General features: G+C 43.7%; 2 protein-coding genes and 1 non-coding gene across 12 annotated transcripts; 1 reads left to right on the top strand and 2 right to left on the bottom strand.

Moving 5' to 3' along the window:
- Nucleotides 1–37,389: 37,389 nt before the first annotated feature.
- GNE (glucosamine (UDP-N-acetyl)-2-epimerase/N-acetylmannosamine kinase) lies at nt 37,390–100,005 on the top strand. Of its 10 annotated transcripts, XR_009691139.1 has the most exons (15): nt 37,390–37,523; nt 61,202–61,404; nt 68,039–68,158; nt 68,641–69,092; nt 74,078–74,230; nt 74,669–74,881; nt 77,262–77,349; nt 78,087–78,297; nt 81,330–81,459; nt 81,791–82,012; nt 83,824–84,006; nt 86,576–86,692; nt 92,985–93,093; nt 97,378–97,892; nt 98,737–100,005. XR_009691139.1 is itself a non-coding variant. In XM_061132812.1 (14 exons), exons 1-13 carry the CDS (start codon nt 37,473–37,475, stop codon nt 93,068–93,070), a joined length of 2,229 nt encoding a protein of 742 aa, XP_060988795.1. In that variant the 5' UTR covers nt 37,390–37,472; the 3' UTR covers nt 93,071–93,093; nt 93,392–93,520. The 10 variants fall into 10 exon arrangements, 9 of the variants coding, with proteins under 9 accessions (XP_060988795.1, XP_060988796.1, XP_060988797.1 ...); XM_061132812.1 differs by lacking the exons at nt 97,378–97,892; nt 98,737–100,005 and adding an exon at nt 93,392–93,520; XM_061132813.1 differs by lacking the exons at nt 97,378–97,892; nt 98,737–100,005 and having other exon boundaries at nt 92,985–94,212.
- LOC133049005 (small nucleolar RNA SNORA70) lies at nt 40,973–41,107 on the bottom strand. The gene has a single exon (XR_009691171.1). It is a non-coding gene; the product is annotated as a small nucleolar RNA SNORA70 (small nucleolar RNA).
- CLTA (clathrin light chain A) lies at nt 94,351–112,441 on the bottom strand. Its single transcript, XM_061132816.1, has 5 exons — nt 112,111–112,441; nt 106,974–107,011; nt 104,550–104,667; nt 99,982–100,093; nt 94,351–94,803 (listed from the first exon to the last, which is right to left on the bottom strand). The coding sequence occupies exons 1-5, from the start codon at nt 112,310–112,312 to the stop codon at nt 94,632–94,634; spliced, it is 642 nt and encodes a 213-aa protein (XP_060988799.1). The 5' UTR covers nt 112,313–112,441; the 3' UTR covers nt 94,351–94,631.
- Between the last annotated feature and the right edge of the window lie 15,390 nt (nt 112,442–127,831).

Raw genomic sequence — 127,831 nt, 5'->3', positions numbered from 1 at the left:
AGTAAATTCCCAAATTAAACATTTGTTTATACCACCTTCCAGATTCATACCTATTTAAAAGATTAACTTGCCAATCAGAGAATTGGGCATTCTAAAGAGAGCAACAAACTTTGAACCCATACAGAGTGTGTGGGGTAGACTCCTACTAAATTGCTCTAAAGTGCACATGCTCTTAACCTTTCTCACGTGGTTCTTTCTGCCTCCCAAACTGGCAGGAACTGTAGGAAAGAGAAAGATTGAAGGGGGAGAGAAGAACATAGTGACAGCCAGGGATACTGAATATCACATTACAGTTTGGAAGTGGGCTGTAGGGTCAGTATAGATGTTTCCTCACTACAAAGATGAGGAGAATTAACTCGGGATGAAGGAACCCACGTTCCCTTCAAACCTCTGTTTCTTGGTCTACACGTGGAAACAAAGTTTAGTGGCTGGTCAGCAAAAGGACCTACAGCCCACACCCAGTCCCCTGCATTGTATACGGTCGGCAAGTTCACCAGCTGCTTTCTGGGCCTCCCTTTCAGTATTAGAATCCCCTTCCCGCAACCCTTCTGTCACAGTGAACTTAGAGACTCTGAGGCAGCCTCCTTCTCCCCACCGCCCCAGCTCCTTCAGGTTTAGATGACAGTAAGTTTTACACTATCCATCCTTCTTGGCAGTAATAATAGACATTTCTGTAGTCAGCATAAGCAATATGGTATCCACATGTCTTAGTTGGTTCTTTTCCTCCCCTTTTACTCTTGGATATGTTCATACTGAACTTCAGCTAAGTCAGAAGACTATAACTTTAACCCCATTACCAAAACAAGGCCAGCCTTGCCAAGAGAAAATGGATCACTGTCATGTGGCAATTTAGGCTTAGAATGTTTTAATTTCAGTAAGGAAGATCATAGATTCCGTTTACTCTAATTCCAGAATATATAAAGGAAACTTGGATCCTCTGTCTAATCCAAGTTGCTAAATTTTAGTCAGGGAAGCAAATCAGAATGGAAAAAGTGAGTTCAAGTTGAGTAAATTTCTGTTTCCCACGAAATAAGGAGAGATCCAAGTCCTTCCTAAGGAATGTTCACAGCACAAGTGTGCTCCACAGGTTTTTGTTAAGCAGCAGTGTGGGCCAGGAAGCCTCCAGGATCAGGAGTTCGAGTACTGTGTGTATTTGTTTCCTCTGAGTGCCTCAACAGATTACCACGAATTCAGTGATTTAGAGCAATTTTAATCTCTCAACTTCTGGACCAGAATTTCAAAATCATTGTTGCTTTTCCTTGGAGGCTCTGGGTGAGAACCGCCCATGCCTTTGTCTCCTTGGATTCTTTGGCTCCTGTAGACACAGAACTTAAGTCTCTGCCTGTGTACACGTGGGTCTGCACATCTCCCTTGCCTCTCTTATGTGTCTTCAACTGAATGGAAGTCCCCACTCCTCTGCATAGAAGCCAGCTTGGAGATGCTTTAAGGAAAGCCAGCTTTGTCCGATCTCTGTAAATTGCTTGAATGTTTCAATGAATGAACTCAAGATTCCAGAGTTTCTTATCAAAATGCATGACCAAAATAAGTAAACTGTGAAATGTACCATCAGGTAAGTGAGCAAATTAGCAATCGTTCTTTAAAGGGTAATAAATAGGAACAAGCCTGGACACCTGTGTCCCAGGTGTGTGGTTTGATCCAAGATGGCTCCTTTGTTGAATCAAAATCTGATGAATCTTGAAAACATGATAAATGAAAGAAGCTGGATAAAAGGCCACATATCAAGATACCCCACGTCCAAGCTCAGGAGTGGTGGCTGTGAGTAGATACCCCACATCCAAGGTTAGGAGCAGCAGCTGCGCTTTGCTGGAGCAGCCGTGAAGAGATACCCCACGTCCAAGGTAAGAGAAACCCCGCTAAGACGGTAGGCACTGAGAGAGGGCCTCAGAGGGCAGACAGACTGAAACCACAATCACAGAAAATTAGCCAATCTGATCACACAGACCACAGCCTTGACTGACTCAATGAAACTAAGCCATGCCGTCACCCCACTCCAGTGCTCTTGCCTGGGAAATCCCATGGACGGAGCAGCCTGGTGGGCTGCAGTTCATGGGGTCGCTAAGAGTCCGACACGACTGAGTGACTTCACTTTCATGCATTGGAGAAGGAAATGGCAACCCACTCCAGTGTTCTTGCCTGGAGAATCCCAGGGACGGGGGAGCCCGGTGGGCTGCCGTCTATGGGGTCCCACAGAGTCAGACACGACTGAAGCGACTTAGCAGCAGCAGCAGGCCATGCCGTATGTAGGGCCACCCAAGACGGTCAGGTCATGGTGGAGAGTTCTGACAGAATGTGGTCCACTGGAGAAGGCAATGGCAAACCACTTCAGTATTCTTGCCTTAAGAACCCCATGAACAGTATGAAAAGGCAAAAAGATAGGACACTGAAAGATGAACTCCCCAGGTTGGTAGGTTCCCAATATGCTACTGGAGATCAGTGAAGAAATGGAAGTAACTCCAGAAAGAGTGAACGGATGGAGCCAAAGCAAAAACAACACCCAGTGGTGGATGTGACTGGTGATAGAAGCAAGGTCCGATGCTGTAAACAGCAGTATTGCACAGGAACCTGGAATGTTAGGTCCATGAATCAAGGCAAGTTGGAAGTGGTCAAACAGGAGATGGCAAGAGTGAACATCAACATCTAGGAATCAGTGAACTAAAATGGACAGGAATGGGTGAATTTAACTCAGATGACCATTATATCTACTACTGTGAGCAAGAATCCCTTAGAAGAAATGGAGTAGCCATCAACAAAAGAGTCTGAAATGCAGTACTTGCATGCAATCTCAAAAACAACAGAATGATCTCCGTTTCCAAGGCAAACCATTCAATATCACAGTAATCCAAGTCTATGCCCCGACCAGTAAACGCTGAAGAAGTTGAAGTTAAATGGTTCTATGAAGACCTGTAAGACCTTTTAGAACTAACACCCAAAAAAGATGTCCTTTTCATTATAGGGGACTGAAATGCAAAAGTAGGAAGTCAAGAAACACCTGGAGTAACAGGCAAATTTGGCCTTGGAGTACAGAATGAAGGAGGGCAAAAAGGCTAATAAAGTTTTACCAAGAGAACGCACTGGTCATAGCAAGCACCCTCTTCCAACAACACAAGAGAAGACTCTACACATGGACATCACCAGATGGTCAACACCAAAATCAGATTGATTATATTCTTTGCAGCCAAAGATGGAGAAGCTCTATACAGTCAGCAAAAACAGGACCAGGAGTTGACTGTGGCTCAGATCATGAACTCCTTTTTGCCAGATTGACTTAAATTGAAGAAAGTGGGGGAAACCACTAGACCATTCAGGTATGACCTAAATCAAATCCCTTATGATTATAACAGTGGAAGTGACAAATAGATTTAAGGGACTAGATCTGATAGGCAGAGTGCCTGATGATCTATGGACAGAGGTTTGTGACATTGTACAGCAGACCGGGGTCAAGACCATCCCCAACAAAAATAAATGCAAAAAAGCAAAATGGTTGTCTGAGGAGGCCTTACAAACAGCTGTGAAAAGAAGAGAAGCGAAAAGCAAAGGAGAAAAGGAAAGATATTCCCATTTAAAGGCAGAGTTCCAAAGAATAGCAAGGAGAGATAAGAAAGCCTTCCTCAGTGACCAATGCAAAGAAATAGAGGAAAATAATAGAACGGGAAAGACTAGACATCCCTTCAAGATAATTGGAGATACCAAGGGAACATTTCATGCAAAGATGGACTCAATAAAGGACAGAAATGGTATGGACCTAACAGAAGCAGAAGATACTAAGAAGAGGAGGCAAGAATACACAGAAGAACTGTGCAAAAAAGATCTTCATGACCCAGATAATCACAATGGTGTGATCACTCACCTAGAGCCAGATATCCTGGAATGTGAAGTCAAGTGGGCCTTAGGAAGCATCACTACAAACAAAGCTAGTAGACGTGATGGAATTCCAGTTGAGCTATTTCAAATCCTAAAAGATGGTGCTATGAAAGTGCTGCACTCAATATGTCAGCAAATCTGGAAAACTCAGCAGTGGCCACAGGACTTCAAATGGTCAGTTTTCATTCCAATCCCTAAGAAAGGCAATGCCAAAGAATGTTCAAACTACTGCACAATTGCACTCATCTCACACGCTAGTAAAGTAATGCTCAAAATTCTCCAAACCAGGCTTCAGCAATATGTGAACTGTGAATTTCCAGGTGTTAAAGCTGGTTTTAGAAAAGGCAGAGGAACCAGAGATCAAATTGCCAACACCCTCAGGATCATCGAAAAAGCAAAAGAGTTCCAGAAAAACATCTATTTCTGCTTTATTGACTATGCCAAAGCCTTTGATTGTGTGGATCACAACAAACTGGAAAATTTTTCAAGAGATGGGAATACCAGACCACCTGACCTGCCTCCTGAGAAATCTGTATGCAGGTCAGGAAGGAACACTTAGAACTGGACGTGGAACAACAGACTGATTCCAAATCGGAAAGGAGTATGTCAAGGCTGTATATTGTCACCCTGCTTATTTAACTTATATGCAGAGTACACCATGAGAAATGCTGGGCTGGATGAAGCACAAGCTGGAATCAAGGTTGCCAGGAGAAATATCAATAACCTCAGATATGCAGATGATACCACTCTGATGACAGAAAGTAAAGATGAAAAGTGATGAAAGTGAAAGAGGAGAGTGAAAAAGTTGGTTTAAAGCTCAACATTCAGAAAACTAAGATCATGGCATCTGGTCCCATCACTTTATGGGAAATAGGGAAACAGTGGAAACAGTGGCTAACTTTATTTTTTGGGGCTCCAAAATCACTGCAGATGGTGATTGCAGCCATGAAATCAAAAGACGCATACTCCTTGGAAGGAAAGTCATGACCAACCTAGACAGCATATTAAAAAGCAGAGACGTTACTTTGCCTACAGAGGTCCGTCTAGTAAAGGCTATGGTTTTTCCAGTGGTCATGTATGGATGTGAGAGTTGGACTATAAAGAAAGCTGAGCACCGAAGAATTGATGCTTTTGAACTGTGGTGTTGGAGAAGACTCTTGAGAGTCCCTTGGATGGCAAGGAGGTCCAACCAGTCCATCCTAAAGGAGATCAGTCCTGAGTGTTCATTGGAAAGACTGATGTTGAAGCTGAAACTCCAATACTTTGGCCACCTGATCTGAAGAACTGACTCATTTGAAAAGACCCTGATGCTGGGAAAGATTGGGGGCAGGAGGAGAAGGGGACGACAGAGGATGAGATGGCTGGATGGCATCACTCACTCGATGGACATGAATTTGGGTAAACTCCGGGAGTTGGTGATGGACAGGCAGGCCTGGCGTGCTGTGGTCCATGGGGCCGCAGAGTCGGACACAACTGAGCAACTGAACTGAACTGATCATATGATTCCATCTATGTGAAATGTCAAAGGCAAATATGTAGATAAGGGAAGTAGATTAGTGGTTGACTACAGCTGACTTAGGGTTGGGAGTGACCGCCAAGGAGTGTGGGTTTCTTATAGGGGTAAGAAAAGTATTCTGAAATTGTGATGGATGCAAAATTCTGTGGATGTATTGGAAGTCATTGAATTGTACACTTTCAGTGGGTGACTAAGTTGTGTGAATTACATCTCAATAAAGCTGTTTTTTAAAAAAAAAACACAATACCTGTCAGAATGTCTATCATTAGAAAGATTGACAATACCATGTGTTGGTGAAGACATGAAACAACAGAATTCTCATACACTTTTTTTTTAATTTATCAATTTTAATTGGAGGCTAATTACTTCACAATATTGTGGTGGTTTTTGCCGTGCATTGACATGAATCAGCCATGGGTGTACATGTGTCCCCCATCCCGAACCCCCCTCCCCATCCCATCCCTCTGGGGTCCCAGTGCACTGACTTTAAGTGCGCTATTTCATACATCGAACTAGGGCTGGTCATCTGTTTCACATATGGTAATATACATGTTTCAATGCTGTTCTCTCAAATCGTCACACCCTCACCTTCTCCCACAGAGTCCAACAGTCTGTTCTTTATATCTGTGTCTCTTTTGCTGTCTCGTGTATAGGGTTGTTCTTACCATCTTTCTAAATTTCATAAATATATGTTAATATACTGTATTGGTGTTTTTCTTTTTTACTTACTTCACTGTGTATAATAGGCTCCAGTTTCATCCACCTGAGTAAAACTGATTCAAATGCATTCTTTTTAATGGCTGAGTAATATTCCATGGTGTATATGTACCACAGCTTCCTTATCCATTCGTCTGCTGATGGGCATCTAGGTTGCTTCCATGTCCTGGCTATTGTCAACAGTGCTGCAATGAACATTGGGGTACATGTGTCTCTTTCAATTCTGGTTTCCTCAGTGTGTATGCCCAGCAGTGGGATTGCTGGGTCATATGGCAGTTCTATTTCCAGTTTTTAAAGTGATCTCCACACTGTTCTCCATAGTGGCTGTACTAGTTTGCATTCCCACCAACAGTGTAAGAGGGTTCCCTTTTCTCCACACCCTCTCCAGCACTTATTGTTTGTAGACTTTTTGATAGCAGCCATTCTGACTGGCATGAGATGGTACCTCATTGTGGTTTTGATTTGCATTTTTCTGATAATGAGTGATGTTGAGCATCTTTTCATATGTTTGTTAGCCATTTGTATGTCTTCTTTGGAGAAATGTCTGTTTAGTTCTTTGGCCCATTTTTTGATTGGGTCATTTATTTTTCTGGAGTTGAGCTGCAGGAGCTGCTTGTATATTTTTTAGATTAATTCTTTGTCAGTTTTTTCATTTGCTATTATTGCTATTTCATTTGCTATTATCTCCCATTCTGACAGCTGTCTTTTCACCTTGCTTATAGTTTCCTTCATTGTGCAAAAGCTTTTAAGTTTAATTAGGTCCCATTTGTTTATTTTTGCTTTTATTTCCATTACTCTGGGAGGTGGGTCATAGAGGATCTTGCTATGATTTATGTCAGAGAGTGTTTTGCCTATGTTTTCCTCTAGGAGTTTTATAGTTTCTGGCCTTAACATTTAGATCTTTAATCCACTTTGAGTTTATTTTTGTGTATGGTGTTAGAAAGTGTTCTAGTTTCATTCTTTTACAGGTGGTTGACCAGTTTTCCCAGCACCACTTGTTAAAGAGATTGTCTTTTCTCCATTGTATATTCTTGCCTCCTTTGTCAAAGATAATGTGTCCATAGGTGTGTGGATTTATCTCTGGGCTTTCTATTTTGTTCCATTGATCTATATTTCTGCCTTTGTGCCTGTACCATACTGTCTTGATGACTGTGGCTTTGTAGTAGAGCCTGAAGTCAGGCAGATTAATTCCTCCAGTTCCGTTCTTCGTTCTCAAGATTGCTTTGGCTATTCGAGGATATAACAATTATAAATATATATGCACCCAACATAGGAGCACCTCAATACATAAGCAGATGCTAACAAGTATGAAAGAGGAAATTAACAGTAACACAATAATAGTGGGATACTTTAATACCCCACTCACACTTATGGATAGATCAACCAAACAGAAAATTAGCAAGGAAACACAAACTTTAAATAATACAATGGACCAGTTAGACCTAATTAATATCTATAGGACATTTCACCCGAAAATAACTAATTTCACCTGTTTCTCAAGTGCACACAGAACTTTCTCCAGGATGGTTTGCATCCTGGGCCATAACTCTAGCATTGGTAAATTTAAAAAAATGAAATCATTTCAGGCATCTTTTCTGATCACAAAGCAGTAAGATTAGATGTCAACTATGGGAAAAAAACTATTAAAAATACAAACATATGGAGGCTAAACAACACACTTTGGAATAATCAACAAATCCCAGAAGAAATAAAGGAAATCAAAATATGCATAGAAAAAAATGAAAATACGACAACCCCAAACCTATGGGATTCAGTAAAAGCAGTGCCAAGGGGAAGGTTTGTAGCAATACAAGCTTACTTCAAGAAACAAGAGAAAAATCAAATAAATAACCTAACTTTACACCTAAAGCAACTAGAAAAAGAAGAAGAACCCCAGGGTGAGTAGAAGGAAAGAAATCATTAAAATTAGAGCATAAATAAATGAAAAAGAAACAAAGGAGACTATGACAAAAATCAACAAAACTAAAAGCTGGTTCTTTGAAAAGATAAATAAAATAGACAAACCATTAGACAGACTCATCAGGAAAAAAGGGGAGAAGAATCAAATCAACAAAATTAGAAATGAAAATGGAGAAATCCCAACAGACAATACAAAAATACAAAGGATCATAAGATACTACTATCAGCAACTATATGACTATAAAATGGACAACTTGGAAGAAATGGATGAATTCTTAGAAAAGTATAACCTTCCAAAACTGAACCAGGAAGAAATAGAAAATCTTAACAGACCCATCACAAGCATGGAAATAGAAACTGTAATAAACAATCTCATACACTATTGATGAGAATATAATTGGGACAACCAAGTTAGAAAACTGATAGCTATCTACTAAAGCTAAGCATACCCTGTAACCCAGGAATTTCTCTCCTCAGTATATACCCAACAGAAACGCATGCTCAAAAAGGTAAGTACAAGGGTGTTCATAAAAAGAAAAAAGTTATTGCTCAGTCGTGTCCGCCTCTTTGCGACCGCATAGACTGTAGCCTACCAAGCTCCTCCATCCATGGGATTCTCCAGGCAAGAATACTGGAGTGGGTTGCCATTTCCTTCTCCAAGAGATCTTCCCCTGGAAGATCCAGGGATCGTACCAGGGTCTCCCGCATTGGAGGCAGACACTTTGACCTCTGAGCCATAAGGGAAGCCCCAAGGGTGTTCATAGCAGACTCTTAATAGCTCAAAACCTAAACAACCCAAATTTTTACCAGCTACTGAATTGATAAATTATGGTTGATTTTTACAATGGTATTTTAAACAGCAGAGAGAATAAACTACAAACACACAGAGCAACATGGTTGAATCTCAACAAATATAGCGAATAAGAAAAGAATACATGCTGATTATTCCAATGATTGAAAGTTCAAAAATAAAATGTGAGCAGTCATTTTCATGGTTATTCTCAGCAGCAGTGGTAGTAACCAGAAGGAGCAGAGAGTATGAGGGACATCTGGGCTGTGAGGAATTTTCTCTTTGTTAATCTATGTGCTTCCTTACATAGTGGTTCAATCTGATAAATTCATTGTAATCTATACTTAGGATTTTTTTTTATGTTCTGTTCTAGACTTTTGCCTTTTCAAATAGTTTTTTTTAATTTATTTTTAATCGAAGGACAATTGCTTTACAGTATAGTGTTGGTTTCTGCCAAACATCAATATATTTTCAATTTTCAACATTTAACTCAATTTTCTGTATATATACTTTTATGAGCTTTATTTTTAAAATAAATGGTAACTCCCATTCTGACCCTTTGAGAGAAGCACAGCTATCCAGTGCACATGGGCAGATGAATTCTTCTTTATGGGAGTATAAGTGCTTTACAGTGTTGTGCTTCTGGTGAACAACAAAGTGAATCAGCTATATATACAGATATACACATAGACATATATATAGATACACACATATATATAGATATACACACACATATATACATATATATACACACACATATATATAGATACACACACACATATATACATATAGATACACACATATATACATATATATAGATATACACACATATATACATATATATAGATATACACACACATATGTACATATATAGAGATACACACATATACATATACAGATATACACACATATATACATATATATAGATATACACACATATACATATATATAGATATACACACATATATATATAGATATACACATATACATATATAGATATACATATATATAGATATATACACATATACATATATAGATATACACACACATATACATATACATATAGAGAGATATACACATATATACAGATATATAGATATACACACATATATACATATATATAGATACACACATATATATACATAGATATACACACACATATATACATACATAGAGATATACACACATATATACATATATATAGACACACACATATATACATATATATAGATATACACACACATATATACATATATATAGATACACATATACATATATAGATATATATACATATACACACACATATATACATATATATAGATACATATATATACATATACACACATATATACATATATATAGATATACACACATATATAGAGATATACACATATATATATACATACACATATATACATATATATAGATATACACACATATATATAGATATACACACACATATATACATATAGATACACACATATATACATATATATATACACACATATACATATATAGATATACACACATATATATAGATATACACACATATACATATATAGATATACACACATATATAGATATACACATATATACATATATATAGATATACACACACATATATATATAGATATACACACATATACATATATAGATATACACACATATATACATATATATAGATACACACACATATATACATAGATATACACACACATATATACATATATATATATACACACACATATATACTATATATAGATATACACACACACATATATACATATATATAGATACACACATATACATATATATATATATACACACACACATATATACATATATATAGACACACACATATATACATATATATAGATATACACACACATATATACATATATATAGATGTGCATACACATATATACATATATATAGATACACATATACATATATATACATATACACACACATATATACGTATATATAGATACACACATATACATATATATAGATACACACATATATACATATATATAGATACATATACACACATATATACATATATATAGATATACACACACATATATACATATATAGATATACACACATATATATACATATAAATCCCCTCCTTCTTGATCCTTCCACCCACCGCACCTACCCCCCATCCCACTATGAATTTTTATCACTGGGTTTTGTTTTTTGTTTTTTGGCCACGCAGCTTGCAAGCTCTTAGTTCCCCATCCAGAGACTGAATCGCCCTAGCTAACACCTGGACTGCGGGGGACTCCCAATTTTTATCATCTTAAATGAGCCATACTAGCTATATCAATACCCCCAATGTTGCACCACATAAAACTTAAGCTCCCCAGGTTGAACACTTCCCCCATGTAAAACATCTGTATCTTAAACTTGTTTTCAAGTTAAAGTGTGACAGCAGCAACAATATTTCCAGAATATTGCCTCCATGCTAATAATGGGAAAGTGTTGAAGCATAATATCCACACCAGGGGGCACTGTTGTACAAAACCAGGTTCCAACCAAAAGCCGTGTCAAGATTGCTGTGCATAGAAGCATCCAAATGTACTTTAATGTTGCTTCTATTTACAGAGAGCATAATATTAAAAAACTGTTTCCCAGAATAATACAGGACCACTACAGCCCAGAGACTCCTCTCTTCCTAAGCAGTGTTGTGTTTATTCCATGCAAAAACAGAGCTGAAAGTTGAAATGGTTTTTTAATATTTAACTTACAGCCGTTTTAGTTTTTCTTTCTTTATTTTAAGCTGAATTCTAAAATGCAGCTTTGTTTAGCTTTCAAGTTAAGCACTCTTGATGTTGATCAAGACTGATTTCTGTGTGTGATTTCTGTGAACTTGACTCCGGTGCTGCCTCCACAACCACACGGGTACAGTGAGATCGGGGCTACACTGTCTGCCAAAGCTGCCCTTACCAGTCACAAGCTCACCAGTGTTTCCTAAACCTCCAGTCGAATGAATGTTTTCCAGTCTCACTGGGCTTCACTATGGTTCCTGACACCGCTTGTGTATCCTCGCTTCTTAAAGTGCTGTTGTCTATTACTGTCCCCTTCTTGCTCCATCCTCCTGTTTCTCTTTGAGTTTCCTCTCTCCCCTGTCTCTGTTTTCTTGGCCTGCCGCTTTAACATTAGGGCTCCCTAGAACACGTTCCTCACCCTCTGGTTTTCTCCTTCTGCATCCTTTCTCTGGAGTGACCATATCCTCCGCCTGATCCAACTGTTTGCTCAGTCCTCCTAACCCAGACGCTCACATCTCAGATCCCAACTTCACCCCAGAGCTTCTGCCCCCTACGCTTGGTTCCGGCCTCAGTGCTTGACCCCCTTGCCTTGTAGTTTACCCCCTAACAGCAATAAAATTGCTTACAGTTTTCCAGACACACCATTTTTCCAGCTGCCTGCTGGACATTTACTCCTGAACTCCCCTGCCCCGAACAGCCCACAGGTACTCCAGTTCAGTACATCCAAATATGAGCTCATCAAATTTCCCTCAAACTTGTGTCTCCTCCTGCATCCTCTTTATTTCCTCTGCTGACCTCACCACCCACCCAAACGGCACAGCCAGAAACAGGGAAGTTGTCCCTGACTCATCTGTCTTCTGCCTCCATGACATCTCATCAATTTCCCTTTGTCTCCTTCCCTTCCTCCATAGCCCCTAGTTCAGGTTCCATCACAGGCCTGTTTAAGACTTCACTTCTAGCTTTGCACCCCACGCCACTCATATTCAGACCCTTCCACAGCCTCCAAAATGAGTCGTTCAAAATATCAATCTAACTCCCTTCACCCCCATCCCCACCCATGGCCTCAGACCCTTGGACAGCTATCACTGCCTACAGGTCAAAGTCCAAGCCTACGGCGTGAGTCCCTCTCCAACCAAAGCCCCATTTGGTCTGCTGCTGACTGTGATTCCAGCCTCAACGCTCAAGATCTCTTTCCCTTGGATTTTACCCTCTAACAGCATCAGTCTGCCAAAGGTTTCCCAGACACACTGTGTTCTTCCTTTCTCTACATTTTCTCAGGCGGACTCCTCTGCCTGGAAGGCACTTCCTCCCCTGCTGTCTCCTCTCATGACTCAGATCAGGTATCATCAGATCTCTCCTTATCTTGTGAGTCAGATCAGATGCTCTAATTGCTTCTGTAATAGCCTGCGATGAACCATTTCCCTCCCCCGGGGTGTGGCCAGCACTTGTTCTTGTGGGGTTTCCACTGGCCTGTCAGTATCTGGAGTCTGCACCGAAGCAGGTCTTTGCCTCTGGGGCCTAGCTCAGAACAGGGCACAGAGCGGAGGTTCGAGGACTGTTTCTTGAGTGAGAGGGTGGAGGCTGGCGCCTGGCTTGAGCAGTGGGGCGGCTGGTGGGGACAGTCACCCAGAGGACGAACCTGCAGGAGGAGCAGAGTTTGGCCGAGTGAGAGTGGAGAGCAGTGTGTGTGTGGAGGATGAGGTCCCGGCCTTTAGATTCCTGGGGAGGTGCCCACAGCGGGCAGATGTCCAGTGGGCAACGCGATGACCAGGTCTGGAGCTCCCGGGAGAAGCCTGGGACATTGGGTGCTGGAAGTATTTAACTGTGTCCCCTAAGAAGACGGGGCTGACCTCAGGAGGGAGTCTGTTCCGGGCTGGCTGGGGGGCCCCCACGCTGACACTCCTTTACTGAAATGTGTCAGGGAGCGGCTGCTCCAGCTGCCGGGACTCTCCTCCTTCAGAGTGAGCCACCCTTCCTGGATCTGTGTGTGGGCTGAAGTGGCTCAGATCACCGCTAACTGGGCAGGGGGAGCCGCGCCTTCACACTCGCCTCACTCGCTTGGAGACTGTGATCCGGAGCGCACCCTGTCCGGGGCACCAAACACAGAGGCCATCGGCTCTTTGACCACGCAGGTCCAGCAAGGCCGACTCTCCAGAGAGGGCCTTGCTTGTGCCCCGGGGGTTGCAGTGTTACGATCCTTCCCAGGAGCCCGCCTACACACAACCCGGAACCAGAGGCCACGCTGGCGGAAAGGCCTCAGGGTCTCCTCACAAGGCCACGTGGCAGGAGACTGAGGTCCCGAGTGACTGTCTGCTCACGGGCTGTCAGTCACTTTGTGAATTGCACAGTAAACAGCCACGGGGGCTGCTTGGACCACATGCCCGCGGAGGGAGAAAGGCGGCAGCCAGCAGAAGCGGTGGGCTCCAAGCCCCTTTCTCAGCAACCCACGAGCCCAAAGTTATGCTCCTTGTTGCCGGTCTGCAGAGAAAACACTGCTTCCAGCCTGCCCACTGGCCTCACCATGACCTCGCTCAGCGACATCCGTCCAGAGGGCTGCCAGGGGAGCAGCCCTTTCTTATGATGTCACTCACCCCGGGCCGGGGGTGTGCCTTCTCCAGGATTTATAGAGGAAGGGAAGGACAGTAACTTAATGGCCACCTCTCCCGCCGCAAGGCCTGGAGAAGCCGAGGATGTGTGTTCCAGACGAGAGGAGAATGAAGCAGAAACACAGAAGTGAGCAGAGATGGGAGAAGAGATGTTTGACGGCTCTTCAGCCCCTGGTTCTTGTCCCACCTGTGTCTCAGCCCTCTCCGTGAGATGCTGGTGGATCTTTACAACAAACTTCCAGGGGTTTGACTCTGCTAAGGCCGCTCCAACTCCCTGAGAATCCTAAATAGTCCTGGGAATGTGCCAAGTGAGCTCTGTGCCCGTGGGTAATTAGCTTAACCTCTTTGGGCATCATTTCCTCATCTTTCAACTGAGGATAATAAGATTCTTCACAGAATGAAAGGAACTAAATTTAAAAATGTAGCTCAAGGGCAAGTGCTCACTGACAGTACCACCCACATGGCGGGCTCGTGACTGACGATTTCCCATTGACTTCTTCCCTAAGAGACCACAGGCCCTGTAAAGTTCTGGAGCAAAGATTCCAGATCATGCACATACTGGTGATGGTTGGTTGGAACCCAGAATTGGATAAAAAGATCAATCCTTTCTCGCCCTAAAGTAGGACCAGAGCATTGAGTGTCTTCTGAACTGAAAAGGCAGCGTCTTCTCTGGCTGTGCTCTTACAATGGCAGATCCAGACTTGCTTGTCTAACAGATATTTGTCATTTTGTATCATTCCCTCTTCTTCCCTAAAGTCCCTACCACCCTCCCCACTCACCACACATTCTCAGGAGGAAATGGACTTGAGTCCTGGCTCTGGGTGACCACTGGGTTGTTCACGCCAATGAGAACATATATTTCCCTGGGCAGTTAGGGCTTTGAGGGGCAAGTTATGATGAACTTCCTGCTTATTTGGAACGTTGGTTCAGAAATGCCCTCTGTCCCCTGGATGTAAACATGGATGTATGTGTCCCTCCTAGCTACCCAGAGTCATCCCACAGGAATTAGCTGCAGGATGAAGCTGACCCCATGAAGGCAAAGGAGCTTTGGAAAGAAATGGGCCCAAAGTTCACCTTGGTCTGACTTCTGGCCAGAGGAACCAGCAAAGCCCCTGTTCAATTTGGCTCTTCTGTGACTGGCAAAATAGGATCCTAACTGAAAGAACCATGCAGACATCCGGGGTTCGTGATTTCAAAAAGATGCCAGAGTCAGTGTTTACACAGAAGCAGCAATGGTATTTGAGATGAAAAATGATTTATTCAAATTTCTCCCCAAACACTGGAATTCTCCACCAAGACAATTCCTCTAATCACCCAGATTTGGCTATTGCTCATGTGTCAAATATCGCTGGTAGCTCAGCAATAAAAGAATCTGCCTGCAATACAGGAGACCCAGGTTCAATCCCTGGGTCAGAAAGACCCCCTGGAGAAGTAAACCCACCCCAGTGTTCTTGCCTAGGAAATCCTGTAGACAGAGAAGTCTGGCAGGCTACAGTCCATCAGTCACGAAAGAGTCAAACAGGACTTAGTGACTAAAAAACAACAACATATGTCAATAATGAACAGATCTGCATCGCTCCTAAATCTCAGACTGGATATCCCTCAGGCAGCTCTGAGAAAGAAGAGAGGCGCTCACATGTTAATAGGTTGGAGGGTTGATACAGTTGAAAGGCCTGGGCTATTGATCAGGTCATCCTTCCAGACGTTAACCCTTTCAGGTTGCAGTTGTCAGCAACAGTAATCCTGAATTTCTGACCTTATGTTAAAACCACATAGAAATATTTGGGCATTATGGAGGCCCATAGCTGCCACGTTTACTTAAGTATAAAGTAGGAGAGATCAAGAGCGACAACCTGTAGTCAAGCTGTTTTATTAAAAAAAAAACAAAAAAAAAACTGTGTTATAAGGCAGGGCATTATTTTCCCCCTGCATAACAAATTATTCCAAAACTTAAAAGCATAAAAGAGTGTACATGTATTGGGTTGACCAAAAAGTTTGCTCAGGTCTTTCCATATGGAAACCTCCTCCTTATGGAAAAACCCGTACAAATTTTTGGGCGAACCCAATGTTATGTCACACAGTTTCCGAGGGTCGGGAATCCTGGAGTGGAACCAGGTCTCTAATGAAGACATGATCGAGCTGTTGGCTAGGTCTGCAGTCTCTGGAGACTTGACCGAGACTGGAGGGTCTGCCTCCAAGCTCATTTTTGCTGTTGATGGAAGCTCTCGGTTCCTTACTTAGGGCCCCTCCACAGGGCTGCTTAACATGGTAGCTTGCTTCCCCCAAAGCAAGTGATGCAAGAAAGAGAGTTCAAACCGTTCATGACCCGGTAACCTCATAACCTAATCTTAGAAGTAACATGCCATCTCTTTTGCCATATGCTTCTGGTTACACAGAGCAGCCCTGGCAGGATGTGGGAAAGGACTACTTAAAGGTGTGCGTACTAGGAGGCAGGGATCAGAGGGGGCCTGCTTGGAGGCGGCACGTTTCAAGATGTCCCTTGAGGCACAGGAGAACACCTCTAGGGGCACAGGACAATAACTGCATTCCCTGAGGTCTGGCACCAAAGTCCTAAGCAGCTCACTGCAAAGGAGGAATGTTTTTGATGTCTCCCGATTTATCCCTCTTGTATTAAATCCTGAATAATTACGTTACATCACCTCTTCCACCAAAACTTTTACGTACATGAGGTCCTCTTAAAAACCCCACGGCATCCATGGGGAATGTCCAGTGCTAAGCTTTTCCCAGTTTGAGAAGCAGAGCAGGGGAACCTGTTTCAGGACTGGCAAGATGGCCTGGGAAGGCTAAAATGATAATCATTTAGATGAGTCAGCAGCTAAATTAAAAGCCTGTCTGCGGTTGCTCGTAAGCATATACACACACACACACGTACCCTGGCAACAACCGAATGCCCACCAATGAAAACTGGTTAAATAAATGATGGTATATATGGCTGGACATTAACATGAGATTCTTTCTTTGTTTCAGCTGAGACCCCAAAGGCTGAGAATACATGATAGAGGCTTAATTTCCTTGTATCCCAAGAGAGGAGCCAGATCACACATACAGGACATGCCAAGGTAGCGTGAAACCATCCTTGCTGGCATTAATGCTCTCCCGATGCAGCCCACAAAGGGACAAAGGGCTGGAGAGTTACTGGAGTGCTGAGACCTCTCCTCCCCGCACCCCCCTCACACCTCCTGCTTCCTTCTCACCTAAAGCTATGTGAGCAAGTGTAGGGGTTGCCTGAAGAGGCTGAGAGCTGACTCTTTTGAAAAGACCCTGATGCTGGGAAAGATTGAGGGCGGGAGGAGAAGGGGACGACAGAGGATGAGATGGTTGGATGGCTTCACCAACTCGATGGACATGGGTTTGGGTGGACTCCGGGAGTTGGTGATGGACAGGGAGGCCTGGCGTGCTGCGGTTCATGGGGTCACAAAGAGTCGGACACGACTGAGCGACTGAACTGAACTGAACTGAAGAGGCTGGGCAGGGCTGCAGCCCTGAGAAGCTGCCTTCCCAGTGACGGCGCTGAGCAGCAAGCCTGGGAGCAGACTCCCTACACTTGAAGGTCTAGAGGGACAGACACCAGAACTTCAGCAGTGACTCTCTCTGCAGTCGAGACTGGAATTAAGGATCAAGGAATGGAAAGAAACTGATGTTTCAGTTAAAATTCTTCTATAATGTTCCAAATAAACATGTTTGTATATTACCAAAAAAGGAGAAGATCAGGACTTACCTGGCAGTCCAGGGGTTAGTGCTCTACACTTCCACAACAGAGGGGCACGGGTTTGATCCCTGATCAAGGAACTAAGATCCTGCATGCCGAGAGGTGCTGCCAAAATAAAATATAAAAATAAAATAAATTTTTTTAAAGGAGAAAATAAAGAAAAAAGAAGGACATGTGGTGAACACATAACAATAAATTGCTTGCTCTTGGTGGTAGTACTGGAGACATTATTTCTAGTGATTTCAGATTTTCGCTATATTGAGTTATTTTATAATAAGCACATTTTATTTTTAGAAGCAGAAAAATATCCAGAGACAGCATTGAATGATGGGATGAATGAAAGCTTGGACCAGAAAGAACAGCTTGGCATCCCGCTTCTCTCATTGAATGCAGGACTCTGACTAGTTGGTCAGTCCAATCTCTGCCTCGGGAAAGCTGCTGGCCCCAGAGAGCTCCTCTTTTCTCTGCCCACACAGAGGAGGGGACTTCCAGCCAGCCCTGGGGAACAGGTCTGTTTTCAGGACCAGTCACCGTAGGGACAGAAGTGCCTTGAGAGTCCTGTCCGTCTCTGGCTGGGACTTTGCCCCCTGCCCAGACCTCAATGCTCCCTCGGTTCTCCCTGGGTGAGCCTGGCCCCCCAGACCCCCACCCACCTGCCCACTTGCCCTTCTTCCCTCTTTCTCGTCCACTTATCTTCAACCTTGGTTAACTTTCTGACAGGGAAACTGAGGCAGCCTGGGACAAGGGAGGCACCCAAGGTCAAGCAAGGGGTGACAGGCAGGGTGGGGCGAGGATCCAGGTCTCCTTGTGGCTGCTAGCATGTTCGTTCCACGAGTGGCTGTCATGTAGGTGGTGGGAGCAAGGGAACTTTTTCTTCCTTCCCTCTCCTTCAACCAGTAATACACTTATTTTTTCTTCAACAAGTAAATGGGTTCGGCAGGGTTTGGGGGTTTTGGTTTTATTTTAAACACTGGATTCCTGGGGGAAATGAAGAGAACACTCTTTACTTAATCTGCCCTGTGTAAACCTCAGCTCCATCAGACGAGAAGCCCAGAGCTCTGTCACACAGCAATTATCTTCCTATACCCGTTCTCCTCCTTCATCCACACATTAGCTGGGGTGACTGGAGAAATATTCCTGGTGCAGTAAACCCAAGGAAAGAGCTCTGCAGCCCAGAGCTTGGCGTCCCCGAGAGTCGCCCCCACCCCCAGAGCCGCACACACCAGCTCCAGGACTGCTAACTGCCCCAGAGCCTCTGCCCTCTGCTCCACGTCCCTCCTGTTGCGACACTCTTCCATCCCCCATTCAAGGACCGACCCAGAAAAATAGGGTGGCCCCAGAGTCAACATGTCCCCGACACATGGCCGGACAATAGCCTTCTTAATGAAATGGGGAAATGGCAAATTCAAGTGGGTGTTTACTACTGAGCTCTGGCTCATAAACTCAGCGATCAGACAGCAGTAGTCTCATCAAACAAGGACTGTCAAGTTCATCTCAGCCTTCTTGAGGAAAAGATAGTTGGGATCTGGGGTTTTCAGGAGACCGGGCAGGTGTTAGGAGCAGCCCAGGAGTTTTGAGCAGACAGCTGCTGGGCAGTGAGAGGTGCCCAAGGCTGCGGGCTCAGAGCCTCTGCTGGCTCAGCCCTGACTTACAAGCTTGGCTGTGGCCGGGCGGTGTGCTGGGGGATGGTGGTGGGGAGTGTCAGCTGTGACCTTCCCTTTCTGTGTGGCTCCTGGGCCTGCCACCCACTCTGCTCCCAACATTTCCATTCTGTTCTCATTTGGCCCTTGATCAACTTTGGAGGCAAAAGACATGAGCAACAAAGGGCTTTGTGTCCTCCAAGAGGATGTTGATACGGAACTCAACACATATCTTGTGTTTTTCGGAACCTCCCCTTTTCTGGCCGCTGTTCTTGGCTCTAAATCTTTCTGTGTGCCCTGACTCACCCACTCTGGCAGCAGTGAGTCTGTGGACTGAGTCTCACAATGCTGATTCTAGTGTAGAATAAGCACAATACAGGGAACCATGCATATTAGAATATAGTTATTAAAATATAAACAAATTTGTGATATGGAAAAAATGCTAGTTTACTAATGCATTAAATGACAAGATCTAGCAATAGGTCTAATTATGGCTGAGGTTTTGAAGAAGTGATGGATGTAAGTGATATTTGAGGGTCTCTGTGACGACCAGAGTGTGATGGTGAAAATGTTCTGTTTGTGACAAAGTCACAGGTTCTCTGAAGCATGTGGTTTGTTGCCTACATGTTCAACTGAAGGGAAATGTAAACTGCAGTTAGAGGTTAATGAAAATCGGAGTGTAATTTTTTTCCTTAATGGTCAGTACCGAAATCAGATTGATTATATTCTTCCCAGCCAAAGATGGAGAAGCTCTATACAGTCAGCAAAAACAAGACCTGGAGCTGACGGTGGCTCACATCATCAGCTCCTTATTGCAAAATTCAGACTTAAATCGAAGAAAGTAGGGAAAACCACTAGGCTATTCAAGTATGACCTAAATCAAGTCCCTTATGACTGATTATACAGTGGAGGGTATGAATAGATTCAAGAGATTAGATCTGGTAGACAGAATACCTGAAGAATAATGGACAGAGGTTCATAAATTGGTACAGGAGGCAGTGACCAAAACCACCCCAAAGCAAAAGAAATGCAAGAAGGCAAAGTAGTTGCCTTGAGGAGGCTTTACAAACAGCTGAGAAAAGAAGAGAAGCAAAAAGCAAGGGAGAAAGGGAGAGATACACTCAACTGAATTCAGAGTTCCAGAGAATAGCAGAGAGAGATAAGAAGGTTCTTAATGAACAGTGCAAAGAAATAGAGGAAAGCAATAGAATAGGAAAGACTAGAGATTTCTTCAAGAAAATTCAAGAGATATCAAAGGAATATTTCATGGAAGGATGGGCATGATAAAGGACAGAAACAGTATAGACCTAACAGAAGCAGAATATATTAAGAAGAGGTGGCAAGAATATACAGAACTGTACAAAAAAGGTCTTAATGATGATGCAGATAACCACAAAGGTGTGATCACTCACCTAGAGCCAGATGTCCTGGAATATGAAGTCAAGTGGACCTTAGGAAGCATTACTACAAACAAAGCTAGTGGAAGTGATGGAATTCCAGTTAGCCAATTTAAACCCTAAAAGATGATGCTGTGAAAGTGCTGCAGTCAATATGCCAGCAAGTTTGGAAAACTCAGCAGTGGCCACAGGACTGGAAAAGGTCAGCTTTCATCCCAATCCCAAAGAAGGGCAGTGCTAAAGAATGTTCAGACTACGGGACAATTGCATTAATTTCCCATGCTAGTAAGTTTATGCTCAAAATCCTTTGAGATAGACTTTTAGCCGTACTTGAATTGAGAATTTCCAGAGGTACAAGCTGAGTTTAGAAAATCAGAGGGACCAGTAATCCAATTGCCAATATTTGTTGGATCATAGAGAAAGCAAGGGAATTCCAGAAAAACATCTACTTCTGCTTTATTGACTATGCCAAAGCCTTTGACTGTGTGGCTCACAACAAAGTGTGGAAAATGCTTAAAGAGATGGGAAGACCAGACCACCTGACCTGTCTCCTGAGAAACCATACACGAGTCAAGTAGCAACAGACGTGGACCAGCAGGCTGGCTCCAAATCGGGAAAGGAGTGCGTCAAGGCCGTATATCGTCACCCTGCTTACTTAACTTATATGCGGAGTACATCATGAGAAATGCCGGGCTGGATGAGTCACAAGCTGATATCAAGATTGCTGGGAGAAATATCAACAACTTCAGATATGCAGATGATATCACTCTAACGGCAGAAAGTGAAGAGGAACTAAAGACTAAAGAGCCTCTTGACAAGGGTGAAAGAGGAGAATGAAAAATCTAGCTTAAAACTCAACATTCAAAAAACTAAGATCACGGCATCCGGTCCCATCACTTCATGGCAAATAGAAGAGGGAAAAGTGGAAACAGTGACAGGTTTTCTCTTCTTGGACTTCAATATCACTGCAGATGGTGACTGCAGCCGTGAAATTAGAAGATGTTTGCTTCTTGGAAGGAATGCTATGTATCACAAACCTAGACAGCATGTTAAAAAGCAAAGATATCACTTTGCTGACAAAGGTCTGTATAGTCAAAGCTAAGATTTTTCCAGTCATGTATGGATGGGAGAGTCGGAATATAAAGAAAGCTGAGCACCCAAGAATTGATGCTTTTGAACTATGGTGTTGGAGAAGACTCTTGAGAGTCTCTTGGACTGCAAGGAGATTCAATGAGTCCATCCTAAAGGAAATCAGTCCTGAATATTCATTGGAAGGACGGATGCTCAAGCTGAAACTTCATTACTTTGGCCACCTGATGCAAAGAACTGCCTCATTTGAAAAGACCCTGATGCTGGGAAAGATTGAGGGCAGGAGGAGAAGGGGATGACAGAGGATGAGACGGTTGGATGGCATCACTGACTCAATGGACATGAGTTTGAGAAAACTCTGGTAGAAGAAATCAAAAAAGAAATCAAAATATGCATAGAAACAAATGAAAATGAAAACACAACAACCCAAAACCTATGGGACACTGTAAAAGCAGTGCTAAGGGGAATGTTCATAGCATTACAGGCTTAACCAACAAATCATAGAAGAAATCAAAAAGGAAATCAAAATACGCAGAGAAAGCTCTGGGAGTTGGTGATGGACAGGGAATCCTGGCGTACTGCAGTCCATGGGGTTGAAAGAGTTGCTGAACTGAACTGAACTAATGGTATTTCTAGTAGTCATGTATAGATGTGAGAGTTAGACCATAAAGAAGGTTGAGCGCAGAAGAATTGATGATTTTGAACTGTGGTGTTGGAGAAGACTTTTGAGCGTCCCTTGGACAGCAAGGAGATCAAACCAGTCAATCCTAAAGGAAAATCAATACTCATTGGAAGAACTGATGCTGAAGCTGAAACTCCAATACTTTGGCCACCTGATGCAAAGAGCCAACTCATTGGAAAAGACCCTGATGCTGGGAAAGATTGAAGGCAGAAGGAGAAGAGGGTGGCAGAGGATGAGATGGTTGGATGGCATCAATGACTCAATGAACAAGAACTTGGACAAACTCTGGGAGACAGTGAGGGACAGGGAGGCCTGGTGTACCACAGTCCACAGGGTCACAAAGAGTCAGACATGGCTTAGTGACTGAACAACACGAAAAACAGACCCTCTCGGTTCTCTCTGTGGGTCTCTGACTGTGAGTAGCCAGGTCAAGGCTTTTGCCTGCAGCGGTTCCTTGCCTGGCTGTGCTGGCCTGGGCCTCACAGCCTGGCCCCCTCTTTGTTCTTACCTCCCACTCTCTCTCTCTCCCCTTCTTTGGCCTCTCTTGGGTGCTATTCATGCAGGGCTGAGGGTTAACATTTTCAGATTAAGATTTACTTGGCCAGAGGCAGGAGTTGTATATATAATAACTCACCTGATGACCCCTGTAACATGGGCAGGTAGTGAGTGTCAGACATTATTTTGTCAGTGTCCAAAATAATATTCTTCCCACTAGGCCTGGGGCTCTTTCCCCCAGGAGAGCAATGATGTCCCTGCCTCCCTCTGGCTCTAGAAAGTGTTCATCTAAACCAAGAGCTGGGTCTACGATAGTGGGATTTTCTAGGCTGCCAGTGTACCTCGGGCAGTAGGACACTCCCTTGGCCTTGCCTGTCTTTTCAAGGGCTCTGGCCTGGTGCATCCCAACAAGTGGGGGGTTCCAAATGTCATTTTGCAAAAATTTAAAAGTGCCTTCCCCTTCAAGGTCGCTACCAAAACTGAAAAAAAGGATCCAACCCCAAACCTCCCACTCCCAAGGCCAGACTTGCCTGTGTTTATCATCTCTGTGTCCTGTAAGCATTAATCAGAAAGCCTCTTTGGCTGGACACAGGGGAAATAAAGGTCGCACTGTCTCCCACACACAGAGCTCTGAGGCTGAACAAAGGCAGAACCACAAAGGCACACGTCTGTTTCTGTTCTTTGCCTGGAATTTAAAAACCTGTTCATTAGACCTTTTTCTGGATGGCTCACCCACCCCCTATGCGTTTTATCTGAAGATGGTCGCATGAGTTTTATGACATTTTTGCATGTTTGCATTGCATGCATTTAATATTGCTAAGTTATTTAATTCAGCCATGCCTAGGTCTTCTCTCCAAGTTCTGAAGGGGCTTCTTTGTAACTTTTCTTACATCTGAACCTGTTTTTCAGTTAGCTCACACCTTGTCTCTCCCTCCCTGAGTAGAACCATTTATTTAGCATCAAGTGCCTAAATAAACTGCGAGCCAAGGGACCCATAAGTTTTTTCATCTGCCATAGTCTTGGGAGTCTTGTGGACACCGGCCCCATGGGCTTTCAGATCTAGGTGTTCTGGGGGCCTGTCCCTCAGGCAGGAGTCTTAGAAGTTGTGGGATTGGATACCTTGTTTCTAACCCAGTGGGACCCATTTTGGACTTCCGGCCTCCAGAACCTGAGATGATAAGTTTGTGTTATTTTAAGCCACTGAGTTGGTGGTAATTTGTTGCAGCAGCAACTGGAGACTCACGTAGAGAAGTGAAGGGGCGTCACAGAGACAATTTGGAGGGGGCACGATGGCAGTCTGGAGATGGCCCAACTGGCTTACAGCTTCTGTTCAGCCCCAGCCAGTATTTCTTAGAGGGAACAGAGGGTCAGAATTGTCAGATTCTTCAATTTTCCAAATAAGGTGAAAATACAATTTCCATGTCAAAAAAAGGTTGGGGGGCGGGGGGGCCTAGATGTGTGGTCCAAATCATTCACTCCTCACAAACAGTGAAATCACCCCCTTTTAAAACTGAAGAACTAGAACGTCAGCTTGTGGAAGCAAATCACTCAAGGTCACATAACTTGCCAGCAGTAATATTCCTTCCTTCCAACCTGACTTGCATTAGGAAAAAATTAACTATATATGTGAATTTCGGAAGGCAAGACAAATTGACTATCAAGTTACTACTCTCAACTACACCCAGAAAACAAATATGCCCAAGACAGTTTATGCCGGAAAGATCCTGGTGCTCTGGAAGGTGTCAGGGTCATCCAAACATCACACTTAAGCCAAGAGAGCAAACAGAGGCCTGAAATTACAAAAGAAGCTCAAAAGGTCTGGTGGTTTAAAAAAACAAAGTTCCACATACCATAACCCAAAAGTCTGCTTTTTGAGTAAGAGTTATTTTCTGAAAGTCAGGACAGCCTCTACCCATTTGTTTATTCTTTAATTTGTTCATTCATTCAGCAAAGTTCCATAAACATCCCCTAAGGAGCTTATTTCAGCCGTGGAGACAGGGGCGTAACCAGTAAATAAAAGCTATGTGATATGGAATGAATTGGAAGAGGCCCCAGTAAAGAATTAGGAGAGTATCCAAAATGAATAATAATAACTAATCTTCCTGGGCACTCATTACGTTCCAGGCATTTTCTAAGTGCTTTACACATATCCGTTTATTTAATCTTCACAAAACCTTTGAGGAGAGCAGTAGCCTTCTCCCTACATTTACCTTAGAAAATTCAGGCACAGAATGGTTTCATCACTCACCAAGATCACAGAACTAATAAATGGGTTTAGATCATCTGGCTCCACAGCCTGTATCTTTCATCATCTCACTCCAGCTGTTGGGAGGACAAGGCAAGTGTTGACGTTGCTTCTAGCCAGAGGGATTGGGGAAGGCTTTGTGGAAGAGGTGGTATTGGGTTAAGCCCTGAAGGTGAAGGGAAAGAGCATTCCAGGTTGAGAGGGGAGATACAGAGAAGCAAAAAAAAAAAAATTCTATTGGGGGTAAGCAGTTGCTAGCAGGAGTAGGCAGACCGTGTGGATGGGGAGGGTGAGATCTCTGATAAGTTTCATATTATTCTGAAGGTGTTAGGAAGTCAGAGTTTTTCTGAGCCGGGAAGGGCTCCATTCTAACACTTTCTATGTATCCTTTCAATCAATACTTACTTAACATCTAATTAAACACCTGTTTGAACAGTTAATTTAACACCTAATATTGAATGCTGGTAGAGGGGAATTGTTTCTGCTATCAAAGAAGTACACCTTAATTGAAGGCACAGGAAATAATACTTCAAAAAACTGTACCACAAATTTAAAAATATGACAAGAGGTGTTCCAAGGCAGTACATGAGGAATTGTTCAACAAACCATTTCGTGAAATTTGGCAAATTTCAGGGTCTGTTAATCCTCCCTCTGGCTTGGATTGAGGGTTTGCAAGGGCAAAGTAGGGGAGCAGTCTGCGGAGCCAGCTGGAGAAGTTCACGGTGCCACATACACGGCTAGCCCTTGAGCTACCGGAGACAGGAACAAAATAGTTAATGTTGGATCTGGCTCCCTAGCACCCTCTTCCTAATCTGCGTCGTGGCCTAGGGAGAGGAGAGCTCCCTGTGATCAGAAGCGAGGAGGAGGCACTGGCTGGAAATAGGAGCCTATTGACTCCCTTGATTCAGAGTGAGAAAATTCCAAGGCTGCTCTCCTAGACTACAGTCTAATGATCTAAATGTCACTGGGGAAAACTGTCCAAGATTTGGAAATGGACAGGGGAGATTACTAGGTTTCCTTTCAGTGGAATGCTTATTACTGCCTGCTGTAATCTCTGTGATTTTCTGATTCTACAGGTTTATGCAATTTGATTTCTTATTGGCCAGGCTATTTTTTTTTTATCTCTGGAGGAGTTGAAGTAAATTTGTAGAAAAAATTATAATAATGCAAAGTTTCTTATTTATAGCAGTGCAAGTGAATTTTGTCTGGTGAGGATACAACTGATTTCTGTAGAAAAGGTAACCCCAAACATTACATTTTATCGCATGAAGATATTAACCAGTTTTACATGTATTAGCAGAACCAGTTTATCTTTCCTCATTGCCTCTTCCTCAAATTCTCCTTTGAAACAGTCTTAACATCTTTCTGGTGCCTTCTTCCGTTTCTGGGTAGCAGTAAGATGCCCCCTAATTAATCTTTACTGTGGGACCATTGTATTTTTACATTAAAAAATGATTAAAAATCATGCTTTAACACTGTTAATTCCTGCAGGTTTTCCAGTATCTAGGATAATCAGAAGAAAGGAAATGCCACAATTTCCGTTAGTGAGCCAAAAGTCGTTTCCAGAAATTGTAACTGAGGTGCTTGTTGGCAATTCTTTGAGAATTCTAAATGGAGTTTTAAAACAAATGCTTTATGAGAATTTAGAAAGAAAAAGGAAAAAATGTTTACTATTATATTGCCAATTACTGCACTAGGTGATTTACATATATTATCATAACCCTTGGGAAATCTTTGAAATAGATATTATTGTCCTAATTTTGTAGGTGAATAAACAGGAAATATTTGATTAAGTATTGTAGCACCTATCTGCAGATCCAATCACATAAGTGGAAAATTACTGTAATGGTTCATAAACCACGGTGGTTAAAAGGGTACATGGTAAATAAGGGTATAAAATTCAATAAAGATGTGAGTGAAAGGACAATGAGCAAGACCAAAGTCCCAAACAAGAAAAACTGGCGGCAGTGCTTGGGCGGGAGCTCTTAATTACATGGGTACGGCTTGAAAGCTTCTTTAGATATCCTGTTTCTTTAGACCTCACCTCATGACAAACCTGCCCACACATCCACCCTCTGCTGTCTGCTGGCCTTCCTGAGCAAGAGAGAGGGAACTTAGGACCACTTCAATGTCTGCCTTCCTACGTCACTCTCAAAGCGATGTGTGGCCCACTCCCACAAGGCAGCCCCACTAACCATGTGGCTGAGGGAGATGAAGCAGCTTCTTAGAAAGACTGGATCTACAGATCCACTGCATCTGAAATATTTCCTCTCTCAGCTGCAAGATCTGATGCAAAATGGCATAATGCTAAAATTGTAAACCTGGGTTGTTGTGTTCTTCTTTACTTGCCTCTTACATCTCATACAAAATAAGTTTATCATTAAGTAAAAAAGGAAAATCTGGAGGGAAAAAGGTTTAATTTATTAGTTTTGATTTTGAAGTGAAAGTTGCTCAGTTGTGTCTGACTCCTCTTGACCCCATGGACTATATATAGTCCATGGAATTCTCTAGGCCAGAATACTGGAGTCGGTAGCCTTTCCCTTCTCCAGATCTTTCCCAACCAAGGGATCGAACCCAGGTATCCCACATTGCAGGTGGATTCTTTACCAGCTGAGCCACCAGGAGTGTCCAGTTTTGATTTTCAGCCCCCCCTTAAAAGCAGAGACAGAGGCAGAGGGAAAGCAGGGACGGGTCCAGGTGTGCCCAACAAGCCTAATTAGCTGAAGCATATCACTGCCCTGCTGCTGCCAGACCTCAGGCTCTTCTCATCCACGTGGCCTCCTGATCAACAGTGCTTTCTACTTCTACTTTATCAACACTCCTGTTTTTGGACACCATCTCCTCAGAATGCAAGACAACTCCAAGGGATCTTCCAAGCATAAGATCTGGGACTCCTTCAGGCCTCGTGTCCTCCTCTGGCTCTTGAGTCCTGCCTCCAGGTCTCACCCACCCTACCGTCCATCTCTTCTATTCCTCCCCTCTGTGCCTGCCTGTTTTATTTTATATTCTCATGAATGTGTCCCCCATCAAAGACACACGTACATACAGCCCAGACTAGTGTGTTAGGGGTTCTGCAACTCACTGACATATATTTGTTGATAGAAACCAGAGCCTGGGGAGGGAATTCTGCCTGACGCTAACACATCTCCTCTGCCTCTGGAAGCTGCCACCGTGATCAGGTGGATGGGAGCCACCTGGTCCTACCCCATTACATTCTAGGGCGTCTGCTCAGGTGTTTGACGTCTGCTCAGGCCCTAGAACTGGGCCTCCTGTTCCAGTGGCAGTGGGACGCAGCTCTGGGAAAGCACCCTTCATTCCTCCCCAGGACGCAGTTCCTGAAGAGTGGAGGCCCTTCTGCTGGTTGCATTCAGGACCCGCTGCTGTTTAAAGCGGGTATTGCCACTGTCTGACGAAAGGAGCCTGTGTGCAAAGGCCTCCAAGCTGGTGCAGTGTGGCTGGGGGCAGTCTGTGGCGGTGGCGGGGAGAAGGCCTGCCCACGGGCTGTCCCTGGAACGCTCTCCGGGGCCTCTGTCTCCCTGTCCCTGTCCTGGAGGAGCCTCGCTTCGGTCGTCCTGACACAGGCTGGAGCCTCGGGAGCCCTGCCTTCTCCCCGTGTCCCCTCCACGGGTGCTTAAGGGGAAGGGTTGGCTTCCCGTCCACAGTCCACGACGAGAGGCCGTGACTATCACCTCCCCCTCCCCGACCTCGGCACCCAGGTCTGCACTTGGCCCCGGCAGCTCCCCAGCTGGCTGCCTGTCACAGAGGGCAGTGCGGCGGCCCTGCCGCACCCTGTTCCTTATGAATCTCCTCATTCCTCGGGCCACCTGCTCCCAGGCTCACTCTTCTCTTCTCTGAAACCCTGAGCTGTTCCCGCCAGCCTTCCTAGAGGCCTGGTCATGAGGCTTTGGGCATTTCTGGTTTTAGTTCTGGGCTCCGAGAGGGGAGGAGAAGACAGCCTTTCTCTCTAGCGGAGGCCGATGCCGGGCAGGACAGCAGGGACCCAGAGGGGCTGCTGCCGGAGAATATGAGCGCGGGGCGGCGGGAGGGCCAGACGGCCCAGGTCTCTGGGTGCCCTGGGCCTGCGGGCAGGAGGAGATGGGTCGGGAAGCCTTCAGATGCGGCAGCTCGCAGCCGTCTGGTGCTGGTGGCTGGGGAGGGTCCACACGTCCCAGGCTCCCGGGGTCAGCGAGGGGCCTGGGAAGGCCACTGCTGGCTCTTAGGAGAGCTGTCTCAGGAGTGTGGCGGGGCCTGAAGACAGACGGGGAAAGTCAGGAGCGGGTGGGCGGTTGGCAGGCGGAGACCCTCCGTGCACCCCGCTCTTCCAGGATGCTGTGTGAGGAGGGAGAGGCAGGGCGCTGACCGGCCGGGGACGTTCACAGTCACAGGGAGAACCGGTTTGCACTGCCTGTGTTTGTTTTTGCCCTAGAGACACATGCAGGTACTCAGAGAAGCCCTTGGAGAAAGGGGCAGGCCAGAAAGATGTTACAAAGGCCATGTTGACAAAGCCCAGTCCCCAGATCACACTGCAGGTGGGAGGGAGGCAGCCTGTGGGACCACAGGTGTGACCGCCGGGCTCAGTAAGGCCCACTGAGGCCCTTGGCTTAGAGTCTAAGCCAAGCTGAGTCTCTCCCCAAAGCTGAGTCTCCCCCAAAGCTAAGTCTTGCCATTTTAACAGGGCCTCGCCTGAAGCCCAGGGCAGCCTTGTGAGAAGAATGTGGGTCCCTCAGGGGAAGAAAGAGGGTGAGTCACACACACAGACACACACACACACACCCCCCCCCCCAGCCAAACCCGCAGAGCGGGCATGAGTTAATTTTCCTTTCAGTCACCTATAAGGAAGAATTAGATGGAAAACAAGAAAACACCCAGGGTTAAAATAAACCCTGTCCTTTCTAACCTCCCGCCTATTGCACAGAGGCAAATGCAGAGCAGAAGGAAGCCTCCAGCCTGGAGTTTAGTGCCCTGACTAGGGCCTTGGTAAACACGCGGCAGAGCTTCCTAACCAGGGCAGCAGGCCATCCACTGACCCTCTCAGCCCTGGGAATGAGTGGGTCTGGGGTCAACTGCCTTGCCTGGTACTCGGCTTATAGCCGTGCCAGGCTGTTTGTGCATATTGGATTGGCCCAAAAGTTTGTTCAGGTTTTTCCATTAGATGTTATGGAAAAACCTGAGTGAACTTTTGGGTCAACCCAATAAAAAGGCACTCTAATACCTGCTGAATGAATGACTGCCTGAATGTATTCATTTTGACGCATATTAGAAAAAAGATCTATAATTAGCATGTTAATCCTGTGAAGATCATAAAAGGCACCGTTGAATGAGTGACAAAGGGTATTTACTGTGCACTGGAAAATATATATAATTAGCAAGTTAAACCTATGCTTTCACAAATATTATCTAGGACAAGGCTACGTTTAGAAAAAGAATTGATTTAAAGTTGATTTCAGGAGAAACAAAACAGCATAATTACAAGCAGATCGGACGGGCAGTCATCAGACAACATACACTGTCTCCCCCACTGCCTGCATCACTCACGAGGGCCTCGTCATCGTTCTGTTTGGGTCTGGGGAGAGCAAGGAAACTCACTGAGAGTCAGGGACTGCGTGTACATTTTGCATTGGTATCTCCTTCCACCTGGTACCAGCCTTCTGAATATTCCCTCTACAGACGTACTATCAGCCTTAGAAAAGTTAAGTAACTTGTCCAAGATCAGTCAACTGTAAATGACAGAGCCAGGGTTCAAGCTTGGCTCCAGCTGACTTCACAGCCCCACTCCTGTCACTATCTTCCAGGCACGAAGAGTGAGTCAGTCTACAGGAAATGTTCAGCCTAGGGTAGGAAGAAGGAGGGAGTTTCCTTGGAAGGTTCTCTCTCTCCATGACATCAGTGATGAGTCCATCTGCTGAGCCACGGTGGGGGATTTGAAAAGAAAACACCCTAACTGATAGAAAATGAAAAGAAATAAAAGAACTGGGAAAGGAAGACCCTTAGAGAGGGTGGAACACCCATGGCACCCCATGTCAGGAACTAATACTTGTGGATTTGTCCTCTGCAAGATACCTTTACACTTATCCCCACATTCAGGGGGAAGTCTCAAGTTTTCACAAGTCCGCTCCTTTCCTAGAGTAGGTACTCATGTGGCAGGTTGAATGGTGGTACCCTGTGTTGGTCAGGGTTCTCCAGAGAAACAGAGCCAATAGGATGTATTGATTTATAAAGAGAGAAAGAGGCTTATTTTAAGGAATTGGAAAACGTGATTGTGGGGGCTTGGCAAGTCCAAAATCTGATGGGGGAAGTGCCAGGCAGAGACTCAGGGAAGAATTGCAGTTGAGTCCAAAGGCAGTTAGGCTGGAGACTCAGAAAGAGCAAATACTGCAGATAAAGTCCAAAGGCTGTCTGCTGGCAGAAGCGTCCTTCCTGCTCTGGGGAGGTCAGCCTTTGTTTTATCCAGGCCTTCAACTCATTGAGTGAGGCCCAATCATGGAGCATGGAGTACAATCCCTGAATAATGTTTGAGCACATATCTAGGCACCATGGACCAGAGAAACTGACATAAAATTCGCCCCATCACATCCCCCAATCCCTGTCAAATCCTTGGAACCAGTGGGTGTTACCCTATCTGAAAAAAAGAGTTTGGGGAATTAGGTATCTTGAGATAAGGAGATCATCCTGGACCATCCAGGCAAGCCTTTAGTCCAGTGATAAGGGTCCTTACAGGAGACACACAGGGGAGAGATGCACGGGAGGGGAAAAGGCCGCATGGAGACAGGAGACGGGAGTGACGAAACCACAGTCCAGTCAGCCCCTGGAATAAGAAGAGACTAAAAAAGTGTACTCCCCTGGAGCCTGCAGAGGGGGTGCAACCCTGCCAACCCCCAGATTTTGGACTTACTGCCTCTAGACTGAGGGAAACACTTAAACGTAGTTTGAAACCACCCAGTTTGCAGTGATTCCTTACAACTGCCTGGGAAAACACATTCAGCAGGGCAATGACGAGTGCCCCGTTTCCTTGCTTGCGTGCTGTGGTTCCTCAACCTCAAGCTTGCACACACAGAAGGAAGGCGAGAGGCAGTCTCCTCTACTCCTCGTTCTTTTTGGGGACTTCAACTCCAGGCCCCCAGGCCCCTAACAGGACCCTTAGCCTCTCTTCTCCATCTCCTGCCCAGGCCCTACTCCACCAAAACAGCTCAGTTCTGCTTCCCCAGTGCTAGCTGGCATCTCTTGCCTGCTCAGCACCCCAACCCCCTGTGCCCGCTTCCTCCCAGACTGCCTGTCCCCAAGGACATGGTTCTGATTGTCTCTTTGGACCCAGGAGGACTTTATCCTTCTACTCAGCCTTGGACCCACCTGCTATTACCGTCACTCAGGTCAGCAGCATTTGTCGTGTGTAATCTAGGAATCAGACCTCCTTCAAATTTCTAGAGGCACCTAAAAGTCCCTGCCCTCTGTAAGCTTACCCTCTCTGCTCAGTAATTTCCCTTCTCCTTCTCTCCTGGAACACATGGTCTACGGCCACCAGTTTCTAGCAATCTGCTTTGTACCTGCTCCTCCTCTGACTTTCTGGGGGCGAGGGTCCCACTGTGCAGGATGTTAGGACCAGGATCTAATCATGGGCCCTCTTTGAAGTGTAATTTGTTGATCTTTGCTATGGAAGAGGCCATAGGCCAAACGGAAGCAAGGCAGGGGCTAAATTTGACACAAAGAGTCACTAATGGTTATTTCATCAAAGCTGTGTGTTATTTCATCAACACAATGCTTAGCTATGTTTGTATAAGAAAAGATAAGAAACAATGATGTAATGTTTCCCAACCTACAGTAGTTAAAATTTACATAAGTGTTAACACGGGCACCAGAAAAACATGAGGTGAGGCCTGATTTTAAATCTTACATCTTAAAAAAAAATCACATTGCAAAATCCACTTTAATAATCAAGATATTTCATAAAAAAATATATTTCATCAGTATAGATTTGGATTTATTTATCAATGTATCATATTCTTTGAGTACGAGTATGCTTTATCTACATCTGAATTTCTTTTAAAAAAAATCCTCTTTCATATCTTTAGTATAGTCATTCTCACTTTCAGTAATCTAAAACATGTTGAATCACTTTTAATAGTTCAAATAGTCTACCCTAGACATAAATCATGACTATTAAGGCTGAACTGGGAAATTCCCTGGCGGCCCCGTAGTTAAGACACTGTGTTTTCTCTGCCAAGTGCCTAGGTTCAACCCCTGATCAGGGAATTAAGATCCCTGATCCAAGAGAGCTAAGCCACCCCGTGCAGCCAAAAACACAAAAACAAACAAATAAAAAGACTGAACTGAACTTCAGCTCCAAAAAGGCCATTCTGTCTGTCTCAGGTTTCTTTCACTGTCTCATGAATACCTTATCCTAGCCCATTTTAATTTAATTCACAATTCATTGAATGCTACTATATTCATTGAGTGCTACTATGTACTTGGGGCTCCCCTTGGAGCTCAGCTGGTAAAGAATCCGCCTGCAATGCGGGAGACCTGGGTTTGATCCCTGGGCTGGGAAGATCCCCTGGAGATGGGAAAGGCTCCCCACTCCAGTATTCTGGCCTGGAGAATTCCCCGGACTGTACAGTCCTTGGGGTCGCAAAGAGTCAGACATGACTGAGCGAATTCACTTTCACGTGCTTGGCACTATGCATGATTCTGGAAATACAAAGATGAACAAAATAGCTGCGGTGATCCTAATGGGGTCTACTCCCAGTGTCAGGCTGGTGAACTGCCGGGTACTGGGGCAGCAGTTCTCAAAGTGGCCTCAGGACCCTTGGTAAGGGAGGAGGAGTCCCTGAGACTGGCTGTGTGTGAAGCCCAAATATATTTCTGTGTTCATCATAATATAGATTATTCTCTCTTTTTTTTTTTTTTTTTTTTTGCAGTATTTAGGGGATATACGGTTGCTGTGAAGGCCAAGGTAGTTAATACCCAACTGTTTATTGCATCTAAGAGAAGCAAAAGGTTAGGTTCCTGCAAGCCTCTGGTCACAACATTTTTGTCAGCCGATTGATATATAACCTTGTTTGGTGTGTGTTTCTGTTTAAAAGGCAACTTACTGAGAGAGAATGGGAAACTTCTAGAGTATCTCCCATCTACTTCCCTGCCTTCCCTGGGAGGATGTCATGGTATGATTTCTCAGGCCTTCCGGGTTCTGAGGAGGAAGGGGCTTCTGCCCCAGTCCCCTCAAAATAGGGCTTCAGAGTGTGAACCTCCTTGCTGCAGTCTGGAGCAGGCTCCAGCAGGAAGATGCCCCACATCCCGCATGTGGTCAACGGGCCGTTTGGCTGTGTTGTCATTCTGGGTGTCTGTGCTGGGACCAGGGGAGTTGGCACCTAAAAGTAACCTGTTGTATGTTTACTCTCCAGCCAGCCGGGCCCATCTGTGGCCTGATGTGTGCTTAACAAATATGAGCAACCGAAGGGCAGCGTCGCATGAGTGGCCTGCCCAGGGACACTGCTCACAGCTGAGCCAGGGGGCCCCCAGAGCCGCAGCCTGAAAACCAGCCGTGAGACTATTTCCCAGGTCCGCTCTCAGAGCTGGGCTTTACTGATAGAGACTAGAAACGAAGGGAGAGGACTTTTTAAAACCATGTTTTTATGTGAGAAAAAGCAAACTGGATGTGAAGAGATGAATGGGAATGAAGAGTGGACATTAATCAGAAAATGCTGCCGAGGGTTGTGTATACCCTTCATCACATTTGGGAAATGTAAGAACATTTTTCAGTTATTTAAAAATTACTCTTTGGTGGTCCAGCTGGTTTCTCCGGTTGCAGCACTGCTTCAAGACCAGACCGTGGTTTGCTTCAGAGTCCGTAAATACTGATACGTAATGATTAACTAGGAATTTCTGTGCCTGGAGGGGAATCCATGATGCCTAACACTCCTGAACTTCCCAACCAAATTGCAGGAGACAATTCTATTATTTTTTATGTAATTATAAATTCCATAAGCTTTCTACATGTAAATATTTCAGTGGAATTTCTTAGTAGGAATATTTCCATCATTTGGTATTGTGCTCAGTCGTGTCTGACTCTGCAACCTTTTGGACTGTAGCCTGCCAGGCTCCTCTGTCCATGGGATTTTCTAGGCAAGAATACTGGAGTGGGTTGCCATTTCCTCCTCCAGGGGTTCTTCCTGACCCAGGAATCGAACCTGCAACTCCTGTGTCTCCTGCATTGAAGGCAGATTTTTCACCTGCTGAGCCATCAAGGAATCCCATCATTTGGGGCAGAAGAAATTTTTATTGTGCAGGACAATTTCTGACTTTGCAAAAAAGTTCCTATCCAGTAAAACTAAAAGCATCTGTTGCTCATCGTGACAAATAAAGATCATCCCCCCATACACATTTTGTAACATACCCCTTTGGGGTATGGAACCACCTCCCTTGAGAATGATTGCCACCCAGAAGTAGATGGAGGATACCTGGGAATTTCAGCTCCAGCCTCCCTCAGCCTAACCCTGTCATAATGTTTATTTCACTCCTGCAGTAATCTTGATGGGCTGAGTAAAGGGGCCCCATCCTGAGAGGCATTGTTATGAACTAAACACTTGTGCCCCCCAAACTCACATGTTGAACTCCCCCCAAATATGATATCTTGGGAAGTGGGGCCCTCACTGGAAGTGGCAGTAGCATGAGAGGTTTTTTGTTTCACCGTCACATGCGATGCTTGCTCTGGATTTTGGTTGTACTTTAATGAGTTAAGGAAGTTTCCAGATATCCTACATGACAAAAAGAGCTTTTCTCTTGGTTTCAGTTTTTTTTTTCAATTGGGAACAGGTGTAGCAAACACTTTTTCAAAATCTAATTTTTGTAATTTTTCTCTTTTGTTAATGTAACGTCATATCAAAAGACCTCTAAAGCTGGATCATACTCACAGTCCAGAGACAAACATTTGGTCATTTGGTATTATTCTTTTCATACATAGTTAGATTTTATTTACTGTTCTTTAAGTCAATTTCATTTCTCAGTTTGTGCCAGCCTGTGGTAGTTCAGTAAATGTGCTAGCCTATGCTCAGCTATATGCTCCACATTCCATTCATCCGTTTTTAAAAACAGCAGTATAGAGTGTTCTCGTCTTAAAAACTGATTATTTTTCTTTTTTGGCTGTGCAGCTTGCAGGATCTTACCTTCTCAACCAGGGATAGAACCCCAAGCCCCGACAGTGAAAGCTCCAGACCACCAGACCACCAGGAAATTCCCCCAAATAGATCACTTCTAATCGTAGCTTTCCTTAAGTAGAATGTACAGTTATGTGGTAGATAAGGCTAGGACGGTGATGTGTTCAAATGAACATATACCAGTGAAATCAAAATAAGCAAATCATCAGCCTATATCCCTTGCCGCCAATCTGGCTATGGGGGGGTTCCTGAGCCCCCAAAATATAAGATTCCTCCCTTATAAAATATATCAACAGTTTTCAGTCCTAATGCAGCTTAGATAAAGTGCAACAGTATTGATTTTCCTTCAGTCTCAGGAAACTAAGGGTTTTAAGTATCTTGAGGCCTGTGACTGTGAAGGAACCTTAAATCCTCTTGTTTAATCTTTTTATCTTCCTTCTTTGCTCTAAACAATACATCAGTAAATGTTTTGCCTCTGTGTGAAGCCAATATGAAGAACACTATTGAGATTTTGATCGTAGATTTTTGTTTCTACCTTTAAGAAACTCAGAAGAAAATAATTTTTCTAGTGGAAAATAAAATCATCAGGTAGAATAGTGCATCCAAAACAGGAAACTAACACTCAGACACTGACTGTCCTACTTTTAAGCTACTGTCCAGGCAGACAGGAAGAGTTGAGAGTCACATTTTTTTTTTTTCTTCCTTTTCAGAGAGGCGGAGCTCAAGATTTAGTTTGGAATTCAGACGCCTATTTATGACTGCTCTGGGGTAGTTAAGCCAAGAGAACACACGGCTGCTCTACTCACTGATTCAAACGCCAGGTACAGAGCTTGTGATCCAGGATGGACATTAACATGTATGCTCACCACGCCTTGGGCCTTCCTGGCCCCCATGTAAGTAACTTAGCGATTTGACAGACTTTTATCATTGAACATGCAATCAGGAAAAAAAGGAGAAAATGACCAGGAGGAAGAGGAAAAGCTTTGGTTTTAAATCTATGACACCTAGCAGTTTTTTCTAGTGTCATTTTTTTTTTTTAACTGCTGACTCCTGGCAGCAGGAATTCTCTGGTGGCTAGTTGTCTCTGAGTTCCTGTGTTGAAACTCACAGTCTTTCAACAATTCTAAACATAAAACCGAAAATGAAATCTTTCCATAAGATTCCTGATGCTTTCATCATATAAAGAGGGTAGGCTTTTACTTTTTGAGACATCTGCTTCATAAATGTAGTTTTTTTCCGTAAGTGCAGTGTTTACTGCAATTTTATTTTTTCCTCTGCTTTTGAAACATGGTATATAGAGCTGCCTGGCTTGTAGCACTTTTTCTCCCAGCTATTTACCTATTGACTGATTATACTGGTGAGGGAAGTATATTTATTTTGAATTTAATTAGTATCTGAGCCAAATTAAATGGAAATTGCTTACATTTATCAATATATAATATGTCATATCATATGCTATATTATAACATAGCTTATTTAACCTCAAATTTTTACTGAGAAATATGGAAATGCAGATGTTTCAGAAAATCATTGTCACAATTCAATTTGGTGATTTATTAAAAAAGTCTATATATATTCAGTTTAAAGATCATTTATAGTTAAGGAATTGATTTATAAGCACCTTTCAATTAAATTATGTCATTCTTGCAATTATTTTCAACACAGTCTACTAATTATATCACTAATGCCTAATTTCAATTTATCTTCTTCAATGAGAATTTATTATTTTTTATTTTTTAGTAGCACTTCCATTTAAATTCAGGGTCACATTTTCTAACCTAGTTGGAACTTTGTAGGTTTTGTTTTTTCCTCATGTCATCAATGAAATGTGAGAAATGGTTGTCTCTGGTTACAAAGTTACTCCTATTTTTCAAGTGACTGCTTTTTTAAAATGCACTTCGAAATGACCATTTCATCCATCTGACTAATGTCTGGTCCTTCTACAACCACATCAGTTGTGAAATACTCCATGTGGCTTCTTTCAAGTCACTCTCCCACTTGATGGTACAACCATATTTTCCGATATTTCTCAACAAAACTTCTCCTGTCAGGGCTAGTCTCAATCCCTCCTTACTATCTTCAACCACACTGTATCCTCATCTGGGAAAATGCTCACTTAAAATGTGAAATGGGTAGGATTTCACGGTAAACTGAGTTTGAGAAAGAAAAGAGAAGTCAGGAGCGGCTCCCGGGTTATGGGCAGGGTGACTCCCATCACTGAAAATTAGACCAGAGGAAGGCCAGGTGTGGGGGGGAACGGAGAACTTCACTGCGGCAAACTGAATTGAAATGCCCATGGAACACATGCGGAAAAAGGTATCCTAAAAGGAGTTGGATATTTGGACTTGGACTGAAAAGACTGGGCCACAGATTCCGATTTAGAAATAATGTTAATGGTTGTTTTTTAAGCCCCGCAAGTGGATGAGATCACATTGTGCACTAAAATGAGATGAAAGGAAGGCTAAACAGGGAAGCCTAGAAAACTTTAAGTAGGGGTTTGGTGACATATAGCAGTCAGAGATATTGGAGGTAGGTGGAAAATCAGATGTCGTGAAGCCCAGGAAGAAGAAAGCTTTGAAAATAAAGCAGTGGGGACTTCCCTCGTGCTCCAATGGCTAAAACTCTGAGCTCCCAATGCAGGGGGGCACGGGTTCGATCTCTGGTCAGGGAAGTAGATCCCGCATGCTGCAATGAGGACTAAAGAGCCCATGTGCTGCAACTAATACGCGGCACAGTCAAATAAACTAATTAGCAACCACAACAAAAAAAGATAAGGCTGTGACCATAAGTGTAGAGAAAGGGTTAAGAGAATAGGAGGTGGAAGGCAGAGAAGATTCTATGCATGGGCAGTTGGATGAAGTGAGCTGGAAAAGAGGGAACCCGGCCAGGACACACCACAGTCTATTGTAACATAAGGTGCAATAAACTGGGTTTCCACGGAACTTTACTCCTTATGAAATTAAACAATGTCGAAGAGTCTGTTTAAGACTTACGTAACGACTCTATATAAAATATTACAGAAAGAGTTCTGAACTGGCCAAGAGTAGAAATATAACAAACTGGGATCCAGGAACATAATAAAAATCTGGTGAAACAGGTAGGACAAGAAATGTAGTTGGCTGCATGGGCTAAGAGTGAACAGTGTATTTCAAGACAGATACACATTTTATTGGGTGAGTTATACCTATCACAGGTCTGTCTCTCCAACCCGTCTCTTGCTTCAGGTCCTCAATCACAAATTCAACGTATCCACATCAGACTTCATTGTCTTCTCACCTACTCCAGCCCATCCCCAACCTGCTTCTCTACTTCAGGGAAGAGCGCTGCCAGCTACCCCATTGTTAAAAGTGCAAACCTGTGTCATTCATTCTTTTCCATTGTCATCTTTTCCGTCTCATCTCTGCCATCAAGTTACGTCCATTTTTCCTTCACATTCTTTTTTTTTGACAGGAAAGTAGGATTTATTGGTGGGCATGAGTAAGGAGGGAACAGTGTCAAGGCTCTCACAAGTGCAGGCCCACTGTTTGTCCAGATTAGGAATGTATTTGGCTCCACAGTCATCCAAGATGAGCCGCTTTTCTGCCACCGTGTTCTCAAGTTCTTCCACATTAAACTGAGTAAATCCCCACTTCTTGGAGATGCAGGTCTCCTGGCAGCCCAGGCACTTGAATTTGGTCCTGTGTAGGGCCTCAATTTGGCTTCCTTGGTGGATCAGACAGTAAAGAATCCACCTGCAATGTGGGAGACCTGGGTTTGATCCCTGGATTGGGAAGATCCCCTGGAGGAGGGCATGGCAACCCCCTCCAGTATTCTTGCCTGGAGAATCCCCATGGACAGAGGAGCCTGGCAGGATACAGTCCATGGGGTCACAAAGAGTTGGTCATGCTGCTGCTAAGTCGCGTCAGTCGTGTCTGACTCTGTGCGACCCCATAGATGGCAGCCCGCCAGGCTCCCCCATCCCTGGGATTCTCCAGGCAAGAACACTGGAGTGGGTTGCCATTTCCTTCTCCAGTGCATGAAAGTGAAAAGTTAAAGTGAAGTCGCTCAGTTGTGTCCGACTCTTTGTAACACCATGGGCTGCAGCCTACCAGGCTCCTCCGTCCATGGGATTTTCCAGGCAAGAGTCCTGGAGTGGGATGCCATTGCCTTCTCCCAATTGGACGTGACTGAGCGACTAAGCACAGCAAAGGGCCTTAATCACATACTCCTTGTTCTGTAACTTGGACATTATGATTTGGCCAATGTGGACCCTGGCCACTTTGCCCTGGGGCTTCTTTGGAAAGGCACCTGTCTGGAACCTAGATTGGGGACAGCATGCCAATCATGAATGTCTACGAGAAAGGGCTGACTCCAAGGTACCCTAGGGCAACCTGCACAGGCTACAGGCTTCCGACATTCCTAAGGAGGCTGCTGTTTGCAGCCCTTGCGCAATAGGCCCCCTTGGGGAAAAGAGCACAGCTGGCTCAATGGGCTGCAAATCTCTACGTTCTTTTGACTCCATTCTCTTACTTTGCAGTCCTACCACCACCACTACCGTGCTGAAATCATATTCTTAACTGGCCTACCTTCTCCCAGTCCTTCCTCCTCTTCCCTACCCATCTCCGACACCTCTAATGAAGTAAATCTGATCAGGTCCCTCTGTGACATGGCTGGCTGATTAAAAAAACCTCCCAGTTCCAGTGATGTGAAAGAAGGTCCCACCTCCTTAGCATGACATCTTGCTAACCAGCCTTGCCCTACATCTTAGCTGACCCAGCCTAACCTGCTGACCCAGCCTTGCCCCACATCTTAGCTGCATTTCAAGACTTTCTGCCTCCTCACATCCACCTTCTAACACTGCTAAATTTCTCCTTGTTCTTCAACTCACCATGTTCCTTTACATTTGATTTATGCTAAAGTCTGCACAATAGTATTGTTCTACTAAGATCATTAGCTTGGGTGCTGGAGGAGGGCCGATGGGAGAAGTTGAATATAAGTGATTAGGACCAGCCATAGAGAAAAGAAGAGAGGTGGCCATGACCTTTGCTAAGAGATGTGATCCCACATTGAACTCAGCGCTTATTAGACTGTATTTCTTAGATAAATCACAATTCAAGGGAAACAAGTATATCTAATAGAGATAACTTCAAAGAATTTATAATTTGATGAGAGAAATAAGACATAGAATGAGGCAACTAATGTGACTGATTTTTCCTGGGTTCATTATAAAACAGATTAATTGCTTTACACTCATAAATATATTACTGACTCAATGGACATGAGTTTGAGCAAACTCCGGGAGATAGTGAAGGACAAGTAAGCCTGGCGTGCTGCAGTCCACGGGGTTGCAAAGAGTTGGACATGACTTAGCAACTGAACAATCACAACACACATATATACAGACATTCAAAGATACTAGATAACTAATAATATATGTGAGACATGGTGGCAGAAAAGCGGCTCATCCTGGATGGCTGTGGGATCAAGACAAGTCCTACAGGAATTTGGAGGAAGACAAGAGTATCCAGGGACAGAGTGTTCAGGTTACGTTTACAACAGAGCTAGGACTTGCAGTCTGAGTAGGGCATATGCAGCAGGAGGAATAACCTCCTAATTGTGGGAAATGGCACAGACAGGCGGAAGAGGATGTGTGCAGGGCAGAAGAATCCGGGTAGGGGGATTATGCTGACAAGGACAGGAAGAGGTCAGCGTGTGATTGTGGGGTCCCTTCAACGTGTACTTTGATCCCCTAGGCATACCTATATACTTTACCTAGCAGAGAATGGGTACCACTGAAGTTGTTTTTTTTTTTTTGGTCACACCTAGTTCTCCGGCCATGGATGAACCTGTGCCCTGCAGTGAAACCACAGTCTTAGCCAGTGGACATAGCTGATTGCAGTCTTTTAAGGAGATTAATCAGGCAGTAGTGTGCAGGACAGGTTAGAAAAGCAAGGGAATTCAGGCTGAAAGAGCGGTAGAAGCACAGTAATCTAGGTCTGAGATGTCACAGTTTTTTATTCTAAGACACTATTGAATAATAGGTTTTTGTAATAAGAAGCTCTACATTAAGTGTCTACACTGATTATAAAATTTTAGGTATATAAAATTACAAAAATGCTGGCATCTCAGAATTAAGAACATAAGATAAAGATCTGAACTAAGGTGATGATGAAAGGAATGAGAAGAGTAGATGCAAAAAAGAAAACATCTTGAAGAATTTAGATATTAAAAGTCAGAAGAGATTGAAATAAGACTCCATTGTCTTGAGTCTGAATGAAAGTGACAAATTGTTACCTTTAAAAGAAGCGGGAAAGTCAAGAAGTAAAAAACCAAACTAAATTTAACGTAGAGTTGGAGGTGAGGAAATATCTAGCAGACAGTTGAAGATACAGGCTTAGAACTAGGAAGAAAGATCAGGCCAGAGTATTATCCAAGGAATTACCTACACACAAGTCATAGTCAGAATGGAAAGTCTGAGAGTGAATGACATTCTGAAAGACCAAGTGTGTAGAAGACCTGAGGGAAAAGGTGTCATTGCAAGGGAGTGCCCACATTTCAGGACAGAAAGGAGGGTAGGGGGAAAAAAACAAATTATTTGAAAGTTTGACTTAGATCCAGAGTAGGAACATGGAAAACGTGAAGAAAGGCTGAGGTCTTCTTTTCATGTTTAGAATTTGTTGTTGTTCACCATGTATATTTGAGTGTGTCTTAAGTATTCACCCAACCTAGATAGCATATTAAAAAGCAGAGACACTACTTTGCCAACAAAGGTCTGTCTGGTCAAGGCTATGGTTTTTCCAGTGGTCATGTATGGATGTGAGAGTTGGACTGTGAAGAAAGCTGAGCACTGAAAAATTGATGCTTTTGAACTGTGGTGTTGGAGAAGACTCTTGAGAGTCCCTTGGACTGAAAGGAGATCCAACCAGTCCATCCTAAAGGAGATCAGTCCTGGGTGTTCATTGGAGGGACTGATGCTGAAGCTGAAACTCCAGTACTTTGGCCACCTCATGCGAAGAGTTGACTCATTGGAAAAGACCCTGATGCCGGGAGGGATTGGGGGCAGGAGGAGAAGGGGACAACAGAGGATGAGATGGCTGGATGGCATCACCGACTCAATGGGCATGAGTTTGAGTAAACTCCAGGAGTTGGTGATGGACAGGGAGGCCTGGCGTGCTGCGATTCATGGGGTCGCAAAGAGTCGGACACGACTGAGTGACTGAACTGAACTGAACTGAACTGAACTAAGTATTCACAGCCTGGGCTTCCCCGGAGACTCAGTGGTAAAGAATCTGCCTGCCAATGCAGGAGATGCAGGAGACCTGGGTTCGATCCCTGGGTCGGGAAGATCCCCTGGAGGAGGAAATGGCAACCCACCCCAACATTCCTGCCTGGAGAATTCCATGGACAGAGGAGCATGGCGGGCTACAGTCTATGAGGGTCACAAACAGTTGGACATGACTGAGCATTCACGCCTCTAAGTACCTTCACACAGGTATGAAGAAGCCCACTGTGGCATTCCAAAGGAATGTCCATGTGGGCCCCCACCTTCATCCTTAGCTGGATGCCAAGTCCTAACTGTGGGCTGTTCCTCAGCTCCAGAGGTTCTGGACATGTACCTGGCCTAGTTCCTCAGCTGTTGTGGAGAAATCATGATATTTTTCCAAAGGTTTATTGCTCAGCAGTTCCTTTAAAGTCCAAAAGAACATATTTCCCACATTACTCTTTGATGAGCAGTTATTTAAGAATGTAATTTTGTTAATCCAACTTTTTATAACAGGGTCAAAGTTAAAAACGAACTATTTTCTAATGCTTTTCCAGTTCAGCTGGAATAACTGTGCCCATTCAGCTTTCTGGACCCTGCTGGTCAGGGATGACTGAGCTGTCTCTGGCTTAGCTCATTGCCCTAGCAAGACAGATGAGAAACAAAAGTATTCATCAGTGCAAAATATGATACTTTCACAGCCCACAAAAATACATTAAGAAATTGTCCAATGAAGAGCAACATTTCACAAACACACACACATGGTCCTTGCATTTATTTGTACTTTTCTTCTATAATTGGGGAAACTAGCAGAGGCATGGCTCACCATGGCAGGCACTCTACCAAGCTAATTGGCTGACATGATTAGTAACTGGGGATATGAACAGTGATTATATTTTCCCTAAATATGAACCTGAAAAAGGCTTCTCTTCTCATCACAAATATTTTAATCGGGATGTTTGTAAGCATATCTTATAGTCTCATGCTCTTACAAACCTGAAGTTGACCCATACAGTTCGTTCACATTGTTACTGAATTATTTTCCGCCAGTATAAACTTACCCCTCACATGACTTTCCCAAGAGGAAAAGAAGTGCTTTCTCCTCTATATAGTGAAGCCTGATCAGTGTCACAGAAGTAATTCTCTCTTGCGAGGAGGTACCCACATGACTTGGTTAGGCTGTAAGCAATCTGGCTTATGCAGTGATACTTGCTTTTTAAGATGTGCTTTATTTCTTTTTATACTCAGGAGACTCTGACAATTAAAAGATCATGGCTGAAATACAGAGCGGGGTAGGAGGAACAACTAAGGCAAGGATATTTATTAAACAGAAACATCCAGATAATACGGTGATTAATTACTCAGCTTTTCCCATCTGAGGTTGATTTCTTCATGATACGGGCCGAGAGCAGGAATGGCAAGTTCATGTCACTATTCCTGCCTCTCTTCCACACACACCCCACCTACCACCCACCCTCCCCCTCAAAAAGCCCATGTGGCAGACATCACAATTTTCTCTTCCATTGGACTAAGCCTTGGAGTTTGGTGTTCATATCTTCTGACTACAAGGAGTAGGGAACCTTAAGAAAAAGAGGATTTATTTTAAGGATACACATAGTTTGAAGTCAGAGAGTTGTTCAGGATCCAAGGCAAGTCAGAGACTGGATTCTTGCCCTATGGCCCACATGTTCAACCTCTCGTAACATATCTGTGCTCTCATTTCTTGACTGACCAATCTTCTTTATATTCCACAGTCTAAATGCTTCAGAGAGTCAGTTTAACATGCTTCCTTAACTACCATTGTATCTATTACTAAGCATAGCTTTGGTTCCAGGTTTTTTCATGGGTCATGGATAGGCAGCTCTTGGTTAGGCAGCCCATGGATACTGGTACTTTTTGTCTTTATTTATTTATTTATTTTTGTCTTTATCTTAGTGGTAGTTATCCAAGTGGTTCAGTTCATGAAAACCCAAAATTCAACACATGCTTGTTATGTGCAACTTTCTTTGTTATAATAAGTTTATTTTTTAAAATTATGCCAAACTGACCTCATTCTCTTTTTTGAAGCATATCAGGAGAATGTCATAGGCATATATGTTGATTTTAAAGATATCTTTTAAAATTTTCTAAGACCATTATGTGCAATTCAGAGAGAGATGGGCTGTGTAGTAGAAGAGTTATGTGAATTCTTAACAACTTATGCAAAAGTTGACAATTAAGATCACCCTGAAGACAGGTTTCTGTCATGATTTATGTGGGTTCTGCAGTACAGAGAGGAAATGTAGGTCGAGTATGTGGGATCAAGGGCTGGGCTCTTCTGCTTAATAGCTATTTGACCTTAAGGAATTTTTCATTCTATGCTTCAGTCAGTTTTTCTATCTATGAAATAGAGGTGATAGAGTCTACATCTTAAGATGGCCAGGAGTACTGAGTGAACATAAAGTGTTCAGAACCCTACTAACGTGTAGGTAGAGAGGCAGAGTACTTTATCATTAAGTCACGAAGTTAAAGAGCAAGACAAGTCCCTGTTAGAATAAATGTGCCCAAAGTGGCCCCATGAATGTCTGTCGGGATGCTGTAAAGAGATCTCTTCTGCTAATGAGAAGGCTGAATTAGATGATCTTTCAAGGTCTACGGTTCTTTGACATTCTAATTGTGCCCTGAATACTAAATTCTGTTTATGGAGTAATTCTATAGAGTTACTCACTAAGAGGAGCCGGGGTCACCCATAACAAAATGGGTGTGCTTTGGAAACATCTGAGAACCCAGAGAACCAGTAGCTCCTCTGTCTAACCTTAGGTGAAAACATGAGAAAGTTCAATAGCCACAAGCTTGGGAAAAACACTTGCCTGTAAGACTGAAGAATCAAGAAAGAAACAGGTTTGTCTGCTTCATTTCTTCTTTAAAATGACCACCTGGCTTTAGCCATCATCGGGAATGTACTTTAGGCTCAAAAGGAACAAACACACACCTTCGGTGAATTGCCAAGAGTAACAAGGTAACTGCCTTGCTTTGTTTGCAAGAAATGTTTGCTAAATTTTTTTAACTCTGATTTTATTTCACTACAAAGCCATCAGTACTTTTTTGCAGTTTGTAGAGCTCTCAGATTAAAGCCAAAGGAAATCAAGCCAAACAAAACATAATGACTTGAGGAGTGGCCAAGAGGATGGAGCAGGAAGACCTGGTGTTCACCTCCTCCCAGAGGCACACAAAAACTGCAATTATTTACAGACAAAGTATCCATAAGAGCACCCTGAGGACTAACAAAAAAGGTCTTCTAAAAGCTGAAGCTGAAACTCCAATACTTTGGCCACCTCATGCGAAGAGTTGACTCATTGGAAAAGACCCTGATGCCGGGAGGGATTGGGGGCAGGAGGAGAAGGGGACAACAGAGGATGAGATGGCTGGATGGCATCACCGACTCAATGGGCATGAGTTTGAGTAAACTCCGGGAGTTGGTGATGGACAGGGAGGCCTGGTGTGCTGCAATTCATGGGGTCGCAGAGAGTCGGACACCACTGAACTGAGCTGAAAAGCTAAAGTTACAAAGAAGGAACCACAGTGAGAAGGGGAGGAGGGGCAGAGATGCGGTTAGTCAAGACTCATGTCCCCCAGGTGAGTGATGCACAACTGGAAGGATAATTACAGTTGCGGAGGTTCTTCCCCAAAATCAGGGGGTCCAAGCCCTGCATTGGGCTTCCCATCCCAGGGATCCTGTACTGGGGAGCCCAGCCCCCAGAACATTTAACTTGGAAGGCCAGTGGGACTTTCTTTAGGGAGACCCAGAGGGTTATGGGAAATAAAGACTCCACTCTTAAAGGGCACACACAAAATCTCACACACTCCAAGATGCATGGCAGAAGCAGTCACTGGAAAGGAGCCTGGATCAAACCCACTTGCTGATCTTGGAGAGCCTCTTGTAGAGGCAGGAGGCAACCGAAACTCACCCTGGGGACATAGATGCAGCCATTTCAGGGAGGTCAACCCACCAGGAGGGCCCTGGCATGGGTAAGCACCACTTTAGAGTCTCCCCTGTAGCTTATTAGTGCTGGAAACTACTTGCCCACCAGCCAATCAGCACCAGTCCAGGGATGCCCCAGGCCAGGTGCCCCAGATGGGTAGGGTCTTGACCTCACCCCCTAGCAGAAAGGACTCCTTGAGGCTCCAGCCTTGTGCCAGGAAACACCCTCACCTACCAGATGGCCCAGGGCCCAGCCCTACCCACCTAGTGGGTCTACATCAGCGACAGAACCTTCAGCCCCTCAGCCGGAGATCCCAGGACCCAGCTCCACCCGTGGGTTGACACTAGTCTTGGAAAGAGGCCTCACCCACCTCTGGTAGACACCAGCTCCGTGAACACCAAGACCCCGCAGCCAGCTGTGTCAGGACCTGGTGTGCTAACCAGCAGACTAACACCAGCTCCAGGAGCACCAGGACCTGGCCTCGTCCACCCGTGGATGGGCGCCAGCCCTGGGACCCCCTGGGCCCAAGCCCCACACACGAATGGGCTGACCAACCCTGGGGTCGCACAGATCCACTGCCCGCCATCTCAAGACCAGGCCCATCTGTTAGCAGGCCAGCGCCACCTTAGTATGGATTAAAGACTTAAACGTAAGACCTGAAACCATAAACTCTAGAAAGAAAATAGGCACTACACTCTTTGACACTGGCTTTAGCAATTTTTTTTTTTTTTTTTGGATGTATCTCCTCAGGCAAGGGCAACAAAAGCCAAAATAAACAACTGCGACTACATCAAACTATAGTTTCGCACAGTGAAGGAAACTATCAACAAAATTAAAAGGCCGCCTACCGAAAGGGAGAACATATTTTCAAGTGATACATGCAATAAGCAATTAATGCCCCAAATACATAATGAACTCATACAACTCAACATCAAAAGACAATTTTTAAATGGCAAGAGATCCTAAATGGGCATTTTTCCAAAGAAGACATGCAGATGGCCAACAGGCATGTGAAAAGATGCTGAACATCACCAATCACCAAGGAAATTCAAATCAAAACCACAATGAAATATCACCTCACATCTGTCAAAATGGTTAGCATGTGTTGTTAAAAAGATAACAAATAATAGCTATTGGTGAGGACTTGGAGAAAAAAGAAACTTTGCGCATTGGTGGTGAGAATATAAACTAGCATAGCCACTATAGAAAACGGTAAGGAGGTTTCTCAAAAAATTAAAAATAGAACTAACATACCATCCAGAAATTCCACTTCTGGGTATTTATCTGCAGAAAATGAAAACACTAATTATTAGAAAAGATAATGCTCCCCTATAGCAGAGACCCAGAAATCCAGAATGGTAATCTTTACCCATAGAAAAGTGATCTTAGAAAGCCAAGAGAAAATGCTTCCTACAGCTTCTTGCTGCAACTTCATCTTAAGAGAACATAGGAGAAAATCCTAAAAAGGGATAATCTAGGGTTAAATGATTCTATGAACACAGAACTATTCAACTATGTATGAAACTATAAAATTCTCAATATTGGTCAAAAAACAACAAAATCTGTGAGTGGCTTAATAAGTGTACAAATTCTCAAAATTGTATTTCCTATTACTACAAGTATTTATATTTCTAGTTACATTTTCCCCAGCTATCATCTTAAGCATTAAGTATTTTAGAAACATATTGTACTTACAATATAAACACAAAAAGCGCACATATCTTAAGCATACAATATGAAATTTTACAAACTAAACACATCCATGTAATAAGCCACCAGATAAAAACTGAACATTAATACTGTTTTGATATTAATTTTTATTCAAGAAAAGAAAACTGATGTTCTGTTCTGGATAAGGTCTTCTCCAGCACAATTCAAAAGCATCAATTCTTCAGTGCTCAGCCTTCTCTATGGTCCAACTCTCACATCCATACATGACTACTGGAAAAAAACATAGCTTTGACTATGCAGACCTTTCTTGGCAAAGTGATATCTCTCCTTTTTAATATGCTGTCTAGGTTTGTCATAGCTTTCTTTCCAAGGAACAAATATCCTTTACTTTCAAGGCTACAGTCACCATCCACAGTGATTTTGGAGCCCAAGAAAGCAAAGTATGTCACTGTTTCCATTCCCTCCCCCCCACCCCCCCATCTATTTGCCATGAAGTGATGGGACTGGATGCAATGATCTTAGTTTTTGAATGTTGAGTTTTAAGCATCAAGAGGCCCTTCAGTTCCTCTTCTGCTTTCTGCCATTAGGGTGGTACTACTTGTGTATTATCTCCTACTATCTGCAAATCTGAGGTTATTGATATTTCTCCCAGCAATCTTAATCCAGCTTGAGCTTCATCCAGCCCAGCATTTTTCATGATGTACTCTGCACATGTTAAATAAACAGGGTGACAATACACAGCCCTGATGTACTCCTTTCCCAACTTTGAGCCAGTCTGTTTTTCCATGTCTGGTTCTAACTTGCTTCTTGATCTGCATACAGGTTTCTCAGGAGACAGATAAGGTGGTGTGGTATTACCATCTCTTGAAGAATTTTCCACAGTTTGTTGTGATCCACACAGTCAAGGGCTTTAGCACAGTCAATGAAGCAGAAGTAGGTGTTTTTCTGAAATTCCTTTGTTTCTTCTATGATCCAACAAATGTTGGCAATTTGATCTCTGGTTCCTCTGCCTTTTCTAAACCCAGCTTATACAACTTGTAGTTCTCAGTTCATGTACTGTCAAAGCCTAGCCTGAAGGATTTAAGCATTACCTTGCTAGCATGTGAAATAAGTGCAGTTGTGCAGTGGTTTGAAGATTCTTTGGCATTGCCCTTATTTGGGACTGGAATAAAAACTGACCTTTTCCAATCCTGTGCCCACTGCTGAGTTTTCCAAATTTGCTGGCATATTGACTGCAGCACTTTAATAACATCATCTTTTAGGATCTGAAATCGCTCAGCTGGAATTCCATCCCCTCCACTAGCTTTGTTCGTATTAATGCCTCCTAAGGCCCACTTGATTTCACACTCCAGGATGTCTGGCTCTAGGTGAGTGATCACACTATCATGGTTATCCCGGTCATTAAGACTTTTTCCTGAAGCTCTTCTGTGTATTTTTGCCACCTCTTCTTAATCTCTTCTGCTTCTGTTAGGTCTTTGCCTTCTGTAGGTTGTTGTTGTTTAGTCGCTAAGTTCTGTTCAACTCTTTTGCAACCCCCATGGATTGTAGGTATCGAACCCATGTCTTGTGCATTGGCAGGCAGATTCTTTACCACTGAGCCTCACCAGGGAAGTCTGAAGGTAGCCTCTAGAAATTGGAAAAGGCAAAAATACAGATTCTCCCCTGCAGCCTAAGGAAGACAAACCTACTGATACCTTTTTTTTTTTTAATTGAGATTATTTGACATATAACTTTACATTAGGTTCAGGTATAAAACACAAGGATCTTGTGAAATGATCACCATGATAAATCTAGTTAACATTGATCACTACACATAGTTATAAATTTTTTTCTTGTGATGATATCTATACTGCTTCTTTTATGTTAGCCCCTCAAAAACCCATTTCAGACTTCTAACCTCCAGATTGGAAGACAATATAATTGTATTTTTAAGCTACTAAGTTTTGTGTAATTTGTTACAACAGCAGTAGGAAACTAATACACCATGAATCTGTGTGTTCAGATCCACACAGCTTTTGTACATATCACTTTATTTATCTTCGGCTGTGCTAGGTCTTTGTCGCCATGCAGGCTTTTCTCCAGTGAGTGGGGGCTACTCTCTAGTCACCGTGTTTGGGCTTCTCACTGTGGCGGTTTCTCTTCTGGAGCATGGGATCTAGGTGCACACGAGTTTCAGTATTTGCAACTCCCGGGCTCTAGAGCACAAGCTCAGTAGTTGCGGTGCATGGGCTTAGCTGCTCCTTGGCATGTGAGATCTTCCTGAACCGGGGATCGAACTTGTGTATCCTGCATTGGCAGGCAGATTCTTTACCACTGAGCCACCAGGGAAACCCTAGATTCATTTATCTTATTGCCTTTATAATAGCTTCATGTGGCTGTCTCACAGGCATCTCAAATCTAACACATCACAAATTACGCCTTTACTTTTAAACCCCTAAACCTGACCACTCCCCCAGCTTTTCATCTTGGTAAATGGCACTAATTACCCAATTACTAATACCAAACATCTGGAAGTCAACCTTCCTTTTCTCTGTCATCCTTGCACGTGTACTAAGTCACTTCAGTCGTGTCCAACTCTTTATGACCCTATGGACTGCAGCCTGCCAGGCTCCTCTGTCCATGGAATTCTTCAGGCAAGAATACTGGAGTGGGTTGCCATGCCCTCTTTCAGGGGATCTTCCTGACCCAAGGATCGAACCATATCTCTTATGTCTCCTACATTGGCAAGCAGGTTCTTTACCACTGAGCCACCTGGGAAGTCCCATCCTTTCACATCTAATTCATAATTAAGTTTCATCAATTCTACTTCCAAACTAAATATCATATCCAATCGCTTCAATCGAGTTTCACTGCCACCATTTTTTTTACCATCAATTTTCTTTTCTTTAATATGGAATGTGTGCATATACTACAAAATACAAAAGATATTATAAAAATAAACTCAGTGAAAAGTCTATCTCTTCCCAGCTCTGCCAAATGCAATTAGTGGTATGGGTTTTGTCTGTATATGTGTGTGTGCATCCTTTCAGAGATTTTTTTTCACTACCACCATTCTCAACTTTCAACCAGTCCATTCTCCACAGAATAGCAAAAGTGATATTTTAAAAAAGAAATCTGCTGGTAGTTCCTTGCAGGAAATCCCCTAATATCTGTCCTTTTGTGGCTGATGTGACCTCTTGATGACAACAAGCTAGCTGCAGGGGAACTAACGGTTCACAAATATTCTGTAAATTAGAGTATCATTAACTGAAATAAATTAAGTGCAAAAGTTTATTGGGCTTGAAATTCACTTTAGCAAGAACTGACAATGAATCATTAGGCTGTTTAAACAGTTTCACTTTCGGTAAATTATTTACTAGCTGTAAAAAATATTTTAATATATTGCATCACCAACTCAAAGCTTGTCAGTGGTGACTAAGGAATTTGCAACAATCATTAGAAAGCGTCCGTCAGGAGCTGTGTGAGCCCTTTCCCGCCACTTTCTCTGCCACCTCTGTGTTCCTCTCTGTGAGTCTCTGGGGCAGGACGGCCTGGGGGTTCCGCGCATCCTAAGGATCAGCAGGTCTCCGCCTTGACGTGGTCTTCAGCATCCACAGATCCTTCTAGTAGACGCGGTTCTGGAGGGGCAGGTCTTCACTCGGGAGAGGGCTCTGGGTGGACCGCCACACGACCGTATTGTTTTGGTCCTGCCTCTGAGATGACTGCGTGAGAAGGCCTGAGACATTACCTCTAGGGCGCAGGGCAAAACGACTACCCGTGAGGCGCTCGGTTCCGAACTTTCCCTTGACAGGCTGAGAAGCGGCCCAGGGGCGGGAACACCGGCTGAGAAGAAGAGCTGGTCGCCTGGGGGCTACGCCACGTCCACGGAAGGCGCCGCCCCGGCCCGTCCTCCTCGCTCAGCCAATCGCAGGGTGCCTCCCCGCTGACGTGGGGCGCGACGGCCGATTCGGCGCTCGGGTGGGCGCGCAGGGCGCGCGGGGTGCCCCAGGAGCGGGGCGAGGCGCGTCATCGTTCGCGGTGCAGCGTGGCGGAAGCCGAAGGGGCGGTCTCGCGCCGGCCTGCGTTCCGTCTCGACCCTCAGCTCTCACCCGCGAGGTCTGGCGGCGGCGACGCCGCGGAAACAGCGGACCCGCTACTGGTGAGATCTGCGTGCCCGCCAGGGACTCGCGGGGCGGGAGGACGCGGGCTCGGGGAACGCCACCTGTCGGCCCCCGGGGCCTTTCTCCTTCGGCCTCCACCCGGAGGCCTCAGATCCCCGGCCGGCGGCTCCGCACCTCACCACGCCGCAGGTCCGCACCCGGCCCGGGCCTCGCGGTCTCCGGTGGGCCTGCACGCCGGAGCCCAGTTGTGGGCTCAGCTGTTGGCTGGCGCAGCAGACAGTTTTGAGTGCGGACCCCAGGTGAGTAACCCCGGAGTGGGGCTCGGGGTCTCAGAGGAAGGCCGGCTGCACTCTGTTCCTCCGGCTGTCCTGAAAGACGGCGAGCAGCCGCTCACGGAGATGTGCAGAAGGCAGGGAGCTCCGTGGAGATGAGTGACCCTGGGATGTAAAGTGTCGGACCAACGATGATCTTGAAGGTCTGCTCCTAACCCCGACTGTACTCTGAATCTGAGCTTCCCTGGAAGCTTGATATGCATTTATTCCACTCCCCCGCCCCAGCACACTTGTCAAATTGTCAGAGCACGGAAGTTTGTTTGTTTGTTTGTTTGTTTTTGAATCCTGATGGAGAAGAGGCGTAGGGTACAGCTTGGCATTTAGAGATAACTGTTCTAGTCGACTATGGAAGCTCTGGAAGGAGTCACACCCGAGTATAGCTCAGGATAGTGTTCTGAATTTCAGACCACTTTAGATAGGCCTCCCCTGATTCTTGTGAGCCTCATCCGGTCTGCACTGAGGGAAGAGAGGGATTCATCATGTGTGTCCTTCACTCCCGCGGTGCCTGGAAGGAACGTTCTCACTCATGAGTGCTTATGAAATGAACAGACCCAGGCAAACACTGGATATGGGCACTATCTTGAATGCTGATTAGGTGTTTGTTTTCGCAGTTATTAGTTATGATTTGGAGCAAATCACTGAGGTATGCCCATTTGTAAAACAGGGCTAGTAAGATAGGGCTGTGAGGATGAAGTGAGTTAATGCTTGTAAAGCTCTTTAACATGTGCTTGGCAATTGTTTGCTTTGATGGTTTCCTCTGCTGAGAAGGGCTTCCCCCTGTGGCTCAGCTGGTAAAGAATCTGCCTGCAATGTGGGAGACCTGGGTTCAGTCTCTGGGTTGGGAAGATCCCATGGAGAAGGGAAAGGCTACCCACTCCAGGATTCTGGCCTGGAGAATTCCATGGACTGTGGTCCATGGGGTCACAAAGTTACTCGACTGAGCAACTTTCACTTCACTTCTGGTCAGAAGCTGCTTGAGCCAAGTGTCTTTTTCAATAGTTGAGTGGGACCACAGTATTTATTTTTCTGGAAAGGGTCACTAACCTTTTTGTCAGTATTTGTAATAGTCTTGAGAGAATGTGGGTTTCTCAGATTGCCAGTGAGTTTGAGGCGAAGGCTTATTTTCATACCAGTATCTATGTTTTAGTGGCTCTGGTTACTCTCATGGAATTGAGTGAAATGAATGTAAATATCCAGTCCATCTGCTTTCTGAGCGTTAGGCTTTAGGGACTGTGGACAGTGCATCTTCGTTGTTCATTTAAAAGATTTCTCGTTTTCCATACAATATTTCATACATGCTGAAAAGGACAGAAGACAACATGACACCCTCTACCAGTCCTCAAGATTTAACACATATTAATATGGTACCGTGTTTGTTTCAGATCTCTACTTAAACGATTTAAAAAAAAAATGTTTACATAGACAACAGAAGCCCTCTAAGCCTTCTTTTCCTTTCCCTTCCCTCCTTCTTCAGAGGTAACTACTTTCTTGAGTTGCTGTAAAATTTTACTATAGATGAGTAAACAACATACAGTAATGTTTTATTTTTAAATGTAATATTTTTAGATGGTGCCCTATTGTATCTTTTTAGAATATGCTGTTTTTGTCTAACCTTATGTTTTAGATGTTTGTTAATGTTGACACATTTCAACATAGTCCATTTGTTTTCATTACTCCCTGAGAGTCCACTGTGTAAATAAAAGTTTTATCTTGTTTTACATTGCACTTTATGCAACTTAAAAACTCCTGGTATAATTTAAGTCCATTATGTCACATTTATTCATTTCATACTGGTCATGGAGACTCTGATCACAGTTAGTGTAAAAATGGATCCTTGGGCATGACATTTTATCCAGAACAAATAATAATTATACTGAGCAGTGAAAGAAAATTTGTTACTTTTGTTCCTAGTGCTTCTGTTGGGAAGGTGATCTATTAACGTGGCTTGGTGGCAGGTACTAGGTTCTAAGTTCCTCAAAACTGGAGGTGAGATCTTCCTCAGCTCCACATCTCTGCTTTGCGTTGCTCTGCACAGAGTCACTTCTCAATAAATGTTTGTGGCACTTTTACTTTCAGGGCTCTCATAACCCTACATATATTTGAAAAAGTTGATGGCCAGCAATTTTCAAAATTGCACCGTAAAAAATATAATTGTATTTATTTATTTTGGCTGTGCTGGATCTTCACCGCTGTGTAGTCTTCTCTCTAGGTGTGGAGAATGGGGGCTGCTGTCCACTTGCGGTGAGCGGGCTTCTTGTTGTGGGGCTTCTCTCGTGGAGCACTGGCTCTGTGGGGTGGGGGCTTCAGTGTTGGTGGCATGCAGGCTCCGTAGTTGTGGTTCCCAGGCTCTAGAACACAGGTGCCATAGCTGTGGTGCACAGGCTGAGTTGCTCTGCAGCGTGTGGGATCTTCCCAGACCAGGGATCAAACCCTCATCTCCTGCGCGGGCAGGCAGATCCTTTACCACTGAGCCACCAGGGAAGCCCGGAATTGCACTTTTAGATTTGATATCTCTAATGCCTTTAAGGGCTTCCCTGGTGGCTCAGTGGTTAAAGAATCCGCCTGCTGATACAGAAGACGAGACTTTGATCCCTGGGTCGGGAAGATCCCCTGGAGAAGGAAATGGCAACCCACTCCAGTATTCTTGCCTGGGAAATCCTGTGGACAGAGGAGCCTGGCGGCTACAGTCCATGGGGTCACAGAAGAGTTGGACGTGACTTAGTGACTAAAAAGCTACAACAACAATGTCTTTAAACCTTCCCATTTACCACTTGATTCAGAAACTTAATTAAGAACAATTAAAAAGCAAGGTATGTGACAACAGTTTGTAGACTATATTACTAATTGCATAATACACTCTATATTTATAAAATATATTTGTATTTATGTATGTGAAGAAATATATGTGTATTTTTTGTATATATATAGTTTATCTGTAGAAGGATGGATAAGTAACTAGTAACTCACTAGTAACTCTAAGCATCCAGGCAGAACTACATGTCTGAGAACACAGATGAGAAGACTTTTACAGCCTCTGTGCCTTTTCAGTTTTAAACTATGTGAATGTACTATCTAATCAAAAGTTAGTTAAATTAAAATTATTTTTTAAAAAGAATTCTCCCCTTAAAAAAGGATTTTTACCATTATTAAACTTTTTTTTTTTTTTTTTAAGATTTAGCTTTTTTCTTTAAAAAAACTTTTGGTCTTAGTAACATTATTGTATTTTTCATAGTTTGTATATATGGCTACTTACTTTCACTTTTCGTAGAATAACCTTTGAATTACCTGATAAGCACTAAGTGTTTTAGAATTGCCGGATAGAAAGTTTACTATTCTAAAATAAATACAAATTTGCCAACCATTTGGTCGGTAAAAAAAATCCATTTGCTTTGCCTCACCTAGCAAATTAAATATCATCAGCAATTTATTCAGCTCAAATTTAATGAGTGGAAGAAGATTTACGTATAAGAACACTCAGGCCAGCTGGTTTTGGAAAAATATCTTTGTCTCTTTGGTTAGGTAGTGCTTGTGGGGAAAAAAATGTGAAAGTATTAGTTGCTCAGCTGTGTCTGACTCTTTGTGACCCCATGGACTGTAGCCCACCAGGCTCCTCTGTCCATGGGATTCTTCAGGCAAGAACACGGGAGTGGGTAGCCATTCCATTCTCCAGGGGATCTTCCCTGCTCAGGGATTGAAGTCTGGTCTCCTGCATTTTAGGCAGATTCTTTACTGTCTGAGCCATAGCTAGTGCTTAGACCTTACAAATACAACTCCCTTGACAGAATGTTCATTTCATTATCTTATAAATGCTTTCCATTGGGTGGAATTAGTTCTTACTGGAGATTAGAAATTCTGAGTGGGCCTAATGATGGGCAATTTGTGTGATTACGGGAGTTCCAGCATAAGAGAGATGAGACATCAACAGCAGAAGGTTACTGGCAGTATTTCCACTGAGTTTGGGTCTACCTTGATTGCAAAGGCAGCTCCCCTTTTATTGGCACCCTTACTCAAGCTTCTCTGGATTCCTGATCACAAATTCTAAATGTTGATACACTTCCTGAGACCTAGGCATTGAGATTAGTCCATGAAGTTAAACTTTACATTGATATAAGGAAGTTTTAAAAACTCCATGAAACATAACTCTTATAACCTTGTCCGTGGTTTTTACTTTTTGAACTGAGTACAGGATGGTGGGGGATGAGGGGGCAGAGGAGTTGAGCAGTAGTAGGTGGCTCAGTGGCAAGGAGCCCACCTGCCAAGCAGGAGTCGCGGTTCGATCCCTGGGTTGAGGTGATTGTCTGGAGAAGGAAATGGCAACCCACTCCAGTATTCTTGCAGGGGAAATCCCATGGACAGAGGAGCCTGCAGGGCTACAGTCCATGTGGTCACAAAGAGTCGGACACGACTTAGCAGCTAAACAATAATACATGTGTATGTTAGGGCCACAGTGCTCAGAGGGAGGCAGCAATGAAAAGGGGTGGAGTAGGGAGGAATTGAGGCTTATGTGAAGGCTTTCCAGAAGAGGTGACACTCAGACTGAATTTTAAATGTTGCGGAAGAATCCAGGCAAGAGGGAAAGGAAGTTTTAGGCAGAGGAATGGGCATCTAAAATGGCACAGAAATATGAAGACCCACTGGTTGAACTACAGGCATTTCAGCATGGCTTTGGCTCAGAGTAAGGGTAATTATAATGGTTGGAAGAGTGGACTAGGTCCAGATCTGCAATTTGGAATTTATCCATAGGTGGTATATGTTTAGCAGTGTAGTCAGGTTTACAAACTTGGAGAGATCACCCTGAAAGTTTGTGGGAGGCAGGGCAAGACCAGAGGCAGGGAATCCACTTTGAGGGGCTTCCCAGATGGCCCTCGTGGTAAAGAACTTGCCTGCCAATGCTGGAGACATGAGAGATGTCGGTTTGATTCCCTGGGTCTGGAAGATGCCCTGGAGGAGGACATGGCAACCCACTCCAGTATTCTTGCCTGGAGAATCCCATGGACAGAGGAGCCTGGCGGGCTTCCAGTCCATGGGGTCACAAAAGAGTCGGACACAACTTAGACTAAACAACAATCCACTTTGACAGCTGTTAGAATAGTTCTGACCTGAGGTCAGATATTAGACTAGGAGATGTCCTGGTGGGTGGGGATGGAGAGGAGACAGATTTGAAAGATATTCAGAAGGTAGAATTGACAGGGCTGAGGAAGGACAGGGTGAGGCGCAGAGAAGGCAAGGATGTCAAGGCATTTGGATGAATGGGGGTTCATAACGGAGTTAGAGAATAAGGAAGGAGGAATAGGTTTGGAGAAGAAAATGAGTTCTGTTTGGGACAGTGACTTTGAGGTGCCTATGGCGCAGGAGATAGCTGGGAGGCGTTTGGAGTTGTCAAGTCTATGGGCACTGGCTCGGGATGTGATTGAGGCCGTAGAGGTCGGGGTTCTTGTTTCAGCTTACGCATCTTTTCCTCAGCACGAATCACAGTGCTTTGTGCGTAGTGTGAGTGAGTCACTCATTTGTCCCAGGATGTGATCTTGAATCTTGGGGAAGTCATTTCCTCCCCTGGCTTGTCTTTCTCTTTCTCTAGGTGGGGAAGTTGAACTAGATCAGTGGCTCTCAACCAAAGTTTTGCTTTAGTCTGGTATGTTGGGATTAATTGTGAGGAATGGCAAGTCATTTTTAATTAATAATAAAGAGCTGATGTTTGCTTGCCTTTTAAATGAGAGTTGATTTGTTACTCTTTATTTTTTTTTTTTTTTAATTTATTTATTATTTGTCTGCACTGGGTCTTAGCTGTGGCACGTGGGATCTAGTTCCCTGACCAGGGACTGAACCCTGGCCCCCTTCATTGGGAGCTTGGAGTCTTAGCCACTGGACCACCAGGGAAGTCCCGATTTGTTACTCTTTAAATAACAAACAATATTTTACTAAAACATAAGATTTACCAAAATTTCCAGACAAACCATACAAAATGGTCACAAGCTTTTTCTTAAAGGGAGAATGCTACACTTGACAGCTAACACAGTGTTATTGGTGAGTTTGCTTAATGTTCCCATTTTGGTTCAATCAAGCTTGTCCAGCTATAGCATCAAAATAAAGTTAGACTTGATTAGAGACCATATTCTAAAGAACTTATTAGTTGCTTTTAACCAATGCAATTAGATCACCATAAAAGGGGGGAAAGGAGCCCATAAAACTAAAATAAAACTATCTTTCCCTCACCGAAAAAAGAGAGAGAGAGAGAAACAGTCACAGCCCTGCAACTAATCCTGACAACCACCTTCATTCACAGTGGTGGTGGTTCACTCCCCAAGTTGTGTTTGACTCTTCCGACCCCAAGGACTGTAGTCCCCCAGGCTCCTCTGTCCATGGGACTTCCAGGCAGGAATGCTGGAGTGGGTTGCCATTTCCTTCTCCGGCTGCTTTATACTTAAACCATGATGAGGAAAATGAATAAAAGCAGAAAGAGGCTATTGCTTTTACACCTTTCGCCGCAATCCAAACGATACTTCTAGCCTCTGCTCATGCTGATTTACAACAGTGAATGAGGACAAGACTAGATCTGCTCATGTGCGTTTAATCAGCAAAGGACGGACGGCGTCTGGGCTTTTATTCTGTAATGTTTCTAAGACTGCGTCCATTAAATGCAAACACAGAAGGGAGAAGTCTTGGCAGAACAGGGGGAGCGATGCATACTTTATGATTGATGGATTTAAGTATTATCTGTGGCATATAGCCTCGCCCATGCTTCAGCTGTTTCTGTGGCTTGGGCTTCGTTGGTCTTCCACTGCTCGGCTACATCATTTGTTGATGGATCATCTGGACTGGGAGCACTTAACAGAGTCTGGATGGATAGCAGAACTATCCACATCTGCAGTGCTGGGGACTACTTGTCTTTCAAAATATCTAAACATTCTTCCCAACTTGTCTACATTAGGATGATAAATTCTGGTCATGAAACATACTTTGGGGGCTGCCATTGGGTATTCTTCTGAAGGGATGGTTCAGGTTTAAAAGTCCCTCCCTTTATCCCTATACTGAATGGTGGTTAAAGATTTAAGACTGCAAAATCTTATGTTTATATCTGGGATCTGTCATTCTGATTATAAACACATTTTTTGTCTCTGTAATGCCTTATTATTGAAGTATAGTTGAACAATAGTTAATTACTGTTGTGCAGCAAAGTGACTCAGTAATACGTACATACGTTCTTTTTGTATTCTCTTCCATTATGGTTTGTCACAGGATATTAATTTTTTATTTTTGCAACTTTAGGAACTCTACTTTCAGAACCTCTCAAAAAGAAAACAAGTCATGGAGAAGAAAGAGAATAACCGAAAGCTTCGGGTTTGTGTTGCTACTTGCAACCGTGCTGATTATTCTAAACTTGCCCCCATCATGTTTGGCATTAAAATGGAACCTGAGTTCTTTGAACTTGACGTGGTGGTACTTGGCTCTCACCTGATAGATGACTATGGGTAAGATGAAAGCATTTTCTTATGATATTCTTCATTGCAATATGGTGTACCACAGAGAACTTGGGTCCTGGGGCCATGTGAGCCCAGCTTCAAATGCCAGTTCTACCACTTAGTTTTTAGGTGGCCTAGGAGACGTTGCCTAGCACTTGTGAGCTTCAGGTTCCTCAGTTATAAAACGGAGTGGAAACTTGTATTGCAGGTTACTGTGAAGAATGGAGATAGCGACATAAAGTTTCTGTACAGGGATGCTGCCTACTAGATGCTTGGTAAATTATAGCCATTATCATTATTACTACTATTATTTGCTACTACATTCAGAAATGCCATTTATAAATGTATATTGTGTGACTATAATGTGATTCTATACAATTTGTTTTGTGAGTTCTAATGCTAATCGTACATGAAAAAACTGTGTATAAAGTAGTAGGTACTGAACAAGATTTTAAAAATCAAATCTATAAGATAAAGTAGAATTACCATTACCATTGATCCTTATTTTGATGACATTAGGTTTGTTATTGATCACAGTCTGAATATGAAAGATGAAACTTGGGAAATCTTTGAGGGAGCAGAAAGAATGTATGTACCAAAGATGAACATTCATTGTTATATGTGTTAATAATAAAGTGGCTTTAGTGCACCCTTGTGGCATGAGAACAGTAATGCAGCCTCTGAAGAAGGTAAAAAAAAATACAATATGAAAGAAGCTTGTGTTAAGGTAAAATTGTCTTTTTCAGACTGTCCTTTAACAATAAGATAATAACAGCAAAAACAAAAACTGCTTCCAAAAACAAATTTGGCAATTTGCGATAAGAAAACACTGTTAATTAAAGACTAGAGTAGAAACTTATGGATAGCTTAAAAGTTCATAGGTTTTTAAAATGTGCAATGAGTTTTGGCTATCTAAGAAAACCCGCTTGAGTGTTCTTACATTATTGAACAGAAACTGGACAGAGTAAAAGAGGAGTTTCCATTACAACCTGAGGTTGAAATCTAAGCGTGTTCTTTTACTTCTTTGAGAGAAGTTTGGCAGAAGACTGGTAGGGGAGAGGCTTTCACAGAGATGGTGGCAGGTTTCTCACCTGCCTGCCATAGTAATTAAGGGGGAAGGTAGTGTTTGCCAGGTGAGGTTAAAATGGAAACTAGACTGGTACTTACTGGAAATATTTGTCTGTAGTGCATTCTTACACAGGAAATTGGTTGCTTATGGGGAGAAGCATTGGATGACTGGAAAACAAAAGTGAGAAGCAGCCTTTTCACTGTACAGCCTTTTGTATCCTGAGTTTTAAACCATGTGATTGTATTATTTAAGACGTTAGGGCTTCCCTGGTGGCTCAGTGGTAAAGAACTCACCTGCCAGTGCAGGAGACGTGGGTTTGATCCCTGGTCAGGGGAGATCCCACGTGCCATGGGGCAGCTAAGCTTTTGGGCCACAACGATTGAGCCTGTGCTTAGAGCCAGGGAACTGCAGCTGCTGAAGCCCAAGGGCCCCAGAGCCCGTGCTCCACGGCCGGAGAGGCCGCCAGTGAGTGAAGCCCGGGCACTGCGGCCGGAGGAGAGCCCACGCAGCAACGCAGACCCAGCCCAGCCAGAAACAATACATGAATAAAAACCACAGGAAAAAAAGAAGACGTTCAGTCAACAGAAGCAGTTAGCTACCTTTCTACCTCAACTAGTTGGATATTTTTTTAAAACATCATTTTTATACTCTTAAGAATTGGGCAAAAAAATTCAAATGAATAACAGACTCCTTAAGAATTCATTGGTTCATTTATCCAGCACATTTTTTTTCAGATTGGTATTACAAGTTTTTTTGTTTTTTGAAGTATAGTTGATTACAATGTTGTGCTAACGTCTGCTATATAGCAAAGTGACTCAGTTACATGCACATATACATTCTTTTTTGTATTCGTTTCCATTATGGTTTATCCCAGGAAATTGGATATCGTTCCCTGTGCTATATATACAGTAGGATCTTGTTGTTTATCCATTCTAAACGTAATAGTTTGCATTTACTAACCTCACCCTCCCAGTCCATCCCTCTCCCTTCCCTCATCGCTCTGGCAACCACAAGTCTATTCTGGATGTCTGTGAGTCTGGTTTTTGTAGATAGGTTCATTTGTGCCAAATTTCATTTCATTTATTAATTTGGCCACACAGCGTGGGCTTATGGGATCTTAGTTCCCCGACGAGGGATTAAACCCTGACCCTCAGCAGAGAAAGCACCAAACCACTGGGCTGCCCAGAAGTTCCCTGAATTACCTATTTCTTCTTGATTCAGTTTTGGTGGGCTGCATGTTTTGTATGTTTCTAGAAAGTTGCCCATTTCTTTTGAGTTGTCAAATTTGTTGGCATATAATTGTCCATAGTATTCTCTTAGGGGTTTTTGTATTTTGTGGTAGCAGTTGAAATTTCTCCTTTTATATTTCTAATTTTTTAAAAATTTGAGTTCCTGTCTTTCTTTTTGGTGAGCCTGGCTAAAGGTTTGTCAGTTTTGTTTGCCCTTTCAAAGAATCAGCTCTTGGTTTTACTGATTTTTTTCAATTGTTTTTTTAAATCTCTATTTTATTTCCTCTCTGATATAAATTTATATTTTATTTCCTTCATTCTGCTGATTTTAGGTTTTGTTTGTTCTTTTTCTAATTATTTTAGGTGGTAGGTTAGGTTGTTTATTTGAGATTTTTCTTATTTTTTTGAGGAATATCTGTATTGCTATGAACTTCCCTCTAAGAACTACTTTTGCTGCATCCCATAGGTTTTTGTATAGTTGTGTTTTCCTTGTCATTTGTCTCAAGGTATTTTTAAATTCTGTTTTGATTTTCTCACTTACCACCCCCCAACTCCCTTATTTTAGTAGCATGTCATTTAATATCCATGAAATCTTTTCCCTCTTTTTTTCCTTGTAATTGATTTCTAGTTTTGTGCTCTATTTCAAAGGGATTCTGGTTATGGTTACTGATTCAGATGGTTAGACATGAACATTCTGTAGGTAGTACAGTCTCAGAATTAAAGCTGTGTCGCAATCGTAGAAGACATACCTGCCAGAGGTTTCCAAATTTGGTTAAAAAAAAAAAAAAAAAAACCCAGAAAAACCCAACATTGATGTACATATACAGAAAGGTCAACAACCCTTAATAGATAAATACAAAGAAAACTACATGTACACATAGCATAGTCAATTTGTTGAAGACAAGAAAATCTTGAAAGCAACAAGACCAAAAATTGCATTTCTTACAGGGGAACTAATGATAAGAATAATTAACTCACTGACAGTGGAGGCCAGAAGACAATGGAACATCTTTAATGTGCTCAGAAAAGGGGAAAAAACCTCTGCTAACCCAGAATTTTTTTATCCAGTGAAAGTACCTTTTAAAAATAAAGTTGAAGTAAAGATATTTTCAAAGAAAAGCTAAGCAAATTATCACCAGCAGGTATGTGCTGCTAAAAATGCTAAGGCAGATTCTTGAAACTGAAGAGAAATGATACCTGTTGGGAACTTACATCTACAGGAAGGAGTAACTACAAATGGTAAAATACATGTGAATATGTAAAAGAAAGAATGCCTTTAAAAAATAGATTTTAGTTTTTAGAATAGTGTTAAGTCCTGCAGCAAAACTGAGCAGAAGGTACAGAAGTTACCCATATACCTCTCTTCCTCTATACATGCACAACATCCCCCACTATCAGCATCCCCTACCATACCTCATTGGTACATATTGTTCAAACGATGCACCTCCACTGACACCTCATTATCACTCAAAGTCATAGTTTAATTGGTTTCAACTTGGTGGTGTAAGTTCTATGGGTTTGGACAAATGTATATTGACGTCTATCTACCGTTATAGTATCACAGAGTCATTTCACTGTTTAGTTCAGTCAGTCAGTCGTGTCCAACTCTTTGTGACCCCATGGACTGCAGCACGCCAGGCCTCCTTGTCCATCACCAGCTCCCAGAGTTTACTCAAACTCACGTCCATTGAGTTGGTGATGCCATCCAACCATCTCATCCTCTGTCGTCCCCTTCTCCTCCCGCCTTCAATCTTTCCCAGCGTCAGGGTCGTTTCATATGAGTCAGCTCTTCGCATCAGATGGCCAGAGTATTGGAGTTTCAGCTTCAGCATCCATCCTTCCAGTGAATATTCAGGACTGATTTCCTTTAGGATGGACTGGTTGGATCTCCGTGTAGTCCAAGGGACTCTCAAGAGTCTTCTCCAGCACCACAGTTCAAAAGCATCAATTCTTCGGCGCTCATTTCACTGTTCACTGTCTCCCAAATCTTCTCCTCTACCCATTCATCCCTTCCTCTCCCCCCAACCCATTTCCTGGTGGTCACTGATCTTTTTACCATTTCCATAGATTTTTCTGCCTTTTCCAGAATGTCATATTGTTGGAATATCCTATATTATGTAGCCTCTTCTTTCATTTAGCAATATACTTTTGAATTTCCTTTATGTATTTTCTTAGCTTGATAGTCATTTCTTTTCAGTGTTGAATAATATTGCATTGTGTGGATGTATGATAGTTTATTTCTGCATTCTCTTACTGAAGGATATTTTGATTGCTTCCAAGTATTGGCGATTATGAATAAAGCAGATTTTTGTAGATTTTTGTGTAATGTAAGTTTTCAGCTCTTTTATGTAGATCAAGGAGCATGATTGCTCCTTGTAAAAAAGTATGTTTAGTTTTGCAAGAAACTGACAAACTATCTTCCACAATGGCTGTATCATTCTGTATTCCCCCAACAGTAAGTGAGAACTCCTGTTGCTCCATATCATTGCCAGAATTTAGTGTTGTCAGTGCTCTGGATTTTGTCCATTCTAATAGTATCTCTTTTTAATTTGCATTTCCTTGATGACACGTGATGTGGAGCATCTTTTCGTATGCTTATTTGCCATCTTTATATCATCTTTGGTTTAACCCATTTTTAAATTGGGTTGTTTATTGTTGAGTTTTAAGCTCAGGGGCCAAACAAGAAATCCTAAGGGAAATTAGAAAGTATTTTGACCTAAATAAATATTACAGTGTCTCAAAATTTGTGGTTATAGGTTAATCAGGGCTTGTGGGGAAATTTATCATTTTAAATATTAATACTTATGTGAAAAAAGAGGTTAGAGTCAAGGATCCATTTCCACTTTAATAAACAAGAAAGAAAATGAAGCCCAAAGTAAGTAGAAGGGAGGATCAAGGACCAATAGAGTCAAAATCAATGAAATGTAAAAATAGATTAAACAAAAAAGAAAGTTAATTGAGCTAAAAGTTATTTGTTTAAAATAATAAAATCAACAAGCTTCTGCAGAACAAGGAAGGGGTAACAGAAATTACCAACATAGGATAACAAAGAGGATATCACTACTGATCTCAGCCATTAAAAGAATAAAAGGAGGCTATTAGGCCAGTAAATTGACAATCAATTTAGATGAAATGGACACACTTTTGAAAAATATAGCTTACAGTATTTTTTTCTACAGAAAAGATAGAAAATCTCAATAGCTCTATATTAAAGAAATTTGGTTCATTACCAAACCCTAGAGATACCTTCACTTTTGAATCCTATCAAACATTTAAGATCCCATTAAATTCCTATGGGAATTCTCAGAGGATTTTCTTTATTTACAATGTCATAGCTTTTGTAGGAAAATCCAAAGAAATCTATAAAATGACTGCTAAGACATTTATATGATGTATGTAAAAAATCCTTCATAATCTGAGAAAATATAGTGTTAAATGGGTTAAATAGATTACAAAATTGTACTGTGATGTATTCTCAATCATGTTAAAATATTACGGGAAAAAATGATGTATAAAGTGGTTAGAAAGAGGGACTTCCCTGGTGGTGCGGTGGTTAAGACTCCATGCTCCCATGTAGGGGGTGCAGGTTGGATTCCTGGTCAGGGAACCAAGATCCCACACGCCGCATGGTATGGCAAAAAAAAAAAAAGAAATCATGGTAATAGTGATGGTGCTTAGTGGTAGGTTTATGCATGATGATTTTCTGTATTTTTCTAATTTTTAAGTAATGTTTTATATATTTCCAGAAAAAAAGTCAGATCTTTTAAAATTTAGTCATAACAAACAGGAAACTTTAAAGCATTGAGGATTGCTATTGCTGTTGAAGCATGACACAGACCTGAAACTGCATTTTACAGACAATTTAAGCCCACATTTTCACCCCAGTCAGAATTATGCTGCATGACTGGTACCATACGAAGAGAATTCAGGAGATAATTCCCATCATTCAGAAATTTATAATATAGTACCATATCAGGTATCCCGGTTCCATACTACTTTTTTAGGAGCCTTTATAAGTAACATTTTTTCTGTTAAGTGCCATGATTTCTTTTAAAAATATTATATATATTTTTCAGTTCAGTTCAGTTGCTCAGTCATGTCCGACTGCAACACCATGGACTGCAGCACGCCAGGCCTCCCTGTCCATCGCCAACTCCTGGAGTTTACTCAAATGAGTAAACTCATGTCTCATGGGTAAACTCATAAGTCTACTTATGAGTTTACTCATGTACGTTGAGTCAGTGATGCCATCCAACCATCTCATCCTCTGTCGTCCCCTTCTCCTCCTGCCCCCAATCTTTCCCAGCATCAGGGTCTTTTCTAATGAGTCTGTTCTTTGCATCAGATGGCCAGAGTATTGGAGCTTCAGCTCCAATGAATGTTCAGGACTCATCTCCTTCAGGATGGACTGGTTGTATCTCCTTGCTGTCCAAGGGACTCTCAAGCGTCTTCTCCAACACCACAGGTCAAAAGCATCGATTCTTGGGTGCTCAGCTTTCTTTACAGTCCAACTCTTACATCCACACATGACTACTGGAAAAACCATAGCTTTGACTAGACAGACCTTTGTTGGCATATAATATTTTTAAAAGGAAAGAAAAAGTTGTGATCACTGTAAAATTTAGTATCTTTTTTCCTAACAAAAAATTCTCCCTCCAAAGTTCTCCCTCCAGGTGCTCACTGAAGCAGGGCACAGGTGAGACCTGCAAGGTGTGGGAGGTGTTGATCTAGGTGGTGACTACAGGGGTGTTTGTGTAGAAAAAGTAATCAAGTGATCTGTATATTTTTAGCCTATGCTTTTAATTTTTGTGTGTAAGTTATACTTCAGTTTATTTTAACAAGGAAATTTTGTGAAATATTTCTCCCTTCAGAGTTAATGTTGATGTTTTTATAGCCCTATATATATTTAAGAACATGCTCTCACATTTTTATTTCTCCCTGCTTTAGAAACACGTATCGCATGATTGAACAAGATGACTTTGACATTAACACCAGGTTACACACGATTGTCAGAGGGGAAGATGAGGCAGCCATGGTGGAGTCAGTAGGCCTGGCCCTTGTGAAGCTACCGGATGTCCTTAATCGCCTGAAGCCTGACATCATGATTGTTCATGGAGACCGGTTTGATGCCCTGGCTCTGGCTACCTCCGCTGCCTTGATGAATATCCGGATCCTTCACATTGAAGGGGGGGAGGTCAGCGGGACCATTGACGACTCCATCAGACACGCCATCACGAAGCTGGCTCATTATCACGTGTGCTGCACCCGAAGTGCGGAGCAGCACCTGATATCCATGTGTGAGGACCACGACCGCATCCTGCTGGCAGGCTGCCCTTCCTATGACAAGCTGCTCTCCGCCAAGAACAAGGACTACATGAGCATCATTCGGATGTGGTTAGGTATGTGTCAGACTTCATTCAGTCTAGTAGTTGCTTTTGTCCCGAAGTTTGGTTATGTTTCAGTCCTTTTGGTAACTGTTGTGTATAGAAGGTACCATTAGCAGTCAGAAGGCTAAAATTTTAGTTCATAAATCTTGCCCTGTGGTATGACTTCACCTCTCTGAGACTCATCTTTTCTAAAAGGTAGGCTTAATGGACTGAATTTTTAAAATCTATGCTATTTTTCTATAACAGAATGATTTTCATCCGTTAAATACAACGTTACAGGTGAATATTTAGTTACAGGGACAGATCCTGACATATCAAAAAGGGAAAAAAAGGAAGCTACAAATTGTATAATGTGATGCTACTTTTATAAAAAACAATAGCATAATAGAAAAGTTGGTAAGTATGTACACCAAATCATTTATAATATTTACTTCTGGTTAGTAGAATTATGGGTATCTTTTTTCCTTTGTTTTTTTAGCACAATGAAAAAAATTAAGTTAATGCCTTTCTTATGGACTTGTTAAAATACTCAGATGAGATGATGTTGAAAGCAGTAAGCCATAAGTACTTATAAGGGATTATGATTATTGTTAAAAAGCAGAAGTCATAGTTGTGCAATTAGCGTTTGTTAGCCCTGTAAATAAGCCTTAAGGAAAGTTGTTCATTTATCTTCAGATCAATGATCTAGATTCCTGGAAGTTACTTTGTGCTAATCAGAGGCAAAGAAAAAAGATTTGCAAACAATGTCAGTTGGTTAATTTATAACGAAAGTACTATCTTGAGGATAAATCAGAACTAATTGTCTGTTTAGGTATTTAGGACTCTCTGTGAAAAGGTAGATCAGTTGAATAATGAAGTTAATGAATAGTAAATTAATCTAGTGGTTGTATAATTTAAGATTTTAAATCCAGATCACATTAGAACAGGAAAGAAATTGAATTTTTTTTACTCTATAGTTTAGCCCATTCTGTGTATTTCTTACCCCTGGACAGATCTGTAGCTGTCAGGGAACCTGTCGAGATAATGCTAATGAAACAGACTTCTGTCTCTCAGTCTCCCCTTCCTTCATGCTTCTAAGTAAGCATTCTTGCACTCTGTTCTGGTTATACTGTTAGCTTTGTATGTCTTCTGAAAAACTTATAATGAATAAAAAATAACCCTTATAAAGCAGAATACAACAGATTTGTACTTGCGGGGCTTCAGGTTCTATTAGTAATCATTTAAGCAGTTTCTCTGTGAAAAGAAGAATGACAAAATAGTAAAAACTGGATTTTTTTTTTAAGCCAGTGGGGGAAAATAAGACGTTTTCTGCAAAGCTTTTACCTGCTTCTAGACCTACAATTTCTGATGTTATCCTTCTCCTTATAGGAAAAATAGCATTGGGTAAGCCACTCAAACATACAGCTTTGTAACCAGAATATTAATAAACAACAGCCCTAATAAAAAATATTAGCAAAGTTAAATAGACATGTTAACATTTCTTTTTTTTTTTTCTTTTTTTTTAACATTTCTAATAATGAAAGAAATACCATAGTAAATATAGAACTTTTGACACAAAACCAAATAATGGTACCATGATGGAAAGGCTTTAAATAAATGCTTTAAATGTGTGGAAGGACTGAAGCTGCTGAGTTCTGGAGACAAAGGCAGATAATGTCAAAGTCATACATCACATCGAGGAACCAGTGTGGGACTTGCACAGAATATGTTATTACTAGGGATGGGTAGCTCCAGCCCATTGTCCTGTGTTTTCTTTTTCATTTTTTTTTAAGATGTCTAATTTTTGCTCTTCTGTTTTTCCTTTTTAATGAAGAATCTGCTTAAATGGCTCCATATAGAGCCTTAAGTTACAAAGTGCAGTCCTGCTGCATTCTGCGTTATAGGGTTATTTTCTGTATACTACAAATATTTCTCAATCACACTTAAAATAGAAGATAATTGTGGAAAGCTCTCACAGGGTAAACTGTTGGAATTTTTCTTCCTCTTCACCTTCCACTTGCCCCTTAGCAATACGTTGTGTAGAATGATCCTCTTCGTGGGACCACAAAAGCTCTGTTCATCCCCACTCTCAAAGAACAATTGCCACCAAAAAAGAAAGGCACAAAGATCAAAGAGACTTGCCCAATAAGTGTTCTCAAGACAGAGTACATGGGCAGGCTGAACTCCAAGAAAGAGCGTGGGGTGAGGGGCCTGGTGACAAATACACTATTTCACCACAGCTTGTCTACATTTGCTTTAAGGTTCTTAGCAATCAGTCTTGGGGAATCATGAATGAATAACTCAGCTACTGCATTAAAGGTTGACATCATTCCTCTGTTTACCGGTCACAGATGAGCTGATTCTCATTGTAGAAGTAACACATCATGGTGGGACTAACTTGTACCTGTGGCCAGACTGCAGCATACACATTTCCATATCTGTTACAGCAGACACCTCTTTTGTTGGTTTCCTTCTCCCCAAGTTTTTAATTCTCTTTGAACTAGTTTCTTTCTAATGGCCTTGCTCTATATCTAATAGATTGCCTGAGTTTGTGTTGATGGCATCTTTGTTTTTGATAGAGTCTTTTAGGCCTTTAGACCTTTTTTCTGCTTTGTACCAAAATGTAACGATGATATCCCCACGCCACCCCCAGTTTAGAACATGATGAGTCCAATAATTTTTTTAAATAAAATTTTGGAGCCTGTGGTCTTTTGAATAATACTGAAGATTCTTAGTAACAGCTCTCTTACTATTACATCATAAAAAATAACTGCTACTGGTTGAATTTGGATTAATGATAAACATAGTTCACAATAAAGTTGTTCATTAAAATTAGTATCACAAAGAAATTTATTCGTTCATTAAAACTTAGTGAGTAGGAGCTTCCCTGGTGGCTCAATGGTAAAGAATCGGCCTGCCAATGCAGGAGAAACAGGTTTGATCCCAGGTCTGGGAAGATCCCACGTGCCACGGAGCAGCTCAGCCTCTATACCACAGCTATTGAGCCCGTGCTCACGGCCCGGGAGCTGCAGTTACTGAACGCCGAGTGCCCCAGAGCCTGTGCTAACGGGCCCGGGAGCTGCAGTTACTGAACGCCGAGCGCCCTAGAGCCTGTGCTCATGGGCCCGGGAGCTGCAGTTACTGAACGCCGAGTGCCCCAGAGCCTGTGCTAACGGGCCCGGGAGCTGCAGTTACTGAACGCCGAGCGCCCCAGAGCCTGTGCTCACGGGGTCGGGAGCTGCAGTTACTGAACGCCGAGTGCCCCAGAGCCTGTGCTCACGGGCCCGGGAGCTGCAGTTACTGAAAGCCGAGCGCCCCAGAGCCTGTGCTCACGGGCCCGGGAGCTGCAGTTACTGAAAGCCGAGCGCCCCAGAGCCTGTGCTCACGGGGTCGGGAGCTGCAGTTACTGAACGCCGAGCGCCTTAGAGCCTGTGCTCACGGGCCCGGGAGCTGCAGTTACTGAAAGCTGAGCCCCCTATAGCCCGTGCTCATGAGCCCGGGAGCTGCAGTTACTGAAAGCCGAGTGCCCCAGAGCCTGTGCTCACGGGCCCGGGAGCTGCAGTTACTGAAAGCCGAGCGCCCCAGAACCTGTGCTCACGGGGTCGGGAGCTGCAGTTACTGAACGCCGAGCGCCCTAGAGCCCGTGCTCATGAGCCCGGGAGCTGCAGTTACTGAAAGCCAAGTGCCCCAGAGCCTGTGCTCACGGGGCCGGGAGCTGCAGTTGCTGAACGCCGAGTGCCCTAGAGCCTGTGCTCACGGGCCGGGGAGCTGCAGTTACTGAAAGCCGAGCGCCCTAGAGCCTGTGCTCACGGGCCGGGGAGCTGCAGTTACTGAAAGCCGAGCGCCCCAGAGCCTGTGCTCACGGGGTCGGGAGCTGCAGTTACTGACCCGAGCGCCCTAGAGCCCGTGCTCATGAGCCCGGGAGCTGCAGTTACTGAAAGCCAAGTGCCCCAGAGCCTGTGCTCACGGGGCCGGGAGCTGCAGTTGCTGAACGCCGAGTGCCCTAGAGCCTGTGCTCACGGGCCAGGGAGCTGCAGTTACTGAAAGCCGAGCGCCCCAGAGCCTGTGCTCACGGGGTCGGGAGCTGCAGTTACTGAACGCCGAGCACCCTAGAGCCTGTGCTCACGGGCCCGGGAGCTGCAGTTACTGAACGCCGAGCGCCCTAGAGCCCGTGCTCATGAGCCCGGGAGCTGCAGTTGCTGAACGCCGAGTGCCCTAGAGCCCGTGCTCCGCAGCAGGAGAAGCCCGAGCACCACAACGAAGAGGAGCCGCCGCCCACTGCAACTAGAGGAAGCCTGTGTGAAGCAACAGCAGTCGCTGCCCAGCACAGCAAAAATAAATAATTAAAAAAAATTAGCAAGTAGAACTAATTTCCAGTTCTATGGGATAACATAGGCGCTGTTGCAAAATGTTTTGTTATTTGACATAGCACTCTTCATCCAAATTTTTACACTTTACATTTTTGCTGAGGAACTGTCCTTGAGAGCCCTGGGGATGAGTTAAGCCTTTCTGGTCTTTTGAACAGAGTTAGAAACACTGGCATTCTATTGAATCTGGTAAGTGAGAGTGGGGAAACTCCTGTGCATTATATGAAATTTATTTAATGCTCAACCAGTCTCTGAACCCTCTGATTTGCAACACATTATTACTCATTGACGATAAGTCATTAGAAACACCAGTTAGAAACTGGAAAGAGTCGCATTTTTCTAACACTTTGAAATATTTTGGATTTTAAAACAATGAAGTCTAGCATCTGCTATTTAAAGTTTTATATTTTGTTTGTGGTAGCAAGCACCTTTGTAAAATGTTAAAAGTTTGCTGAAGAATCCTTGGACTTGTTGCTAAAAGTTCTTATTGTTAGATCCTAATTTACATGCCCTGCTTAGATTGTGACAAACTGTTTTTTCCTTAGAATTTTTAAAAGCATAGACTTCGGGGTCTTGCTTTTCAGAATTTGCTCCTTCCTCCTGTAAGATTCTTAATTAATGAAGCCATGTGATTTGATTTTCTTTAAACAGGTGATGATGTAAAACCTAAAGATTACATTGTTGCTCTCCAGCACCCTGTGACCACTGACATTAAGCATTCCATAAAAATGTTTGAATTAACATTGGATGCACTTATCTCATTTAACAAGCGGACCCTAGTTCTGTTTCCAAATATTGATGCAGGTAATTGAACTTGAAAATGAAAGTATGCCACCTACCTTTCCAGTTTTTTGTTTCTATCATGTCTTCTTTTGACTGACATTGCTGTCCTGCTCATCTTATCATTGAAGGCCATTCTATTCTGAAATGTATTCTGGTTTTCAAAGGGTCACCAATTTTTCAGTAGATTGAAGAGTTTGTGATATTATTGTCAAGTCTAGTAGAAACTTAATAGGAAAGAAATACTTCTAAATCTCCACTCTGTATTTTCATGTTTAGTCTCTTCCCACCAGTTTCCATCCATGAGAAAATGCAGTAGCCAAGACATATAAACCTTAGAAGCTGAGTGTCTGTAGGAAAGTAGTGATACCACTGACCACAGTAGAATAGCCATTATTGTTATTTCTTGTGAACATTTTTCGTTTATCTTGTACACCATTTAACAGTTGGCTCTTTTCACAGGGAGCAAAGAGATGGTCCGAGTGATGCGGAAGAAGGGCATTGAGCACCACCCCAACTTCCGGGCCGTTAAGCACGTCCCGTTTGACCAGTTTATACAGCTGGTTGCCCACGCTGGTTGCATGATTGGGAACAGCAGCTGCGGGGTACGAGAAGTTGGCGCTTTTGGAACACCTGTCATCAACTTAGGAACACGTCAGATTGGAAGAGAAACAGGTATTTACCTTTATCTTTCAACTGACTAGGCTTACTATGTATGTTTGCATTATTACAGGTATGCATGTATCAGTGCTGCCATACATGGTTATGAATAAATGAATAAATGAGGTTAATGACCAACTGTAGCCTGAAACCTGTAGATAGTACACATATTACCAAAGTTTTTAGGGCACTACTTGTATTTTTATTGTCTTTGTAATAGCAGAGCTAAAAGTTTCTTAGTTAATTATGGTCTTTGATAGTTGTGTTTAAGAATGTGTTTAAATGTTTTAAGTATATGAATGCTAGCCTTTCATCTTCCTGGGCCCAGTAAAATGAAGGGAATCAACAATACCCTTACACTTTTGGTTTGAGCAGTGGGGGTTCTCTTTCCTGATACGGAGGACCCTGAAGAAGGAGCAGTTTGGGAGCGGGTAGGATTAAGAGTTCTCTGCGCTGCGCTTAGTCATGTCTGACTCTTTGCGACCCCATGGCCTGTAGCCCTCCAGGCTCCACTGTCCATGGGGATTCTCCAGGAATACTGGGGTGGGTTGCCATGCCCTCCTCCAGGGGATCTTCCCAACCCAGCTCTCTTGCACTACAGGCGGATTCTTTACTGTCTGAGCCGCCAGGGAAGCCCAAAAATACTGGAGTGGGTAACCTATTCCTTCTCCAGAGGAACTCCCCAACCCAGGAATTGAACCAGGGTCTCCTGCATTACAGGCGGATTCTTTACCAGCTAAACCACCAGGCAAGCCCAAGAGTTCTCTGATGGCCATGTTAAGTCTGAAATGCCTTTTAGATATGGGAGTGGAGAGGGCAGGCTAGCAGCTATATTGTTCCAGGAAAAGCTGAAGTTGAAGATACAAATTTGAGAGTGATTGGCAAATGGGTGGTGTTAGGATATCAGTTCAGCTGCTGTAACAGACACAAGAAAATAGTGCCTCAAAAAGATTTTCTTTGTTTCTCACTGGTAAGTCATCAGAGACTTAGCTTCCATCTATCTTTTTTTTTTTTCTGTCTGTCTTCTTGATGGTTGCTCCAGCTCTTGCTGTCACTTGACACTTTGGCACATTTTAGCCATTGGGAAAGGAGGAGAGGGGAAGATACCCTTCCCTCTAAAAGCACAGCTTGGAAGTTGCAAGTATTTCTTCTTACATCCTATAGAGTGTTGTCACGTGGCCACATCCAAGGGAAGCTGAAAACGTATAATCTTTAGCTGGGTGATCAGATGCCAAACTAAAAATTCTGCTACTGGTACAAAGGATATTGAGGATAATGGCACACTCTGCCAGGAATGGTACTGACATTTAAAACCAAGGGATGAAATGAGATTACCCAGGGGGGAACATGTAAATAGGGAAGAGAATGGAGCCCAGGACCAACCTCTGGAGTCTTTCTGATGAGGAGGGAAGAGCCAGGAGGAAAGACTGAAAAGGAGCTGCCAGAAGATCAGGAGTGTAATATCATTAAAGCCCAGAAAAGAAAGTGTTTCAAGGAGATGACGTTGAATGATGCCGAGAGCTCAAACAAGACGTGAACAGAGAATTGAACCCTGGATTTGGCACCTGGGTCGTCTAGCAAAAGCAGTGTGTCCTTTCTGCCACCACACTTAGACAAACACATTCTCTCCATCCTTTCCTTCTTCCCTTCTTTACATGGGAGGGTGTGGGGTGTGGGGTCACCCCTGCCTGTCCACTGCTCAGCCTTCTGTGTTCTAAATCCCCGCCCTCCTGCCTTCTCAAGGACTATCAGTCATCCTTTCTCTTCCATGTATCTTTAGCTTCCTTAAGCATTTAGACATGCCTAGGCCTCTGGTATCTTAAAACTACAAAACAACCCCTTCCCTGACCCCACACCTCTCCCCAGCCACTACCCTTCTGCTCTTCTCTTCTTCATAGCCAAGTCCACTGAAAAACATGTCATTGTCACTGTATTTACTCCCTCAAATTGGTCAGAAAATGTATGGAGAGAATGTGCCTGTATTAACAGCTGACTGGCTAACTGACTGATACCCTGGCCTGACCAGCTGATCCAGCAACTGGCTGAGTAGATGGAAGTCAGGGAAGATGGAGAGAGTGGATGTGCTGGATGACTTTGTGAGTGACAAGTGGATACTGGATTAATTACCTTATTTATTTCAATGATGAAACCAAAGCTTGATTTATTCTCTTTGGGAACAAAGGAATCTGTGGCCCTCAAGTATCTGATATATGGAAATATTGCCGAGAGTGCTTGCAAAGGTATAAAGTAGAAAAGTTCATTTATCTAATAGAAGATGACTTGTTTGAAGCCTTCTGGGTTTCAGGACTAATTATGAGCACGACACACTGCTCATTTCTGTTTTCTCTGGTTTCTCCCACTTCTGAATCACCATGACGTCACTGGACTTACCTAGGGGAGAATGTCCTTCATGTCCGGGATGCTGATACCCAAGACAAAATATTGCAAGCATTGCACCTTCAGTTTGGTAAACAGTACCCTTGGTGAGTGTATACTTTTAAAGAGATTTAAAAGGGGAGCTGCCTTAGGCACCATTTTCAAACTGTTTAGTCATCCTAACAGCATTCTCATTCTGCATTCTTAGGGGTCCCTATCTGCTGGTGAGATAGGGCTTGTTAATACCGCTGTGACTCTACCAAGGGTTCCAGTGGAGAATAATTTATTTGTCTTAATTAATGTAGCACTTCTACCAGGAAATATTGCTTTAGCCTATTTTGAATTTCTGTAAGTATTAGAAAATAATGTAACTGATTTTCTTTAAAAATAGTACATTTCAGCATTTTAATTTAGACTATCCTTTCTGTTTCAAATTAAAGACGTTTTCCGTTACTTGAACCTTTTTTTCTGAAAATAACTTTTTCCCCATAAAAGTAAAGATAAAAAGCAAAAAAATACTTCTTTTTTAAACTATCCCAAACTATGATATATTGGTTTAAAAGAGATAATTTTCCTTTGATCTTATTGGCATTTTTGTTAGTGATATCTCAGTCTGGAAATAGTTGTATTTCAGTCAACAGTGGTTTTAGATATTCCATTGATAATATGAAGGTATTTAAGTAAGTGTTGCTGAAGAGATCCAGGTGTTGTTTTATATTTTAAAGGGAAAAAGCCCAAACTATTAATTACCTGAAGTTTCAGATTCCAATAATACTGTGTCTTCCATATAATTTAATATGTGCAAGAGAAACATTTAATTTAGTTGACTTTTTGGACATTGCAGTTCAAAGATATATGGGGATGGAAATGCTGTTCCAAGGATTTTGAAGTTTCTCAAATCTATTGATCTTCAAGAGCCACTACAAAAGAAATTTTGTTTTCCTCCTGTGAAGGATAACATCTCTCAAGATATTGACCATATTCTTGAAACTCTAAGTGCCTTGGCTGTTGATCTTGGCGGGACGAACCTCCGAGTTGCAATAGTCAGCATGAAGGTAAAATAACTCCTAAGGTTATAACTTTATATCCCACATGAGTAGTTGATTTTCTTAAAGTATGGTTGGAAGGTAGGACTATAAACATACACAAGAGCTTGTAATCATTTGCCAATAGTATTGACTTAAAGGTCCATCACAATGCTTGTCTTACTATTTTACTAATCACTAACATTTTGAAGAGGTAAATTCTCAAGGAATTCAAGTTTGTAGATTTGAGTCGACAATGGGAGACCCATTAGACACCAGAGAGGGCATCTACCATGCAGGGGACCTGAAATGCTACACTCAGTAACAGCATGGAGCATGTTGACTACTCTCTCTGCCCTGGGGAGGGTATCTTCAGATGGTGAGGGGAATTGCTTCTCCTCTGGATCATGATTTTAGTTGAATTCAGCATACCTTCAATCTCTTAAGCAAACCAGCACCATAACTTTGACAGAGCCTTTATAAAACACCAAAACATCCGTGTGAAAATAATCTTCGATGATATAACAAGGAAGAATAAAATTACCAGAAAAATCTTTGAAATGTTATAGGTGTATGAAGTTTCAGGAGTCCATGAGAAATATAAAGGACTTTAAACACAAAGTTGTTTAGATCAATTTAAAAATAGCAAAACAAAACATGATTTTATCTAGTGAAGCCAAATGGCCTCCTTTATAAATTTTTTTTTCTTTTGGGCCACATTGCATGGCTTGTGGGATCTCGTTCCCTGACTAGGAATTGAACTCAGGACCTTGGCAGTAAAAGTGTGGATTCCTAATCACTGAACCGCCAGGGAATCCCCTATAAATGTATTAATAGGGAACTTCCTTGGTGATTCCTTCCAAGAATCTGCCTGTCAATGCAGGGGACATGGGTTCAGTCCCTGCTCGAGGAAGGTTCCACATGCCTTAGGAGCGGCTAAGCCTGTGCGCCACAACAGCTGAGCCCAAGTGCCCCAGCAACAAAGACCCAGAGCAGCCAAAAACTAAATAAATAAATTAATTTTAAAAATATTACTAGAAAAACATTTTCTTAACATATGATGATGATGATGATGATGTGAAGTTGCTCAGTCGTGTCCAACTCTTTGCGACCCCATGGACTGTAGCCCACCAGCCTCCTCCATCCATGGGATTTTCCAGGCAGGAGTACTGGAGTGGGTTGCCATTTCCTTCTCCAGAGTTCTTAACATATATTCCATATCAATGACCAACACCCTCAATAGTGGCAGGTCTAAAGATACTCTTATTAAAATCAAGTGGAAAAGGATATTTTCTGCAACATTATTTAACATAATTCTCAGAGTTAGGAAGGGAGTAAAGCAAGGAATGAACAGCAAAAATGGCAATTGTGCACAGGATAAAAAAAAATGTTACTTATAGATAATATGAATAAACCAACAAGCTTGTAAAATAACACAATTGAGTAAAATCGTTAGATATTATGATAAATATGTAAGTATCAGTAACTTTTACTTATATGAAATTGCAGATAAAGATTTGAGTTTTTCTGTAGGTGAGTATTTATCAACCCTGATTGCACATTATTAGTGTTACATGGAAGCTTTAAAAAATTGTATGGATGCCTGGCCCCCACACCAGACTAGTTAGATGCCAGTCTCTGGGGGTAGGGACCAGGCATCAATATTTGTTCAAAGCTTTCCAGGTGATTCTGATGCACAGTGAAGGTCAAGAAGCACAAGGAGGGTTATTTTTAGTGACAATCACTAATGAACAGTTTTAACCCTTGGAAATGGATAAAAAGCCATTAATGAGCTTCTCTGGTTGCTCAGTGGATAAGAATCTGCCTGCCAGTGCAGGAGACATGGGTTTGATCCCTGATCCGGGAAGATCCCACATGCCAGAGCAGCTACGCCTGTGCCCCACAACTACTGAGACTGTGCTCTGAGCCCGGGGCGCTGTGCCTGCCGGAGCCCCGCAGTGCTCTAGGGCCCGGGCGCTGCGGCCGCCGGAGCCCCATAGTGCTCTGAGCCCGGGCGCTGTGCCTGCCGGAGCCCCGCAGTGCTCTGAGCCCGGGCGCTGCGGCTGCCGAAGCCCCGCAGTGCTCTAGGGCCCGGGCGCTGAGGCTGCCAGAGGCCCATAGTGCTCTGAGCCCGGGCGCTGTGCCTGCCGGAGCCCCGCAGTGCTCTGAGCCCGGGCGCTGCGGCTGCCGAAGCCCTATGGTGCTCTAGAGCCCGCGTTCTGCAACAAGCCACTGCAGAGAGAGGCCCACGCACCGCAACTAGAGAGGAGCCCACACAGCAGTGAAGACCCAGCACAGCCAGAAATAAATGCATTTTTTAAAAGAATCATTCGTAACAGAAGAATGGAAAAAGAGACATATTTAGAACAACATAACTTCTAAGAAAAATCTAAACCAGAAAACTATGTGACCTATATAAAGAACATCTAAAAACTATAAAATAGAAAGCCTTGAAAAATCTCCCGGATGGGAGTGCCGAGTATTTTTTAAATGCCAAGAGTTTCCAAATTGAGTTTAACATAATTTTAGTCAACATTTCAGTGACGCTTTTTAAAGTTTAACAACATTTTCTGAAATTTACTTAGAATACACAAGTGGGAAGAGCACAGAAAAAAAATTTAAAAACAGGAATAGTTAGGAGGGACTATGTCATCAAGCACAGTAATTTAATAAACATCATGGTTCGATACCATTATTGGCTTCAGTTATAGAAGATGATTAACGTTTACTTAGCATTTTTATTGAGTTGCTTCAGTATTTAAACAGGGAATTTTATCAGCCTGAAAGAGTAAAATATGATCTTTTAGTGAAGATTCAGATTAGCCAGAAGAGAGGGCCCACCTGGCTGGCTGTGGAGCTGTCATTGCTTCAGTGGCTTCCTAGAAACTAGTTGGGTGTAACCTAGGGCTGGCCCAAGCCAGCAAAGGCTCTCTTCCTAAGCAGTCATCTGAGTCTGCAGTACTGTGCTAAAGCAATGTCTGATTTATCATGAACAAGGTCAGAGATTCACTGTATACTCCTCAGCTAAGACCAGTGAGACAGATCTGGTTTTTCTCTTTCAGGGTGAAATAGTTAAGAAGTATACTCAGTTCAATCCTAAAACGTATGAAGAGAGGATTAATTTAATTCTACAGATGTGTGTAGAAGCCGCAGCAGAAGCTGTAAAACTGAACTGCAGAATTTTGGGAGTAGGTGAGACTGAATTACATGTCCAAGCATGTTCACTGCCACATACAAAGTGTGCTCAGTTCTGATGCGTGACGCGGAACATCAGGTCACCGTCGCGTGTGTAGACGGCTCCAGTCCCGCCTGTGGGCCCTCCGCAAACATTGTGAAAAGCATCATGGAACTGTCAGTCTATGGGGGGGCACAGGTTTAGCCTTACATTACCTTGCAGTCCTTGGTAATGTCTGTTTTTAGGAGATCTTGGGTGAATAATTTGTGTTCTAAGCCCAGAAAATCAGCATAGTCTTCTGAGATTGCTCAACAGAATTATTTTCCTTGTGTTTGTTGGGGAGCTCAGGCATTTCCACAGGTGGCCGTGTAAACCCTCGGGAAGGAATTGTGCTGAATTCAACCAAACTGATTCACGAATGGAACTCTGTGGACCTCAGAAGCCCCCTGTCTGATACTTTGCATCTCCCTGTGTGGGTAGACAATGATGGCAACTGTGCAGCCCTGGCAGAAAGGAAGTTTGGCCAAGGAAAAGGCCTTGAAAACTTTGTGACACTCATCACAGGCACAGGTAAGAGGGGTAGAGACGGCCGCTTCGGATCTTGGGTGTGTGCTGGGCACCTTCACCACTCAGGCAGTCTTCACCTTCCCTTCCTGCTTGAGTAAGCCTGTAGGTGAGAGCTGAGGATGCCCAGGGCTTTTCTGGGCATGTGCCCGGCCCTGGGCATGAATGTGACCTTCTAAATTGCCAGGAATCGTCAGAGCTCTTCAAAGCCCTTATTCCCCAGAGCTTCTCACTGCTGGTTCCCCAGCTTTTCTTCCCACTCTCTTTGGTTTGTCACAACTATCATCCATTGCCCTAAGCAGCAGAAACTAATAAGTCTATCTTGCCTTTAAATGTCTTTGACAAGTGCCCCCTGGGTAGGCCCTCAGCCCTGGGAAAGTTCTGAGGAGGGTGAGATAGAGACCAGCCCTTTGAGCTCGTCCTCCGGGAGCCACCAAGCAGGTCTAAACAAACCGCCCCAGTGTTCTGAGACTAGTTCGTTCTCCTCCCTCCAGTGTTGCTGTCCGTACTGGGAATGTAGTCTGTAACTCATGGCCATTGCCAAGCTGGGAGGTGAAGGGTGGGGGTGATGGGACCAGGAAATGCCAGAAATCCCTAAGATTCAGCTGTTTTCTCTCAATTCCCCTGTTTGCTGTAAATGTTTGGTTAGTTTCCAGAGTTCCAAAAAGAGTTGATTCTGACAGTTTTTACTAGTTTATCATTGCTTTAGTGGAGGGGTGGACTTTTGGAGTTCCTACTTGGTCACTTCTGCTGATGTTCCAATTCGTTTTTTAAACGAGGAACGGATTCAGCCAGTCAGTGTTGGAGGCGACACTCGGTCTCACGCGTTCCTCACTGCAAACCCTGTGTGTTCTTCACCTCCACGTCAGACCCCCTCCCCACGCGGGTCGTGCCCTTAGTCTCAGACGTGGTGTTGACAGCTCGGATGTCACTCCCCAGTTCAGAGGAGTACGCGCCTAGTCGCTGCAGTCCTGTCCGACTCTGTGACAGATGGACCATGGCCCGCCAGGCTCCTCTGTCCCTGGGATTCTCCCGGCAAGAACACTGGAGTGGGTTGCCGTTTTTCTCCAGTGATACCCTGCAGAGAGGAGTGCGGCTTGAGGAGTAGGCGCCACAGAAAGTAAGAGAGGGCAGCTCTAAAATGCAGCACCCATTCAGGCAGAAGGCCCTTTCTAACTCCTCAGCTCCATGACAAAAGAAATTCACTGATATTCATAATTGTTGAATCATACATTTTTAGACAAGGTGGCATTAAGAAGAGCCAAAACTATTTAATATTCTGTTTAAGAAAGCAGGTGTTTAAAAAAAAAAAAAAAGCAGGTGGTGTATGAAACCTTTTAAAAAGCTTATCTTATCTCGGATTTCCCCCAAAGCAGAGCCTGAGGCAGGAGTTTGGTGTGGGTATTTTACTTTGGAGGTGACTCTGAGACACAGGAATGAGGCGGTGGGAAGAGTGGAGCAGAGCAGGAGAACCATGAGAAGACGCATTATCAGAGCCACCTTGGAAGCCTGCCTGTGAGCAATGTGCTTCCGTGGCTGCTAGGCTCTCACTTGAGTGCTAGAGAAGACCTGGGTGAGAACCAAGTTGAAATCACAGTGATTCCAAGCAGATGCAACACAGGGCATCAGAGGATCAGCTAAACATTTCCATCCAAAAGGATTCCAGGTGGAGTTTTGGTGCCTGGTAAAGTTTTAGCTGTTTCAGGAAGTAGGCGCCACACAGGACCTCACGTCCTAAGCCTGGTAGACAGGAGGCAGGGCTCAGCTTTCTGTGTCGGGCGCAGAGCCGCTTCAGTGACTGGCGTCTCTCACCGCAGGGATTGGCGGGGGCATCATCCATCAGCATGAACTGATCCACGGCAGCTCCTTCTGTGCTGCAGAGCTGGGCCACATCGTGGTGTCCCTGGACGGGCCTGACTGTTCCTGTGGAAGCCACGGCTGTATTGAAGCCTACGCCTCCGGAATGGCCTTGCAGCGGGAAGCCAAAAAGCTACATGACGGTGGGTTTCTTTCACCTAAGGGATAAATAGCCAAGTGGTAGATATTTTCGAAGTAGATACTCCAAAAAGAGCTGAATGCTGGAAGCCAGAACTTTCAAGCTTTTCACTCCCTAGAGGAAAGTCAGGACTCCGCATACTGAAGCTCAGAGCCTCCCTGGTCTTGACCCCGATTAACACTCTTCCCCTCCAGCAGTGGACAGGGACTAGGGTCTTGAGCTCCAGGAGAGCAGGGGAGATTGCTTTCATTTTTGTCTTCTCACCCCCTAGCACAGGTTGGGTATCTTAATACAGATTTAATGGAAAAGTAAATGGATAAACATACACAATTTTTCAAGTCTGTGAGGTCTTTTGAATTATAGCTGTTTCTGGACATGTTATAAAAATCAGGATGGTTTCCAGTCTAATATAAGAGGGAACCATTTAATGTCATTACAATATGGTGTGTCAAGGGCACTGAGGATGATGGCCAGGGAGCATAGACGCATACAGGAGGCACACCAGTGTTCCGCCCCCCAGCCCTCTCCATATAGGGAAGGGAGCCTTAGGCTGTCTAGTTGAAAGTCAGAGGGTAAATCGAATTACTGAGGCAAGTTTGGATGAGCCAGGCAGCACTTCCAAGCATAGGAAACAGAGGTGTTGGTGCATAATGGCAAGGCAGGGTATAGTGTAGCCAGAGGTTTGCCAGGACCAGCAGCTAATTGGAGAAGCCACTAAAAAATTTTAGGGAAAAAGACAGATCTGAATTTTAGGTTGTTCACCAAACTTCTGTTTTCTGGGAAGACAGTGATAGTTGAATGGAGGATGGCTTTCGGGGGGACAGTGCTGTGTGTGACTTGCAGTGTTTGGTTGGGAACATAAGAGAAGGGACAGTCTGGCAGAAGATGATGGTTGGGAACCAGGGGGGTGTGCAGCAGCAGTGCGCAGAAGGCAGCTGGCCACTGGGACGTGATGCTCAGGAGAGGTGATGGGGCTGGACTTGGAGTCCTTGGCATTGAGGTGGTTCTTAAGCCTGTGAGTGAGACCTGGAGTGAGATGAACTGAGGGTGGAATCCAGCGAAACGTCAGTACTTGTAGGCAGCGAGGAAAACCAGGAGAGGGTCAAGCCACAGGAACCAAAAGGGAGAGAGCGGTGGGCAGTGTCAAGTGCTGACGACAGGGAAACCGGAAAGTTCACTGGTTTGACCCTGAGGACGGGCACCATTTGGAGCCCTGAAAACTGTGATTTTCCACCTCATTTGTATCACCACCCCCCCTAAGAAGTCTAAGTGCTTGGACACTTTTTCCTGATCATTCCACCCCAGGAAACTCGAATACCGCAGATACGTTGTTTGTTTATGTACTCTCTGTATAAAAAGAGAAGTTTAAAAAAAAAAAAAAAAAAAAGAGTTTTTTGCCCCCAAGAATCAGTTTTTGCCCTCATGGGGATAAATGCTTATCTTAAAGAAGTTTGGTCAGGCAGTGGGAGCAGAAAACGGACTACCCTGAAAAGGAGGGAAGGATGCCTCGAGGGCAAGGAATCTGGGTGCTCGCATGGGTGGAAAGGAGACAGCGAGGGCGCAAGGAGACAGTGGGAGCAGAAGTGAGCCTTGAGAACACAGGGGAGGATCAATGGGGGAGCCCTTACAAGGCCCCTGGGGAGGCAGGGGGCAGTGAGCTGCAAAGCCCAAGTGGAGGGTGTGAGGAGAGGAGCCAGGGTGTGAGAACACAGCCCTGTTCACAGGCAGGGGCAGGAGAGTAAGGGAGCTCCTGCCTGGAGGTGTCCTCTGTCTAAGGTCAGAGGTACCGGTAGTGGGGGCAGGGATGGACAGTCTGAGGAGATGAAGGCTGAGAAGGGCTATGAAGGGGAATGGCAGGGTGGGCAGGGCAGCTGTGAGGGCCCCTGAAGATAGGAAGCCCCCAGCTTTTGTCTAGATAACCGTCTGCTTGGTTGGGATTTTCTCCCATCAGAGACGGAGCAACAGCCGATGAGGAGGGAGAGTGATCTAGGTTGGTGACTTGGCAGCGTCGGGGTAGATAACAACAGAGATATAGACATTCATTTAGCATTTCCTCTGGCCAGCAGCTGGAATCCTGCGAGGGTAGGCCTTGTCACCCTAGTCTTAGAAGAGAAATGTGTGGAGGTGACGCATGTGGGCAAGGTGGCACAGCCGGCGCCGGCGGAGCTGACAGCTGAACCCAGGCCTGTCAGCTTCTGAGGCGCTGGGCCCTCCTGCTGTGGGGCACTGGCAGCGGCCTGGCATCTCAGCTAGACAAGGAAGGGGATGAATGCAGAGGAGTTCTCGTAATTTGGAGGAAAAAACACTTCACGACTGTTTAATACAGAATGGAGAAGCGAGGGAGGATTTTCTAGTTAGAGAAATTTTGGATGATGTATAACCAGGCAGCAAAGGCCTCTTTGGTAGATGTAGTATATTTATGATGATCGGAAAGCTTTGCAAGTGTGAAAAAAGATGATCATCTTCCCACTTGGGGGCCTGCTGCCCACAGACACAGTTGTAAGTGTGGCCTTCCCACGGGGCTGCCGCAGCTCGTGAATGACTGCTGCTCCTTCTCGCCTCTGCCCAAACAGAAGACCAGCTCTTGGTGGAAGGGATGTCTGTGCCAAAAGATGAGGCTGTGGGCGCACTCCATCTCATCCAGGCTGCAAAACTGGGCAACGCGAAGGCCCAGAGCATCTTAAGAACAGGTGAGCACACGGCCCTGGGCAGCTCTGCCTGGGGGGAGCCTGGAGCGCCCGCAGGTGCCCAGCCGGCCTCAGGATCAGTGTTCTGTCGTGTCTGTCCAGAGGTAATTTTTCTGCTTACTGAGACAACAAGGAATTGCATTCAAGGTATTTGGTAGCATTGCCTTTTTATTTTTTAATTGGAGTATAAATGCTTTACAGTGTTGCATTATTTCCTGCTGTACAGCAGTGTAAATCAGCTCTAAGTGTGTATATATGTATCTCCCCTCCCTCCCACTCCCCCCATCCTTCTCCTCTAGGTCATCAGAAAGCAGGAGCTGAGCTTCCCACCAGCTATTTCACACGTGGTGGTGTATACATGTCAATGCGTCCCACTTCTCCCCTCCCCACCCCTCGTGTCCACAGATCCATTTTGTGTCTGCATCTTGCCCTGCAAGCAGGTTCATCAGTACCATTTTTCTCGATTCCATATGTATGCGTTAATCTATGATATTTTTCTTTCTGACCTCACTCTGTGACAGACTCTAGGTTCATCCACATCACTACAACTGGCTCAATTTTGTTCCTTTTTATGGCTGAGTAATATTCTGCTATATTTATGTACCGCAGTGCCTTTATCCATTCGTCCGCTGATGGACGTCTACGTTGCTCCCCTGTCCTGGCTGTTGTCAACAGTGCTGTAATGAACACTGGGGTCCATTTGTCTTCTCGATTATGGTTTTCTCAGGGTACGTGCCCAGTAGCGGGATTACTGGGTCACGTGGTGGTTTTATCTTCAGTTTTTTAAGGAACTTCTACTGTTCTCCATGTTTAGTTTTTAAAAGACCTTCCTTACTATTCTCTGTAGTGGTTCTATCAGTTTATATTCCCACCAATAGTGCAAGAAGATTTCCTTTTTTCCACACCCTCTCCAGCATTTACTGTTTGCAGACTTTCTGATAATGGTCATTCTGACTGGTGTGAGGTGACGCCTCATTGTGGCTTTGATCTGCATTCTGCAGTGATGAGCGATGTTGGGCACTGTTTCATGTGCTCGCTGCCGTCTGCGTGTCATCTTTGGAGAACGGTCTGTGTGGGCCCCCTGCCCGTCCCCTGACTGGGCCGTCTGCAGCACTGTCTCCCTCTCCCCTTGTGTCTCTGCTGGGTCTTCGCTGCGGCTCAGGCTCTCTTGAGTTGCAGCGTGCAGGCTTTTGATTGCAGTGGCCTCTCTTGGTGGGCAGTGCGGGCTGCAGGGCACACAGGCTTCGGCAGTTGCAATGCATGGGCTTAGCAGCTGCGGCTTATGGGCTCTGCAGCGCAGCCTCAGCTGTTGTGGCACATGGGCCTAGTTGCCCTGTGGCATGTGGGATTTTCCCAGATCAGGGATCGTAATTGTGTCCCCTGCACCGGCAGGCGGATTCTTAACCACTAGATCACCAGCAAAGTCCATAAACAGCTGTAAAAGCGCTGCTTCCCATGAGGCCGTGTAGGTGAACTATTCCTGGCTAGTGCCCTTTTCACATTCCTCTTTGACTTTGGATTGGGCTCTCTCCCAAAAACTTATTTTAATTTTTGTTTTCCTGTAGCTGGAACAGCTTTAGGTCTTGGGGTTGTGAACATCCTCCACACTATGAATCCTTCCCTTGTGATCCTCTCTGGAGTCCTAGCCAGTCACTACATCCACACTGTCAAAGACGTCATCCGCCAGCAGGCCTTGTCCTCGGTTCAGGACGTGGACGTGGTGGTTTCAGATTTGGTGGAACCTGCTCTGCTCGGCGCCGCCAGCATGGTTCTGGACTACACGACGCGCAGGATCTACTAGGCCTCCCAGGAGTGCACAAGGACAGAGATGCGAGAGCTCCTTGGTGGAGCCAGGTTGTCTCCTAGATGAGCATTTCTTACTAGGCAATCTGGCAGGTGACTACGGCAGAGAAGTGTTTGCTTTTAGTCTCCTCCTCCAAAGTCACTTTTCCCAACCTGATTTTGTAGATGCTGCTCCTCCTGGGGTTATTTCAGCTCAAACCTTGTCACACTCTTCTGTGCCAGAAGGAGCTACAGGAGTAGCCAAGGGTGCCTTAGGACTCCGTTCACTAGATGTACCACTCAGACCTGCAGGCCTTGCTTGGGGCGGCACCTTGATACTGGAGTTTTGAGTTATTAATCCTTCCTCCTCTGACCCTAAATTCAGAACACAGAAAGGGATCCAGTCAGGGAATGGAAAGAAATCCCACCACAAAAGGCTTAAGTAAACTCTTAAAAAGCAGTTTTATTGAGGTATTTTTTTAAGTGCACAATTCGGTAAGTTTTGACATCTATATGAAATCATGGCCACAATCAAGATATCAGGCGTATCTCTCACTGCCGTACGTCACTTGCTGAAAGATGTCGTTTGCTATTACTCTCTCAGAATCTTGAGCAACTGTAGATTGGGGTCTGAATTACAGTGGCCTTAAGGGACCTTGTCCTTATCTTCTTAAGGACTGCTGAGAAGCCACTAGGACTTAGCCTCTGAAAGGAGATTAACCACCCCAGAAGGATCTTTGTTGCTGAGAACAGGCGTCTCTCTTCAGCAGCTTTTCACATGGTGTTGAATATGGCTGGAGTACTGATAAAGGCAGGGTCTGTTGTGCGTCATATACCTAGAGCCCTGGAGGCTCAGACTTACGGTCTGCCTACAAGGCGGGAGACCTGGGTTCAGTCCCTGGGTCAGGAAGATCTCCTGGAGAAGGAAATGGCAACCCACTCCAGTATTCTTGCCTGGAAAATCCCATGGACGGAGGAGCCTGGTAGGCTACGGTCCGTGGGGTCACAAAGAGTCAGACACGACTGAGCGACTTCACTTTTGCCCAGAGCCCACATCTGTGAATCTGGATTCTGGCTAAATAACGATTCCATGCCTGTACTGGTGTCAAGATACAGAGGCCAAGGTTCTTGCTATCAATTTCAACCTGGAAGAAATACTAATAGCCACCACTTATTAAGTGCCTACTGTGTGCCAGGCTCTGAACTTGGTGCTTCATATACATTATTCTAAATTCTCACAACCAGTAAGGTAGGTGTTTTAATTCCCATTTTATAGAACCCCAAACTAAGTCTTAAGTGGTGTGCCTAGAGCCACGTGGCTAATGAGTCTTAAAGATAAGGTTTGAGGCGGGTCCCTCTGTGCTTTTTCTGCTAAGCTACACAAGCTCTATTCATATCAAAATCTTCCAAAGTGCAAATATATTCTGATTTATTCCAGGCTACCGAAAGCTTTCATAGTATCTCAGTAGCAAATGAATTGCTTTATCCTTGACACTCTCAGTGGTGAATTTAATAAAATATTCTTGTATGCTGTGGAAATTTTGCCAATATAGTATTTCGTCTAGTGACAGGTTTTTATGGGTACTTTTAGACAATCTAAAAATTAGCATATGTTTTTAAGATTTATTATTTTAGGAAAACTTGAAGGTTTCTACAACATATTTCACTTGTTCACATATGAAGGAATCAAGATTATTGTATTTGAATTCCTTCCTTCCTGGTGGGTTAATGTGAAAAGAGGTTGGCTGATTCCTAGAACTGTGTCAGCTCTGAAATAATCTCCAGGTCCTGGTTGAAACATTCCACGTTGATTCCTGGGAAGGAAGCTTGATGGCTTGACCACCAGTGTCTGGGGCCAGTCAGTGTACTGTGAAGGGGCATCCGTTGTTCCTTGGTGAAATCTACAACCACTGTATATACCAGACAGTTGCACTGCTATCAAGTTATACCAAATATTTGGAAGAATGGTACTGAATCTATAAAACCAGATCTCAGTTTTTAAATTCATGGAAAAGCTAATATATTCCAACATAATTATTACGACAAGCTAAAATGATCATTTTAATTTATTTTAATGTAAATATTTTTATGTTACTGTTCTGAGCCAAATTCTAAAGAAAAAATAAATTATTTCCTTGTGGAAATCCTGACATTTTTCTATTTTGTTTTGTTCTTAATTAGCTTATTAGCTAAAAACATTTCCCTCCCAAAGAGATTTGTTATACTCCTTACTATTTGAAGGTCATATAACTTCTTTAAGGCATTTAATATTGACTTAACAATCTCCCCCCAAAAAACCTTGTTAATAGAAAGCATTGTTACATAACTTAAAAAATATATATATTGCAAAATGATCACCACACTGTTTAGCTAACATCATCACAATCCATAGTTAAAAGAGTTTTTTTCCTTGTGATGAGGACTTTTCAGATTGAATTTAGTAGCAACTTTCAAATATGCCTTATGGTATTATCAACTATAGTTGCCACGCTGTATATTACATCCCTGTAACTTATTTTGTAACTGGAAGTTTGTAGCTTTTAACCCTCTACACCCACTCCCCACCTCCCAGCCCTATCTGTGGCAACCACCAATTTGTTCTCTGTGAGCTGGGTTTAATTTTTTTTTAGATTCCACATAGCACTTAGATCATATGGTATTTGTCTTTCTTGGTTTGATGTTTTACTTAATTTAGTATAATGCCCTCAAGGTCTATCCATGCTTCACAAAGGGGAAGATTTCTTTCTTTTTTTTTTTAATGGCTGAATACTATTCTATCATATATATTTACACCACATTTTATCCACTCATTTGTTGATGGACACTTAGGTTGTTCCCATTACCTTGACTATGTAAGTAAGACTGCATATGCCTCTTAGAGTTAAGTGTTTCTGTTTTCTTTAGATAAATACCCAGAATTGGAATTGCTAGATCGTATGGGAGTTCATTTTCAATTTTTTGAGGACCCTCCATACTGTCTTCCATAGTGGCTGCACCAGTTTACATCCTCACCAACAGTGCACAGGGCTCCCTTTCTCCTCCTCTCCAACACCTGTTACTTCTTGTCTTTTTGACAAGAGCCATCCTAAGAAATGTGAGGTGGTATCTCGTGGTTTTCATTTTCATGATTAGTGATATTGAGCACCTTTTTCATTTACCCATTGGCCAGCTGTATCTCTTCTTTGGATAAATGTCTATTCAAATCCTCTGCTCATTTTTAAATTGTTTTTATGCTTTTCAGTGTGAGTTCTTCATATATTTTGGATATGAACCCCTTCCTGTCTATGTGATCTGTAAATATTGTCACCCTTTCAGTAAGCTTTTTGTTGATAGTTTTCATTTTGCTGTGCAGAAGCTTTTTTGCTTGATGTAGTCCTGCTACCTGACCATATATGTGTGAGTTTATTTATTCTTTATTTATTTTTCATTGATCCATGTGTCTGTTTTTATGCCAATTACTGTTTTCATTACTATAGCTTTGTAATATGATTTGAAATCAGGGAGAGTGATGCTATCAGCTTTGTTCTTTCTCAAGATTGCTGTGGCTATTCAGGTCTTTTGTATTTCCATACAAATTTTAGGACTATTTTATCCTTGTGAACAAAATGCCATTGGAATTTTGATAGGCTACATTGAACACATAGATTGCTTTGTGTAGTATGGACATTTAAACAGTATTAATTCTTCCAGTCCATGAGCATGAAGTCTGTTTAAATTTCTTTCATTGGTGTCTGCTAGTTTTTAGTGTTGGTTATATTTATTCCTGGGTATTTTATTTTTTGATGCAGTTGTAAATGGGACTGTTTTAATTTCTACTCCTGACAATTTATTATTAGTATATAGAAATGCAACAAATTTCTGTAATTGTTTTTATACCCTACAACTTAATTCATTTATTAGTTGTTATTAATAACAGTTTTTTGGTGGAGTTTTTAAGAGTTTTTTGTATATAAAGTCATGTCATCTGCAAATAGTGGCAGTTTTATTTCTTCCTTTCCAATGTGGGTGTTTTTTATTTTTTCTTGCTCAAGTGCAGAAACTAAACGCTGAGCATTCAGTGAGTTCTTGGACCAACTCCTTCCTTTTTATGAAGCCCCATGTGGGTAATGCAGGCATTAGAGACAATTCAGTTACCACTGCTGTGGAACAAACCACCTCAAAACTTAAGAGGCTTAAACAGTCATCATTTTCTCTCATGGTTTCTGTGGGTCAGGAATTTTGGAAAGGCTCTACCTGGCAATTCTGACTCAGGGCATCTGATGCGCTTGCAGTTAGGCAGTGGCTGGGGCTGGAATAGGGCTGGCCATGCGTCTCTCTTTGCTTGCAGTTTCAGGGTCTCTCCACGTAGGCTGGTTTGGGCTTCCTCATAGCATGGCGGCCTCAGGGTGGTAGAGATTTTTACATGGCAGCTCAAGGAATATCAGCTTGTTTGTTCCAACAAACCAGCCGTAAACTGTCGCCCTTTACAACCTAGCCTGGAAACACATAGCATTATTTCTGTCATATGATGCAGTCACCCCTCATTTGGACAAAGTCAGACTTGCCGTATCTACCTTCAACACACCCATCCTATGTGAGATGCAAAACCAAGCCAGATGACACCATCAAGACATTATCAAAAGGTAAGCTGTCCCACGCAGAGAGGGTCATGGGAGCTCAGGGGAAAGGAAAGGCATCACGTAAGTGGCCTTTGAGCTAGTTCTTAAACCCGATTATGATCTTTTCAATGACGTTAGCAAGGCCTAGAAGCAACAAATGGTCGGCGAACAGCAGCAAGCAACTGCTTGACTGCCATCTCAGGTGGCTGAAGGGGAGGAAGAGCAATAAGACCAGAAATGCAGCCCAGACCAAGGAATGCCCAACGAAGTAGCTTGGCAAGGGGAAGATAGGCAAAAAAGTAAACATTCCTGTCCCTTTCAGACATAATTACCACAGAAGAGACGGTGGACTTTCTTTCTTGGCAATGGCAAGACCTAACCCTGCTCACCCACCTCCTGAGTGTGGCATTACAGGTGTTTAAATCAGTCTGCATCCTGAAACTAGTATCAGGTAACTCTAGCGGATTTCTGAAATACGGTTTTATTAGTCACTCAATCCATCACCTATAATGTGACAGGTTCTGAGAGCAAGTAGTGAATGTGTTGATGCCTGAAATGGAGTACAGTCTCCTACAGGTACCTGTTATGTGGATCAGTGTGGTCCAGGATGTTCTGTGATGATGTAAATGTTCCATAGTCTGCCCTGTGCAATCCAAATGCATCCTAACTACATGTGGCCACAGCGCATATGAAAAGGAGCTTGGGCTAGAATTGTATTTTTAATTCTGACTGATTTAAATAGCCACTGTAGCTACTGTACTGGCCAGCAAAGTCTAGATGAAGGATCTGACAACAGGAGTATGAGCAAAGTGCTAGGAATGGCACAGACCTCAGTGTGTGCTACAGGGATTCAGAGAAATAGGGCCAGACATGCTCATGCCATCCTGACTCCGGTCTACGGGCTGAATCCAAAGAAGCAAGTGTCTCACTAGTTTCTATTGCCCAGGGAGAACCCTGCGGAAATACACTACCCAGGCTCCTGCAGTCAGGGATAGTGACTGACAAGAGCCACCGGGGAGACGTCCAGGGTGGTGAAGGGACTCACAGCTCTGTCTTCAGTGGGCAGTGAGAGGTTAACCTTTAGCCAACCAGCTCCCCTTTCAAATGGAAATGTCCACAGACTCCTACTACAGACAGTAGAGACTCAGAGCTGTTTTAGTTCAAGGCAGGGTGGGCACCCAATGGCTGTGCCTCCTGAGCCCCAGAAAGGATAAAGGGAAATCCCTCACTGACCTCACTCCCAACTGCAGCACACCCTGAGATCAATAATGAAACTTCATGTTTATTTCTTGGAACAGAAATTTATTCTCAGAATAATGCACAAAAGCATAGGTTGAGGCTGCCGCTGGGAGGCCTCCCTCCCTTCCTCTGCCGCCACCTCCCCTCCTCCTTGAATGCCAGGGAGAACAGTTGAAGGAAACATGCAATCACAAACAATGATCAACTCTAAAGACAAAAGGTTTGGTCCAAAAGAACTCAACATAATTAATCCAGTTACCGTGAAGAGCTTCACTGAGTAGGATTAAGACGCTGCAGATGTAGTGTTTCCGCAGGGAGGCTCTTCAGTGCACCAGGGGGGCCTGCTTGAGGGAGATGAGGACAGAACGCATGCGGGAGACGTCTTTGGCCTGCTTGCTGGACTTGGGGTTAAAGTCACACAGCCGGGCCACCCGTTCCCACTCAGTGCCTGGGGACGACTCCTCAATGTCATTTACAAAGGCTTCTTCTGCTGCCCTGGAAGCAACAACAAAAGAGGCTGATTTAACGCAGACTCCCCACGTGAGCTACCTGGTGGCTACCTTGTTATGGAAACACAGCCTCTGTATGCCTGACCTAAAAGCATTCTGATTTTCCAAAGACTAACAGCCCTGGCCCAGGTCAAACTCAGGAGCAGACACATGGCCAGCTTTCCTAGGCACAGGGTGCCCGGACTGCTGTGTAAAATGTTGGAATACAGGTGTTTGGTTCAGGGCTCTCTCCCTGTCTGTTGACACAGAGAATTAAAGCAAGTCCTTAGCCAGCTACTCACTGCCTTCGTTAGCAAAGGCAAAGCAGCAGGCTGGCCAAGAACTTGAACAGCGGTTTATGTTGGCCTGTACTGAATTTCAAGTAAATTTAGAGACTTCAAAAGAAGCCCACAGGTCACTCTGCACAATAGCCTCTGGATTTACTCCAAAGGCTGGAGAGAAACAGGGCAGATCAAAAAGGAATTCAAGACCAAGCGCCCATGCTAGCAGGCACTAGAGACTAAAGCCATTCTAGGAGGGTCTGTCAGGACATTCTCCAGGCCAGCCAAAACTTTTGCCGTTTTCCCTCCAGCCAGGTGCCGTGGGCCTCTCGGGACACTCTGGCAGGGGTGGGCACCCAGCGGCTGAGAGCCGGTCAGTGTGAGTTGCTTTTTGGTAGGATGCTCTTCCAACATTCGTTCACACCAAGGTCAGCCCATCCCCAGCTGGGAACTAACTGGTAGGAGCTACAGCCTAAAAGGACAGTGGTAAAAGGAGGGAAGACACACTATTTCATCTACTCCAACAGGCATCACGGGCAAAGCGAAAGCGATGGAGATGACTGGTCTGTGGGGACAGAAGGGTGGCACTCTCACAGGGATGGCCGTGGCAAACACCGCTGAAGCCCAGAGCCACTACAACACTCGACTTCATGGCACACACAGGGGCAGTGAGGAAGGTTTACTTAACTGTTCTAGGCTGTAGCAAGGATGGTTTATGTTTGTGCTTAAAGGTGAAGAGAAGAAAAACGAGAAAAACTTTAGGTCAGATACAGAAAATGAGAATGAGCTCAATGCAGATGGTCAGTAAGCTAGACACGCCCTTGCCACTCTGTACTCTGAGGGACGTGCAGCTGGCTTTGCTGGGCCACCCTGCTGCCCAGCAAACCCAGACTCGACCTTTCTAGTCTCCATCTCTACTCCAGAGAGAATGTGCAAAGCAAACCCAACTCCACCTGTAAGTCCAGCATTTCACAAGTCTCATTGCAAACGCACCCAGGGGCCCAGGAAACGCAACTCTACCTCCTAACTGGTTGACACGCTCAAGGTCGAGGCCCTAAGAGGCTCTACAGACCTCAGCCTGTGGCCTACCCTTCCCACAAGTTCTTCTCTTCCTCCATTCCACCCTCACCTCCCTCATGTCAAAAGCTAGTAGGCTAGTCCTAAAAGGAGGAAACACACAATTGAGCAACACTGCTTTGATAACAGGAATTCTTAAAAACAAACTCTCCCAGAGAAGATGCAGTTTTCTTTGGGGGTAAAAGCCACCATGGCCTGTATCAGACAGCTTTGGCTATCTGGCTATCTTGACCTCAAAGCTGGGGGTCTCTGTCTCTCTATGTGGGGGACAGGACATCAGAAGCTGGCAACTAAACAACTCTTTCTGATATGAGGCCACAGAGAAACAACTGCAGACCCTAGAGGAGACAGCCCCCTCTGCTCTGACTCTTCTGCCCAGAGGGAGAGGCAACCAACCCCATGTTCTTCAAAGGAAGCGAGTGTGGAAAATGCTGCCCACACTGGCTCCTAACCCAGGACTTTCCCCTCCTCCTCCTGTTCCCACCTGGGGCAGGGTGACAGCAATAAGAGGTCAGAGTCCCCAGTTCCCAATCCCCAAACCTTCCCAGGTGAGATCACAAATGACCCACATTTTAAGTGTTAGCTTCCTTCCCTCCAAAACCCCAAAATGAAAAATGGCAACCAGAGTTGCAGAGAGTTGTGATTCTGTGATAATGGAACATACCCCCAGCTTATCAACTCTTAGGCAGCCCCCACAGTGCCAATCTGAAATAATTTAAAAAGCAAAGCAACTTGTGACATAAAAGGAGCATTAACTCTAAACAAAAAGTAGGAATTAAAACAAGAAAAGGAATTAGTTTTGCAACATACACATAACCAATCACGTCAGCGAAGGGTTGTTTGTAGAAAGCTTCATCTGCCACCCTAGACAGCAAGAGGTCCAAAAGGCAGGCAAGCAGGCAGGAAAAAAGAGAGAACATTGAGAAGGAGAAACATCTCAAATCCACAGTAGAGGCACAAGTGCTCTGGGGAGCTGCTCCCAAGGCTCCATCCTAACCCAGCGAAGGTTCGAGCACTGAAACTGCAGGTAAGGCTCCCTGCTGGCCTTCCCCACAGGCTTCTCCAGACAGTGCTGTCAACCTCACCCCCAGGCCTTACCCCAGCAACGCGAGCATCTCCTAAGTATCCGCTGAGGGGCTGAGCCCTCTGACAAGGCGTTGGGTCCGTTCTATCCTCAACCCCAAACAACCTAGGGACACTGAATGTTTCCCCGCCTTTTACAGATGACGTGGTAGGAAGGGAGGTCTTGTGATGAAGCAAACCTGTCCGGCAGAAAGTGGCAACGGGGGCAGCAGAGCTCACACCCGAGGCGGCCTGTCTCTCCCCTGTAGTTACTGCTGCTCCCCAGCCGGTCCCCGCTCGGGAAGCCACGCCCCTTCCTGCCAGCCTCAGGAGACATCCCTGGGCACCAGTGCTGCCCGACAGCAGGCACGCGAGGGCCCACAGCCGGCTTACTCTTGGATTATCCAACTACTGCTTCCCCACCTCGACTGGCTGGGACCAATTTTCTATATTCTGGGGACACACAGTCATCTCAAAATGGCACCTTGAAGGAAAAAGCAGCTGGAGGCAAGGAATGAGAGACCTGCAGACAAGGGTCCTGGCTCCGGCCCCAGTGAACTGTGGGTCCCTGAACACGGCTGACTGTCCACTCAGTTCCTACCAGACTTGACCGCTTTGACGATGTACAGCCCAGAAGCCAGCACCTCATCCCTCCTGAACTCTCACATTGGAACGGGTCAGAATGGGACCTCTGGGGCGAGGAGGGAGGGCGGTGAGCGGGGTGGAGTCGTTTACAGGGCAGGGGGCAGGCTCAATCCCTGGACTGGCCGGCCCCCCTCGCCCAGCAAGGGTGGACAGGGAACCTCCCGCAAGGAGTCTTACCCTGTCCTTTGCCTGGCGAATTTGGGGCAGAGGAGTGGGAGGGAGGTTTTTAAGGACAGTCACGACTGGTCATTAACCTAAGCTCACACATTTATTTGAAGAGAAATTCTAGTAATTTATTTTTAAACTCACACAGACTCTTCCTTTACTCTCATTTTGGTTTATACATAGGAGGTGCTTTGTGGAAATTTAAAGAAAGCAAAAAGAACAGCCTGATTGTAACTCCCAAGTGAGTCAGGAGAAAAGCAGAGTGGTTTGTGGGCACAAGGAGTGGGCGGGAAAGGGAAGGCAGGCCAGCTTGTAAACCCCCAATCCATTCAGTTTACACAAAGGCCTAACCTCATCAACTTCAGCTTGTGTTTGCCTCTACTGGGAGAGAGAAAGGTTTAATGAAGGACTGAGACACAAGAGTGTCAGGCTTCTACTCCTCTGCAGCCAGCTTGGGATGAAGGAGCTGCTGGTAACAGGACAGCACAGCCAGAACAAAGGGAAACCACACACGCCAACTCAGGCACCCTCCCACCTGGACAGAGGGCCTGAGGGCAGCAATCCTTGGGCAAGGCAGAAAGGGACCCTGAACATGGAGGGTCAGCCAGGTTTTCCCAAGCACTTAGAGCAGACCCAGCCTCAGGCAACTCGCTAGGGTGCATGGGGCCTCGAACGGTGTCTGAGCAAAGCACCCACCCTTCTTTCTTCAGAATCTGAACCTGCACCTGGGGGAAGTAATCTTGAATGAGCCCATGATAAAGGAACCTGGGCCCATCAGCTTCAAACTAACCACAATCTCTCAGCAGCAGCCCCTGTTACTGCTACTCTTAGCAACTCGACTCCAACCAGAGAGCAGCCCCACCGTATTTGCAAGAGAACTTCAAGGGGAACCTGATACCTCGCCTGCAGAGTCCATGCCCCACAGGAAGGCGGCCAGGACCGAGGCTCAAGCCTGGCGCCCAAGGGAGTGACAGAACCAAGGATGGCCCACGGGGACAGGCGGTGAGGGCTGCCGCACGCCGGCCACCGCCGCGGTGGAAACTGTCTGGGAGAGGTCAGCTCCCTCCTGTCTGCAAGATCTCCACCTAAGAGCTACCAGAGACAAGGGCACAAAGGTTCTTTCCCACGAAAGGTACAGACAGCCCCAGGCCGAATCTGCTCTCCCTCTGCACTGAAGTGAGCGCAGTGACTATGAACTGACAGCCGGCTCCAGGCCTGGCCGGGGAAGCAAGCCCACCGCCTGCACCCAGGCAAACAGCGCTGCCCCTGCCTCTCTCTCTGAGCTGCTTCCAAGTGCACCCCCAGCTCAGAGCATTTAAGACCACAGCTTCTGGGGAGGTCACAGGAGAGTGGCTGTGTTTACTCCCTGCAACTACTCAACCTTCAGTGAGTGTGGAAATTCAGAAAAGAGCCTTTTTAAAAAGTCACCTCAAGATTTTCTTAGACACAGAAGATACGCACCCAGAGAACGCTTCATCCTAAAGTCACTGTGTGGGAACATCTTGGCCACCTGATGACAGAACACACTTCCCCAGGACTGGGCCCTTTGGGGAGCAGCCCTCAGAGATCTAAGCTCTATTCAGGGGAGACGACATGACGGAGTCTGTAATCATCTCAAGTACTGAGATCCTGGAGTAGTGGTCAAAGCGGCCTTTCATTTCAGGGTTAGGTTTTTAGACATGGACTTGATCCATGAGATGATGCTGCCTTCTGTGGAATCATACCATTACAGGCGGTGCAGACTAACCAAACTCTCACCTCAGAGCTAGACTCACTGCAACTAGGGTGGTGAAAAAACTGGCTGAGTTACTGTTGTAAAGACCCGAAAGACTTACAATTTTCACATATAGTTTTTAAACCTGCAAACACATTTCCCACTAGAAGAGGCGGCGGCTGAGAACCTACGCCGGCTGGTGGAGACGGACCTGACTGTACAAGACGCGGCGCAGACTGACCTGTTGTTGGCTTTTGTCTTCTGGAGCTGCTCGTCCTGCCGTGCGTACCACTCGTCCAGCTCCTTTATTGCTTTTTCTTTCCACTCCGCTTCCTGCTTCCGAGAATTGGCATCTTTAAGGGAAGGAAAAGACAGACAACACAAATGAAACAAAATGCAAATTGAAGTTCACGTCATTCATTTGGGGCTTATTAGCCTCATGCTGTGTGCGGTGTACGTTAGAAGGTGAACAGTAGGGAATAAAGATAAAATTCTGTTTTCCTCATTTGTATGTCCAGCTCTCTGTATCAGCAATTCTACTCAAGCAAGGTGTTTCAGCACAATTTATCCCAGTCCACCTACACCTTAGTGGATCACGAGTTTGGGGGTTTGAGTAGAAAGAGGTGGAGATACTGACTTAATTTTTAAAAAGGCTTTTGAGACACCAACTGGTAAGAAGCAACTACAGATGATTCTTTAAGAATGCTGCCAGGTCAGTGTGGACTCTGGCAATTAGCGAATACGAATTGGATAATTCGTATTACATGATGTTCTAATAAAATCTCCTCACAAACTATATTCCACCCCAAGTTGGATAATTAATGGTTTCGTGAACAGAAGGCAGCACCCTCTTCACCAGATGCACATTTACGGAGCAGGGCAGTATTAGAAAAACTGCTAGAGGTACAGATGATTCCAGGACCAGGCAAGAGCAGAATATAGATGGAACTGAGGGGACCACAAAATATCTACTCCTGCTTAGACTGCAGAGTGAGTTTGTGGCAGAGCTAGGACAGAAGTAAAAGAGAAAAACTCCCAATGGGGAGAACTGTAGGGTGAGGTGAGGGATCGTGATTAATACTTTTCCAAAATGTTCTAGATGAGAGAGAGCAAAAGCACACCTAGGCCTGCCACACTGGATTCTCAGCCATGAAGCTTCTCAGAACTAAATGTGAGTTTCCCTAAGACACTGAGCTAAAGACACACGTCAGTAAATGGGAGAGAGAAAGAAGTACAGGTCATCCTACTGCCACAGTTGACACCTGAAGTCATCCTAATACTTCACTTTAAGCACATTCTCAAGGATGTCCTCTCTGGCAGGTTATTTCGTACACATCTCATTTAATTTTACAACAATCCCAAGAAAGCAAACTAGTCCCATATTCAGCAGTGAGAAAAACTACAGGTCAGCAAGTCTGAGGAACTATCCCAAAAGTAGTAAGTGGCCAAACCAAGATTCATACCAAGATTTGACTCTAAAGCTCACACGTTCTTACTTCATTGTGCTGTCTCCAAAGGGAGGGATGAACAGGAGGCAGACCCAACAATAGTCACAACTGTGACCAGCAGATGGGCACCAGGGATCCAGACTAGAGTCTGGACAGTGGAGTCAGAGCCCAAAATGTAATGGGTGTCCTTGAGGAGAGCAGAAAGCAAACAACTTCTTGAAGGAAGAAATGATGCTTTCAGAGCAATTTTAGGGTCTTTTCAAGAAAGGTCTTGCAGTAACAACTGGCAGAACACTGTCTGTAACTACTAGAAATAGCCTTGTAGCAGCTAAAAAAATCCCCCAAAGTTTCCTATTATAAAGAACTTTTACTGTTTCCTAACTTATCAGAAGGTGACCAACCTAATGCTCAAGAGAATTATTTCACTCAAAATTTTCCACTGATAAGTATACCAGTAAACTTCTGATGTGTGTTTGTCCATGGCATTAAGTGTATGTGGAGTGGAGGGTGCTGTGATGCAGGGAGAGATGCTGTGGGTCAATGGCACCCTGTGGACATGAAAATGAAAAAAATTTAAAATACAAGGTCTCCTTTTCAGGAGTTGTGAAATTATTTCCAAAAAATTATTTTTGGATTGGGGAGTATTTTCCCTTTGTGTCATCTAATGATTTTTTTTTTTTTAAAGGTTATATATCTTAAAATCAAAATACGGAAATTTATCTCTGAAAAAGTAGTCAAAAACTGTCCATTTGCACAGATTATGGTTAATGCATAAAATATTGTCTATAAACAATCTTCTTGCTTTTATAGATTTAAGAAGTGACACTGGCAATAAGAATTTAGAATTCTTAAATGCTTAGCTTGATGGAACAAAGATCCAAGCTGTAATACCACCTCTTTCCATCTGGGAGGGAGAAGGTGGAGCAGGGTTCACTGACAGCTGTCTTCTCTGGCCATGCTCATTACTGTTCACAGGATATTTATTACTGGAAAACACTTCCCACAGCTAAGCTGAAAACCATGGATACTGCTTATCTATTTTTAGCATCTTGTACTTTCTCACAGTTCTTGCAAGGGAAAAGGTGAAACTGCAGAAACACCTAATTCATGGACCAACTTAATTCGATTCCATTGGAATATGAGGCCAAATATTTGACTTCCCTCAGGAAGGCATCTTAAGAAAACAACACTTTGTGGAATATTCCCAAAGAGCCCAAACTGTTAACTGAAAAAGAAAATCAAATTTTCCCACACACCAAAGTGTACTCTTCTCCATGTACAAGTCAACTTTGCTAAACTCTGGGGAAAGAGAAAAGATATATCTGAGTTCTGCAACACGAAAAAGATTCCAGTAGCAATAACAGTTGCTAAGTCAGTCTTGCCTCAAAGTCTACTCAGAAGAGATACTTGAAGAATAGCAAGGAGCAAGGCTGCCAGCACCATGAAGACCAATCTTCACCTTTTAAAACTACACTATCCAGTACAGTGACTACTAGCTTCATGTGGCTATTTAAATTTATTAAAATCAAATAAAATTTAAAATTCACTTTCTCAGTCATAGTAGTCACAAGCAGCTAGTGGTTACCATACAGAACAGCACTGATACAGAACATTCACATCATCAAAGAAACTACTATTGAATAATGCTGAGAGATTAAATGTGCCCGCTGTTTGGAAAGCCACATAAATTACGCTGCAGAGACACTAATTGGCTGTATTATATGGGTCAAGTCCTTTCCTGTTTCTAGGTGCCAGTTACACCATCTGAGTCATGTTTTCACTAGTTCAGTCATTCTCAAGAAGGAATTATAATGCTGACACTGTGGTCACAGATGCATATTGCTATTTCTAGATGTACAATAAAATTATTTATGCATAAAGTATCTGGTGTCTATATCTGAATGGATCAGAAAAAAACTTATGTGTATATTCAGAACACACATATAATGTGTGGGCATGTGAGTGGGCTTCCCTTGTGGCTCAGCTGGTAAAGAATCCGCCTGCAATGCAGGAGACCTGGGTTTGATCCCTGGGTTGGGAAGATCCCCTGGAGAAGGGAAAGCTACCCACTCCAGTATTCTGGCCTGGAGAATCCCATGGACTGTAGCCTGGAGAATCCCATGGACTGTATAGTCCATGGGTTGCAGAGTCAGACACAATTGAGTGACTTTCACTTCACTTTCACATTCGTCTATAAAACATATACAGGATTTCCCTGGTGGTCCAGTGGTTAAGAATCCACCTTTCCATGCAGGAGACGTGTGTTCCATCCCTGGTTGGGAAATGAAAATTCCACATGCTGCAGGATAACTATGCCTGCGTGCCACAACTAAAACCTGCCACAGACAAATAAATATTTAAATACTGAAAATAAAAACAAACAAAAAACCTACACACACATGCCTCATTTATACAAAGACAGCCCAATACGGCAGAATGTTCACGACTGAACCTCAAGGGAGGGGCACGTTTTACTCTGTGTTTGAAATTTTAATAAACAGTTGAGAAGAGTACTCCACGGCTGACGCCCCCTGCCCCATCACACCTTTCCGACACCCAGGGACAGATACCAAGTCTCCTGTAATCTCGGCCAGCAGCCGGCGCTCCATGGAGAGGCCCGTCACCGGCGGCCAGGCTGACTGCAGACCTCGGGCTTCGCCCGCACGATGCTGTCAGCCGAGTGCAGTGCTGCTGACACGGGCATGGATCCGGAGGCAGGGCAGACTCCAGCTGAATTCTGACGCTACCACTTTCAGCTGTCTGATTCAAAAACTTACTCTTCCTATGATCCTTTTCCTCACCCATAAAAATGTAAGAACTCACAGGGATGTTAAGTAAGAAGACCCAACTGTACATATTTCCTAACATTCCTCACATTTTCCTCTTAAGCATTACCTTAAATTCAGCCTTCAAATTGTCAACGGACTGTGCAGTCCCTCACATGGATATAACATCTTCAGGTTTATGAAGCACATTCACATATGCCATCTCAGACTACCCTTGGGGTTGGTAACACTGATCTTACTTCACAGATGAAGGAAACGGGCTCTAAGGTTTGAGCAACCAAGTGCCCGCAACTAGTAGAGTTATGGTTCGGCCTGGAACCCAGTCTTTCACTCCAAGACTCTCCACAGCACCACTCTGCCCTTCCAGAGAAGAGAGGATGCACTTGTGACTCTCTGGGCTTGTAATGAAGCATCTCCATGTAGGTGGTGGTGTGACCTTCTCACTGTGAAAGATACCCTCCCCAAAACTGGACAAGGACATTACGGCTAATTCGAGTTAAAAATGGGTAACAGCAGAGTCAAGGTCAACTATTCCACTGAAAACAGACACCCGAAGACAGAAAGGGATTCCTTACCAAGGGCTTCCAAGCGTTCTGTTTGCTCTTCTCTCCATTTTCGGATACTTTCAGGCTCTGACTGCAATCGATCCACTTGTGAAATAGCTGCGTAACTGTCTGTCGGCCCATTAGTCTCCTTAACAGAAAACACAGTTGTGCTCTATCAGTACCAAAACCTCCTCCCAGATATGCCCTTCACCCCAGTCAGAACCCCTGGTTACGGGCCACACTGACGGCCGCTCTAGATGCAAAGGAGCAACAGCAGCCTTACACGCTGGTAGGACGCTTTCAACGCCATGCACTCAAGCCTTACAATCCACAAGGGAGGCAGAGTAGTTGTTATCCGGCCACTAAACGAGTCATGAGTGGGAGACAGCAAAGTTGGGGAAGTGGGTAATGGACTTACTAGGAAAAAAGTATTATCAATTTTGCTTTCCTTACTTGACACAGAGGCTATAACATCTTCAAAGTAACAAAGGTAAATACCCAGTACAGTAAGGCCTAGAACCTGACACTTCCGAGTGCTTATTATACAATTCAGGGAAAAGTTCACTTAATACCACCTAGTCAAAATACAGTGAGTTCTAGGCAAAAGAGAGTCAAAAGAAAATGCATAGTATAGTCACACCAAGAAAAAGAAAAAAAGGCAGGCAAATGTGCATCACAGTGTACATGGCAGGGGGTAGGAGGGAGGGGGGGGTCGGGGCTGACTCTTCCTTATAGTGGTTAAGACTGGGGAGCTAGTAAACAAATCGATTAAGATTCAAATGGAATCTAATCTTTAGAGAGTTATTTTACCTACTGAACTAGGAATATTACCAGCTTAACCTCAGCAGCCTATAAACAAAGATGGAAAGCAAACTATTTACAGTAGTATTTACTTATTATTAGCACCTTCCATATTTCAGCCACATAAACCTTTTATCTCCCAAACACCTGGCAAGGCAAATTTTTATTCCCATGGCACAGCTGGAGGGTTAAACCGAGACCCAGGTAAATGACATGTCCAAATTCATAGCTAGTAAGAGACACAGTCAGGGCTGAACCCCATTCCATCTCCCTCTGAAGGCCAAGCTCTAAACCAGGGTTTCGAAACTACAGCCAGCTCAGCCACCTGTTTCTATAATTAAATTTTATTGAAATAGAGCCATGCCCATTTATTTACATACTGTCTATGGATTTTTTCATGTTATAGCAACATAATAGTCTGACAGAGAACTTACGCGCCACAAAGCTTAAAATGTTTACTATTAATATCGGTCCTTTCCAGAAAAAGTTAGTCCACCCTTAATTGGCTTAAACCAATTAAGACTAATCTCATCCTCCTTGACAGTTAACTAGTTAAGGCTGTGCAGAAGCCCAGGCAGAGGCAAAGCACCAAGCTATTTCCCTGGACTGCAGTGATTACTTCCATCTAGTCAAAAGGGAAACAGAGGACTTTTGCTGAGTGGTTGGGAGAAACCTCCATGCTGTTCTAGATGGTATGACACGCACATGTTGAGACCTGGAAGTGCCTGTAGTCATTCTGCCAACATGAAAGAGTATAAAACTGCAGTCAGCTGGCAGAGCCAGAATCCTAGAGGAACTGAGTTGGAATCCTGGTCTGAGGACCCCTGGCCCATCAGAGTTCTTCCAGTTATATGAAATAGTAAAGTCTCTGTATTTAAGCCCACGTCAGGTTGGGCTGGTGGGCTTCCCCGATGGCTCAGTGGTAAAGAACCTGCCTGCAATGCAGGAGACACAGGTTCAGTCCCTGAGTCAGGAAGATCCCCTGGAGAAGGAAATGGCAACCCACTTCAGTATTCTTGCCTGGAGAATCCCATGGACAGAGGAGCCTGGCAGGGTACAGTCCATGGTTTCGCAAGAGTTGGACACAACTTAGTAACTAAACAAGCTGGGCTGGTAACCAAAAGCTCAACAACACAGAGGGAAAATAATGGCAGTCATCACAAACACCAGCCACCCCTACCCTCACTATAATCTAAAAGCTAAGTGGTTCAAATGTCAGTCCTACCAGACTACCTTTGTTACTTTCAAACTCCTGGTTTCACCTCTGTATGCCTTGTGTGTAAATGGGAATCACAATAGCATAGATCCCTCAGGTTGCTGTGAGAATTAGAAGAAAATTCAGTACAAACAGTGTTTGACACTGCATGGCACGCTGTCAGCCACGGTCGCCACTGCCGAACCATCATGATGAAGGGTCATTTCTTGAGAATAAAGTTGGTAACGCCAGGGCCAGGCCAACCACATTTTAAAAGAATGCTCTAACAATGTCTCTCTTCAAATCCTTCCACTTTGGCAGGTAACATACCAGTTACTCATACACCCAGGAAATTCAGAGGAGTGGCATCCTTTCTAGGTCAATCAATTCAAATCACAGAGAAAGAAGACTCAACAATATCATTCAACATTATCCAAACTGTTGTACAGAGTCTGTACCTGATAGTATTCTCCATTCGTCACCCCATCAACAGCATCTGCAAGACATAAGATTTCAATCTGTCAGTGAGTGCTGGTCAAATGCTGGGCCAAAGGGTTACAAGGTATGACATAGTATTATGTGTTTTAAGTACTCTAAGTTACTAAACACTATCCCCTTGCGAGATACCAGATAGAACAATGGACAACTTTCTATTCAATGAAACCAAGATGTGCTTATACACAAATGACTTCACCAAAATGTGGACAAATCTGTCTAAAAGCTTTTCATGACTATCTTCTGGCTTACAGAGATAATACTTAGAAGCCTGGCAGAAGAGCCTCATAGAGCAAGTTTCTCTATGAAGTTTCTCTAGAAGAGCAACCTTCTCTATGAAGGTTCTAGAGAAGGAAAAGGTATGAAAGGGTTGCCTAGAATCCTTCACAGCAAGCAGAGATACACAGCTTCATGTTTCAACCAAGGTGCTTTCTTGGGGGTCAGGACTCTCCATCCTTTGGCTGGAGTAGGTTTGGCACCTGAGGGTCTATAGTTGAGACTTCTTGCTAATTCCTCTAGTTCTCTTGGAATTAGTCCAGAACAGTAGGATTTGGGCATATCAAAATAAAATCAGTGTTTTCAAGGATGCAAGTTACAAAAACTCAAAGTATATACAATCTGATCTTATTAGCACAATTAATTACTCATGAGCTAAATGAGAAAGTCCATCTCAGAAATACGAAAAATGTCTAAGACCTCAAGATTTTCAATCCATACAGTATAAAACGGAGGTCCACAGGCTGAAAATATTTTCTTTAAAATACAAAGTATTTAATCAGGAAATTCCACAAAATCAGGATTTCCAGTGCTCGTGTGTGTGTGTGTGTGTGTGTGGCACGGGGGAGGGTGTGCAGACAAGCTGTGGCAACCCGGGGCCTAGACTCCTTAAATGAAGGAGGCCTTATATGTGTGTGTGTGTGTGTGTGTGTGTCTCCTTAAATGAAGGAGGCCTTGTGTGTGTGTGTGTGTGTGTGTGTGTGGCACGGGGGAAGGTGTGCAGACAAGCTGTAGCAACCGGGGGCCTAGACTCCTTAAATGAAGGAGGCCTTATGTGTGTGTGTGTGTGTGTGTGTGTGTGTGTGTGTGTGTGTCTCCTTAAATGAAGGAGGCCTTGTGTGTGTGTGTGTGTGTGTGTGTGTGTGTGTGTGTGTGTCTCCTTAAATGAAGGAGGCCTTGTGTGTGTGTGTGTGTGTGTGTGTGTGTCTCCTTAAATGAAGGAGGCCTTGTGTGTGTGTGTGTGTGTGTGTCTCCTTAAATGAAGGAGGCCTTGTGTGTGTGTGTGTGTGTGTGTGTGTGTGTGGCACGGGGGAAGGTGTGCAGACAAGCTGTGGCAACCCGGGGCCTACACTCCTTAAATGAAGGAGGCCTTATGTGCAGCTTGCTCTGGACAACCCGCTGGGCCCCACTGGCCCCGTTTTATGTTTTTAACCCGTTCTGTGTGTCACTAAGTCAAGGTACCTGGTTGGTCCAATAACCATGCGTTTCTAACCCATGCCCTGACCCAACAGCTCTCACTGAGGGCCTGTGCAGGGCTGCAGAGCAGCCCTTCAAAGTGGCCGCTCTGCCTTCCCTTGAAAGCTTCAATACAGGCACCATAAAAATGCAGTGTCCACCTACATATTCTACATACTCTTTATCTGCTGGCTGACTTATCTTTACTGCCTACTATGCAGGACTTCTAGTATTTTGTCCACCTGTTTTCAAACTACCATGACTCTGTTATTGGGTAAGAGAGAAGAGATGCACCTAAAAGATACAAGAACCCAAGCAGTAAAAGGAATGCAGAGAGCTAGTGTGAGCCGCCATCACAAGGCCCTCAGGAACATCAGAGCTTTTCCGCGCAGCCAGAGGCAAGGTGCCCTCAGCCACATTCTTTCCTTTGAACAGGCAGAGACTGCAAACCACTCCTCCAGTCTTCTTGGTTTCTAACTATAATAATTAAATCCAGCTTAACTGCCTATTTTCCAAATCAACTTCATTCTCTTGCTTCTCCCAGTTACCCTATGCTTGGCTTTGGGAGTATTTGAAAACTTTCATTTCCCCACTTAAAAAAAAAAGGAAAATGGAGACAAAAGAAAAGGCCACATAATTTCATTACTCAGCCTACTGGTTTCTATTTTTTTTTTTTTAGTTTATCTAATGCATATACATAAAATTTCTTTGAGCAAAATTAGACTCCTATAACAGATGCTTTTAGTAATCCATTTATCTATATCACTAAACTCTCAACTTTTTAAGTATGAAAACACCCACTATTTATTGCTTCCAATGTGCCAGGCACAATGTTAATTAAACACTTTCTATACATTAAGTTTTAATCCTCACAACAAATCTCTGAGTATCAGCAATTCACAAATGACCTTAAAATATGTGTATGGCTGGTTCCTTGAGAGGTAAGTAAAGTGTTCTTGAAGGAGCAGGTAACTGGTGACAATGTTTTCCCTCTTAAATTTACTTTTGAGTTTGAGCATATTTTAAAATTTTTGCTAAGGTGACAGCAGGAAAAAAACATTAGGGTGCCCTTGTTGTGCCAAACTTCTATCCTGAGGAAATCACCTGACATTTGAATTTCTTCTTTACTAAACTGCCTGAGTTTTGCCCATTTTTCTGCTATCTTTTGATCTCTAAGTATTCTTTCTGTATTAATTATTTGTTCTCCCACATTACAAATATTTTCCCCAATTATCTTTTTGTATGATTTATAATAGTTAATACCTAGAACTACTTAACTTGTATGAGACATTATCAGGCTTTTTTTCCTTTATGAGTTCTCTATCTCTTCTTATGATGAAGGCCTTTCCTACTCTTAGGAAAATAAAAAGGTATTTACTTTTCTTCTAGTACTTAAAAAAAAAAAGCCCCTCTTCCATGCACTTGGAGTTTATTTTTGTATAAAATTTATAAAGCGAAGTAACTGTAAATCTTCAAGCCTCAATGGCTAGTTCAGCCAGGCCTACTTTCTGGTTAATATATTATAGTTAACATAACAATTATCCAGTTAATATATTCCAACCCAGGGCCACTGGCAGTAGGAGAGACTTTGATCACTACTCCAGACACAACAATTCTCATCCCATAGCTCCAAGTCACATGCTGCTTGTCCTTTAGGTCTGAAGACTCACCCAACACTGGCAAGTCCTTTGGGCTTTCATTAGTTACTCTTCTACTTACTGACATTCAACTGATTCAAATGAAAGGCCTGTCTGTTGCTTTAGAAACATGCAAAAGAAAGGCCACCCCAGAGCCTTCATTCATTACGAAACTTTCTAGGGACCTCAGACAGAAACAAGGGCCAGAATAAGTCTCCAGAGATGAAAGACTATCCCAAACCCACTTCAACTTTCATATTCCCCAACCACTGGAACTCAGGCAGACCTGAGTCTGAATTCCTATGGAGTAATGTATTAGCTTACCACTTTCTGAACACTGCTTCATTTCCACAGAGATCAATTCTCACCTGAAACAGGATGACACCACCACTCTACCTGCAGAGTTACCGCATGGATCTGAAAGGACGGGGCACCTGGGGCACCGCAGATGTGCAGTATCACTAAGAATCATGCCTGCAATTTCCCTGAACTTTCCTCCACCACTGCTATCGAGAAAATCACTCTCCTTAAATTCACGTGCCTCTCTTACCGTGAGTGCCTCACTGCCTTACTCTCTCAGCAGCTCCTTGATCGCTCCTCCTCTTCTCCTCCATCCTTAGCCCTCACGATTGAGGGCTTTTCCTCAGCTCTAGACTCTGCCTTTTCCTGACCATTTGTTCTTCCTCAGTATCCAGGAGCCACTTCACTCAGCTGGTTACCTCCTACCTCTAAACTTAGGTTCTTCTCCTCCTCTGCGAACAACTGAGGGCAACATCCAAGGCTCAAGCCTAGCCCCTCCTTCATGGAAGTTTTCCCCAAGTCTGCGGGAGTTTGGATATGTTCCTCTTTCCTCAGCCTCTGCAGTGCCTCCTGCCTGTATAGCTCTGCACATTAAATACAGAGTTCCCTCTTAAAATGTTTCCTCAGTGCACCCCAAAGCCTATCAGCTTTCTAACACCCTTCTCAGCCCACTCCCAAGGAATAATGTGTATACACATTATAATAATGTGTATAGTAATAACATACTTGGTTCTGTGTGTAAGCACTTTACAGATGCTCTCCAATATAATCCAACCCTGTGTGGTGTTTATCTGCACCTTTTACAAAGAAGAAAACTGAGGCAGGTCAGTAGCAGTGGTTATCTCAGTTGTGTGAGACCACAAAGCTAAACTCACCCTCAAGCAGTCTAGGCCAACACAGAATCTTAACCACTAGAGACAGAGAGAGAAAGAACGAGAGAGAGAGGAGGAAAAAGAGAGAAAAAGAAAACATGTCCAACTAGAGCTCTAATCCCTAAGGGAAGTGCTGACCACTGCACTGTTTTGTTTTTTTTTTCCTGACCACTGCACTATTACCAACCTCAACTACACTGTCAAGAGATCTGGCTTTAAGCCTCCGAATGCTTAGTTCACTAAGAAAGTCCTTCCTAGGAACTAGGTCAGCAATCATCCCTTCCTTCCCTTTGCTGAAAGCTTGATGACCAAGGGATCCGCGTGTCCAATTATACTCTTTCCCTTTTACCTCTCCAAACTGCCATCGCCAAGATCTGCCATTCTATCCAGGACCTCTGCAGCTGACGTTTTTGCACATTCCTGTTTACATACTGTGAGCCTGCCCGCCTTCCTACTAACTGGTCTGTGTAGGCTCAGATTTGCCTTAAGTCTGGCCCAACTGCGCCAATGCGGCTGCGCCTCTGAGGCCAGGCTCAAGGCACAGCAACTGCTCAAGGAAAAGTTCCTGAACTGAATGGGCTTCCTCTGGCTCCTAAGCTTGTCATCCCGTTTTCTTGGCTTCTTCGGCCCGTCCGTGCCCAAGAGCGCTCAAACACACTCTGCGGACCGACTAGGCCTGCCGAGTCTGGGTTTCCGCATGACTGAGCCGGGGGCTCGTTCCCTCTTCGCACTCCTCAACCTCCCGGACGGAGAGGCACAAGAGTTACACAGAGCTCTCAGACCCACTGTGGGCCGAGTTTCCGGGGCAGCGCTTCCGCCCGGAAAGCACCCGCACTCACCTGGAACCCCCGGCGGCTCGCCGTGAGGCTGGGGTCCGGGGGCGCCGCCGTCCAGGATGGCGAAGGCCTCGTCGTTCTCGATGCCCGCAATCTCGCTCTCCTGCTGCGCCAAGAAGGCCGCGGCAGGGTCCTCTTCGCCGGCCACTCCGTTCCCCAGGGCGGAACCGCCAGCGGGGACGCCGAACGGATCTAACTCAGCCATGGCGGGAAGTTCGACGGCACCGACTTTCAGAGAAACACCAACCGAACAGCAGACACGGCGTCCGGCAGCGGCCGCTGTGCTTGCGCCTGCTATCAGACACAAGCTGGATGAGGGAGAAGGCGGAAGCGGAAACCCGGCCCCAATATCCGGCCGGTCCAGGCGGTGTTGAAGAGCCGAAAAGGTAATAACCAATCAGAGGGCAGAAGTAGCTCCAGAGTTAACCAATCAGCAAGAGGAGAGGCGGGCCCCGAGTAAAACTCGTGACTCGGGAAGCACCTGCGTGGAGGGTGCTGAGCCGAGCCAGCACTGGGCAGGCGGAAGTAGTGTGTGATTTAAGGTAGCCTTGCTTGATCCGGCTTTGGGGCTGTACTGACCCGGGACCGCCATCTCGGACGGGACTCGCTTGCTGAACTGGGAAGTGAGGTGAAACTTAGGGCGGCGATGATTGGCCGACTGGAGAAGAGTCAAGCCACGTAGGCTTTCTGAATACCAGTTTCCTCATTTGAAAAATAGGAACAAGAATCCTGCACTACGTCCCTCCTAGGATTACTGGAAAAACTGAATCCTTTTATGGCTATGTACTGGCTTTCTTAAAAAAAAAAAAAAAAGTGTTTGTTAACCCGTTCACTCCTTCTGGGTGGTTTTCTCCCTTAGAGCCTCCTGACTTAAATGTAATCAATTAAAATCCAGTCTGACTTTTCTCCACCATGGTATTATTATCTGGCTTCCCTGGTGGCTCAGATGGTAAAGAATCTGCGTGCAGTGCAGGAGACCCAGGTTCAATCTCCGGGTCAGGAAGATCCCCTGATAAAAGAAATGGCAACCCACTGCAGGATACTTGCCTAGAAACTTCTGTGGACAGAGGAGCCTGGCAGCCTGCAGTCCATGGGGCAGTAAAGAGTCGGACACCACTGAGCAAGTAACAGAACAGTGTTATTATAAAAACACGAATATATCCCCTTTTACAAAGCCCCTTTGCAGCCGTTACTCTTCAGAGCTAGACAGGAGTTTCTAAAACTGAAAGATTCCTTAAGGATCATCTGGTTCCTAGGAAGACTGAGTCCCCACCCCCACCCCCGCGTAGGAAGGAGTCAGCCCCACAGGGAGTCAGTGGAAACCTAGGTCTGCTAGGCAATTCCGAATGGTGCTAGCCACAACATCTTGAATATACATGCCTTTCCCACCTAAGGACAGCAGGAATTTTGTTTAAAAACAGAGTTCCATCAGTATGTTAGCATGGATAGTTAATTTTGCCTATACTATAGAGAGGATAGTCCAATGATTCCAGTTACTCATATTCATGTTGAGGTGGGGTCTTCTGCACTGGTGAAAAGAAGGACCTTTCTCTTTCACCACCATCACACCAAAAAAGAAAAAGTTAGAAACAAACCAAGAAACCCTCCAGAGGTCTAAGTTGCCTCCAGAGGTAGTCAGCAAGGGACAGCAAAGTGGTTTCTAAAAATACACACTAGTACTTACTGACAGAGAGGGTAATTGTTTCCTTAAGGCATGTACTACCTTTAAAATCAGTTCAATTATGGAGTGTAGGAAAGTTTTGAAGAAAAAAAATTAAGAACATAAAATTATAGGGCCTGAAATTTACTCAATTCCCTCCCCCCTTTTTGTTTTAATGCTCATCCCTGAACATAAATTGGCTCATCTCTAACATAAATTGGCAACAACGTGTGAAGCAGTTTCATATGCATCTTCTCTTTCAAACAATATATCCTGCCCCTGTTACAGGGATAAGGAAGAGGGACTTCTCTGAGGGGGTCTAAGGAAGACGACCTTTGGCTGCTTACAGCAGTGGTAGCTGAGGGACAGACAGCATTCTTTCGGAGGCAAGGGCATAACTCTGGGGACGCCATCCAGAGAGTCACTCGCTAAAGGAGGAACCATCTCTCATCATGCAAAGTCAACAGGTGTTTATACAATCAAAATTGGGGAAATCCGCCGGGGGGCTTAGAGATGACTTCATAGGGGAGGTGGCTTGGAGCTCAGGTATGGAATTTGGTTAAAATTTAGAAGAGATTTAGAAGAGTTTTCCCAAAGAGAGGCAATGCCAAAGAACGCTCAAACTACTGCATGATTGCACTCATCTCACATGCTAGTAAAGTAATGCTCAAAATTCTCCAAGCCAGGCTTCAGCAATACATGAACCGTGAACTTCCAGATGTTCAAGCTGGTTTTATAAAAGGCAAAGGAACCAGAGATCAAATTGCCAACATCCATACAAAGATCCGTCTAGTCAAGGCTATGGTTTTTCCAGTAGTCATGTATGGATGTGAGAGTTGGACTATAAAGAAAGCTCAGCACCAAAGAATTGATGCTTTTGAACTGTGCTGTTGGAGAAGACTCTTGAGAGTCCATTGGACATCAAGGAGGTCCAACCAACCAGTTGATCCTAAAGGAGATCAGTCCTGAGTGTTCTTTGGAAGGACTGATGTTGAAGCTGAAACTCCAATATTTTGACCACCTGATGCGAAGAGCTGACTCATTTGAAAAGACCCTGATGCTGTGAAAGATTGAAGGCAGGAGGAGAAGGGGACGACAGAGGATGAGATGGTTGGATGGCATCACTGACTCAATGGACATGAGTTTAGGTAAACTCTGGGAGTTGGTGATGGACAGGGAGGTCTGGAGTGCTGTGGTCCATGGGGTCACAAAGAGTCGGACACGACTGAGCGACTGACCTGAACTGAACTAGAAGAGTGACTCCTGGTGGCCTAATACTACACTTGTGTAAGGTTTCATAGCTTGGCATGTTTGGGGAACAGAGAGTAAGTTAGTTTCGTCGGGCCTGAAGGGTTTAAGAAGAGGAATAATTGAAGGTAAATTTAGAGACATGTGCTGGGGCCCTGAATGCTAATAAAACAAGGAGTCTTATTAGCAATAGGGAATTCTGGAAGGTTCCAGAAAAAGGAATGCTTTGATCAAGGTGCTACTTAGGAGATTGATCTTGTCCCTATGTGCAGGATGGATAGGGGCAGAGGCTGTGGGAAAGGAGTTGAGGAGTGACATGATGAAGGTCCAAGTGGGGCAACAGTACAGAGCTAGATGGGGAGCATTGATGGGCAGTCCCTACTGCCACAGGAAGTAGGGCCTGGGAGAGATGCAAGGAGGAAAGAACCATCACAAAGCATATCTGCAATCACCAAAGCCACTAGTTTACTGCCTCTGGGGAGTTCTGGTGATGGACAGGAGACAGAGAAGACCTAGGAGATACACAGGAGGTAGCTAAAAGTCTACCCGAGGAGGGGAGCTCCTAGCCTGGAATGGGAGAGATGGGGAGAGGGGAGTGCGGGGTGACACAGCTGGAAAGAGCTCTTGGCTCTGGGGAGAGGCAGAGATGAGACTGCCCAGGGCCCGTCCTCAGCACTCTGCCAACGCCTGACCAAGGGCCACATGGCCACGTCTGAAGGGCCTTTGTTGAGAGAGTGATACCCAGATCTCACTCTCAAAAGCCAGAAAGGATCTGATCCAGAAGAAGGGTGGTGAGAATTGCACGTGTGCTAAGTCGCTTCAGTTGTGTCTGACTCTTTGCAACCCTGTGGACTGCAGCCCACCAGGCTCCTCTGTCCGTGGGGTTTTCCAGGCAAGAACACTGGAGTGGGTTGCCATTTCCTCCTCCAGGGGATCTTCCCAACTCAGGAAGCGAACCTGTGTCTCTTCCGTCTCATGCTGTGGCAGGCAGGTTCTTTACTTTACCACTAGTGCCACCTGGGAAGCCTTACAAACTACTATACTATCGGTGCAGATGGTGGTGTCGTAGGAGTGTGAAGAGGACAAGGGTGAGCAAGCAAAGAACTGAAAAGAGAGAAGGGAGGCAAGTCGTATTTGATTGAGAAGTCCTAGAAAAGTTTCATACAGGAGGTAAGTTCAGTGTCTGTCTTTCCCACTAGACCTTTAGGAGCGGGCAGGGGCCATGTATGCCTTACTCATCTTTGTATTCTTAGGGTCTCGCATTATGCCTGGCACATAGCAAGTGTTCAATAAATATTTGCTGCTGGACTTGAATGGCACTTGAGATGGGTCTCAAAGGAGACAGGTTGTGCAATATATATATGATGGAGAGGAAGAAAAGGCAGGATATCCTCTGGGAAGTGACTTGGCTAGATGATGGAAGAGCTGGAAAGGAAATGGGTACAGCTGAAGAAAGTCTGTGGGAGTCAAATCATGGAGGGCTTGAGTGCCAGGTAAGAGTTATTATTAAACTTGCAGAAGCTGTGAGGAGTCTTTTAAAGATTTTCCCCAGCCAGGGACTCAGTCAGAACTCTCTTCTGGAAGACTCTTCTGGCAGCTTAGGCAGTTAGCCTAGGAGAGGATTCTGAAAGCAGAGAAAACAGTTAGGAAAGACTGCTTCTGTGGCTTAGGAGGAGAGGCAGGGGGCCAAGGATGATAGGTAACAGATCCTAGGTAACAGAGCAGTGGGCTTAGGTGGAAGGAAAATAATGCAGATAATATACATAGTTTTTGGTAAGTGGGAGGCAGAAGCAGTGATTAATATTTACAATGTATTAGAAATTAAGTCCCTTGCAACTAATTAAGTTTTGAAAAAATTTAGATGTCACTTTAAAAATGCACAAGAAACATGTAGATTTTAAACAGTTCTCTTAGGGAGGGTACTTTTTGTCTTGTTTAGAGTTCATGGTGATTCTCTTGACTCTGTGGTTTGATTTCCTTTACCAATTTGGGAAATTCTTAGCCATTTTCTCTTCTGCCATTTTTCTTTATTCTCCTTGCTAAAATTACACTATAAAACCTATCCCTCATATCTCATTTTTAAAAAAATGCTCTTTTCTGTGTTTTTAGGAGGCAGAAAGAGGAGAGAGGAGATTCTCAGATAACTTTTATAGCTTGGAAAACCGTGAACAGAAATAGCCACAACAGGAAAAGCCAGTTGTGTGGAATGGGGAAGGAGATGAGACAAATGAAGAGGTCAGGTGTGGACGTATTGAGCACAAGGGACCCGTGAGATATCCAGGAGACATTCCACAGGATGTTGGAAATCTAAGTCTGAGGTTCGGGAGAGAGGAGGATCTCATTGCAGCAATGGTGGGCAAGTTATTTAATAGTGGTTAGGCATAGTTGAAAAGAGAATGAGTGAACCAGAAGATAGAGCAAAAAAGTATCCAAGTTGAAACAGAACCAAAAGGATGAAAAACACAGAAAAGATTGTTTTTTAAAAAGCGGTATGTGAGGGTAAAGGAAATCAAACCAGAGTCAAGAGAGTCAGCATGAACTCCAAGCAAGATAGAACGTACCCTCCCTGAAAGAACCGTTTAAAATCTACATGCCTCTTGTGCATTTTTTAATTGACACCTAAATTTTTTCAAAACTTAATTAGTTGCAAGGGATATAATTTCTAATATATTGTAAACGTTGATCCTTTCAAATAAAATTGTTGCATTGCTTTTTTAAATGTATCTGGTGGCATCTAAATACCATAGTAATTTTATACTCACCATAATCCATTTTAAAATGATAGCTTTTCATTAAGAAATTTCAGATTCTTACTTTTGCTCCATGAACACATATTCCAACACTTGCCCCATCTTCCTGATAACAAAAATACGTAATACAGTTAACTTTTTAAAGTACCCCATTACTATAATAAAGCTCTGAATGTTAAAATTTAGTTTTGCATTGACACCATTATTAGCAGTATACATTTAATCAAAGCAACAAAATAAACCGGAAAATTTTATAATTACTAAATATTACTAAATATAAAAAGTAAAACTTTACTAGAACTTCATGTCTTAAAAGATCTTGATGGGCTTGTGTTATCTATTGCAGTGTAGTTAGAAATTAGTACCTTAAAATAACCAACATTATTTCTTACAATTTCAGAGGGTCAGGAATCTAAGGGGGATCTTTTGTGAGGTGGCTTCACGTGGCTGTTGTCAGGAAGCCTCAGTTCCTTGCCACATGGGCCTCTCTAAAGAGTTGCCCATGACACAGAAGTTGACACCCTCCAGAATGAGTAATCCAAGAAAGAAAGAATGAGCAAGACAGAGGCATGGTGTCTTTTTAATAACTTTATTGAGATAAAATTCACATACCATGTAATTCACCCATTTAAAGTATACAGTTCAGTGGCTTTTAGTAAATTCACAGAATTGTGCATCTTTCACCACTATAAATTTTAGAACATTATTGATGGTGGTGGTGGTCTAGTTACTAAGTCATGTCTGACTCTTGTGACCACATGGAAAGTAGCCCACCAGGCTCCTCTGTCCATGGGATTTCCCAGGCAAGAATACTGGAGAGGGTTGCCATTTTCTTCTCCAGGGGATCTTCCTGACCTAGGGATGGAACCAGGGTCTTCTGCACTGCAGACAGATTCTTTACTGACCCAAAAAACTTTGAACTTTTAGTCTCCACTTCTCAGTACTCTTAAGTCCTCCAGCTCTAGACAACTACTAATTCTCTGTTTTCTGTCTCTACAAAGTTGCCTATTATGTACACTTTATAAAAATGGAATTATAGAACATGTGGTCCTTTGTGACTGACTTCTTTCATTTAGCAAATGTTTTCAAGATTCATTCACGTTGTAGCATGTCCCAGTACTTTATTCTTTTTATGGCAGAATACTATTCCCTTGTATGGATATACCACATTTACTTATGAGTTGATGAACACTTTTGATACTGCTATGCGCATTCATGTACAAGCTTTTGTGTGCATATATGTTTATTTCCCTTGAGTATGTGCACCTAGGAAAGAAATTAATGGGCATGAACTCAGCATTCAAAAAAGTAAGATCATGGCATCTGGTTCCATCACTTCATGGCAGATATATGGGGAAACAATGGAAACAGTGACAGACTTTATTTTCTTGGGCTCTCAAATCACAGCCACGAAATTAAAAGCACTTGCTCCTTGGAAGAAACACTATGACAAACCTAGACAGCATATTAGAAAGAAGAGACATTACTTTACTGACAAAGGTCTGTATAGTCCAAGCTATGGTTTTTTTCAGTAATCATGTGTGGATGTGAGAGTTGGACCGCAAAGAAGGCTGAGTCCCAAAGAATTGATGCTTTTGAACTCTGATGTTGGAGAAGACTCTTGAGAGTCCCTTGGACTGCAAGGAGATCAAACCAGACAGTTTTAAAGGAAATCAATTCTGAATATTCATTGGAAGGACTGATGCTGAAGCTGAAGCTCCAATACTTTGGCCACCTGATGTGAAGGGCTGACTCATTAGAAAAGACCCTGATGCTGGGAAAGATTGACGGGAGGAGCAGAAGGGGATGACAGAGGATGAGATGGTTGGATGGCATCACTGACTCAATGGATATGAGTTTGAGCAAACTCGGGGAGACGGTGAAGGACAGGGAAGCCTGGCGTGCTGCAGTCCATGGGGTCACAAAGAGTTGGACGCAACTGTGAAATTGAACAGCCACAATACCCAGTATATATATATTACTAGTCAGAGGGTAACTCCATGTTTAATCATTTGAGAAATTGCCAGACTTTTCCAAAGTGGTTGTACCATTTTACATCCCCACTAACATTGTTTGAGGGTTCCACTTTCTCCACATTCTCACTAATACTTATTATCTGTCTTTTTAAAATATAGCTGTCCTACTAGGTATGAAGTGGTATCTCATTATAGTTTTGATTTGCATTTCACTGATGGCTAATGATATTGAACATCTTTTCTTGCGCATGTTGGCCATGTGTGTATCTTCTTTGAGGAAATGTATTCAGATCCTTTGCCCATCTTTAAATTGTTTTTTTTCTCTCATTATTGAGTTGTAAGACTTCTTTATGTAGTCCTTGTCTTGTATGTGCTTTTCAATTATTTTCTCAATTTGTGTCTTTTCACCTTCTTGATAGTGTCCTTTGAGGCACAAAAGCTTTAATTTTTCTGATGATTATCTATGGTTTTGGAGTAATGTCTATGAAACTATCGACTATCCAAAGTCATATAAGCACCTATGTGAAACTCATACAGGTTTTTTAAAAATTCAAAATCAGGAATAAAAACAGGATCACTGAAGAGTCTCAAGACATTATAAAGATCATAAAAGGATATACAGACAAATATATGTTAATAGACTTGAAAATGTAAATGAAATAGAGAAATTTCTAGAAAATACAACTTAAAAATAACATAAGGAGAAATAGAACTGTATATTCCTATAACTAAAATTCCATTTGGCATCATTAGTGAAAATTTCAGTCTTCACAAAGTTCTTCCAGAGAATTTTGAAAAAGAGAATATACTTCTCAACTCATTTTATGGGAAGCATAATCTTGATACAAAACCTAACAAAGACAATAAGAGAATGGAAAATTATAGGCAAAGTCATTCATGAATATAGTTCAGGAAAAACCCTGAGTTGGGAGTAAGGTGAAGTCGGCACACTCCCCCTGGTCTTTCCCACTGAATGCAGATATGAACCTAGCTGCCTGCACAGAGCAGAAGCTATCTGAGGACTCTGAACAGTAAACAGTGGCAGGCAAATCAAGGAAGACCAAAATATGAAGCCCTGAACTGGCAATGAGTTCATCATTTTCACCCTCTGGTCTTCTCCCACTTGATCTCAGATGTGTACATGGCAGAGTTGGCTAAGTATAGCTCTAGCTTTTATTTTCTCTGGCTGGAGAACCAAAAAGAGTAACCCCAGGGAACTGAAGAGTCCAAGGGAGATGATGGAGAGTGAGGAGCTTGGGAGAGTGTGTTTGCAAATTCCTGGGCTCAGCCCTTAGCTGTAGTTTGATTGATCTGGTCTTTGTCCTCATGTAAAAGACAGAGAACTGGATTTACCCTCAGCCATGTCCAAGGATAGAGAAGCCCCAGCGAGATGGTAGGGGCTGGAGTGGCGCCTGTGCAGCGCTGGAGCAACTTTGAAGAGATACCCTACGTCCAAGGGCAAAGGAGAAGTCCCAGCAAGATGGTGGGGGGGTGAAATCACAATTAGAATCACACCCCATCCCCACTAGAGATGCTCAGAGGGCTCAAACATGCCTTGTGCACACCAGGACCCAGAGACCCCACAGAGACTGAGTCAGAACTGTGTTTGAGCGTCTCCTGAGGAGGTGCGGGTGAGCAGTGGACTGCTGCAGGGGCAGGGGCTCTGGGTGCAGCAGACCTGGGTATGGCATGAGCCCTCTTGGAGGAGGTCGCCATTAACCCCACCATAGAGCCGCCAGAACTTACACAGGACTGGGGGAACACTCTTGGAGGGCACAGACAAAAGCTTGTGTGCACCAGGACCCAGGAGAACGGAGCAGTGACCCCACAAGAGGCTGACCCAGACTTGCCCGTGAGTGTCCAGGAGTCTCTGGTGGAGGTGTGGGTCGGCGGTGGCCCGTTGCAGAGGTGGGGGCACTGAGGGTAGCAGTGTGTGCATGAGACCTTTTGAAGGAGGTCGTTATTATCTCCATCACCTCCACCATAGTTTGGCCTCAGGTCAAATAACAGGGAGGGTACACAGCCCCGCCCATCAACAGAAAATTGGATTAAAGATTTACTGAACATGACCCCACCCATCAGAACAAGACCCAGTTTCCCCTTCAGTCAGTCTCTCCCATCAGGTAGCTTCCATAAGCCTCTTATCCTTCACCATCAGAGGGCAGACAGACTGAAAACCACAATCACAGAAAACTAACCAACCTGATCACATGGACCACAGCCTTGTCTAACTCAGTGAAACTATGAGCCATGCCATGTAGGACCACCCAACATGGATGGGTCATGGTGGAGAGTTCTGACAAAACATGGTCCACTGGAGAAGGGAATGGCAAACCACTTCAGTATTCTTGCCTTGAGAACCCCATGAACAGTATGAAAAGGCAAAAAATAGGACACTGAAAGATGAACTCCCCAGGTTGGTAGGTGCCCAATATGCTACGGGAGATCAGTGGAGAAACAAATCCAGAAAGAATGAAGAGATGGAGCCAAAGCAAAAACAATACCCAGTTGTGGATGGGACTGGTGATGGAAGTAAAGTCCAATGCTGTAAAGAACAATACTGCATAGGAACCTGGAATGTTAGGTTCATGAATCAAGGCAAATTGGAAGTTGTCTAACAGGAGATGGCAAGAGTGAACACTGACATTTTAGGAATCAGGAAACTAAAATGGACTGGAATGGGTGAATTTAACTCAGTTGACCATTATATCCACTACTGTGGGCAAGAATCCCTTAGAAGAAATGGAGTAGCCCTCATATTCAACAAGAGTCCAAAATGCTGTACTTGGATGCAATCTCAAAAATAACAGAATGATCTATGTTTGTTTCCAAGGCAAACTATTCAATATCACAGTAATCCAAACCTAAAGAAAGAAAGTGAAGTCGCTCAGTCATGTCGGACTCTTTGCGACCCCATGGACTATAGCCTACCAAACTCCTCTGTCCATGGGATTTTCCAGGCAAGGGTATTTCCTTCTCCAGGGGATCTTCCTAATCCAGGGATCGAACCCGGGTCTCTGGGTTCTGCAGGCAGATGCTTTACCATCTGAGCCACCAGGGAATGCCCCAACAAATAATGCTGAAGAAGCTGAAGTTGACTGATTCTATGAAGACCTACAAAACCTTCTAGAACTAACACACAAAAAAAGATGTCCTTTTCATTATAGGGGATTGGAATGCAAAAGCAGGAAGTCAAGAAACACCTGAAGTAACAGGCAAATTTGGCCTTGGAGTACAGAATGAAGCAGGGCAAAGACTAACAGAGTTTTGCCAAGAGAACAAACTGGTCATAGCAAATTTCCTCTTTCAACAACACAGGAGAAGACCCTACACATGGACAACACCAGATGGCCAATACCGAAATGAGATTGATTATATTCTTTGCAGCCAAAGATGGAGAAGCTCTATACAGTCAGCAAAAACAAGACCGGGAGCTGCCTGTGGCTCAGATCATGAACTCCTTATTGCCAAATTTAGACTTACATTGAAGAAAGTAGGGAAAATCACTAGACCATTCAGGTATGACCTAAATCAAATCTCTTATGACTATCGAGTGGAAGTGACAAATAGATTCAAGGAATTAGATCTGATACAGTGCCTGAAGAACTATGGACGGAGGTTCATGACATTGTACAGGAGGCAGGGATCAAGACCATCCCCAAGAAAAAGAAATTCAAAAAGGCAAAATGGTTGTCTGAGGAGGCCTTACAAACAGCTATGAAAAGAAGAGAAGCAAAAAGCAAAGGAGAAAAGGAAAGATATATCCATTTGAATGCGGAGCTCCAAAGAATAACAAGGAGAGATAAGAAAGCCTTCCTCAGTGACCAATGCAAAGAAATAGAGGAAAACAATAGAATGGGAAAGACTAGAGATCTCTTCAAGAAAATTAGAGATACCAAGGGAACATTTCATGCAAAGATAGGCACAATAAAGGACAGAAATGGTATGGACTTAACAGAGGCAGAAGCTATTAAGAAGAGGTGGCAAGAATACACAGAACTATACAAAAAAGATCATGGCCCAGATAATCACAATGGTGTGATCACTCACCTAGAGCCAGACATCCTGGAATGTGAAGTCAAGTGGGCCTTAGGAAGCATCACTATGAACAAAGCTAGTGGAGGTGATGGAATTCCAGTTGAGCTATTCCAAATCCTAAAAGATGATGCTGTGAAAGTGCTGCACTCAATATGTCAGCAAATTTGGAAAACTCAGCAGTGGCCACAGGACTGGGAAAGTTCTATTTTAAAAGAATATTATATCTTATATACATGACTATATGCATTTTAATAATATACATTAATTTTAAAATGTCCAGTACCTAGGAATAAATCTAACAAACATTGTGTGAGACCTCTACAAAGTATAAAGCATTAAGAAGAATTACAGAAGACTCCCTAAAATGGAAACATACCATATCCATGAATTTTAAAAACTGATATTGTAAATATATGAAATTTCCCTAAATTGATCTATAAATTCAGCACAGTCACAATCAAAACTCAACAGTTTTGTGGATCCTGACAAACAAATTCTAAACCATGTCGGATGTGACAAATCTATAGAAATGGAGGCTGTGCTATTGGCGTTAAGGTCAGATGAATAGACCAGTGGAATAAGAGAGCTCATAAGCACACCCACCCGTGTGTGGACAGGTGATTTACAACAAAGGTGGCGCTGCAGAGGAGTGGGAACATTGGTTCTGGGACAATTACATATCCATATGGGATATTCGTGACCTCAGGGTAAAGAATGATTTCCTCAAGTATCAAGATCAGCAACCAAAAATGAAAAGACAAATCAGACTAATTAAAGTTAAAATATACCATCATGAGTGGAAGGGCAAGCCACAGAATTGGAGAAGATATTTACCACATTTGAAACTGGTAAACGACTCATACCTAGTCTATATTAAGAATTCCAGGGACTTCCCTGGTGGTCCAGTGGTTAAGACTTCACTTCCCAATGCAGGGGGTGTGGGTTCGATGGTTCTCTGGTTGAGGAGCTAAGATCCCACATGCCTCCCAGCCAGAAAACCAGAACATAAACAACAGAAGCAATATTGTAACAAATTCAATAAACTTTAAAAACTTTAAAACTGGTCCAAATCAAACTTTAAAACATAAAACTTTAAAAACAGTCTAACTCAAAAAAATTGAAAGAAAAAAAAAGAATCCCAAGTCAAAAAGAGAAAATAGTCAACCAAATAGAAAAAAAGATTTCACAAAAGAGGATATCCAAATGCCCAATAATCATTAAAAGGTGCTTAACTTTTGATTATCAATCAAGAGAATGCAAATTAAAACTGCATTGAGATAATACTTCATACCTGATTGGCAATAATAAAAGTCTGACAATACTAAGTATTGGCAAGCATGTAGAAACAACATGAGTTCTCAAGTACTGCTGATGGCAGTGTAAACTGGCACAATCACTTTGCGAAATAGTTTGGCATTATCTAGAAATGAAGACAGTGATTCCACTTATGTTCTAAAGTTGAGTACACATGTATCAAGATCCATTCACAAGAACAGCGTTGTCTGTAATTGTCCAAACTGGAAACCACCCAGATATCAATGAACAGGAGACTGGATAAATAAAAGGATACACATATGACAGAATACCATACAGAAAATGAATGGGAAGAACTATGCCTACGTACAACATGGATCAATTGTGAAAACAATTTGAGTGAAAGAAGCCAGACACAAAATAATTCATACGGTACAAGTCTCTTATGTAAAGTTCAAAGGCAGGCTGAACTAATCTGTGTATTAGAAATGCCTACTTAGACGGTAAAGCTATGTGTTGTGCTTAGTCGCTCAGTCGTGTCGGACTTTTTGCAACCCCATGAACTGTAGCTGGCCAGGCACCTCTGTCCACGGGGATTCTCCAGGCAGGAATACTGAGCAAGAAACAGGGAATTCCCTGGCGGTCCAGTGGTTAGGAGCCTGTGCTTTCACTGCCGAGGGCTTGATTGAGTTAGATCCCTGGTCAGGAAACGAAGACCAAAGAAAAGCAAGGAAGGTATTATCATAAAGCTCAGAGAGCAGAGAGGGATGTAATCAGGAAGCGGCCACATTGGAGACTTTTGAGGTATTGGCGATATTCTATTGCTTGAACTCAGTAATGGTTACATGGATATTTACAATAGTTATAATTCATTAAGCTATACAATTAGGTATTGTTGCTTTTCTATGTGGGTTATATATTCCTAATAAAAAAGGTTTTAAATGTTTCTTACAACTTTGAATAAAGCATTCTAATAATAAGCTTTCTAACTAACACAATATATTTACTTTTGTTCAAAGATATAACACTTTTCTTTTGAACCTAAGTGTAGAATTTTTTATGTCGTCTTTTGAATGGTACCGAATAGACCCAGGAGAATGGGAGCATTTTCTCATTACTGAGAATGGTGAAAATGCAGAGAGGATGGGCTTGGTAGTGGATATTTTCTAACATACTTTAAAAAATCTTTAATATTCTAAGACAGATGGGTTGGTAGGAAGGAATAGAGACTTGTTACGATTCTGTGGCCTGAATGAAACAATGGCACAAAGACTCTCATATTTCTGAGTCCCACTATCTTTGCACCTTGAGAACTCTTCCTCAAGAATAATACTTTCTCTGATAACAACTGTCATCAAAAATAAGCCCCTGAAAAGATATCCAGCATCACTAGGCATCAGGGCAATGCAAACCAAAACCACAATGAGATGCTGCTTTCTCTCACTAGGATGACTGTTTCTGGAAAGACAGATAATAAGAAGTGCTGGTGAGGGGCCAGAAAAGTTGGATCCTTCATACATTGCTGATGGGAATGTAAAATGACTCAGCTGCTTTGGGAAACAGTCTGGCAGTCCCTCAGGTGGTTAAACACAGAGTTAAAATTTGATCTAACAATTCTATTCCTAAGTGTATACCCAAGAGAGATGAAAACCTGTGTGAACACAAAACCTTGTACACAAATATTCACTGAGCACTATTCATAATAGCCAAGAAGTGGAAGCAAACCAAATGTCTATCTATTAACTGATAAACAGATACATAAAATGTGGTATAACCTCACAATGGAATAGTATCCAGCAATAAAAAGGAATGAATCACATGCTACAACATGGATGAAACTTGAAAACATTATGCTAAGTGAAAGCCAGAAAAAAGGTCACATTTTATATGAAATGTTTAGAATAGACTAATCCATACAGTCAGAGACTAAATTATTGGCTGCCTGGCGCTGGGGAATTGAGGGGGCTAGAGAGTTACAGCTATGGGGTACAAGATTTCTTTCTGGAGTGATGAAAATGTCCTAAGATTGATTGTTGCAATGATTGTAGAACTCTGTGAATATATAAAAACCATTGAATTCTATGCTTTAAATGGGTGAAGTACTAGTCAATAATGATTTTTAAAAATATGTCCTCATAGCACTGTGCTGCTTCACATTTTTAAAGACCTATCTTGGACCAAAATAACCCAGTTTAAAACACCAGGCTTCACACGTCAACACAGACACTGTCTAGATAAGACAGAAAAGTAATAATACCACAAATTCTTCTTTGATATTGGTGTCTTGATGAAAGGAATCTTCGCCGACACGTCACTGACACTAGTTTATATCCTCACATGGCATCCGGGGCGGTGCACCCTGGGAAGATTCGGAGTGGTTAAATGTTGCTCTCTGTGTGTGCGTAAAATGTTTGACAGATCATTTTGAAAAGGAAGATGGGAAAAGAGAACTAGAATGAAATCTCCACCACAGGTGTATTCTCAGATCAATTTTAGGAGAAAAGTTGAGGATCTGAAAACTGATTCCCTTCAAACTATGCTTGTCTGAATTTCCCTTGGAAAGACTTCATGTATTCCAGTTTGAAGACATGGATTATGGTACAAAAGTCTTGTCTTTCAAGACCATAATCTCTGCTATGAATTGCTGAAGCTCTTCTAGCAACAAAAGCCAAGAGTTGAGCTCTGATTCCTACATTCAGCTGTGCCAACCTTGAGGGCAATAAACCCTGAAGCTTCAGCTTCATGGTCTAACTCTGAAGGATCAAGGAAAGGACCACATTGGTTAATATATCAAACTA

The sequence above is a fragment of the Dama dama genome, chromosome 29 (genome assembly GCF_033118175.1).
Source record: "Dama dama isolate Ldn47 chromosome 29, ASM3311817v1, whole genome shotgun sequence".
In the NCBI taxonomy this organism is placed as follows: domain Eukaryota; kingdom Metazoa; phylum Chordata; class Mammalia; order Artiodactyla; family Cervidae; genus Dama; species Dama dama.
The sequence above is the reverse complement of the archived record's forward strand: the minus strand, read 5'-3'. Positions and strand labels throughout refer to the sequence as shown.

Bases quoted from the DNA above. Each gene is read 5' to 3' on its own strand.
- GNE (XM_061132806.1), top strand. From the start codon at position 37,473: ATGGACATTAACATGTATGCTCACCACGCCTTGGGCCTTCCTGGCCCC. The intron at 77,350-78,086 runs GTGAGTGTATAC...TGGACATTGCAG, and splicing joins TTTGGTAAACAGTACCCTTG to TTCAAAGATATATGGGGATG. The intron at 81,460-81,790 runs GTGAGACTGAAT...TGGGGAGCTCAG, and splicing joins CTGCAGAATTTTGGGAGTAG to GCATTTCCACAGGTGGCCGT.
- CLTA (XM_061132816.1), bottom strand. From the start codon at position 112,312: ATGGCTGAGTTAGATCCGTTCGGCGTCCCCGCTGGCGGTTCCGCCCTG. The intron at 104,668-106,973 runs GTACAGACTCTG...TTTTCTGTTAAG, and splicing joins CGAATGGAGAATACTATCAG to GAGACTAATGGGCCGACAGA. The intron at 94,804-99,981 runs GTCAGTCTGCGC...TGTTGCTTCCAG, and splicing joins AAGACAAAAGCCAACAACAG to GGCAGCAGAAGAAGCCTTTG.